Genomic DNA, 144,179 nt, shown 5'->3' with positions numbered 1-144,179 from the left:
CTGTCAAAGAGAGTGAGTGCAGAGGAATAATAGAGGTGTCGTGGGATAGAACTGTGAGTCAGTCTTTCGATGTGAATTAGAGGCAAACCCACATCACTTTATATGAAATGAATGTAGTAATGTGAGCCAGACTATGAGGCAGTACTGTTTGAAACCTTTTTGCTTCAGTCTATGCAGATAGGGTGACTGTGCTTAGAAGAATAATAGTTAATAGTAACAGAGAAGTGGTAGACCTGTGGGCCAGGAAAAGGGAGCAGCTTTATGAATCATCAGAATAAATATTTAAGCAAACAGAACTTGTTAAATTTCATCATAGTATTTGACTATGAAATATTCTCTGAACTCTTGGTAGTTATTAAAAAAAAATCATGCAGAGCAGATACTACTTCAGAAGATCAATAAAAGGCAAATTTATTGACTTTCTTAAAGATGAGAAAAAGACTTAGGTAGACCTACATGTATGTACAGTATATCTGTTACTTTTTATTTAGATGTATACTTATAGCAGTTCAGTTGATTCCTGTGATAGTTTAATGGATTTTTACTGTTGCTTGTGAAGAATTATTTGTTGGTAGGTAGTATTTCACAGCTTCTGTCCTCCTAGAATTTCCTTTTGCCTGAAAGGAAAATAAAGTTTGTTTACTTGTGGAAGAAATGAGAATTGCATGTCATCAGTGTTAAAGCTTTGCTTTCTTTCCCTCCAAACTTTCTAGCCATACATACAGCTGCTATGGATATGCTGGGAGGAGCTGGAATAGAAAAACAGTGCAGGAAAACGGACATCCTGGCAGATGCTGCATATTGCATTTTGACAAAGCCAAAAACTTTCACTGGGAACTTCATTATTGATGAAGTTCTGCTGAGAGAAGAAGGAGTTAAGGATTTTGATGTTTATGCAATTGCACCAGGTAAAAGAGATCTTTAAAGGTGAGAAGTTCAAGAAGGAGAGAAGGATATATGGAGAATATTAATACAGTTTTGTTTCCCAGGGTTCTTGAATTAGTTCATAAAAAATGTTGCTTTGTCTCAGCTTTGAAAGCATGCCTTACTGGAAAGCCCATATGTATCCAGAGTTTAATAATTAAATGCCTATTAAATTAAATTAAGAAATTCTTTAATGAAAGGAAAATCTACCTGCACTGTAGATGTTTATTTAATGGCTCATGAGATAGATTTTTATCTACGTTTTTTCTTCTGTGATGTTCTTCATTGCAACCTTGGAAGCCTTCTAGGTCAGATTTTAAATGAACAAAACTCTAAACATCCTACTTCATGCTATGCTTTTCCTTTAAATTTACTTATAAACTGAGATACAGTACTACTTGACTGTAGTTTCAGATGAAATGGATTCTTTCTGTGTAAATCCAATTGACTTGGATTTATTATTACACTTTTCCTCCCTCTTAGGTCACCCTCTGATGCCTGACTTCTTCTTAGATGTTGAAATTGACACTACAGCTATGAAGCAAGAAAGAGATGGTAGGGAAAACACTCTGTGTACAAGTCCATAATTTCCATAATTAATTTCATTTCACAGTAGTGAATGTCCTCTGTTTTCATTTTTTACTCTATAATTTGGACTCGACTCAAGCATTTTGGCAAAAACCCTTTTCTCATTTGGAGAGTAAGATTTATAGAAGTGACAATGTAGTCAAAACTGGGAAAAAACATCATACCTCCTGAAGAACTTTGATGGTGTAAAATGAGTACATTATTTTGAATAATTGTATTTTAATCATCTGAATTATGGTAGTAGGAAGGTCACAGGTAAGTTTTGCTGGAAAAAGAAATTATAATGCAAACAGTGTATTTTGGAGCAATATCTCCTTTACATTGCTCATTTATGCCAAAGAATATGACATAAAGCCTCCATGGCTTCTTACATGAAATGTGCACAATGTACACAATGAAAATAACTCTTGGAATAAATATAGAAATTTTTTGAGAAAAGGGTTGCTTTTGCTTTTTCAAAAGTGTTGCATGTCAAAGTGAAGGGCAACTAAGAATGCTGAGCTGGCTTTATATGAGTGTCAAAGTAGGGATAAGGCCAGAGTAGAGGAGGCAGACTTGAAAGTGTTCCTTTCTGTTGGAAATACTCCTTGGTCAGTCACACTTGGACCATTCTGCCAGGGGCAAATGGTGTTAGTTCCTTGGGCTCCCACTGCTGGTTTTTTTGTAGGGACTTACGCAATAGACCTAAGTATTTTTTGATACTGAAAACACCTGAGAGACTTTAAACAGGATTTTAAGGGGCTGTTCAACTTGATTGGCTTTGTAAATTGCAAAAGATTTCCTTTATTGTTAAATGTGCATATTCACTGTGGTGAAGTAAACCACTGATCAAAGCAGTAAATTGATTTCCACCTTAAAAGCCTTTGCAGGAGCATTTATGAAAATATGCATGTTCTTTCCAAGATAGACAAGTCAGAAGTGTTTTGGGGTGAAAGTGATGGCAATTAAAGACACTGATTTTTTCTTTTTAATGTTGTCAGGACTAGTGTATGGATTACATTAGAAAACTGTTGTGTGAACATCTGTAATGAGCTGTGAACAGTCAGGATTAGAATTTTACTGTGATTTTATTTTCACTTTTCTTTTGATCTATCAGGAATCGAAATTTATTGCAGAATTACATTTAGTGATGTACACCTACTCAGATTCCTGGGTGGAGAAGGCATCCTTTAACACTGTTAAAACTGAAATGTTAAAATATTAATTTTCCCTACTTTGAAGCTTAAATCTTTTCAAATGGAGTTCTCTGCTTATGTTTCTACATTCATTTGTAAAGTGATTTGCATTTGAAAGAGAAAAGTAATCTTTCTCATAGGTGCTGCCCAAGAGGAGAAGAAATTAAGTGGAACCCAGCAGGAAGGAGCAGATGGAGCAAAGGTTAAGACAGAATCTGCTGCAGCCAAGCCATCGGGTCCCGTTGCAGAGACATTCCGAGTTATTCAAGGGGCAGTGACTGAAGAGCATGTGAAAAGTACTCAGGGTGTCTTTCAGTTTGAGCTGTCGGGTAAGACCATTGCTTGTGCAACCTTGCTTAGCAAAAGGCACTGGGCATTTTCAAACAGAATCACTTTGGAAGCTGTCCCAAAGCAGACTGACTCCTCTTCTCTTCTGTGTGACGCTCCAGGCCCACCCAAGCGGGCGTCGGGAGCCGCTGCCCTCGTGCCGCACGCGGAGCCTCTGTCCCGGCTGGCACAGGGTGGTGTGGGAACAGACAGGGCACTCTCGGGGCCACAGGAGAAGTGCCACCAGCTCTGTGAGCAAAGTGCAGCCTCTGGGCTGTTCTGCCCATGGCCCTGGCTCGTGGGGCTTGGGGCGTCACGGGGGACAAGCGGTGGCTCCTTGCTGAGCATCCACCACAGAACCGCTGCAAACGCGCTCGGCTGCAGCCGTCTGGCAGGGGCAACAGAGAGGGAGGGCACAGTGCTCTCACCTGGGCGCTGCCTTCTCACCTCCCTTCACTCCCTGTCCAGGTGACGGTGGAGGAACTTGGTATATTGACCTGAAGACCAAGGGTGGGAGCGCTGGCTTCGGGAAGCCTCCGGTGACAGCTGATGTGGTTATGAGCATGTCGAGCGTCGACTTTGTGAAAATGTTCACAGGTGAGGGACAAAGGCCTTTGTCAAGGGACACAGCTCCCAGGGCCCAGAAAAGCTTCTGCTGATGGGGGAGTAGAGCAGCTTCTTGCTTTGTGATCTGGGATTGGAGGAACTTGCAGCTTTTTGTGGCTCAAGGGAAAGTGCAGGTGGGAGCTGCTTGGATTTTTCTGCACTCCTGTGTCCTGTGAAGAGGAAGAGTGCAAAAGGTTACACTGCTTTTATTAACCAGGTGCTGACATTTTAGCAGCCAGTGCATCTTCAAGAAGAATCCAGTCAATGTGTTGGACTTGTGCTCTGCACATGTCTGAGCAGTGTTTCCTAAATGTGCGCTGCTTTTACTAGAAGGACTTGGTACCAATATAGATGCTGAGGTTTCACTGTTGTGGTATTTTATTTTCTTGTGCAAAGGCTTTTTCTAGTTCCTTTGGTATTCTGATGGTTTTGTTTCTTCTTTTTAGGTAAATTAAAGCCAACTCTGGCCTTCATGTCTGGAAAATTAAGGATTAAAGGAAACATGGCACTAGCAATAAAGCTTGAGAAGATGCTTTCACAGCTTAATTCTAAACTGTGAGGGGAAACCCATACTAGCACAACAGTGGCCTTTCATATATAACTGCAATGTTGTTTAAAATTTTAGTCCTTTTTTTTCTGATGCAGTATAAGAAATATTGATAAAATGTGAGATTTTTATAGAAGAAATAATTCACTCTGATTAAGAAGGTGTCTATGATTAAACTAATTCCTTCTCAGGAACACTTAGGTTCAAGGTGTTTTCTTTATTCCTTCTCCTCTGGGTCAATGTAGGGTGTCTGAAATGAGTTTTTCCCCACATAGTTCATTGTGCACATATCCCATGGAAAAGGTGGGTAGAGCAAATGGTACTCTGTAGATCAATGCTAGAAATGCTGTGCTGAATTTACTAAGCTGGTTTAGAAATAGAGGTAATGTAGTCACTTTAACAGAGTTTTAATTAGACCTGGTACATTCATAACTCATATTTTTCTTTCATGAGTTTATTACCTACATGTGTTCTCATACCTCTGTATTGCACTGAGTTAGGCTGCACCGCCATACAAAGTGATAAGTAGGTTTTCTTCTTATCTTCTTATTTTCTTTCTTCTTCTCATGTGCTCTCTCTCTCTTCCCCTATCCCCCTACATCCCTGCAGCCAGTCATTTCCCCTTCCTTCCATTTGGCTGGTAAAGATTTAAGGTAAAACGATGCATGCCTCCACTTTGTAAGTGCCCAAGTGCACACATGGGCTGCCACTTCATGTGACAGCATCAGATGGACCAACCTCTTAAAATGTTTATTCTTGGTGGCCAAAAGAACTGCCCAGAATCTGCATCATTCACTCTTCTGAGCAAGCTGAGAAGGTTGCAAGACTTAGGATTTATTTCTTGATTAACTTAGAAGACCGACTTTTAAAGCCTGTGCTTGTTTAAAATTGCTTATGACCTGCATTGAGAAGGTCACATCTGTATTGCTTTCATCACAGTTCACAGAATCACAGAATGGGTCAGTTTGGAAGGGACCACATTGGGTCATCTGGTCCAACCTCCCTGTTCAAGCAGCTTTGTCCTAAAGCACATTGCACAGAATTGAGTCCAGATGATTCTTGAATATCTTCAGTGAGGGAGTCTCTTCAACCTTTTGGACAGCTTGTTCCAGTGTGCAGTCAAGGACACAGTAAAAGAGTTCCTCGTATTGGAGTGGAAATTCCAGTTCATCAGTTTTGCCTCTTGGTCTATTGTTTGGTATCACTGAGAAAAGCCTGGATCCATGCTCTTGGCATCCTCCCTTCAGATAATTGCAGATATTGATGAGGTAAGGCAGTTGAATTCTGGTATAAAACTAATTCACATCTGCCCTGGAGTCCCTGGAATCTTGAAAAACAATTAGATAGGTTCCTTTCTCCCCAGGCAGAAGGGCCAGGGGCTGTTGAAGGAGGGAAAGAGAGGAGCTGGCTTATCCCATGGTTGGGCATTATGGTAGCACAGCAAAGGGTGGCTCGAGCCAGGGGGCAGCACCAGTGGGCTGTAATGTGACCACTCCCAGTCCAGCCTGCACATTGGACTGTGCTCAGCAGCTGTGCTCAGCTGAGCCACCAGCATGGCCATCAGCCTGAGGCTCCAGAAGGTCTAACTACCTACCAGTGCCACCAGTCCCAGGGGCTGTGCCCAAAAGCTTCAGGCTCCACTAGGCAGTGTCTGCTTGCCACCCCCATCGTGGCATCTGAGTTGGTCACCACTCAGTCCCTGACTGCTGGACTGCTGACCCCAGATTATTATCAATCTGCTCAGATTTGGCAGCTGAAGAGTAGCAGAAGTGCTGGCATACACCAGGCCATGGAAGCAAAGGCTGTACATGGAATGGGAGGGAAAGAAGATCCAGCACTGGAAACTGGAGTCCTCTGGAGGAGACCAAACATCTCAAGTGGCAGTGATAATGCATACATAAAGAAGTTTTGTGCTCTGCTCTCTGCACTGCAGAAACCCCCACGATCCTGGGGCGCAGCGGGGAAGGACACCCCTCTGCTCTCCCAAATGCATTCCCCTCCGATGGAGCAGCACCCACCTGGAGCTAGCTCCTGACCCCGCAGCTACTCGCAGGAGAACGTGGAGCGCCCTTCTCTTTCAGGAACTACTCCTTTAATTTAGTATTTACCCCATCAGCCTTTTGCGCCGCTCCGCCGTGCCGCGTTGCAGCGACGCCTGCCCGGCTGTCCCCGCTGTCCCTGGCTCAGGCGCTCCGCCAGTGCCTCCCTCTGCCTGCTGCACCTCACTGCCAGCCCGCAGCCGGGGCTGCACCCTGGGAGGGCATGAGGAAATGCGGCCCTGCAGAAGGAGGTGGCGAACAAGGTCCTAGTGAGCACTGTCAGCTGGGCCCTGAGTGTCCTGGAGACAATGAGATGATATTTTAGGCCAGCAACTGGCTCTGAAAACACCATGTGTTCTCTATAGGACAGTCCCAACACTTTTTCATGTGTCTTTGGCCCTGTCCTTTGAGTAGTGTGTAATGTATGTGTTTACATGCTTTTTCTGACTCAGTTCCATTCATTCTCATGGGAAAATCATCACTACCTGTTCACTGAGACTGTTTAGGAATATGTCTTTGGGGAATACTAGGTTTTAGCTGAATCTTCCTCTCATCTTGCCATTGAACGAACAGTCGGTGGAGTGCACTGTTTTCAGGAAAGAAGAAAAATTTCAGTTACTTAATTTCCTTTCCATCTGAAACCTTTTTGTTTTTGGTATAGACTTACATAACCTTATTTAATTTGGTACATTTCTACTGATTTAAGAGACATTACACCAACCACTGTGAATGTATGTTACGGGCTTCCAGGTACTCTGGAGACAACAGAAGTCTATTCAATTCCGCTAGAGCTACAAGAGCCACTCCAGGGGCAGTACATGTGCTTTTAGTGACTCATGTTAGCCCCTCTACAATGACTGTAGCAGAGATGGTTCAGTGGCAGGAAATTAAGATATCAAGTGCCTGGCACAACATTTGTTTGTTCAGTATCAGGACTTTGAACTGAATTATAGAAGATTGCAGAGGTTTTTAGAACTGGAATTTGCAAATTGCAATACATTTCTTCTACCAATGTTTTAAACAGCTAAGCATCTACTTTCAGAGGATCTTCTGGGGAACAGCTATTTCTATAGACACCATTGTTTGCCACCACTCCCTCATAAAGAGTCTGTTTAACACAGCAAGATCACATTTGCAGCTCACAAGGATGAAAATAATAACAACTTGTACTGCATATTGTAAAGTTTTATATCTGTTACCAAAATGGGAAAAACAAGGCAGTTTCATGAATACATTACAGTAACTTAGCTACTAGCACATTTAATTTACCAGTTCATCAGGATTCATGGTAGTGGTTTTTTTTAGGACTTTTTTTTAGCAGTGATGTAGGCACAGGCAGGAGACTAGTTACCATATCAAGCATTTGCATCTGTTCCAACCAAGAGAAACTCCCAAAACTATAGTACTATTTAGTCAAAATTCCATTTTTTCAATAAAAAGAATGTTTGAAATCTAGTTTTACTCATTACTTATATAATTAATCTCTATTCCCTTGCTTGTGGCCTGATAATGGTTTCATATTTTGACCAGCATTATCACTGCTTAGTACACTTTAAGATTGTCTTTTTTCCTTCTTTTGCCTGTACACCATACTCCAAGCTTTCTTGGAACAGTCCAGGGTATTTGATTATCCTTAACTTAAGTCAGAATAGAGGAAGATGTGAAAATCTTCCAGCTGAGGTTCTTTTTTAAGCTATCTGATAGGAGAATAACATTGATCTGGTTATGCATGATCTGGTTAATCACATCAAAATCTAGCCAAATTAGTCCAGTTTTGTATCATTATCAGCTATTCCTCACTGTCTGTGACCACCAGTGTTCTGCATGTGCATTCACAACATGGCTCTCACAGAGAGGAGTAACTTACTTTGCACACAGGTGAATGCATATTTTGCAGCCCTAAGTGGCACATCGCAGTGGGCAGAGGCAAAAATATAAGGAGTCTTAGAGAAGGCAGCACAAAGCACCACTGTCAGGTGCCCCTGCAGTGTTTCTCAGGGCATTATGAGGACCTTTCCATGATGGAAAATGTGTGGGCTCAAAGAAAGTCACCTGTGGAGCTGTGAAACTTGTCCAGGACACCATAGTGTGGCATCTTCTGATCTATACAGAGCAAATGAAACAAAAGACCACTTAGGGCACTTAGAGATAGGATTGATGTTCTCATGTGCCAGCTCTATACGCCATGATTTTTCTATTGAAGACCCCTACTCCTCCATGTTTAAGGTGACGGACAAACTACAAACAGAAGAAAAGAAGAAACCTCCTCCATTGTCAGGTGAAGCATTCCTAGTCTCTTCCTGTCTTTTCCAACTCATGAGGGTACCTGTCACTCAGATGTGCTGGTATAAAACTGTGTGGTCCTCTATGAACCAGAATGGGAAATGCAACCAGGGAAATTATGTCTTTTTTCTTCAAGTTAATCTACATGAATTCTGCAACTTTCTTACAATAAAAAAAAAAAACAGACCACAAACAAAAAAAACCCCAAAAAAACAAAAACCAACCAACCAAAACCACAAACCCACAAAACACAGCAAAATCTAGACAAAATAGCAAAACCAAAACAATAGAGAAAGTTATATTTTGTTCTGTAACAGTAGGAAATAAATAATGGAAGCTGGGTACGTAAAGCTAAGCATACATGGATCTTTGTGCAGAACAGAAAGTATACCATGAATGTGCATGCCTTCAACAGTAACCCTACTACATTATTTTACTTCTTCAGTTTGTAGTTCTGGTTTATCAGAAGTCAGCGAAGTCTTTACAGCTAGTCATATAAGAATTTACTCAATGGACAAATCAAACTATTTGGGTAAAGCATTATCATCTGTAGGATATCCTCTGTCCTTCTAGAAACATCTCCTTACCACCTGCTGCTCTTGAGAACTTCCTCTGATGTTCATCTGGGTGTGTTTCTCCCAAAGACCTCTAACCTACATCAGTGCCCATGGTGCCTCCCTTAACCATGCAGCTGACTCAGGTATTATGTTACACTGGGATGATCAGTGTCAAGCTCAGTTATATTTTTCCTCAGAAACAGCTGGCTTAATTGCACGTGTCCTCTGATTATTACTGTGCAAACAAAAATGTGGAATAGCAAATATCCTGAGTCAGGATAACAACAGCTAAAACACAGAATTCTATCAGAATTCATTATCTAGTTAGGAACCACATTTTCCACTGCAAGCTATCTCATTATCAATTCTAAACAACTTTTGAATCCATAAAAAAGGATTTCTATGATCTTGCTGCAATGGAAACCTCTCTCTATACATTCCATAGTCTAAAATCTGAGTTGGTTGAAAGGAATTGATGATTGAGACAAATGAAGTTCAGTAGCCGTGTATGAAAGCATCAGAAACTATAGCTGAAGAGCTGTAGAATAGAAACAGCAGTCAACCTCATTGGAGCTTTTTAGTGTCATTCAAGCAGCTTTCCTCTTAATGGCATGAATGAAGAATATATGTTGTGGTGTGGTGTGGTGTGGTATGGCATGTTTATGGATATGATGTGGCATGGCATGCTATGGTATGGTGAGCTATGGAAAGACCATTGTGCTCACAAATAAAGTGCACAAGACCACCTTTACATGGAATAGCTTCCCTTGCTAAAAGAGACCGTGTGTTAGCAATTCACCTTTGTTAAGAATGTTCTGTCTTCTCTAGGGAATTTTTAAATCAGTGTCTCTTTAAGATCTACTTGTCTGCATTTTCTGTTTACAGCATGACTTCAGTGCTTACAGGCAAGCCCCCCTCTTTCATATTCTTCTATGTTGGTCATACTGTGCCAGTCAATGGAATTTATAAAACCTATGGGTCTCACTGCCAGCCTGAAAAAAAAAAAGGAGCACATATGGTGAGTGTTGGTCGCTGTTTGTTTGTTTGTTTGTTTGTTTATTCACTTGTCCCCAAGGTCTTTGCAGTTGGCTTTGAGGAGGGAACTTCTGCTCTGGAAGGTACGTGGAAGCTGGGGGAGGGCTGGAAACACTGGCTCGGCCGGTTAAATCGTGGTGCTAATAACGCTGAAGTTGTGTCTTCGATCAGCCATTCATTTAAGAGCTGGGCTCGATGGTCCTTGTGGATCCTTTCCAACTCAGAACCTCCCGTGACTCTGTGAAGATCCCCTGAGGAGGGCACGATGACTAGCCAGACCATTCTGTCCTCGCTGCTGTGCCTCAGGAAGCCGGGAGCAGGAGGGGACGACACGGGGTTTGACCACGCGGGGGCGCCTGTGAGTGGTCAGGATGAGGCGGTCGCCGGAGTATTTCGGGAGCAAGACACTCGCAGGTAAAAACCCCCCTCAGTGCAGGGGTTTCCGCTGGCTTCACCTAGCAGCCAGTGAAAATAATCACCACATTGCCTATATGTACTCTAGACAGCACGGGGATAATAACTTCATGCTTGAAAAGCATGCCATTTGAAAACACCGTGCCAGACCTAGAGAATTTTTACCTACAACAGGAAGGGAAAGAGAAAGAGAAACAAAGTGTGCAGTTTAGGGATGCCAGACCAAGACACATAGAAGATACCCCGAATATATTAACTCTCGTGTATGTACTGCTGCAACAAAGAAAAGTTCCTCAGCTTAACATAATGAGGACAATGCTGCAGCAGCAGCAAATTAATCTGCAGAAGAGATTTTTCTCGATTTCTTAAGTAAAGCAGACAGCAGATCTTGCCAGTAGGCATGAAATTCTAAACAAAAAAAAAAATCTGTAAGCCAGAGAACATCAGTCTGAAGTAATAGTATCCTGCAAAAATATTATTAAAACTAATAAAAGAAAGAAATAAAAGATATTTGAAACAGCTTGAAAATTAGGTAACATCCATCAGTTTTAAAGCTGCTGGAGGCACTTTGTGCTGTTTTCTTCTCAGTCTGAGTTTAAATGAAGAAGAAATACAAGAACAGTTTTTCTGGGGGGAGAGCACAAGGTCATCTTGACCTATCTCACAGACAGAGCATATTTCTAAACCCTTGATGTTTTTACCTGACCTTGAAGATAAGAGAAGAATCTTAGAAGGACCAAGCAGTAGAGAGCTGTTTTTAAGTTATGAGAAAAGTTTAATCGTTCTTGACTTGAACACTTATGAATCAGGTCAGGAGGCTTAAGCTGAAAATATTGCAACAATTCCAAGGAGAGAACATCAAAGTCTCTTCCTTTTTTCTTACTAATCAGCAGATAAAGGAAAGCCTTCCATTATTTAAAAAAAACCAACAACCTAGTGGGAGACTTAATTATTATTAATTTGAAGCCAGGAGACAAGTCATACATTCAAGAGCTAAAGAGTATGACTTTGATAAAGCAGTAGTGAATATGTAAGACCTATTTTTTTTGGTAAAATCTTATTACATTCATTCACCATATATTGGCTGAAGCCAAGAGAAACTTTTAAGCTAGATATACTGATAAGTGTTTTGGCTTTGCCTCGTGTATTTAATAGACTAAACCAATGAAATCTGTAGGGAAAGGATCATACAAAACTATTTCATATTAAAAGACTGAGTGGCATTCCTTAGGGATTGGTGTTAGGACTAGTGGTTTTTGACCAACCTTGTTGGTGCCGCAGAGTGGGATTGAGTGCACCCTCAGCAAGTTTGCCAATGACACCTAGCTGTGTGGTGCAGTCAGCATGCTGGAGCAGGGGGATGCCTTCCAGAAGAGCCTTGACAGGTTTGAGAAGTGGCCTTATGCAAACCTCATGAAGCTGAACAAGGCCAAGTGCAAGGTGCTGCACCTGGGTCAGGGCAGTCCCAAAGACAAACAGGCTGGGCAGAAATTAATTGAGAGCAGCCCTGAGGAGAGCAACTTGGGGGTGTTGGTGGCTGAGAAGTTTGACATGACCCAACAATTTGCAGTTCAGCCCAGAGAGCAGTAAGTGTCCTGTGCAACATCAAAGCAGAATGGCCAGCAGGGTGAGGGAGAAGATTCTGTCCCTCTGGTGAGGCCCCACCTGAAGTGCTGCATCCAGCTCTGGGGTTGTCAACAAGAGAAGAAGCTGCTGGAATGAGCATAGCTGGCCACAACCTCTGCTATGGCAGTGGGCTGCACTAGCTTTAAAGTCTTTTCCAACATAAACCATCCCATCATTCTGTGATGAAGATAATTTTCTGTTTTGACAGAGTAAGTAAGGAAAGTCCAAATTGTACAAGTAGCTGAAGACTACATCCTGCTAGCATTTAAGCACATATTTTCTTCCAGTGTTTCTAACATCTCACGGACACTCATAAAGCTAAGAGTTTCTCTTTTCAAGATTATGAGAACAGAAACATTTTACCAATGTGACAGAATTAATTGGTTCATAGGAATCATAGTAGGATAAGCTGCTATCAGACTTAGAAATTTTATACAGGTTTTCTGGATTCATATATAGGATATTCTTTGGTTGCATTTTGAAAAAGCATTACCATTTGCCATTTCCTATGCAACTCTTTCAGGCTGTTTTGTAACAATATTGATGTTCCACCAGGCAAATGGACTGTAAAAAAATACGCTGCATAGCAGAATGCTTTTGATTTAAATGTATAGCAAGAAATTTTTGTGAAATAAAAGCTGCATTAAAAAAAGCTGGCACTTGACCACAATTGACTCTGTTCTGGCTGCTGCAACCTGTATCACCTGCAAGGCTGTTTACTTATGGAAACAGGTGGAGCACAACTTGTCCCACTGCTGTCCTCAGGAGCCTCTGGTACAGGTACAGCATATATAGCCTAATCTCAGCTTCACACTGCCGATCTTTTGTGTCATTCCTACTTGTTATAAAAAGCTGACTCTTACAAGTGTAGTACTGTAGCAAATTGCTCTAATACTTGGAGAGAATTCCACTTTCCTACTTTACCATTTCTGCTCCTCAGGCTCTTCATACAAAAGCATAACAGTCAGCTATGTCAGAGAAAAAATCCAAGCGAGGGAGTGAAGGGCTAAGGGAAGGCTACCTCTCTTCAAAACATTCCACTAACATTTAAAAATAGTCAAACTTTTAAAAAAGCAACAGAACACCTCCTTCGCTTATATCTTGAAATGAACTGTCAGTGTAATGCTATCAGAGTTGTTGCATCCTTGGTCTTCGGGCACGTATGCAAGGAGGAGGGTACAATGCTTTCTTCCCTCATTCCTTGGACAAAGGATTAAGACTATCTGATTTTTGCATTAAAATTTAGAAAAGTAAGTTAAAATGACACTTACTAGCCATCCTAAACACAGCGAGCAAATGAGTATTTAATTCGTTAAAGGTTCTCTGTACGGTTTTCTCTATGATAACTTGAAAATCAAAGCTTCTAATTTATTAGGAATTGACAACAAAAATGCAACAGTGTACCTTTCACAGCAGTAGGGAAGATAGGTACCAGAATACAGAATTAATTAGTCATTCCATGGGGCTAATAGATCTGAAATACGGGTGAGAACCACAGTTATAATATATGTTATGAAGAATAAAGGTTTGAAAATGAAGATGTTATGAATAATTTACTTTAAAGAAGACAAAGTCAAATTAAAAGCTAGAACCAAAGAGAAACTTCGTATATTACATGCTGTTTCTTTTCCTAATAGGTGATTTATTTCTGCAGTGATAGTATAGTAAGTTACAATCTGTCAAGCAGAGATACTGAAAATGAAATATTTTCTGTGCATTGTTTCCAGCATCAGAACCAGAGATACCTACCTAATTGCCACCTTAAAACTTAGCTCACCTCCTTTAGAAAAATAATTTGTATTTTATAGTTAGTACACAATTTTAACCATGGGTTGGAAAAGAAGAAACAATGCAAATAATCTGTAAAAAGTCACAGAGAAGAATACTGCTGTATTTACCTAATGTTTCTGAAACCTGACTGAGAATTACATTCTGATTTTATTGACTACACTCCTCCTGAAATAGAACTACAGGCAACACTATATGAAGAGTTACGAATAAAAAGCTCAGCTGAGAGCTGAGCTACAGAACAGAAAAATGTAGCTGAGTCCCAGTTAGTCCTCTCTGCAAGTGTGTTTGGCCCCAGTTGAGAAGATGAAAATATAGGATCTTTGCACTATTTCATGTTATTTTTGGACTTCCATAGGGCTTATTCACCCTTGGTAAGTATGTTAATAGAAATGAATGTGGATTAGTTAGTCTATTTGCACTTTGCTAAAGGGTAAGGATAAGAAAAGGTAATTCAGATGTTAAAGGATTTTCAGTGGAAGAAAGGGTTAATACAGGCTGAGTGGTATGCAGTGAAGAAAGGACTTTGAAAAAGAGCGTAGCAAAGACACTGCAGACTGATTCTTTTGGCAATCACTACCATGAGGCATATTCCAAAGGAAAGATTTTTCTAAAAGAGGAAACTAACAAGGAAATTGCTCCTGTCTGCCACACCACTGCCCTTCTGATGAAAAATAGCATTAATGGTAGTTGGAGGGATTTATTGCCACACAGATCATGCATTGAATCAAAGCATTACTCTGTCACATTTTTTAAAAATATCCCACACAGATAATCTCATTGCAGTGTTTCAGAAAAGAAGGGAGCCCCTGAAGTAGCCCTTTAAGAGGCCTCTGGAGAGGAGAGCTGCTTTTCCAGTCACTCTAAATATGCCTGCCATTGGGGTCATCATCCATGACTGACTGGGTGTATTGTCTATAGTAGATTTGTTACTGCAGGTGTTCACATACACTGGGGTTGAGGCGTCTCTCATAATCAGTCAAATCAATCTAATTTAAAACCACTGGCCTCCCAAACTCAGAAAGATGTACTCTCATCAGCCTTGCTTTTGGTGTAGGAAGAGTTCTCTCCCTTTGTTGCCACATTGGCAAGGGTCTGTGGCTGGAGGAGACATGGGCACCTCCACATATTCAGGTGGCATCAGGATCTAGGATCTCTGCCATGAGCACCTGACTGAGAAAGCATAAAAGGGCAAGAGAAAGCAAAGAATAAGCACTGCTTGTAGAGGTATACAAATAGGTTGGTTTCCACTGCAGTACCAACAATAGGTCATGAGAATTTATGTAAAGACAAACTACACACATTCTGCTGAGGGGTAAAGGCAGCCATCACCTTAAGGTGGATGTTTCCACCAGCTGTTCTCAGTTACCTGCATTCAAACAGTGATGATTTATTTCAAAATCTTCCTTGCGATCATTTCTCTGTGATAAGAAATAAATTATCTCAGCTTTCAAATGTGTTCAAATATTCACAACTACAATTTCTTTTTCCTAAGCTTGGATTGTTGAGAGGGTTCCTACATGGAATTACCTCCTTCATATCTTCTGTAAGGGCCAGGGACTTCTCCTTTCCTGCTTCCACAGCAACTGCCGAACTCACACAGTTTACTTTCAGTACACTGGGCCTTGTACTGCAGTAGTTGCACATTAGCAGATGTGACTTCTTTCCAACAGGGATGCAAATGCTGCAGGCAATGTTTCAGCTTAACCATAACTCCCTTAATTCAAAGCTGCTCGCAGTCCACGTTCCATTTCACATTCTGAATATTGCTGGAACTTTTGGTCCTGACCCTGCTAGAAATATAAATTAAAGCAACAGCACATCTTTTGTTCAGTCAGTCAACCTGTCCACTGAACTTACCACTTCTGCATGTTTCCTAAATGACAGACACAGCCCTGTCTCACACAGCCTCTACAATTACCTAGGAAATTATCATACATGTCATCTCTGTGTAGGGCATCCCTATGAACCATGAAACATGGCCTCATATATTGAAGCAATACACAGAGATAAATATAGCGTTGTTCAGCAACTTCACAATCTGTCTATTACTGCCTGTCTCTGTCGGTGTGCCAGTCACTTGAATTAATATCCAGTGAAAACAGACATGTAAGGATTATGCTTCAGTCTGTGACTGAACAAGTTGCCACAAGCATCAAGTGGGCTGGAATTTTCCCATGTAGCTCTTAAATCCTTAAACAGCAGAGGGAAGATCAATCCTTTACAATTTACCACTTGATACTGAGTCACTCACTAGATAAAAATCTTTGTAGTAACTCAGAACAATTCTAAGTCAGTCATCCATGAACAAGAATACTTGTGGCTAGAGGCTTAGCTCCTACAGTAACTGAGTTTTTGTCATTTTGGCTTTTCTCATGTCTCCGTATACTTTCTGCAGATTTGCACTGATAATACCAGACTCACTGTGCAAATAGCAGAGTCCAGGTTCTTTCTACCTTTCTTCCTAAGACGATGCTACTAAGACTTTCATTCTGCATGTCTTAGTTCAGCTGATACATTTTTTCAAAGCCTTGTTACTCTATATAAAACAACAGGGATCAGGTAATGATTAGATTACCGGAGTTTTCTATTGCTTATACTGCTTCAAATGGAGTATTGTAAAAGGAAAATTCCTCTTTGCTAGCTACCAAATTGTTCAGCCCTGTTGAGATCCAGTCCTGAATTCCTCATTGAAAGTGAAACTCAAACTTGAGTACAAGCGCACTGCAAACTTGAGCAATCCATCAAACTCAGTCAGGAGGAAGATAAACTTTTGCTTGGTGCTGTGCATTATATATGTACATGTGTGTTTGTGCTTGTCTTAAATTTGGTCTTCCAAATAGTGAGAATGAGAATAAAAATATGTGCACAAGAAAAGACTGCAGGAGCAGTAAACTAGTTGGTCTCTAACACACATTTTTTCTAAGTGAAATCACTCTTTTGTAGCACGCCTGCAGCTTCTGAGTATTAGATCTTTCTTATTTTTGTGTATCAACATATGCTCATGCTATAAAAATTAGAAGCAATACTCCATGATGAAATGGCATCATATGTAATCCTATTGTTGTGTAAATCAACCAGTGACTCAATTAGTAACTGCATTCAGCTAAGTACAGGCCAGTATAAATTTATCCTGACATTTGTCACTTAAACAAATAGCCTAATTTTATTCTAAGCATGCAAAGCTGAGCAAATAAAGCTAATTACCTTAGTGAGGTAGGGCATCAGGCAGAGAAGTAAACTGCCTGTACCAGTTTCATTTTTTCCTAGAAGAAAGTGAGAACAAGTTACTGCAAAGAAAAACACTCCCCTCTACACACACACAGACACATAATTCTGTGTGTGAAATGTCCACAGCCATTTGAAGCACCATGCAGCACCATTGCAGAAGGTTAACAGTGGTTCACCAGGAGTGGGTGTTTCTAAACTAAGAGATGTTCTTGTTAATACTAGACAAAGTTCTCCCTAGTGATAGGCAAAGCACTGCTAGATCAGCCAAGTGTTTCCTATTACTATACATCCACACAGCTGTCAACTCTTCCAGCCACAGTTCCAGAGAAAATTCAGGCTGTGAACACTTCCACTGGGTGAGGTGAACAGCTTCAGCCTTCTGATCCATGCAGAATCCTCTCTGGGGAAAGGCACACTTTCTTTACAAAGAATTGGCTGAGAGGCCATCTTATATAGTAGTTATTTTATAGATCAAAGGGAAAAGACAGGAAATGTGCCAGCAATCAGAATTGCTGTCTTCTGATCTATGTGATATTTTAATGAATAGGTCAAAGAAAAATTGTTAGAATATGTTCTAAGCTGTCTGCAGCACTTATCTGAACATTATTTGAAAAACAGTAATAAAGCAGAAAAATTTAAAAAAAACCACAAAGCAACAAGCCCACAAACAAAACAAATAACCACAAAATAAAATAAAGAAATAAAACTATCCAAAACAAGGACATAAGCCAAGCCACTTCAAAAAATATCAATTAGAAATTCAGGAGAAGAGGAATTCAAAACAAATTAAGAAACCTTGTTTTTTAGAACAAACATAAAGACAGCCCTACCACAGTGAAATAATATCAAATACCAGCAGGACTGTCAAAAATAAACAACATGATTTATTTTTGGCAAAGGAAGTCAGCTAATAATAATTCACAGTGAAACACAGTGAATGGAGAAAGCTGTGGTGCTTATGCTTAAAGCAATGACTTAGGTTTATGAGTATTCTTTACTAACAAATACTTATTGGAGCATGAAAAATAAAAGATAAGCATATTCAAATACACAGGATCAGGACTGAAATAAACAACTTCACTGAAATATTAGTAATTAAGCTTATTAAAATAAAACCCAAAGCCTTACACAAAAGGATGATATAAAACTGTGGTTCCTGTATGTAATTGAGTTGAAAAAAAAATGAATCTACAACCAGATACAATATGTGTTAAAACTAACCTAAAACAAGGGGACAAAATACAACACAACTCCAAGCCCAGGAGAAGATGCTAAAGCAGTTTTCTTTGTTACCTATCTGACACCAGTAGGATTATAAAATACTACTTCTCATTAAGCCAAAGAGAATCTGTACCCATTGGTTTCAGTGGGCTTTATTATAAGAAATGTGCAGTTACTTCCATCGGACACTGTGCAAGCCCAAAGGTCTGACCACAGGGATCTGGCTGTGAGCTGGGACTTGACAACTATGGCCTGTGATAGTACCTGGCAGCACCCCCAGTTAGGTATTCACCATTTTGCTGGTAAGGCAATGCACTCCTGAATCCTCAGTCAGCATCACCTTCCAGGCTCTAATCTGGGATCTCCTCGACTTCAGGTTTCTGCACATCCTCCCTAAACTACAATTTACTTGTTGCATAATCTTATATTGAGATTTGGATTCTGAAGTTCAGCTGTCTATCCTACTGTGTTTGGCCATATCCAAGCTCCTCTGTTTCCCACTTTTGTTGTAAAGAAGCTGTTTACAAGAACCCCAGAAAACGGAAACCCTCAGGTTCACAGCTAAACCCTTCAGAACACCTCAGTTCCACAAGCACAAACAAGCTGATGGTGAGTTTTCTCAGTACTTCCAGACATGTAAAATCATAGAATGTTTTGGGTTGGAAGGACCTTTAACACTATCTAGTTCCAACACCTCTGCCATGGGCAGGGACAAATTCCACTAGATCAGATTGCTCACAGCCCCATCCGGATTAGAACACTTCCAGGGATGCAGCATCCACAGCTTCTCTGCTCCAGTGCCTCCCACCCCCACAGTAAAGAATTTCTTCCTAGTATCTAACCTAAGATTACCCTCTTTACACTTGAAGCCATTCATTCTTGTCCTGTCACTACATGCCCTTGTAAAAAGTCTCTCTCCAGCCTTTTTGTAGGCCCTTTAGGTACTGGAAGATGCTATAATATCTCCTTGGAGCTTTCTTATCCCTGGGTTTTTCAACCCCAACCCTCTCAGTCTGTCCTTGTAAAAGAGTTGCTCCAGCCCCTGCTCATTGTCATGGTTCTCCTCTGGACTCATTCCAACAGGTCAATGCCCTTAAGCTGAGGACCCAGAGATGGGTGCAGTGCTCCAGGAGGGGTCCCACGAGAGCAGAGCAGAGCAGAACAGACTAGGGAAGAGCAGAGCGAATCCCCTCCCTCTCCCTGATGGCCACCCTGCTTTGGATACAGCCCAAGATACAGCTGGCTTTATGGACAGCCAGCACACATTGCTGGGTCATGTCCAGTCTCTCATCTACCCCAAGTCCTCCGCAGGGCTGTTTTCAATCTATTCTTGGTCCAGTCTGTGTTTATGCCTGGTATTGCCCCAACCCAGGTGCAACACCTTGTACTTGACTTTGTTGAAGTTTATGACATTTGCATAGGCCCCTTTCTCAAATCTGTCCAGGTCCCTCTGGATGTCATCCCTTTCTCTCCAGCATGTTGACTGTACCACACACCTCGATGTCATCAGAAAACTTGCTGAGGGTACACTGGCTGTGTCACCAACAAAGATACCAATGGCCATCCATGAGGAACACTACTCATCACTGCTCTCTGCTTGGACACTGAGCTAGTGATCACAATTATTTGAATACAACCATCCAGCCAATTCCTTATCCACCAAGTGTTCTATCCATCAACTCCAGCTTAGAGACAAGGATGTCATGTGGAAGAATGTCTAATGCTTTGCACAAGTCCAAGTCAGATGATGTCAATCACTCTTCCTTCATCCATAACTGCTATAACTCCATGGTAGAAGGCCACCGAATTTGAGAGTTCTGATCTGCTTTTCAGCGAAGCTATACTCACCTCATTGCTTTCACTTCAAAAAGGGAAGTGAAAACCATTAGAATGACCCTAAACTTCTTTTAGTGCAATGTTCACAGGAATCTGAGTTGCTTTCTTCTAAGAACCAGAATTCCCTTCTCTCCACCCACACTGAGATGCTAAAAATTGTGCAAAAAAGCAAATAATCTGCCCCCTTCCTTTTTATAATAGTGTGTTTCCCTTCTCCTCAGGTGATTGATATGGTGCACTTAGAGACCACTTCCACAATTTTCTGCTAGTGAATATATGTTCTTGAAAAACACTTAACTTGTTCTTTTCCAGCACATATTTTATGATAATGAACAGGAACCAACAGATTTTTATTACCAGTCTTATGCCAACAGCTCTGTGGAGTTTTACTGTGATATCACAGTGTGAAGACAAAGCAGCTGAAATAGGACTGTAGCTGAAAAGTCTTTTATAAAGCAGCGTGCAGTGGTTCTATTTGTAAAAGCACTTCAGACCAGTACTGATGCAACTAAAAGCAAGCTGCTTCTTTTTCTTGAAAGCAAGACATTTCAATGATAAACCTTTTGTTAGTCTCTGTTACCTAATTTTGTATAGTGGCAAAATGATTATTTAATTATTTAGCCAGTACAGCTACATTTAACTAAACTGTTTTCATCTGTAGGGGTAAGTAATCTTTCCAGATTCCTTAATCTACATCATTCATAGCAGCAAAAGCTTTTCAGTGTTGAGCACCAAAGTAACAGGCAATGTCATGATCAGGCTATTTCTATTTGGACTATGTTTCCACATCGCAGCACTGGTGAGGACAATACACTGTATTCACTTTGTGGATTCTGCATGCTTTGGCTTATGCATGTAATATACAGAAAACCATGGGGAAAACATAGAAGGAATAGTCATGCTATAGTCTTCATAGTAACATATCTCAACATAAGTTGATATATGGGGAGCACTCATTGTAACATCTGCACAACTAAATGCAGATGGCTAGAAAAACTTGTGACTAAGCCAAGTGTCCACGTGTAATTTCTTGTTTCTGTTTGATATCTCGCTGATGCTGATCTTAAAATTGTTTTTAAGAAAGCCAAGCCTACAGAAAACCAAAACAAAAAGCTGAAATAAAATCATTACCTTCTTCAAAGTGGAGTTTTTAATAAGTCTGTAATAAATTACCAGTGAGTACAACTAGCATAAAGCCTAGGCTGACAAAAATCTCACTACATAACATATTAACTAAGGTGCAGCCTCCCCTTTGTACATTCACATACTCGAGCATACAAAGAACCAAAAGGCCAATGTAAACATGAAGATTAATTAAAAAGACTCCTGCTACATTCTTCCTTCATTTGATATGCTGAGGCTAACTGCAGACGGGCAGATCACCTGTGCCAAGCACAAAACTCACTGTTTCCATTTCCCAGTGCCTTTGAAAACAAGGCACTCTTATTTTTACCAAAATTGTCTGTACAGCTTTGAATCATGCAGGCTCTTAATAAATCTATCTTATTTTAATGCAGTCTGAAGCATCAGATTATGAGTAGCCATTTATGCAGAAGAAATTATACATTCTTTAAATACCTTGTGAGCCATCTAGTGTTCTCGTCCTTGTAATTTTCTTCAGAAAGCTCTATTTAGCTTGTGTTCTCATAGCTACGGATCTTGACTACAGGATGGGCAAGGAATGCAACTAAAGAAGTGTTTTTATGAGGTGGAAAAACACCATAGGAAAAGGGACTGGATTTCAGCATTTGTCATGCAGTAAGCAGCAGGGAGAAGTAGGGCTGTGATATAACCATGCACTTCTTTACGAAGGATGCATCAGGAAAGACATTTCAAAGTAGATAAAAATGGGGTATTCTTATTTCAGTGACACTAAGCAAAGCTGGCATGCAAGACACCCTAAGAGGTGGAAAGGGCTCTGCTGGATTTCAGTTCCAGCTGAGCTGTGTCACTTTGGGCAATTATTTCTATGTATGTTCCTCTGCCATGTTTTATCTATCTGTATTATGAACTCCACAAGACAGACCTTTCCCCCTCCTACTTTTAAGACAGCTATCTGTGCAAATGAGCCACATTTCTAGCACAGGATAGGGATACTCTGAACTACCAATGATCATTAATCACACCAGCTTTACTATAGCCATAGGATAAATCCTAAATCCTGGGGAAAAGTGAGTATTCAGTAAAGATTGAGAAGTAGTGTCTCTTTGGAAAAAGAAATTTTAAACAAAAATCGAGGTACCATATATTAAAACCAGGTTCTCCAAGATTTAAAAGAAAGCTTACAGCTTCAAATAATATGTTCATTCAATCGTGCCTAATTAGTAGTAACAGTCATCAGGACTGTTGCTGCTGTGTTGTACAGGTGTTTATAGAAATTAGCTGCAGCAAGGTTTACACTGGCATGTTATTAGTACCCACATGCACTGTGCTGTTAAAGAGCATACTAGAGTTTGAATATGTCTCCAAATACCTGAGAAATACTTCAGAGCCTAAAGTGTGCACCCTTCTCTGTTGTGCTGTAAACAGGATAAAACTCTTCAATTTTACAAGTTACTTTCTATACCATTTATCTTGTAATTCTGACATCTGTGAAGGAGGTAGTGTAATGCTGCATATGTCTATTGTTTACTGTTTTGCATAACCTTCAAGACACAGTATCTGTTACTCAAGTAGGTGAAATAACTTCAGACCTTCACAAAATTATTATTTCCCTTGCTTAGTGTGTATTCAAACATTTTGAGGTTGAATAAGGTTTCTCCTCAGTAGCTGTGATACCTTCAACAACTTCTGACCCCAAATGTTACCACATTAAAAACTTGTGCCTTGGAGCCCAGCTTAGGCTTTGAACCTACAGAAAGGTCTGCCACCTGGATGAAAGAAACCTCAGCTTCTCTCTTCTCTTACAAGATGCAGACATGCAGCTTTATATTGAATGGAAAAGAAAAGGGATGTATGGAGGGCAGTTGTGAAACAGAAGTTGCCTCTCTTCTATCCTTCAACCAGTGTGACTTTGTAGGGTAAGAATGAATGTCTGACCATGCCCTCAGTGTCCTGCTGGAGATCAATGCAAAGCAACTCAGAGCTGCAGCAGATTTGAATGTCCTATCACTTTTCATACAGATAACTGACCTGAAGTAGTACAGCATCCTTACAAACTCTTTAAAAGAACTCCAAACCAGTACTAGTGTTGGAAACACCCCGAAAAATTTCTTTGCACATGCCTCTGGCAAAGACACATATACCTATCTATAGTGCTCTGACCCGAAGAAACCATTGAGACTGGTGCAGTTCCCTTCTGGAACTTGGCAAGAGTTAGACAAAAAAAGTAACAATTTGTTATGGCACACTCTGGGTTTTGTTCTCACTCAAGGTTATGCTAACAGGAATTAACAAGGGTGCTTACTGCAGATAAGGTCTGACTTTGTTCTGAAGTCTTCTAGGGTGAGGTGAAGCACAGACCATTGTGACACTTTAATCGTCTTGGAAGGATCCAGTTTCATAGGTAAAGAAATAGGTCAGCTACATGTTCAGTCCTGTTCATGTAACATGTGCTGGAGGTCCCACTGGGTTTAGTAACACTGGCTGAACATTGGGAAAACTGGACTTGACACTAAGTGCATTGTTTGAAAACATTAACTTTTTAACACGGGTTTGTTGGTTTGCTTGTTTGTTGCGAGCACGTGTGCACATAACTCTACTGGGGATTTAAACAAATGGCAAGGAAACAAGAAATAACTGACTTCAGATGAACAGTGAATCTGCTCCGGGCTTGCAGGAGTTACCCTGAATGTACCTATGGCTATTCTTGTATGCACAAAGGTCTGAATATGTGGACTTACAGGGTTTAAATTTTAAAACACTAACAAATATTGACTGAGTAAGTTACAACCATAAGGACTCTTTCAAAACCCCATGTATTTAACATTTAATATTCTTCAAAATAGTATTAGTGTTTTAAAAAAGCTCTTAAGTAGTTTATTTATTCTTATGGCCTCTGGCTGGAGTTTTTAAAGAGACATTTTCAGGTGTTCCCTCCTGAACATCAGAAAGTAAGATAAACAATTTCTCTCTGTCTCTCTGAGTTTACAACTATGATACCTTGGTTTTAGCCACCTTCCCTGCCCAATGCTGCTAAGTACTTCTTTATCACTTTTATAATAATAAATCAGGAAAAACTTATGATTAATTAACTTCTGTCTGACACAATGCCCCTTCAAGCTTTCTCAAAAATCATTGCTATTGATACAACTGACCACATCTTATATTATAAAAGTTCTGAAAACACGGTTTGAAACCAGAGGTAGAAATATAAACACACTTAAGGATTTAGCCCAATGTCCCCAACTCAGAAATTAACTCTTTGCACCTTTGGTCCACTATTTCATAGAGCCCGAACTAAGTCCTTGGATCTCAGTACAAAAGACTTGCAGAATTATGTTCTTAAAATACTGTCATTACTTTAAGTCAGATTAAAATGACTGTTATTCAGTGCATTATATAGCTTTAAGTTCTATTTATAGCCAAATCTAGTAGGCCACTCTTTTATACTACATTTTTTATTCCTTCAGACTGTAAAGGGCCCTTGATATCCCAATACATTATAACTGAAAAAAGGCCCATACTCTAAATCTAAAGGGTTCATACCATGGTTAAAGGATATTTCTACTTGAAAGCAATGAGGAATAAATATTACCAGGTATTCCTACTCTGTCCAAAAGGAGGAACACAAAAAAATGCTACAAGAAACATATAAAGAGACTTTGTACTGCAACTTCTTGACAAAGCTTCTCAGTTGTCAGATATTTCTCTGGAAGGAGCAAATATAAAATTCTGCTAGGGGCATAGTAGATTGTCACTAGCCTGTCTCATCCAGTCAAACACTGGAACAGGCTTCCCAAAGAGGTGGTATATTCTCCAAACAAGAGGCATTTGGACAATGCCCTTAACAAAAGGTTTTAACTTTTGATTAGCCTTGAAGGGCCCAAGAAGTTGGACAGAATGATCTTTTGTAACATGCTGGGCCCGGATGGTCTGGCCAGGTGTTTCCTCAGGATCTCAGCAAGATGTCTGCAAGAGGGTGATAAATAAAAGAGAGACGGGCACGATCTAGTGACCCAAAAATAAAAGCTTTAATAAGCAAAACAGCAAACTCATCATCTGTACCCAGTATAGGGTTCATAAAAAAGGCAATGGCCAGGGTAGGTTACAAATTTATATAAGGTAGGTTAGGGGGGGGAGTCTGAGGGAAAGGGTCCAATAAAAACCAAGGATTAGGAATATGTAAAATCCTATTGCACCAAATTCTAACCAACAGTAACAGAGAAACTATAGAACTTTCTACTACTATTAACATATAACCTTCCAGGGGGCATTTCCAGGGCACAGGGATCTACATAAAGAAGATCCTTCTTTCAAGGGCCTGAGGCAAAGTCTCTTGCCAATCCTTTGGCCTGATGGACTACAACATCTCCCCCTTTTTCATTTCTTAAAAAGTATAACAGTCACTAACAGTAAACTTTAGTGAAACAAACATCAACATGAAAATGAACAGAACAAACATTAAAATTATTCAAGTTCCCATTTCCCATGGTCCAAGATTAAAACTATTCTCACAGGCCAGTGTGACAGTCCCAACCAAACCCATCTCCTCATCTTCTTCCCTCTGCTGGACTAAAAACAATGAACAGAAGGAATTTTTGAAAACTTGTAACATACATCTTAGCAAACAGGGTAACACAGTCAACATAACAACAGAAAACACACATGATAAACCCGTTTGGATCAATGAGGTTGCCCAGCCAGACATACCCAATTCTTGAACAGTCCATTAAGTTAACATGGCAGCAAAATTAACATTATAATTATCATTAACAAAACTAGCAATTCTGGTTTTTTAATAGACAAGGCATAACTTGAAAAGTCCCACTTCTTGAACAATTTGCTGATCCAGTCTCCTTCCTGCTCAACATGTAGCTTCCTTACCCCCTCCTTCAACATGCTTATGCTGTGGTGGATGGATTCCCCATAGTTGGATAAATTCATGCAGAATAAGCCCTCAAACTCCTCACAACCGTGCCTGTTTCAGCAGCAAGAAGTCTATAGCAGCCCTATTCTGTAGGGTTGCATGCCTTACACTATCTATGTCAGTGAGTAATTCACTAAGGGCAATTGATGTAGCATTAGTTTGTTTACTTAGCCAGCACCCAATGCCATCTAATTGTTTCAATGCCTTGGCTGCAGCTACCCATGGAAGTAGTGCAGACATCACAATATTTGTTGTTTTTGTCCAGTAGATAATTTTGTCATTACAATCCTATTTGAATTGATTAACAGATCTTTTTACTTTTGCCAATTGTTTTTTATGTGCCATGGTGATGTTGGGTGCTAGCATCGTAAGCCTTCCTAAGCTGCATAGGCCCCCTTTGATGTGTCGTGGAACTGCTGGCCAAGCCCTATCCCCAGAGTGCCGCACCATATTACGAACAGCAAAGCACGACACTGACTCTCTTCTGGGTTGCACAAGAGAGCAAATTTTATTATTCCAGATCTTCTTTTATAGACAGGTCTGAGAAGGTCTGAGAGGTAAAACTCTCATTGGTCATTAAACTAACACATTGCCATCACTGGACAATTGGAACCCCACCCCCTGACTGTTTCTTACAAGTAAACAACAAGGATCTAAACACCACCTGCAAAGGTTGTTTTCCTTCTCCAAGGACTGTTTGGATTCCTCCTTATGCTTTCTCAGGGCAGAGTGAGAACCTTGCGTGACTCAGTTTCACACAGGCTCAGTGCTCCCCGCGTGCTTTCAGCATCCATATCAGAGATTAAAAACATGCCAGGTGGTAACTGGACAGGGTGACTACTGGACCAGAAAAGCATAGGTGAGGTGCAATTACACCATAAACTGATTTTTATATAACTGTGGGGAATCATCCCACCTGACTATTTTTTCACCTATTACATTTATAGGTCTCTTTTCTTTCTTTGTTAATTTAATGTCTTTCATATAACAAAATTTCACACTATAGTCCTTTTTTACTGAACCAAGCAGTTCCAACTCTTGTGGTTCTAGTGGTGCATGTAGGAGTTTCTGGGTCCAGTAGTCCCAGGCATCTACAGAGCTATAGACCTTGGTATTCTTAGGACCATTTCTTTGCAGGGTGTGGGCAGCATCTTCTGGTATTGGCCACACATCCAAAGGTAACCCAACTAGGCAGGTGGAAAAAGGATTACCAGGACTTGCTACAGAGAATTGTTTCTTGTTTTGTTATATTTGCCAATGTTACCCAAATATTTTGTTTCCATTGTGGAAGGATCCAGCTGTTACCTTAAAGGAGGAGACCAAGAAAACTCTAGAGTGGGGAGTTTTGAAAGGTCATATTCAGCTTCTTTAAGTAGATCTTTGTGAGTTTTTGTTTGGTCCTTCGGATAGTCTCTCAACCATTGATTTAGTAGCCTAATTCCCATAGGGAATATTCAGTTGGAGACAGCAGCATTGTCATAATGCAACACATATCATGCAGGGTCAGTACATGAGCTGAGAAAGTACCTAATACTAGACTGGTGAAGTATGGTGATTCCCTCCCATGCTCCTGTGGGGTTTTGCATAGCTTCTTAATTTCCCCATAAGCCAATGGTTCCCAATGCAGATTGGCATCTCCCTTTGATAACAGACCAGCACTATTGTTAAGTCTTGAAGCCAAGTCACAGTTCCCCTCCTTTACTGCAGTCCTCCAGATTTTCTCCCATGGGTCTTTATTGGGCTCTGGTAGGCTAATGTCCTCTTGAGATGACAAAGAAGAGGAGGAGGAGGAGGAAGAACCATCTGACACAACAAAAACCTTTTTATTAGACTGGTGTTTGTGTCCCAGTGTAGGTCTTTGGGTAAGTCATGCTGTCAGCTGCCTGGGCGCCGCCATATTGGAGGCTGTCCCTCCTGGAACCAGGGGGGTGGGGTTCCGGTTTCATTGGGGGTGTGGCCTACAGGGACACTTCCGGTTTGTCTGAAGGGGTGTGGCCTGAGGTGGAAGGGGCATGTTCCAGAACAGAAGGGGCAGGGCCAAGGGAGGTGTCCCGAGGGTGATTAGAGTTGGATGGTAAGTATTAGTTGCAGTCCCAAGGTGCCGGTCAGTTTCATTTCTGGTGTTAGAAGAGAAGGTAGTGAAGAAAGGACAAAGAGAATGTGGAGGAATGGGTAGGACAGAGCAGGCGGGATCCAAGATGGCTTCTACACTGCCATCTTGGGCCCCAAGTGGATGAGGTGGAGGTGGACACAGGACAACGGATCCATTGGCCGAACCATTCTTCCATCTGAGCCCATCATGGGCATATGCATTCGCAACTTCAACCCTATATCTACCTCTGGAATAGTTCAAGGAGCAAGGGGAACAGGAAGAAGAGTCGGCAATCCCAGGAAGTTCCAAGTTGGTGGATTTTTTTATCTTCAAATCTTAATATCTCCATAATCATTTGGAAGTAATTTCTGAGCTGAGCTGTCTCTTTTGGTTGCCAAATCATATATTTTAATGTCTGAGTCCCAGAATAATCTTGTTTTAGCCATGGGTGCAATAGCATCAGAAGAACTTTTGAAAGCCCATCTGATGATATTTTTTAATTTTTGTTTTTCAAATTTCTTGTCCCAGGATGGCAACCTAAACTTAAAAAAATGGTATGCATTCCTCTCTATGTGCAACATCTATGAGCCCATCTTTGGAAAATTAAAAGCACAGTTTTTCAAAGCTACTGCCAAACTCTTGGAGATTTTAGGGAAACTCTGAGGATCCTGTAATTTTAAAATTAAAAGAAAAACATCTGAGTGATGGGGCAATTGTCTCCCTTCTCCTACCTGCTCTTGTTGCAGGATGCCCCACCATGGTCCATGTGGCTACCTTGGGGTGCCTCCCCTGCTGCTTCAGGCCTCCTGCCTCCTGATGTCTGAACCGCCGAAGTCTTCAGCCAGGTCTGCAATGTCTGACACAAAAATCTAAAACCTGAAATTCACTGGAGAAGGGAACTGCCTAGTTGGCTAGAGGACTCTAGCCAACACAATCCCAACCCCTGAATATCAGGGGTCCCTGTTTGGGGGCTACCTGTAACGTGCTAGGCCCAGATGGTCTGGCCAGGTGTTTCCTCAGGATCCTCAGCGAGAGGTCCACAAGAGGGTGATGAATAAAAGAAAGACAGGCACAATCTAGTGACCCAAAAATAAAAGCTTTAATAAGCAAAACAACAAACTCAGAATCCATACACAGCATAGGGTTCACTAAAAAGGCAAGGGCCAGGGTAAGTTACAAACTTATATTTGTTGTCGTGGAGTCTGAGAGAAAGGGTCCAATAAAAACCAAGGACTAGGAATACGTAAAATCCTATTGCACCAAATTCTAACCAATAATAACAGAGAAACCACAGAATTTTCTACTACTATTAACATTTAACCTTCCACGGGGCATTTCCAGGGCACAGGGATCTATCTAAAAGAGATCCTTCTTTCAAGGGCCTGGGGCAAAATCTCTTGCCAAGCCTTTGGCCTGATGGACTCCAACAGTCATTAACAGAATTGTAACTCTTAAAAATTATGATTTTGGAGCATGTTCACCACCTTTTGATTATCAGAGATACCCAGCTTCCCCAAATGAGCATCTTAGCCCACCTGTGCTCAAGTACAGTCATACACAAAGTTGATTGGTCATTCCTTAGAACTATATGAGAAAAATGAGTCATTAAGAAAGAAAAAAGAGAGGGGAAAAGCGTTCTCCTAAGAGCTGTGCCAAATCTCTATTGGTCAGTTCCTATTCCCCACACTCACTTCATCTTCTGCTAGATTATCACCTTTTCTTTAGTGCTACTAGGTCAAGGGTTTGTAAGATCGGACTAATCTGAGCTGGCAGAATCAGTCTTCTTAAATAAAACTAAGGGCACCTTTTTCATATTGTTTTCTAGTTCAGCCTAAAAGGCAAAAGAACTCCACTTCTCATGTTCATTTTCCAGTTTTCTTTTTCACCTGTCTGTTAGTTAAAAAGGCAGAAGAGACCTATGAATGGAAATACATCTTCACGTAGGCAGATGTAGCCTTGTAAATCTGCCAGGAATATGGATGGCTCCCTGAGCAGAAAGGACAGGGCTTATCAGAGATCATTCAGGAGAGTTTGTGAACAATTTGGTGTATGAAAGAAAGCCTAGGTTTAAGTCTAGGGTACACACTGTTACCAGCAGCAATTGAAAGCTCTTCCAATGGAAGAGGCATAAGACCAAGCGCAAAATTACCAGATTTGGTCTCAGTCCTTCAGCACTTTTCCAGGCTTTTAGACCATGACCTGATAAAAGACAAACAGACACTATGCTACAGCCTAAAAAGATTTGGCATAAATGGCTTAGTTTAGAAGCCATGTACTATTTAGATCCACCAGACTGCAAGCAGAGAGATTAATCTTCAGAAATGGCCCATATGCCAACTCTGACCTGTTTGTGACCACATATGACCAAAACACATGAACAAACTTGAGTTCAGACTCTGCAACTCTGTGAATTTTTGGTACCAAGTAATTCAAAAGAGTTGTGGAATGAAATTGTTAACTGTAGTCAGGAAATACATACAAGTAACACTGTGCAGTTACAAATGATCCTTATTCTAAATGCCTAGAAGTTAAACATATGGCAGTTGTTTCCCTTGCTAAAACTCCTCACCCCCTGGTGTGTATGTTGGTACTTAACTATTTACAAAGTTCCTGTGAAACAGTGCTTCTGTATCTGTTTGTGAAACAAAGCCTATAGATCTAGAAACAGTAATTTTCTAAGCATATTGTAGGAATGAACTCTAAAATCACACTGGAGCATCCTAAGGGACAACTAACTAATGACAGATGTATAGAAATAACAAATCATAAACATTATACTCTTTCAAATTAATCAAAGCCTGTAAGGAATAATATGAATACTAAGAAAATTGAAATTGGCAGTTACCTACCAAAAATAGATTATTTGAATATTTGGAAAGAAAAAAATTATGTATGCTAGACACATAAAGTAAAGGTCTGCTTCAATTGCTAAAGCCATGCACTGATAGGAAGCTTGGCCCATTAATGAAACTTGCTACTGTAAGCTCATTTATAACACTGGAAGAATGTCAAGAAAATTCTTCAGGGAGAAAAAATAGGTGCTGTGTGATAATGATATTCCACTATGACAGTTATCAGCTAATTGGCCATCTTGGAAGCTCTGCTGTTTCCCTGACACTTCCAAATATGCTACAAACAGTCAAAAAAACAAAGCTTACCACTGGGGGTATTGTTATAAGCTGTAAAAGAAAGGCACCTGGAGGTGCTAACAAATTTATCACACAGGTGTTATGTCAAGATGTAGCAGGAAGGCTCATGAAGGAGGTAACAAACCTGTTATACCCATGTGGTGCTGTTCACACAATGAATTACAAAGGCTTCTTTACAGAGAAGATGTGATCATTTCTCCATTTTTAGGCACAGAAGTAGCCTCAGTTGAATAAGGTTTGAGAAGACTTACAGAGTTTTACAGAAGAGAAGCTGTACCAGAAATCCATGTCACAGAATGTCAAGATGTAAGTACAATTAATTAGTCTGTGTCCTAAAAAGTAGATGGTTAAATAGGCAAGATAGAGGTTTCTCTTCAGTCCATAACCAAGTCAGCTAAGAAACCCTAGGCCAAATGATCTTCAATTTTCACAGCTTCATTACCAAAATTATTACGTCCTGAAAATATTCTCATTAGCTACATTAGCTATGTCATAACTGTAAGTACTGTTAAAATACAAAGCAAATAATGCAAACAAGCTACTTCCATCTGGGGGAAAAAAATGGAGTGACAGAAACATGAGACAGAATGTTTTGATGTTATCCAGAAGGCTTGGGGGCGGAATCACTTTCTGCAGAAGATGCTATCACTACTCTGTGTCCCATCAGAGGGAAAAAAGTAGGAATATTTCTTCATCCAAAAGCAATGTCTCTTTTCCAACAGACATTCTCAAAGGAAACTCTGACCATTAATTTTCTTCCAAATAGCCCTTCGCCACTAGTGAAGATGAAAACCTTTCTTCTGGTTTCTCTTCATCTTGATGTGACATCTTCTTTCTGCCTTTGAAATTAACAGAATCAACAGGAAAGCCCACATCCAGTATGTCCCTGTCAGGAACCTTGATGACAAATTAGACTGTTGCCCTGACAAGCATCTCCCAGAGCCTCCATCTACACCTTCTGACTGGAGCCTCCATTTAACCTCATGTCTATGCCTTCAGTCTCTGCTTAGCTACATCACAGGTACACTTGCCCCCTGCTGTGCCTGAATTATTGTTTGGATTCACCTGCCTCTGGTGCCAGGGGACAGCACTGTGTTGCCAAGGTCATTGCCTGGCCTGCCTCATGGCTGCTCTTCTCAAACCTTCTTTTGGGAAACAGCCTCTTCTTGCTGCTACCTGACCTTCCCATGATGAAAATATACTTGCCTTCCTAAAAGAGTCTCACTTGTCCTTATAAATAGGACTGTACCTTCTGCCTCTGGAAGCCCTCCTTAATGATAGTCCTTAAATGCTTCTCTGATCTGTTACATCCAGTAACATCTAATAGATTTGTAAATGGTGGCAGTGAGTAACTCAGTTGAGCATAATAAAAATGCAATGGGAAACAAGATTTAATATTCTCTGACTACCTCCAAGTATATATTACGAATTAGAGTAGGAACATACCAAAATTTTTTATGCACCCTCAAAACAGCCACCTGATTAGAGATACATTATATACACACCCAAGACTCATACTGATTGGATCCTGGGAGAAGAGCAATGAGAAGGACTAAGAATTAGATCTTTGCTGTCATACTCACTGCATGGGCTCCTATTAAATTATTCTACTTCCTTTGTCTCAAGGACAAAGAATGTCTCAAAAGAGTCATATACAACAGGAAGTGTTTGGTACTGTCTTATCAGCATTGAAAAATTATTATCCTGAGTGCTGAAACAGCAAGTACTCCTCTTGCTCTGTGCCTGTCTTTTGTCTCCTGATCCTCTGCTCCATGATTCAAATAGCTACCTTTGAGCTTAAACATGGATTTGGGGTGATATCCTGGGTTTCCTCTGAACTGGCCAATGCAAAATATTTATTTTAAAAACAAAATGTATTTCTCTCATTGGGGGTGGGGGCTGTATGTTCCAAATTTTACAGATTCTGTCAGTTCTATGCACAAATCCTGATTTTGAAGCATAATTTTACATCCCAAATTTACTACATTTTGCATCAGTGTTTTCCTTTAAGGTCTGGTAACATCTTAAAACTTTATATCAACAGGCACAATCATAATATCTTTCAGTTTCTGCCATTCCTAAATACTACACACCATTTCAAGGCTCTTGAAATCCAATCTTTGCCAAAGCCTTTATTGTTCTCACCTGATCTTTTGCCACCTTCTAAAGCATCCAAAGATCTTGCCAGCTCTGACTAAATTGAACAGGCTATAGTTAACAGGTTAGCTATATCGTTTCCAACGCTGGTGATTTAGTTACTACATTCCATGAGACAGACATATATTATTTTGTTGCCATTTGCCAATGAATGCTATTAAGGTTTACTGTGATCCTAGAATGATTCTACACTGAAATCAGGAGACAAAAAATGGTCTCAAATGGTAGGTGAGTTGTAACTAAAAAACCATTTTCCTCATGTGAGGTTATTACAGACTTTATAGTGAAAGAGTGTAGCTAAATTCTTTAATGGTAACTTAATGCATGTCTATAGCAAGAGCACATATATTTTAACACATTCTCGCACTTACTTGAACAGAAATTCCCCGAGTTTATCTCAGGAAAGAAAAACAACCAACCCTCCCACAGAAAAGAAAGAAAAAAAAAAAAAAAGAGGCTGCTGAACCGTGACCACACAGTGATTTCAGTCTGAACAAACTCAGATTTTCAATAAACACAGTTTTTAGTAACTTAGCAAAACAATTTCTCCCTTTTCTTTGCAGCCAGTAAAAGGCTGCTAAAATTTGCAGCCAGTTTTCTGCAATGCATCAGGCCCCTTAGTGGAAGACACAGAATGGTAAATCACAATATGTAATTGTCACTTTGTGAGTGGTTCCCTTAAACTTGTTTAGTCAGAGAAAGCATCTACTTTTGTTTTTCTCCAGAAGTGATCAGAAGAGTCAAAGATACAGCTTGTATTTCTGACTCTCAGTGCAGCGAGCAGTTTAGTGGAGTTATGGGACTCCACACCCTACCAGGAGTTGCCAGCCTGTACAATGCATAGTAAACCTGGGAGGGGTTGGACAATGGAAGTCCATGGCTGCTCTTTCCAGATGTCTGCTCTGCTACACTACTGTACCAATCCCAACCAAAAACTGGAGGAAGCTACCTTTTTAAATCCAGTTTGTGGAATGACTTTGCAGTTTAGTTGCACCACAACAGCTGAGGAGCTGGTAAAATTGTTGTGAATTGTAAGGTTTAATCAGGACTGTTATTTTTTGAGCTACAGTCTCTACTTGAAAGCCTTGTGCTGTCAGGCTGGAGCAAAGTTAAATGACCTAGTCAATGACTACCCTGCTAAGAAATCTCTTAGGGTTTTTTCCAGGAAGCTAAACAAAGAAGATCCTACTAGAAATGGTACTGTATAGTATTCTCAGAAATATCATGTATCTGATTACATAAACACTACATATTACAAAGAACTTCAGTTTTAGTAGGAGAGTTATCCAAAAAACAACAATGTATCAAATTATTCTGAGTAAATGGGAGCTACATAAAATGGATAATAGGTAATCATTAAATAGAGAGCAGCTTAGAAGACCTTTTATCTGCCAAATACTAATTTATGTCATAAACACTCAAAACCATGGCATTACAATTACAACTCCAAAACAGAAAAACAGGTAATTTGTTTTTGTTTTGTTTTCATAGCATAAACAAGCATTAACAATATGGACAACAACAATATCAACAAGATAAAAATACAGTAGGTGTTAGTTTTTTTAAACTTGATAGAATAATAGCAAAGACAAGTAATTTTTAGTAAAATATGGTGTTGCTAAAACCAGATAAACATAGTTTGTTTAAAATAGATCAGGTTGACTAATTGCATCTGCCTACTTGTATTTGTATGCTGAGCAGACAAAATATTGTGCACCCGGGCCCTGATGCCATAATTGGATCTGTGCATACAGATCTCTGTTCTTCCTCGAAGTTCTATTTAATTAAATTACGCTATATACCTCTTTAAAGTAAACAAGACCATTATTCAGTTTATATGTCCATATAAAAGAGACAGCTGGAAACAATACATCCATTCAACACAATCACACCTAATTTATAGACGGCACAACCTCACAGACTTCCCTAAAGTTGCAAGAAGCATGAATTTGACATAGATAGGAAGAATACAGTTTAAATTAATGAAAAAAAGGAGAAAAAAACCCCAGACATAACTAATCAGAGAAGCAACCAGAAATTAATAAATAGAGTAAGTGGACAGATTAAACAAACAAAACCACAAACAAACAAAATCCCAAACAAACAAAATCCCAAACAACAAAAAACCACTAAAAGTGTGACAGGTGAAGCAGGAATATAACTCCCAAAGTCCAAATTTGCTTCATAGAAGTGTTTTTCCTCACATTATCTTTATCTCTCTTTCTCCCCTTCACTCCTTGCCTCCCAGGAAGGGAATGCTCAAAGTTTTCTTCCTTTGTGTTGTTCCCTGCTTGTGTTAGCAACCAGCTCACAGGCCCTATCACAAAGGATTTATTTTCTTTTTCTATTATAACAATCTATCAAAATTTCTATTGGCTTTGTGAACTGCAGTTGAAAGTTAATTTAAAAGCATTCTTCAATGGCAGCAAAATCTAGATTACTGGCAAAACACACTTCTTTTTACTTTTATAGTGTACAGAGCAATTACAGGAAAACCCTTATAGTATTTTTAAATTACATTGTATATTTAACTTGTAACAAGAAACATGTGTGCTAAGGGATGAAACTGTATGTCATTTTTCACTATCTGACCTCTAAAGAAAAGTTCTTTCAAAGGACTCAAAAATCCTTAATTTTTAGATTTATACATGTATGAAAATTTAATTACTAACATATAAAAAACATATTCCAATACATTGGAAAGATTGAATATATTATTATATTCTCATATGTGTGTATGTATGTTCTCATATTAGCATATCTAAAATAGATATATTTATATTCTCACTTCCTTTTCTCATAATAACTGGGTCAAACATAATAATTTCTGTGTCTGCTGTTATGTCTAAAATTAATTTTTAAGCCGTATGTTAAGACTAAACAACTACTCCCCAAAATATTTCTTTGATCATAGTGATTTGTCTTGTTCCTGTAGTTTGTGGGGGAACAGAAAAGCAAACTTCTAGATACTCCTGTATTCTTAGGAGTGAAGTCTATCAGACTCACAGGACATTCAAAAATTGTCCTGTGACTGTCATCCCTTTGATAGAGGCTACACTTTTCTTTAACAACACAGCCCAGAAAAGGATTTAGCTCAGTGAAGTACACCCTACACAGGACATAACCACAGGACCACAGTTCCTTGCAGTTACATGAAACACAGATGTCTCTATCTGGGGGCATGTCCCCAGAGGATAGTCCCCAGAGGATGTCCCCTGGATAGAGAGGGGACTATCTATCTGTCCAGGGCACCTCCTGCCTTTGGGTCCACTTCTAGGGAGCAGAATGTAGATGCAGCTCCTGCTCCTTTGAACTTCACACAGCCACGACTATGTCACCAGACCTTGCCCAGCATCACTCAGCTTCCCACTCTACTCTCCAGTCAGGGGACCAGACACCTGTCTACTGTCCCACCTATGGACCTCCGAGGGCCCAGCTTGAGCTGTTATTTTGTTGTTTAGTTATTGCACCCAGAGGATGTGGACATTTGAAACTCTGCTATGGGAGAGAGGTGAGGAAATTTGGTGTGACTCTGTGAGTGGGGGGGTGTAGCTGTGAAGGGGTCTTGGTTCCAGCTCAGATGGTGCAAGGGCAGTGCCCAAGTGGCTCCTGGTTAGGCAGGGAAGTTTCCTTACATATGGCTCAGCGAATTTACAAGCCTACATGTCCAGCTTTAACACAGACAGGGGCTGACCACCTTTTAACGGCACAACAGACAGTGCTGAGGCTGTGCCACATGGAGGGATGGCATGACCAGCATCCAGCTCAGGGCTGGTACCTGAATTCTGTCTGGTGGTGCTGGGTGAGGGGCTGGCATTCTCCTTCTGTCCTGCCTGCCCCAGGTCCTCTGTGGGATCCAAAGGGCAGGAGGACACTGGGGCCGTCCAGGGATGGCAAAGTCCTTGCCCTGTGGCTGCTGCCCTGAACCTTGGAGCGCTACAGGCTGGGGGAGGAGTGGATGGACAATGGACAATGTCATCTTGGCTTGTACTAGCAGTAGTGTGGCCAAGAGGACCAGCACAGGGACCATCCCCCTGTACTGGGCACTGGTGAGACTGCGCCTCAGGTCCTGCTTTCTGCGCCTCAGGTCCTCAGTTCTGAGCAGGAAAGAAACTGAGGTTCTGGAGAGAACCCAGAGAAGGAAAACGTAACTGAGGAAAGGTTTGGAGCACAAGTCTGATGAGGAGCAACTGAGGGAGCTGGGGCTGTTTAGCCTGGAAAAAAGGAGGCTCAGGAGAGACTTTATCGCTCTCTACAACTCCCTGAAAGGAGGCTGTAGCCAGGGGGGAGTCGGCCTCCTCTTCCAGGCAACCAGAGACACAAGAGGAAACAGCCGCAAGCTGTGCTAGGGGATGACACGAGGGGGAATTTTTTCACAGAAGGGGTGATTAAAGTTTGGAATGGGCTGCCCAGGGAAGCAGTAGAGTCACCGTCCCTGGAGGTGTTTAACGAAGGACTGGACATAGTGCCATGGTCTAGTAGACACGTCTTTGAGTCACAGGCTGGACTCTTTTCCAGACTAAGCGATGCTGAGCCATCGATGCCGCGTTCCCGTGCACCGGGACGGGCGGCCGAGCCCTCAGCACGGTACAGCACGACCGCGCCCCACAGCGGCGGCACCGCCGCACTGCGCAGGCGCCGCGGACGGAGCAGCGGGGGGCGCGGGCCCTCGGTGCGCCTGCGCTGCGCTCCGCTCCGGGGCGGCCCCGCCCGCGGGCGCTCCCGCCCGCCCCGCCGGGCCGTGCACGGGGGTCCCGCTCCGCCGCCGCGCCGGGCCTCGCTGAGGGGCGGGCGGCGGCCACTGGCCGCGGGGAGCCCCTCGACAGTTCCACCTGGTGCCTCCTGGAGCGGGGCGGTGACCGGCACATCCCGACTCCTTCTTCCTCGGAGCAGCGGGGGTGGAGAGATAGGGGCTGGGGGAGGTCCTCTCCGCCCCCGTCGGAGGGAGCGGAGTGGAGCGAGGGGAAAGGTGGGTGTCGGAGAGGGGCCGGGTTTCGGAGGGGCCGGGCTTGGGGTGGGGATATTCCCGAGGGCTGCTCCGCCAGGTACTTGTGGAAGGAGGAAGCCGGCGGCCGTCACCGACCTGGAGCTGAGGGGCCGGGCGCTGCCGCGGGGAACTTTGTGGTACTCGGGGTGTGCGGGTTCTCGCTTCCGTTCCCTTCCTCTTTCTTTTTCTCTCTTACTCTCCCAGCGCGGCCCGAGTGGCGTTTTCCCCCACGGCCGTAGCCGGGGCCGGTTTCCCGCCCCGCGGGGGCCGTGGCCCCACGCCCGGCTGCGGGCCGGGATGCACCGGGAAGCGCCGCTCCGCGGGGCTGGGCGCGCTCCCTTCCCTCCGCGGGGCGGGGGTGGCGGCCGCCGCTCGGGGCCTGCGCTTGCCCGGTTTTTAAACGTTACCAGTTACCAGTTTACCGGTTACCAGTATTAAGGTGGTAAAAAATTCCTTTGGCGTGCTGGTTTCTTAGCGGCGGGTCGCGATAAGTTTTTGGATATTTGCGGTTTCACGTGGTAGCTGAAGTTTAGTACCCCAAATCTGGGGTGTGCTTGTCTCTAGCAGAAAAAACGTGGATCCGCTGCTGTTTGCCTTGTTCCTGGTGCGTGGTGGAAGTGTGTATGTGGAAGCGAACTGATTGACATCTATTCTGCAGGGTTAATCAATAATCAGAATGGTTATTCATGTAATGCATTTTTGTAGACCTTACTGAAAGCCTTATCTGCACAACAGATTGTTACACGGATGAAATTTCTACATCACTGTCGTCCTCAGGAGACAATATTTTTTAACAAATCTGAAGTATTGTGCTCCCATTGTTGGGGTACTGTGATGGTAGCTGACTGTCATATGTCTTGATAAAGTTTCGCAATTTGAAACTAAGTAATAAACCCAAGTTCATTATGTGTACTGCCAACTTCCCTCACTACTTTTTAAGTAAAAATGTGATTGCTGATATTTTTCCTTTACCTATTGATATTCCAAAATCCAAAGTCTGGGAAGCTTGGCCGTGGTGGGAAATTCAGCTGTCCCAGGGAACTAACCATGCCTAATGTTTATTTTTTCACTATAACCGTATTATAGAGAGGTGAAAATATAAATGTTCACTGAAGTCAGTGCTCCAACTTCATTCAAAGAGTAGATGTTACACTAATTTAAACTTGCATCCTGCCTGTCAGTGATTTGTAAAACCTTTGCTGTTCTTAAAAGCTAGGTATTCTGATACAGAAGTTAAGAAGCCTTCTTTTTTGCCTTGCGATTCAAAAAACCTCCTGATGTCTTTTAACACACTGTTGTAATAGAAGCCTTTATAGGGAGACATGTTGATGAGAACAGTCTTGTATAAATGCTGATTAATCAAACGGCAGATAGTCTTAAGAAGTATCTTTCTGAAGAATTTAATTTTAAAAGTATACTGAGTAATTCTGCTATGATCAACGTTTTTTCACACTTGCTTTAAAACTACATGTTGCAAGATTTCAAGAGAAAGTTATAGTTCTCACTGGAGTGAGAATCTTTTTTTTTAGTTAATCTGTCAAATGTGCTTATGGAGGAACTTGTGATTTTGTTTTCTCTTTGTTCTATTTGAGAATACAGTTTTGGGTTTTTTTTCCTTAAGTTGTGGAATTGCTATCTAATGTGGGTGTATGATTCTGAAGCTGTGATGCAACTAGTATGATAAGTCTCTTTTCCCAAGTTTTTTTTTTTTTTTTTTTTTTTAATTTTCATAGTTTTATTATTTCAGTTGAGAAAGGATGGAAAAAGAGTTATCTGTCAGCTGGGGTACTGCCCTGAAATACTAATAAAGATAACTTAATGTTGACATTGTTTCTGGTTTGGGTAGAAATGAGGCAGGTAAAACATATGTAGTTCTTAAACTGAAAAAATCTAACATTGTAAAGTAGAACCTCCCTAATAAACTATCTTTTGAGGGAGTGAAACAAAGACTATAGACATATTAGAGGTGAATCTACTGAGTATTTTTAAAGAAATTTTCTGAAGCAGAGCCTTTATATGTTTTAGTGAAGATGCAGGTGGTTGGTGATAACTGCAAGTTTGAGTATGCTCTGAGATTCTAAGTGCTGTCTGTGCCACTTCAGGAAGACCTGGGGGTTTTGGGTGATTTGGGGGTGTTCTTTTTTTTGTTAGAAGATGCTAAACACCTTCTGAGAATTGAATGTCATTGTTTGGTCTCCAAACTGTTAGTTGAAAATTCAAGCTGCTAAGATAGGTGTTGGTTAAAACTGCCCTAATAGACCTAAAGTTAAACAACATTTTTCATAAGTCCTCTTGTGACTTTTTATTTTCAAGGGCATTTAATAAAAAAAAAATAAAATAAGAAAAATTACACTTCCTTGCTGCTTTGATACAGAAGTGGAGGCATCAGTTTATTTCTGTGAAATGCTGAGGCTAATTTAGATCCAAACCTTATATTTAATGAGGGTGAGAATATGTAAAAGTAAACACAGAGAAATAATTTTTATTTGGATCAGAAAATTTCTGTAGAAAGCTGTGAGAATTTCATTTTTATGGCAAAGAAATTGGCACTCTATTTAAGTTTATTATGTTAGCAGGAAAATGTGACTGAAGTTAAAGTGATGAAATTCAAAGAAACCAGACTGGTGTGAACTGTAATTTTTTGCTGGTTATCAAAAGCAGACCAGATATGTACCTAAACCTATGGGTGTTGAGGTTAGTGGGTCCTTGTGTTGCTTGGTTAGCAAGAGGAAAACTCAGGAACAACACTAAATACAGCAGCTGTATTTTATTTTCAAATTAAATTCAGTCGTTCTTGTACCAGATTAAATCTTCAGGTAACAAGACTTCAAAATTCTGGAAGATAATGCTCAAGCTTTTAAAGAGTCATTAACCACTTCTTTATTATTATCCACAGATTTCTGGCTCAGAAGCCTTTTTGATTTTTTTTATTATTATTTATGTTCTATAGAGAATTACATAGTTTACCTTTTCCTGTCCTTGCTTTATAAATACCTGTTTTTAACCCACTTTGAGTTATGTGCTTGTGGAAAACATGTTGTATAGCCTAGTATGAATGAAGTTCACTCCCCAATCTTCTTTACTACTACTATCTGATATAATCAGAAATGGAAATCATCTATCACAATCAGAAACATGAAAATAGAGAAATATAAATAAATCTCCTAGTTTCCCTAGCAGCTGTCAAATTGCTGTTCATTTGATTTAATCTTTAGTCAAGAAAATTAATCTGCTTTGTGTACCCTGTCTGGGGAGATAAGCAGTTGATTTGGGTTCTATCAGGGAGTATTTATCAGGTTTTCTGCTGAACTAATCCTGTGTTAAGTGATAAGCACAAGTGTGTGTTTGTTAGCTTCTAAAGGATATTGTGATTAAATGAAATCTTGTATCAAAACATGAGGATGAGAGTTATATTATAGTTATATTATAAAATTAGGCCTGCAGCTGCTGTTTCAAGGTACAGTTCTTAATTCTTTTGCACCCGTTAACTGTTGCATGTAATTGCACTCTTGCTTTTGGTTTTCCTGCTTTTGACCATTGTATATATTTTGTACTGTTAGTTTCATTTGGTGCTGTATATTTTTAACTAAAGAGTATATTTAAGAGACCTTTTTTCCTTTTTCTTTTCTCATTTCAGCATGTGAAAATTGTGCCTATTTCTTCAGGTCTGTGGACGTGAGTTTTACATTGGCGTTAGAGGCAGCATTTTTGACACACTTTGCAGAGTGGGTAGGTGAAAAAAAGATTTTGACTGCTCCTGTTGATACCACTCTTCCTTGCTCTTGCTGTTTCCCTCTGGCTGAAGTTGTTCAAACTCAGGTCTGCTGCCAAAAGAGCAGCACCATCCTCAACAGTGCATTTCTGCACCTCCCTCATAGTGTAGCAACTGTCATATGTGAAATGCATGGTAAAATAAATTATTCTGGTACCGTGCTGCCTTGCAGTTGTTAGTCACTGCAGTGAGAGCTGTGAAAATAGAATGGTGAGGAATGACATGACTACCTTTGCTCACTGCAGCCATAGATCAGCTTAAAATGACCAGGAAACCACACCCTGAACTTCTTGTGAAAGCCAGTGGAATGAATGCTCATATGATTCAATAAACCAACCATTACCTCTGCAATTAACTTTCTTAATCACACTGAACTACTAGTAATTTAACTTGGTGCCATTCTTACTCATTAAAAGACATGGTGTATTGCAATGGCATTTGAAGTCAAGGAGAAGATAAATCATTCTTTCTGCACAGTGAGTAGTAGAAGCAAAGGAATCAGAATTGTGTTTGCATGTGTACACTGTGTGAAAGTGTGCATGCTTCGCACAAGCGCACAAGTGGATGGTGGGCTCAGCGCTCTCTCTTAAGATCTTACCATTTAAATGAGACAATACTGTTATCTTGGAAGGAGGATTGCATTAATCATGGGAATAAGGATGATCCAAAACCAGTTCACATATAGGCAGAAATCAAATCTTAACATGTTGTCTGCTTTGGGTGGGACCAGACTATATGGCAGAACTGGGGAATGGTAACCTTTTCCTTGTATGTAGGTTGCATGGTAGCTACAGCTGAAGTACATGAGAAGGATGTAACAAAATTTTAGAGTATTTCTCCAGCTTTTGATCCAGCTTACTAGGTAGTTCCTAGACTGCACTATTTTGGAAAAGACAATGAACATTTTTAAAGCAAGAATTCAAGGCACATTTTTGCACATGTCCAGAGTGATAACATACTTCAAGGGCTCTATTTGAATGTGTAAATTATTCTTCAACACTTTGAGATACAGACTCCTATCTTAAAGGTCTTTTAAAACCTAAATGATTCTATGATTCTCTATGTCTTCAGGCTTTTAACCATAGTGTTTTCTAGGCTAAGAACAAATATTGTTTGGCAGTCAGTATGAAATGCATGATGGTGCAGTGATCCCAAAGACCACTAAAAATGAAAAGAATACATAATCCAAGTATTTTATTGACTTGTAACATTAAGAGGTGACATAGTTCAATTAATAAATTACATTTAATCCCTCTTGCTGTATTTAGGCCTTTATCTTCCTGATTGTGCTCAGGAATTAATTAGGATTTTGTTTCTCTATTTTTTTTTTTCCATTTCTATAGGTTTTTTGCTGGTTCACTTCCTCATTTTATTACACATGATACTGAATTAATTTTCTTACTCTTTTGATTTGTCAGTTCATCTGTTTCTATTTTCTAATCTCTGATTTGTCTTTCTTGCTTCACGTGTACAGACAAACTGTTTGTTCTGGTCTTGTGTTATCGTGAAAACAACTCTACTCATGTCTGTTCCTTCCCCTTCATCTCAGTTATCTGTCCTTTCCCAAAACACAATCAATGTTGGAGTAATTCGGTGCACAGTTTATGACCTTGGATATGGTGGAAGCTGCAGTGCAAAACTTAGTTTCTGTGGAGAAAACTTCTAAAACTCAAAAGCAGGTGATATGCTCGTTTTTCATTTGATTTCTTGCAGTGCTAGAAACTTTTTTTTCTGTGTAATAAGATGTGGTAGAGAAGCTGAGCTCTCTTAATTGTCATTAGGTTGAAATTCTGTCGTAGAAGATTTTCTTGCTATATCGTTTTCTTCTACTGTGTACAAATCTGCTCATAAATACACAATGGTTTTCTAAAATGTATGGAAGTACAATTAGTGCTTTAAAAGTGTGACAGTAACTTGAAAATAATTCTTCATTGCTGAATCTTTCCTGCAATGTTCCATAACATACTGTCTGTAGGGAAATCAGTTTGCTCATGCTAATTTTTGTCTTGCCATCGCATAAAATAAGTTTCAACTGTATGTGTGTATATTTATGTGTATGTACAATAATGAGACTTCTATGTAAATAAGAAGGTCACTCTGTCTGTACTGTTCCTTTGTAGCTTCTGCTCTATATAACTTGTTTTTGGTATGGTTGCTCTCTGTAGGGCTAAGGGTTGGATGATAAATGCAGTCTTTGGTGTAAAATCCTTAAGTAACAACATTAGAATTCCTTAGAAATATTTTATTTTTGTGAATTTTATTTTGGACATATAGGATTTATCTATTTTCTGTAGAAAATGGGTATTTTTAGTGCATGTCTCTAGCAAGTGTAGTGTAGCTTGTTGTGAAGGATGTTATGTTCTCTCAGAGAAGCTATTTCTCATGTTACTGGTTGCCATTTCAGTGTGTACCTTAAAATATAAGGAGAGCAACTCAGAACACACACCAAAAGCAATGTCTCAGCAGGATCCAGGGTTCTAAAAGCAATCCAAAGACTAGATTTGAACTGTCCTAGACTGAAAAGTGTTGGTCATAAAATTTTCAACCAAACAGTCAAGTTTAAAACTGTAGACTTTCCAAAGGTGGTAACTTGTTTAATAACCATATTTTGTAAAGCACAGAGAATTAACAGGGTGCATGGATTTAATTATTGATAAAATTCGGGAGTTGTATTCTTCTCAAAGTCATGTTTCTTGCATAGCTGGTTGTATGTTTTACTGTTAAATCACAATATATTCAATCAGGGAAAAGTAATTTTTTTTACCAACTAACTGGTGTGTTCCATTGAGAGGTGGAAGAAATGAAGACTATTGGAGGATATATCACTGAAGTAAAACTGAAGGGAAAAGTTCATGTGTGACTTATGTCGTATTTAGGTGAAGAAATGAGCAAGGAGAAGAACTTGTCCAAGTGTATGGAAAAGATGAACCATTCATTTCCACAAAAGATACATGTTTTCTGAATATGGGGGAGAACATAAACAAAAATAGGGGTTTATTGATGCTGTGCTACATCCTGAGTCTGCCAAAAGGCTAAGATTATGACTTTTCCCTCATTTATGCAACAAGTGTATTAACATGGAAGCTTTCATCTAAAGCATCTTTACAGGGGCTAGTTTATTGCTAATTTTTCCAAAAGATGAAGTGGAGGTGGGCCTGAGAAACACAGACCACTGCATGAGAGAATTTCTTAGCGTGAGAAACTGATAAGAAACTTTGCTAAGGAAGCAGAGAGGAAACCAAATACTCATGAGACAGAAAGGGCAAAAACTGTGGGGTTCATCGGTATGACTGTATTTCCCTTACATACAACACTACTCTCCTATAAAGTATTAAGGAGTAAATAAAAATTCAACTTGTAAATAGAAATATTGAATCTGTTGTTGATCTTGAGGCAAATCTTTCACCTGCTAGAACAAGAGCTTATTCAATTCATAGGTGATACACATAATCAAAAACACTTTTATTACTTTCCAACCTCTCTACTTTAAGTGTGAAATTTTTAGAGCTTTTAGTCCTAGATTTAAACGATTGTATGTGCATGTGAATTTTCCTTTTAAAAAAGAATTAAAATTACTCTCTTTTGGATGAGATCTTTAATTGTGAAGCAGAAAATTCAGTAGTCAAAAATCATACAGTCAAGAACATGTGTCTTTAGAGTGTCACAGTTAAGTTGAGACTGGAAAGATTTTTTTTTAAAACTATTTGTAAGGCTTTGAAAATTGATAAATTAGTAAAGCAGTTTCATGCTTTTAAGTTAAATGATTGATCACTTAAGAGTCACAACTTTTTAGTAGCTTCCTATGAATCTGTGATGCTTTTTGGGCATACGAGAAGTTAGTTTCCGCCCCCCAATATTATTTTCTTAAACTGATCTGCGTATATTTAGTTCTGCCAAACAGTAGGAATCAAAGTAACAAAAGTAGATGTCTTTTATCCTGCAAGGTAGAGCAGCTGATAAACACTGTATCCTGGAATTTTTCTGTTTTCAGAAGGAACTAGAGTAAAAAATGAATGCCAAAAGGGATGCTTCAGATAGCAGCTTTGCAGAAATTTTGATTGGTATTGTAATCCAGCTAGTTGTTTTCTTTCTCTTTCTTCATGCTGTGCAAGTTTAACTATTTCCTTTGCAGGGGGAAAGAAAATAATCCACAGTTCATCACATTTTTACTTTTATCACAGTGTTTTTCTTTCTTCCTTTAACCCGTTTTACCTTTGCATAATTTGCTAACATCTTTCAATCTTTTTTTCATTTTTCTTTCTTTTTTCAAAATTTTTTATATGTGTTATTATATAGTATAAGTGTTGATACAGATCTCTTAGCAATTTATTTAAACGGAAGAATCTCTTTTATAGCCTTTCACACACACTAGTTCTTTTGTTAAAACCCCCCCTGGATTTTGTTGTTACAATATTGTTGGGCATTAGTGTCATGGTGTTGTTCTGTTTCTTTCAGCTTTACTTTCTGGATTTTAACCTTTAAAAAAAAACAAAACCAGATTGTCCACTTATGGTACTTTATATGGCTGGCCAAAACACTTTGCTTCATGGTAAAGTATAAAACGATGCAAAACCCAGTGTGGCATTGTATAGATACATTTGTGATTTTAAGGTATAAATCCCTTAAATTTGAAGCCAAGCACCTTCATCTACACAGTACTTCATTCTGTATAGTGTTTATTTAGAGATATGTTCCCATATTCATTTGCTTACTAAGAAATAGAATGAAAACTTTTAGTAAGGATTGTGTTGACTGTTCTATTGATAACTTGAAAAAGATATATAAGTAAAAAACTGTGTTAAGCCCTGAGGAAAACCTAATCTTCACATATTTAAGGCATAAGCTAGCTAGGAAGCATAGGTATCAATCTTTGTTTTCAGAAAAGTTTGTATTTATACTATTGGAAATTATATCACGTATGATGATATCAGAAAGGAAAGCAGTCATCTTTGATGACAGTTTCAAAGAAAGCTCTGTCTCTGTGTTATGATGCCTGCTTGATCTCTGGAATATTCAAGGTGGTATATGCCTTACTGTCCTTTTGGATGAGCTTAAAGCCTTCACACTGAGTAGAGATATTTCTGTCTTTAAGAATGAAAATTTTATATTCATTAGAAAACGAATTGTCAGTTTTAATTTTACAGCTCTTGATAATCACACACTCAAGGTTGCTTTTGCATATTTTGCATCTTTCAAGAGGCAAATGTTATTTCCCTATCTTCTTGCCCTGTATCTAGCAAAAATGCAAAGTATGTAATGTTTTTCTCTTGAGCATTTTAATTACTATTACATAACTCTTTGAAAGTGTGCAGTTACCAGTTACTTGTTACCAGGACAGGAGGGAGCTTCAGTAGTTGACAGCAGATGCAGTGGAGCAAGCTGTGTTGCTGGCAGAGCCCGTGAGCATTCAAGCCTACAGAAGCACAGCTATCAGTGCTAAGACAGTGCTTCTAGGGTGACTGGCAATCAGCAGCCTGAGCCTGTGTTTGGGGGAGTGTCTTCATAGCAGAAGAAAGGAGGCCAGCTATGTGATTTATTGAGTTATGATCATTGCCTATCATTTCCTTCGTCTTCAACTTACTGAAATGGTAGGCTTTATCTATGTAGGGTCAGTTTATTTTTAATACAAGTACATGGTTTTGAAATTTCCCGTAGTTTGGCTCCGCTTTCTTTGAAATCTTTATTTTTGGCGCCAACAGCATTGTACTTCACATTAAATCCCCATTTTGGAAGTAGGAGCTGCATCCCCTTTGCAAACATGAAAGAGGAAGAAAGAGTAAAGGAATATAGCAATTAACTAGAGACATGCAGCAGACGTAGAAGATAATGGAAATTTTCACTCTTCTCATGACCCTTAGCTTTTGTTTTCACAGTCAGATTCCATAAAAATTAATAAAGTATGCAGTAGAAAAATTAGTTTAAATATAACAATGGTTAGTCACTGGAATAGCTTGAAATTGTCATGTTTTGAAATTTGCCCTTTTGGGGCAAATTTCAAGTAATTAGTTTGTTTTGCTGTGTAGAATCCTGTGGAAAAATGTGCAGGTTTAATTTACGTGCATTGAGAGAGGTCCTTTTTGAAAGAATTATTTCTCCTTAAAATTGCCCATGATCTTTTTTCATAATGAAACCTGTGATAATATTCTTCCTTATTTTTGACTTTAAAAAATAACAGCAAGAAGATGACTAGCCAAATCCTAGGAAAATCATCAATACAAATATAAGTTTCTCTGGAACTATCTCATTTCTAATTAATTAAACTGTACTGGAGAATTTGTGACTTCTAGAAGAAAAAAAAAAAGGAAGAAAATAGTGCAGTTGAAAGCTGAGGGGAGAGTAATAAGGGTCTTACAGGATTTTTTTAAAAATTAAAAGATTGTTTCTAGGATTCAGTGATTCCAGAAGTAACGCTACACCTGCCATAGTTTTTACACATGGACATGTTCTAAAGAAGGATTTTGCAGTAGTAGACTTACCCTTCTGTTTCCAACTATAGGTGATTCATAAAGGTTTTAAAAACCTTTGTGACTGAGTTGCTGACTTTCAGTTACTTTCAGATAAAGCATTCATGTGCTATGAATGCAGCGGGTTTTATCCTGGAATTGCAGAGTCATTAGTATAAATTATATCAGAATTTTAAATATCATTGAAGAGCTAGAGTAGTTTCAGTACAGGCACCTGTTGCTGTAGTTAGTTATGTAATATGCTGTGTTTAGTCAGGAAAATTGATCTGGTAGGTACAGAAGAATACTTTGTTTCATTAATCTGTCACTGAGTGCCACACTTTGTGGTGGCCTCTTCTTGGACTGTTCATTCCGTGCTATAGATGTTAACCTGTTTTTAAAGAAAAGTTGAGGATCAAGCTAAGCTTCCTAAGTAACTGGTTTCTAGTTCTTACTCATTACTACAAGGAAAGAATAAACTTAATCAAGCAGTAGCTGTTCCATTGCTCTTGCTTTACCCATCACCAAGTAATAATCCCCAAAAAATGCAAAAATGCTGCCTTGAAGTAGGAGAGGTGGAAAGTCTTATGGCATAAAAAAAGGAGGCTTAAGATGTTAGGAGATGATTAATGTGTTTGGAATGAATGCAGGAATACAGGAGGATGTTGCGGCCTTGGTTTGGTAGCTGTCCTTGCTCTGAACAATTCCATGTACCTTCTTTACCACAGTCTGAAAGAAGGAATTTTCACTATGAAATTGGTATAATCCTGGCACACAGAAGGCAGGTGCTACTTTCTGTCAGATAGACTTTGTGCTGGAAGAAGTGTTTTTTATCAGGGAAGGGTTAGGCAGCATGATTATTTGGCTTGCCTCCCTGTTCACTTCACAGTGTGGCCTCACAGAGAACTGGTGCGAGCAGCTTGCTGAGGTTAAGCAGCTGTCTTACCCCACACAGCTGTGCTGTGAAAACTGAAATGGGTATGAGGGCACAAGGGCAGTGTGAGCTTCTGTCTCAAAGTGCTTGTCAAGTGTCCATGAGCTGGACAAGGAAGGATGTGAAGGTATCCTTATAAGCAGCATTTGGCTGCTCTTTTGACTGTTTTTCAGCTGGACTTAAATAGTGGATAACTAAGAAGTAACCAGTGGGAAACTAGCCTCCGTAGAAAGATTCATTCAGAATCCTGTAAGACATTATCTAGGGCACATTACCCTCTTGTGTGGACTTTTGCAGTACCAAGGGCCTTGCAAACTCAAAGGCCTCGCAAACCTGTTTACAAGAGCAGATCTTTGTCACCACATTAAATACTTGCAAAGTTGCAAAGTATTAAAAATTATCTCTTTCACCTCTATGTGGGGAAGAAAGTGATTTAACAAACCGTCTGTACAGAAAAATATTGTAATTTCTTCGTGTATTCTATATGAGCAGATTTGTGAAAACACTGAAGAAGTAAATGTTGTCTTTTTCAGTAATCCAGAATATCTCAAACATACACATTTTGTACTTCAACTTGCACAACTGCCATGGTGTCAATTTATCTTTGCAATCTTCTAGAATGTTTTTGCATTTGCTTTGTTTCTGCTTTCAGTCAGTGACTGAGAAGGCTTATCATTTATAAGCTGGCTAAATATGGAGAAGATGAAAAGCACCTTTTTAGTATTCTTGTGCTTGAGAAATACTTGGGTTAGCCACCTGCAAAAACAGTGGCATTCCTAGCAGTTTTCATAAACTACGTCCTTCCAAGGGGCATGCTATAGTTAATAAACGTGCTGTAATTGTATGGGTGTGTATATAACTTAGTATTGATACAAAAAGTTAAAAATTGGAGTAGTGTTTCATTGGAGCATTCAGATAATAACAAAAAGTATAGCCAAAATCTTCAGGTAAGATTTTAAATCTTTCTATAAGAAACTAAGTTTTGTAGCCAGGGCTTAAGAGTTAACAAGCCTAGGCCAGGCCAATTATTCTACAGTGTCTTGATTTAATGCTTGTTTTGTTCTGTTTTTAATGCAAACATAGTTAAAAGTATATCAATTAAAAAATACTCCTTGTATTAGGTTGAAGATATGAAGACAGTTTGAAATTATGATGGTTCCCTGTATTGCAAGAATCCCAAAGCTTTGTTGATCTTTTATTAAACCAACTATTAACTGCTGCAGTGGGTTAATAGTTGTCAGTGTAACAGCAAAATCTAGGAAACTGTTTTAGGATACAGTGACAGAATGTGTCACTTTTAAGTACAGGTCCATGTCATGGATGAAGGTGGTAATTTTGGTTTCATTTTTCTCCTGTTGGAGCTGATTTGGTTCACCATGGTGAAGCAGCAGTTCATTGTGTGCTGAAATGAGCTACAGCTTTTGTTTTAGAGATACAGGCCAGTTACACAGAGTTGTGACACAGGTCACTGCAGCCATCTGAATTGTGTTTCTCTGTGTGTGTGCTAAAAATGGAAGAGGTTGGAAAATGTTTTCATCTGAAAATGTCTGAGATTCTTCTTTTTTTTTTTTTTAATACCAGTGTATATAAAATTTAATATGAAATTGTAAGAATACATGTTGGACATGGTAATACACCACATTTTTTTTCACAGCCTTCTGGAAATAAGCAGAGATTTCTTCTGTTGAATAAATGCTAATTTAAAAACCAAATGAAAGCCTCTACAACAGGAGTTACATCAGTAGCAGTTTTTCTTCAGTATATGAAAGGAAGGTTTGGTGTAATAAAGGATCATTAATACCTTCTACTACATCTGCACATACAGCTTTTGTTTAATAAACATTTTACAATCAAAATATGATCTTTAGGTGAAATACCTGTGTGCCAGTTTACTCAATGTACTGCTAATAGGAGAAAATTAATATCAGTATTGCATGTTAATTACCTTCTAGTATCTGTGCAAGTACAGTGTGGTGTGCATGACATCTAGTAACCATTTAATTGAGATTTCTTTAAAATTCAGGGTTTATATTTTTTAGTTCTTGTAATGTAAAAATGATTTTGCTGTTTGCCACAATTAGATGTTGTATTTAAATATACTGTTAAGATGCAGTTTCATGGTTAAAAATAAGTCTACTGTTGCCAGAGAGGAATGAACACACTCATGTTTTCTTCCATCCCACACTAACACCTGTGCTCTTTCATGAGCAGCTAAATTTGGCTGAAAAGGTTTTTAAGCACCCTAGCCTAGTCAGTCTTCTGTTGTGAATGACTTTCCCACACTAGGGAAGCAGCAGGAACACATGATTAACAAGGATGAAGAGAACCTAATTGCTCCTTTAAGCACAGACCCCACATAAGCCAGTACTCTGAGCAGTGTCTTTGCAGCCAATGCGAGCCAAGCATGATGGATTATCTTTACCCCTTCTTTGCATCGGATCCTGCCACTTCTCAGCCTCTCTTTCAGCTGAATAACTAATCTAACTCAGTTTAGAATGCTAGCAGGCTGAAGAATTGATTAATCTCATAGGAAAACTCTTGGGCACTAGACTTGATGCAAAATAAACAGTTCATGTGCATGTGGGAATATTGGACCAAGGAAAATGGGAAGTTCTCTTTCCACTAAAGTAATGAGAAGCTTTTTGGATCAACTTATTCCATCTTGTAGAATCACTCCCTTAGTTTCTATTTTTCATTAAAATTATTTTATAGCAAAAGAGTGTGGTGAAAGTTTCAGGAAACTTAACTGCCTTTTGGCAGTGTTGTGGTACATTGTTTCAGTGTTTTGAAGCTGATACTTGGTTGGAGTATTACAGCAGTCTTGATGAGAAAACAGATGTAACTGGAGCTAGATGCTGATTTTTTGAATGAAGGACCTTTAATACACAAATGCTTTTCAGTAGTTAGAGCCTCAGATTATTAACACTCCTAAAGCAAATACTTCGATCTTTGTCCTAAGAATTTAATGGTAAGTCATATGTATTTTAAAAAAAGGTACTGAAAACCAGTTTGTTTGTGTTTTTTAAAATGTACCATGGGTATGTTTAAATATGTCTCAAATTAGTTTTGATTGAGGTCCCTTGTGTCCTGTTGTAAATGCAGACTTTACCTGTGTGGCTGTGCATTGTGAAAGTAATGTTGTATTGCAGACCCAGAGTCTGCAGCCAGCTCATTTAGTTTCTTAAGCATTTGTTATTCTTGCTTTTTTTAAAAGTGAACTGTGGTGGGATAGATTTAAATATGAAGTGTAACACAGCTGAATTTGCTAATTTGTTGAGACATGGGGAAAAGTTATGTTGTTAGCATTTTTTTCCCAGAAAAATAAGTTCCTGGAAGTTGTGGGTAATGTATATAGGAAGGGGGTGTTCTTGGGAAGAATAAGTAAAGGGAGTTGTTGCACTTTCATATTACCTTCCTCTGTAACAGCTTTTACTAGTAATGTTGTCTTTTATTTCTTAGTGTGGTCCTGACAAGCTTCTTCTGGTGTCAGTAACAGACCTTTTACCATGAGCAATTCTACTCCAACTACAGGTATACATTAAAAAAAGAAATCAAAGTTCTTCAAGTGTTCTTTTTGTGCTTTTTTTTTTTCCCCCCCCCTTTGTTGTGTGTGTGTGTATTGAGGAAGATTCACTAAGTGTGTGTTTACCTCTAGTTTTAGATCAGACAATAAGTTGAGAGAAAGCTGGCTACTGCTTTTGTTGGTAATACTTCCAGCATTAGGTGTACATGGAGTGTTAATGACCAGTGGTTGCATGAATTAACTTTATGTCAAATAAATTAACTAAATCATGACATGGACAATTGCCTGTCAGCACTGGTTTCCTAATAGTTTATTTTATATCAGGGCAAAGGACAGAGCACATCATCTTTTGGTAAGTGTCTAAGACTTGCTATATTTTCAGTGGCAAAGAATGAAGAGCGTGAGGAGCTAACTTGAAGATTTTTCTTTTTGATTTCTTTGACCTACACATGTCAGGTTGCTGACATGTATATACAATATACTGCTGCTGATTAATTCAATGTGATGTCCAAATATTTTTGCTTGGCTTGAAATAACATTATCTTATAGCTCAGCAGTGTAAGACCTGAAATATATATTATTAATTAACACTGCAATGACTGATCCTTCACAGTGGATCCTAGGGGTCTAAATGCTATAGAGGTTTCTGGGATATATTACTAGCATTAATAACCATATAAATCTAAAATCTAATGTAATTGCTATTGAAAGGCATTGTTTTACCTAATACAGCTGCTTCAGCTGCAGCAGTTTATTGTTATGTTTGGGGTTTTGGGGTTTTTTTGGTCTGGTGGGTAACATATCTAAAATGTGTACCTCTCTACCTCAGGCTACTCAGGGAATACATTTGTACCAGTCATGAATTGCGATTGTAATGAACTTCCCTTTGTACATCAGGAACCAATTTTCACTTTGTTCATAAGGCTTCTTTTGGTCTGTCTGAAAGCATTTTTACTTCTACTCAATTGAGTGTACAATACAGGACGGTGATCACCTTTGGCATGCTTTAAAGAATTGTTAAATCAATTTTGAAATTTAGATGCTGGAAGATACAGATGGTTATCACTCTGCATCAAAACTAGTATCAAACCACAGCTGAAGAAATAAGTATGGTTTAAAAAACTATGAAGTTTTGTGTTTGAGATGTACCTAAAGTTTTGCAAGAAAAGAAGCACTTCAACAGTTTGCCAATTAGCTCCATTTTGTCACCTCTGACAATGTGTCAGAACCCAGAAGATACTGCTTCTTCGAGAGTCTTTCATATTAAACGAAAGGCAAAATTCATAGTAGGCTTCATTTCCTGCTTTCTTTATTCAAGCATTCTTTGACTTAGTATAAGTGAGGGACCTCTTGTCCATTTTGAACCTGAAAAGTAACAAAATAGGTTGTTAGAGCTTACTAGTAATATGTCCTGTTGTGGCTTGGTACCAATACGTATTTAATATGGTCATGTTTGTCTTAAAGTTCACATTTTTCAGAATGCATATGAGCACATGAAGCCATGAAAAATTTCTTGATGGAAAAATCAATGCATAGCAGACCTCTCAGTTTTGCAAGTGGGAGAATTGTTAAATATGGTATGGTTAGGGCTTTGATCATCCAGCTTGAAATTATGCAGGCTTTTAGTAAAAAGACCCTCTGTAAACATCCTTATGCTGAATAACTTGCTTGAACCAGTTCTCAGTTTGTATAAGAAATCTATACCAAAATCTGAAACTTCTTACAAAACTCATACAGAAATTTCTTCCCAATCTTTTGTGTTTCTCCTTGGAAGGCTGGATGCAACACATTAGGTATTGAAGCTGTCTCTCTTGCCTCCATTGCAACTGCTTCTAGAACAAAATGCTTGTTCCAGATGTGGTGTTCTGCTTAAAAGTACTCAAGGATATTGAGTAATATTCTTTAAATGCAGTCATTGGTCACTTACCAGTCACTTACAGGATCCAAATAGGCAGATGTTAAAAAAAACAAAACACTCTGGCAGTGTGTCAACATGGGAGACTTAAGAGTTTGCATGGATTTCATGCTGTCTTTTTCAAAGACTTTTTAAAACTTAAAATCATTTGGAACAGCAGGCTTTCTTTAATGAAGTAAAAACAAACCCCAAACCTTTAGTTAGCAATTCAATCACAGAAAGATAAGTTGGTAATAAAAGGAAAATTAATGTATTACCTCTCGATTATGTCTTTCCCCTCTTCTGTGCAACTAACATTTTATAAATATCTTATGTAGGCATTTGGGGAGAAGTTACTGGCCTCCCTCTAAAAAAACCAAAACAACAGAAAACCAAAACCAAATCTCCAGAAAATAAACAAGCAAGTCCAAAGCAAAGCCAAACATATCCTACCCTTCCCTTGCTATCAAGATTTGGAATAGTTGATGATGTCTTCTTACACTGTGTCTTTGTTAGATGTGAAATATCGTTTCTTAAGGTTCAAAGAACTATACTTAAGTCAATGTCATTGCTGAGGCATCAGTTTATCTCCTTTAGGTTCTGATATTTACACTGTGCAATGAGTTTGTCTTGTATGCTTGTCTGTCTCCCTCCCTAAAATATTTAAGATAATGAGAAGAAGAAGAGTAAAGGAAACAAATCGCCATGTTCCCCTTCGCGTGTCCTTCATATTCGTCAAATTCCAAGTGGTGTTACTGGAGCAGAAGTTGTTTCATTAGGTCTCCCTTTTGGCAAAGTAACCAATCTCTTGATGCTACGAGGAAAAGGACAGGTATGTAGTTTTCAATGTTTCAATAACAAGAGCAAGACTGAAGATGTGGTTCATGTTTTGATAATTTTGATCTTGTGCTTGAGTGAAATGATTGCAACAATGTCTAAATATTTAATTGAAAGCAGGACATTTTTATATTTTTAAATGTGAAAGGATGTTTTGAAATTTATTTTAAAATTTTAATTTGCTTTTGGATTAAATAATGAACTAGAAATTTGTTAATAATATTGCTAACTGTTATTGCCACTTTAAAGGAGAACATATAGATGATAAATCACTGCATTGTCACTATTGATGACATATGTCTTCAAAGAGCCTGCCTGCTTAAGTTACTAACATGCATGCTAATTTTTTGACGTCTGTTTAATCTTACTAGATGTGGAAGAGTAGTTTGTGTCATGAAGAAACACAGAAATCCTAAAAATAATAAGCATTCACTCAAAAAATTGTCTTGAGCACTGAGCAGTATCAATACAATGCATAAACTGATGGATGTTTAATGTTCTGTCCCAACTTTTTCTATCAGTATGCATATCAGTTATCTAGGTAATAGTGCTTGGTTTCAGTAGTTTAAAAAATTGATTAGCAGTGTGGTTCTTTCAGCAGCATTGCTTTCCTATATGTCATACTTACCCCATCTCTTTTTAAATGACACAGTGTACTTACAATGTCAAACTTTCTAAGAAAACCCACGATTTGAATAAAGTATGCAAACACAAATGCATTCTAATGCTGAGCAAATCAGTATTGTACTTTCACATAATCTTTTTCTAGTGAGAGTGGAATTGGGAAAAAATGATGTTTTTTTCTATCTTATTAACAAAACCAGCATTGAAATCAGCTGTGTATTGGTTGCAGGCATTTTTGGAAATGGCTTCTGTAGATGCTGCTGTTTCTATGGTGAACTACTACACTCCTGCCCCACCTCATCTCCACAATCAGACAGTTTATATTCAGTATTCCAATTACAAGGAACTTCGGACTAACAATCAACATCATCAGGCTGTAAGTACAGTATTTCCATTTTATAGGATATAACTGTGTGAGTTGTGTACTGTTTTTTTACTAGGGCAGAGTTAATTTTCCATATAGCAGCTTGAGACAGAAACTATTAATCTTGTGACACAAAGTATTAATATCTTCTGCTTCTTACGTTGCCCTGCCAGTGAGATGGAAGAAGATGGGAAGGGTTTCAGCTAGGACAGTTGATTGCAACTGACCCAAGGGATGTCCCATGCCGTATGGTGTTGGGCTCAGCACTGAAAGCTGGCGGAAGGACAAAGAATGAGGGATGTTTAGAATTGTGGCCTTTTTCTTTCCAAGTAATTGTTACACTTGATGAAGTTCCTACTTTCTTGGAAATGTTTAAACACCTCTCTGTCAATGGGGAAGGTGTTTAAACACCTTGTTTTGCTGTACTTGCATTGTCTGTTCAACTGTCTGTGACTGAACCACATGAGTTTTCTCACATCCGCTCTTCCAATTCTCTCTCTCATTGTGCTAAGGGAAAGTGACTGAGCAGTTGTGTGGCACTTTGCTGCATACCAAGGTTAAACCACAGCACTAGTAAATAAACAGGCTACTCTTCTCTATGCCAGCAGACAAATTCTGATATATATATATATATATATAATATATATAATTTCAGTAACTTCTTACAGACAGGGACTTCTCAGTATCTCTAAAATTACCGTGGAGGAGTTCAAGTTCAAAAGTAGTTCATCATGATCATGAAACCAAGTGAAGGTGGCAGGAGGACTGCTTGTATGAGCAAGAAGCTCCTGACTGAGCTTAAACATAAAAGAGACAGAAAAGTTGGAATCATGAACAGGTACCCAGGAGGATTATAGAGCATTATCTGAACATGCAGGGATATGTTAGGAAAGTTAAAGGCCATGTGGAGTTGTCTCTGATGAGAGATGTGAAAAGCAGCAAATTTGGTTCCTTGAATTGTATGAGCAGTAGAAATAAGATTATTATTATTTTTAAAATATGTAGGCCTGCTGCTGAATGGGGCAGGGACAAAAGAGATGGAAAAGGCTGATGAATTACTGAGCGCCTTCTTGGCAGCCTGTAGTGTTTAAGACTTGCCCTTGGTATTATCAAGCATTTGAGAGCAGTAGAAAAGTCATGATGAAGGAAGTAGAGAAGAATCATATTAGAGAACATTTAAACTAATTGGATAAACAAAAAGTCTATGGCCCTAGTGAAATACAATTTTGAATGCTGAGGGAGCAGATTGTTGTCGTTGTAATGCCAGTGTACAATCTTGAAAATGTCATGGTAGTTGGAAAAAGTTGCTGAGGCCGAGAAAAAAGAAAATCCTTTCTTCTCCTATCTTAAGGAAGGATAACAAGGAAGATCAGAAAAAAGATCTGGGGAACCACTCTTTGATCAACCTTACTTTGGTCCCTGGGTAAGGAGTGGAGCAACGCATTTTGGAAACTATCTGCATTCTAAGGAGAAGAAAGTGGTTAGTCATAGTCAAGCAAAGGTTTTTAAAAGGACGTAATGTCTAATCAATGTGATGGCCTTTTATGGTGAGATGACTGGATTGGTAGGTGAGACAAGAGGATATTGTTTATCTTGACTTTGGCAAGACTTGCAGTGTTGTTTCCAGTAATATCCCAATAGATGAACTGATACAGTCCAGTTAAGTGAACTGTGGGGTGATTTGAAAGGCTAAAATGTGTCATAAAGCTGGGGTCCAGTCACTGCAAAGCAGAGTACCCAAGTACCCAAGGGGTTAATGATGGATTGTGGATTCCTGGATGAATTTCACTTGACCTCCCATTTAGATATGTAAGTTACATACTGTGATGTATCATGATTTTTTTTTTTCCTGTAAGAATATTGACAGTAGTGATTTGGGCATAAATCATTCATTTGTGCTGACACAAAAGTCACTGAAGTCTTGCAAGCTTGTCAGTCTGGTAAATATTATTTGTCTCTTTCCTCATCTAAGATTGCTGAATCAGTGTGTTGTTTGCAAAACAAAATAAATAACATGATTTTTGTTTTAAGGATGTGGTTTGCATAACAGCCTCAGGAAAGGTACATGTATATTTGAAAATAAGACTCCTTGGGTCTCTTTCTGAGTATTTCCAACTTGATACGTGGCACTTGCTTTCTTCTATAATAAGATTGTCAACTTTTAAAAATAAGCTGTTTGGCACTTATGTTTGAGTTGTATCTAAATTTTAAAGAGACCCTATTAGAGCAGCTGAATACTATTACTGTCCCTAGGCTGAGATATGAAGTACAGATTATTTTGCAGGTATATATTTTTCTGAAACTAGGTAATATATGTGCCATGTGCCCTGTTTAATCTATCTTCCAAAGAAATAGTGTAGCTGAGACATGATTTCAGGTCTCTCCACAGTTCTGCTACTCAAAGGAGGTATGAAGATCTTTTTTGGTAAAAGCCCAAGTTAAGAGACTTGTGTCACAGAAGTCTAGTTTGAGGAGTGAGATTTGAACCTATTTTTGTGGTTGATGGCTTTCCTCTGAAAGAAGAGTAGGATGTGCACCTTTAAGCTTATCCCCATCAAACCCGAAGAGAATTAAATCCTAGTAAAGCAAAGCAAATAGTTTTTGGTATGCTGACTGGTTGTTAATCTATCGCAAAATTACAATGTTGTCATCAATAATATTGCTGGAAAAATGTCTAGAATTACAATAGCTTAATGAATCAAAGAAAAATTGTGTCTTTAGGACGTTAGAAAATAGTAGCAGTTTAACAAAAAAACCCTGCAGTTATGTGAATTACACCTACTAGTTGGAGGAGCATGGAAAGTAAGAGTTATGATTTATTTATTATTGTGGGATTTTAATCAATAATATCAAGGAAGCATGTTTTTTTTAAGGTTTATGGTATTTTGTGTTTTCTGTCCTTTTCATTTAGGAGGACTTTGTTTTAGTATGAATAATTTGTATGTAAAATAATTGTGCTCTCTGCTATGACTTAATTTCAGAGATCTCAAGCTGCATTGCAAGGTGTGAATGCTGTGCAGCATGGAAACCTGGGTATCACAAGTGCTCTTGCTGCTGAAGGTGGGGTCCTTCCGAGTCATGGTTCTGTTCTTCGAATCGTTGTTGAAAATGTTTTTTACCCTGTCACTTTAGACATCCTGTATCAGGTAATGAGGATTGCTTAAAAAAAACCCACACAATCAGTTCCAGTGTTGCTACTGTAAATCCATTAATTTGTTCTCCTAAGTGTCTGTGGTTCCTGAATCTTCTGAGTGAGGACTACCTCTTTAAAATAATTTTGCTGAATTCAGGGATCTAGATTTGAAATAGTTCTATGTAAATGAAATTTAGATTGAGGGCTTCAGTACGTAGATTTTCATGTTGTCTCATTTAGTTCCTTGCAGTGGAAGCAGCAATAAACTTGAACTGTTAATTCTGCTTTCATGATGAGCTAATGAAATATTGAATGTTATGAACTTGTGAATCCATATTTTAGCACTTTCTGCTGAGTAATCTTTGTAGTTTGCTTTATATTTAGGGTTTTATATTCACTTTTATAGCTCTGTGCAAGTGATGTAATATGCAAATTGCTAGGACAAATATTTTTGATTGTTCATCTTCAGAATGGCATTTGACTGCCTCTGAAAGCTTAGAATAATGGTAAGCTGTAGTTATGAAAGACATTACTGTAACTTCTGCTAGGTGTTTGGGCTATGCTCTTGAAAGCTCTAAATTAAAAAATAATAATTTTGAGACCACTTCTTTGCATCCAAAATATTTGTTGCTATTTTACAAATATTGCAAAGTTTTTCATACTTGAAGCTTTTGTAATTAGTAGTAATTTCTGCAGTAAAAACCATGCCCCACATATGAGTTTCTTAAATAATACTATTTAGAATTACTGGGGTGATTTTGTAGGAACCTGCATTCCTGAAAGAGTCTTTTCCTGCTCTGCTAAGATCTCAATAATAGTTGTTTATAGCAACACTCTGTTTTTCCTCTTACCTCCTGAAATTTTCTGTTCTTCTGTATCTCCTCACCATGATACTGTACAGATTAGTTGTCACTGGGATGTAGCAATTTGCCTGATCTAAACCTTTGTATATGTCTCTGAGTGTTGCTAACTCATTACTGAACCTGTGCAAATACTATGTCAGTTGCTTAAGATTGTTATTATAATTTCATTCAGAATAACCTCAGAACAAGCTCCTGTGGTTATGGGAGCTGTACTTTTCTAAGAATGCAACAGCAAAGAGGAAATCTATATTAATTTACTTTCAGTGCAGCACGACTGTATTTTCAGTGTTAGAATTATTCTCACTCAACTACTTTTCCAGTATGTCTTGAAAATTTATCAATATTTGAAAAGGGATCTTATTTGAGGTTCTTAATAGGGGACAACCTCCTCTAATTTAAGCATCATGTTGTCCCCAATAGCTAAAATCTAAATTTTACTTTGTGTGGTAAGGTTAATGGAAATGAGTATTTTCATTAACAAGTATAGCATCTTCTGGAACATTAGTAGGCAAGCTGTCATCCCATACTTGGATTGTATTTTGTAAGTTGTCTTTCTTGTCAAGAAATGATTTTTTTTTACCATAATTCACCTTAAAATATTTATCATAAGAAGCTGAAAATTCAGTGTTATCTTTGCAGTAACAAAATTGATATATACGGTGTGTTTAGGTTTAAAATCAAACAGGAAGGAGTACATTAAATGTCATTATGTTAAAAAAGTACTAAGTTTTCTGGATAAACGTGGAAAAGCATATGATGAGAAACTGTAATTAGGCATTTCTTAAGAGGAATTGCTTTATGAACAGGAACTCAAAGACTAATTTTAAATTGCTGGGAAAAGGTTTCTGTTCTGTTTTCTATGGCTAAATGATGATTTCAGCATTAAAATCTTGATTCTGAGAGATGGAAAAACTGGGTACAAAGAGTTGGGACATGAGTCTTGTACTGTTGATTCTAGGCCTATGAGGCTGGCAAGAGATGCTTATACTTATATATGGCCATTCTTTCCATTGCAGGTTTAGTGTTTCTCAGGGTTTTCTGTTTTCCTGACTTTGCATTGATTCTTAACAGTTTGTTTGAAAACAAATACTATTTCTGAAACTCACCTTTCCTCTTTGACTGTCAGTTTGGACTCCTTTTTCCTACATATGTCCTACCTTTAATTTTGTTGTCACTCTTTGTGGCTTTGCTTTTGTATAGACAGCTTCATGTAATGCACACTCCCATTCTGAATGTATGTATATTTAAATTCAGCTTTTAAAAGTATTTCTGCAATGCTTATATTTGCAATTGATTAAGTACCATTTGATTATGAAGTATAGGCTTAGGTTCAAATCTAGGTCTTTATCCTGCTTCTTTCCTCTTTGTTTTCTTGTTTAGGCAGTGGGTCTTAATAAGCACATCAACTATTTAAGTTGTATTTTTGTTCAAGAGATTTGCAGAATTTGTCTTACATACAGAACATAAAGGTGGATACCTTAAAATGCAGTTTGCAGTTCCCATTTCAGCTGACTTCCAGTAACAATGAGTAATATTGATAGAAATAGACAGATACATCAGGTCAGCAGGTGGCTCCGTGGTGTTTTTGAATAAATTTTAAGGTTTTTGGCCATGGGATAGTCTATTCTGCAGCTGTTCCACTGACACTTGATGTGATGCAGAGGGGGAAAAGTGTTCTAGTGTAGGAGCTAGTGGGGCTTATTGTCTGAGCTTTAAACTAGCTTGGAACCAGGAAGGGGAATGTGTATGACCTTGAGAATAGGAGGCTGGAGAGCAGCACTGTGGAACGGACCTGCACATCCTGGTCAATGGCAAGTTGAATATGAGTCAGCAGTGCTCAAGGTCTGCAGGGAAAGCCTTATGGGGAGTGGCTGACATCACCTGGTCTATTAAGCCTGGAGGAGACTGAGGGAGACCTCATTGCAGTTACAGCTTCCTCAGAGGGGAAGTGGGAGGAGCAGGTACTGGTCTCATCAGTGTTGCAACCAGTGACAGGACTTGAGGAAATGGCATGAAGCTGAGTTAGGGACATTTAATTCTGACTGGAAAAGGTTTTTCACCCAGAAAAACCGGCTCTGGAGCAGGCTCTGCAGAGAAGTGATCACAGCATCAAGCCTGACAGAGTTCCAGAAACCTTTGGACAATGCTCTAAGACATAAGGTGTGACTCTTGGGGTGTCCTGTGCAGAGCTGGAATTTTGATGGTTGACTGATGATCCTTGTGGATTCCTTCCAACTCAGAATGGTCTGTGATTCTATGACTTGTGAAGTCCATTTCTGAAATCTCAACTCTTGATTCACTATCCACAATTTATCAGCAGACACTGGACAAATGAGTGTTTGGACTCCCCTTCCCTGTTCTTAGTTGATTAGACATTGCTAATTGTTTAAGGAAATGTTTATCCTTCTTTCTCATTTTTGTATCCTTTCTTTAATTATTTTTTTATCTGAAATGAAGTTTTGAGTTGACACAATTTTTGTTCAGGTCTCACAACAGAAATATTTTTCAGAAATTTATTTGGAATATTAAATGCTAGTTTTTAGTGTGCATGAATTATTCACTGCTTCTTAAAGCCCATGTTTTTTCCCTAACAGATTTTCTCTAAATTTGGCTTTGTCTTGAAGATTGTCATGTTCCACAAGAACAATCAGTTTCAAGTTCTGCTCCAATTTGCTGATGCAACGAATGCATATCATGCCAAAATGGTGAGTACAGTGTATTCAACTTGATTTTGTTTGTTTGGTTTTTTGTTGGGTGGTTTTCCCTGCTTAGTGGCAGGGGAACCATTAGGAATATTTTGTGTTTGTCTGTTAACCTTGTGATTTCTCATCATTCGAATACTCTTGTTGCACATGAATAACTTTGACATCTCTTTTTAATAAAGAGGACAGCACTTCATCTACTCAACTACAAACAAATGTATAGCACATCACTCCAGGACCTGCATGACTCTATCAAAATGAAAATCATTGATATATTCCCTCTCAGTCTTCTCAAGGCTGGGCAGGCCCAGTTCCCTTAGCTTTTACTTGTGAAAGAGGTGCTCCAATTGCTTAATCATCTTTGTAGGTCAACACTGGACCCATTGAGTTCATGAGGGCTCCATGTCTTTTTTGGGCTAACGAGCCTACAGCTGAACACAGCACTCCAAATGTGGCCTCAGCAGAGCTAAGTAGAGGAGAGGATCACTTCCCCTGACCTGCTGGCAATGCTCTTTGTAATGCATCCCAGGATGACATGGCCTTCTCAGCCACAAGGACAGATTCCTAGCTTACAGGAATCTTTCCAGCGCATTTGGCCCCAGGCTTTGCTCTGCATTTGCCTTTGCTGAATTTCAGAAGGTTCCTCTCTGCCCATCTCTCCAGCCTGGTGAGGCCCTTCTGAAGAGCTGCAGAGCCCTCTGGGGTATGGGCCACTCCTCCCAGCTTTGTGTTGTCAGTGAAATTGCTGAGCAGGCCTCTGCCCCTTCACCCAAGTCCAAGTTTAGTCCAAGTAAACTAAAAGTTTTAGTTCTCATACAAAGGGAGCAGTTGGTAATGAATAGTCAGATGTGTAGAAAAGCCTTAGCGATCTTTTCATGACACCTGTGATTCAAGTCAGAGAGAGGCAGACTGGAGACCTTTTCAGACCAATGGTCAGGTCAGCAGATGGGAGCCTCTGTTTGCTGCAGCAGGGTGCCACCCACAACAATTATGCACCACTTCTGGATGTTCTTGGGCACATGATCTGTCTGCTTTGTTGTTTCACTACAAGTCATGCCCAGGTCTGGGGAGTTACATTGGAGAAGACCCTCTAGGTCGTGGAGTCCAGTGACAAAACTAATGCTGCCAAGTTAATTTCTAAACCATGTCCTGAAGCACAACATCTGCACATTTTTTAAATACCTCCAGGGATGGTGACTCCGCCACTTGCCTGTTCCAATGCCAATAACCCTTTTGATGAAGAAGTTTTTCATAATATCCAGTCTAAACTCCCCATTCAGAACTGGAGCCCATTTCCTCTTGTCATGCTGCTTGTTACATGGGTGAAGGGACCAACCCCCTATGTTGCTACAGCTTCCTTTCAGGCAATTGTAGAAAGCAATAAGGTTTCTCCTGAGCCTCCTTTTCTTCAGGGCAGACAACCCTAGCTCCCTCCAGCACTTCTCACAGTTCTCATGCTTCAGATCCTTTGTTAGAGTCCCTCATGTAAGGATCAGTTCATGCAGTCAAAATTTCCCAATTAGTATTCCTATTACCATTTGATATTGTGTGTTGAGTGGGAGAAGTAAAATTAGAAACATAGGAAGTTTGTCCAATTGGCACAAGGTGATATAACACTTACTAGTGTACTACACTAGAAGTCTACACTGGATGTTTAGGTTAGCAAAATGGCAGCATAATTGTCTATTTGGTGTTTAAAAAGTGGGCTTAATACCAGTAGGTGAGTTACTGTTTGGATACAATTACGAGGTGAAAACTCATATAATGGTGGAATGGTTTGGATTGGAAACAACCTTTAAAGGTCATCCAGTCCAATCCCCTGGAGTGAGCAGGGTCACCTTCAACTAGATCAGGTTGCTTGGAGCCCTGTTCAAAGGGCATCAGCCTCTTCTCGGGGCAACCTGTGCCAATGTTCCATCACAGTCATTGTTAAAATACTTCTTCTATATAGCTATTCCAAATCAACCCTCCCAGTTTGAAACCATTACCCCTTGTCCTATACCAACCTGCTCTGCTAAAAGATCTGTCCTGATCTTTCTTATAGGCCACCTTCAAGTGGTGAAAGCTGCAATAATAATATAAACTTGTAGTGGTGGCTGCCATGATGTGATTTATCTCTGAAAATGTAATTATTTTTCTTCAGTCTCTGGATGGCCATAGTATCTACAGTGGGTGCTGCACTCTGCGTATTGATTTCTCCAAGTTAACCAACCTAACAGTGAAGTACAACAATGACAAAAGTAGAGATTTCACTCGTATTGACCTTCCTTTTGGTGATGGCCAACGAACCATAGAAACGTCCTTATCTACTCCCTTTGGTAAGAAACCTTCACTTCTAGTACTAAATACACACTGAAATCATAATTTTTATGTTGCATTTATGCTCTGGCTTCATATCAGGTTCATAGAAGGGTACATTTAGTGTATATTTTTGTTTGTTATGTCCAGTAAAATTTGTCTGGAAAGCATGAAGTCCAAGACATGGTAAATGAATATCTGAAACAATAACATGAGGAATACTCATGGACAAATTTAAAGTGTTGTAAAAAAGCTACAAAATACTGCTAAAATGCTGTGAAATTGTATCATTGGTCCAGGTAATGTAGTAAATATTGCATATCAGAATAACACTGGCTGCCTAAAGCTGCTTGAAAAGAAGTGTTTTAAAGGTATTAGCTCTTATTTGTTGATATTTGAGGATAATTGAGTGCTGCAAGAAACAATACTGTAAGAAAATCCAAAATTCTATACTTATTTATATATGTCCGTACTCATCTTCTAAAAAGAAATTTAAGAAATTTTCTTAAATTTTGGAAGACATTTTGTCGTAGAGGAAACGGTTTGTGCTTGAAGTGACACTGGAGAAACATACACAATTTGAGTGATTTTAGCTATCTTTGTCTCTCTCTTGTAACAACCATTAATAATAATACATAGCTAAAACTGTCATAGCTGTTGTGTAGGTTCAAGTCCAGTTGATTGGCAGAGTAAAAAGTGTGGGAGAATAATTCCCTATTTTCCTTTACCTTTTTGTAAAATTTGCAGCTAGGGCAAATACTGGGTTTGGTTTGATTTTTTTGGATAGTTGAGTTAGTTAGCTTAGATCAGAATAAGAAAGTGAGTTGCACTCACTACTTTCTTGATTTTTGTCTTTACTGCTCCCCTTAAATGCAGGTCTTGGATCTTTATGTAAAGGACAGTTGCCATTACAGTCAGGGGCAGAGGATGGTGGAATTTGCCATGCAGCATTATAGAAATGTGCTGTTACCAGTCTAATATATTCTAATGAATTAGACTTGCACTATTTGAAATGTCAGTGGAAGGGAAAAGTACAATTAGAGTAGTTTATTTCTGCACTTGCTTGTAGGGTAGAAATGACTATGCTTTTGGAGCCAAAAAACCCCAAACAAATAGCAAAACCAATACAGTAGCTATGGATGGTGAGAGGTGTGCTTCCTAGCCTTTCTGTCTGTGGTGACAAGATGCACATATTGTCATTGGCATGTTCTGAGAGGCTTAGTTACAGAATATGAGGAAAAGATGCTCTAAGTCATGTGAGTACTTCCACTGCTTCTTATTACTAGTGGATGTAGTTTTGATGTAGAATTATAAGACCAAACTGGTAACTTTCAGAATAATACATTTGTTTTTTATTGTGCACTTGAAGTTATCTTAATAGCAAAACTGAACTACTCTTGGAACTTGTTTTTCTTCTCTTTTTTCTTTAATCTTTCTTTTGCTTTTTGTGGAAGAGGCTCTGTACTATAAACAAACATATTTTGTTCATATTTTGCATTTAAAGAATTCTTGCATCCAGTGAGCATTAACAGAAATACATGAATTAGATTGTTTAGAAAGCTAGGCTGAGAGTCATAAAGTGAATGAATTAAAAAAAACCAAAAATAAGCAACAAAGAATTCCAGATCTTTCTGCATTAGCTCAGTTTGATATTTTTTACATTCCTGGTTTTGGTATCAGGGTGCAGCATGCAGGTCTTATTTGGCAGAATAAAAATTCTTGATCTATTTCTTTATTAATGTTTCCACTACCATTCTTGGACTGTGAATAAGTGATTAGTAACTATATTGCCAGAACTTGTCAGTATAATGCACTAGTGCATGTACTTCAAGAATGTATTTACTTGCTTTAGTGTGATGTGTTCAGTTTTTTATATAAAAGACACTTTGTTGCCACAGATAAGAGGAGGTGTAATGTGATGTAGTATTTGTGAATACTTGATCTGTGGTGTCTGTTCCATTTCTTTTTGTAATTAATAATAGATACTTCTTTTGGTAATGTATTATCCCTATCAATAACCATTTGCTAGTAGCTCTATTTTAGTCAGTGGTATGGAGGCTTGAGTAGTAAAACAGACATATTGCCATACATTGTAGAATGTGTTTTCTGATTATACATGCCCCATTAAAAAAAATTAAAATTTTGTGCATCCTTACATATGAACGAATCCACAGCTCAATCTTGTATCTATCTGCTTGTAAAACAGCTTTGTGTGCTATCCTGGGCAGCACTTAACTCCACATACTAGTATGGATATCACTGAGCTATCTTTGATGCTGGGATTCTCCATATGTTGCTATTCCAAATCTCGTTAGTGCTTATGATTTCCAGGGGATCTATAAAAACACTGGTTAGTTATGAAGTTAAACAAACTGGGAAAGTACATCTCCTTAAAAAGTAGAATATATATGCTTTATGCATTTCAGCAGCTAGTAAAATTCAGAACCTCAGATTAGTTGTAGAAGTTTGTATTGTTTAGCTTATACTGATCTTAGTATTCAGGAGTTGTATCATATCATTGCAAAACATCTTTGACTGTATTTACTTGCAGAAATTTTATAGAATGCATTTCCATTTGTGAATAGAAACCATTGAACACACTGTTCAACACTAGTCTCTTCTGTGCTTTCCTATTCAAACGTCTCTAATTTACATTTTACTCTGACTTCAATTAGACAGGAATGTTGAGGCTGACCAGAATATTTGCCTTCAAAACTGCCTGAAAATTGCCTCTGTAAAACATAGAATCTTAGATTTCACTGAGTTTTAACCCAAAAGTTTTGTAAACATCTGAAATCATAGATAAAGTCAAAATAGCGACACTGGTAGCTGATTCTGATTGCTGAAATCTCTTTTGTTTTCTAAATCTTTTTAAATTTGCTTAAAAAAAAAAATCTGTCTGTTCTCTCTAGCCACCCAAAATACCATCTTTCCGTCATATACAGGACCTCCTGGGTTTGCCCCAGCCTTAGGCTTTCCTCAGGGAGCAGGTAAGTTTGTTTTCTAAAAAGGTGGTGTTTGTAGTTATGGCTAGTGGCCCATCTGAATACATCTGTTCAGAGCCATTTGTTTTAAAATACAGCAATCAGAACACAGTATTTGAGTATTTGTAATTCTTTCTCATATATATACTCAATAAAATAAATTTCTGTAATAAAAATCGTATACTGGTATAGTTTATTGTTCAATAAGCAAAGAACCTAAATGCCATGATAAAGATTATGTGCAAGAAAAGAAATTAAGCATTTGTTTTTCTCAGAATCATAAAACTGCTATGACATTCAAAGCAAATAAAGGGAAGGCTCCCTTTCTCTGCCGATTAAGTGAGAAATAGATAGATAGTCTTTTAGACTGTGACTTTTCCTTTCTAGCACAGGATAAACTTGTATGCTGAATTATTTTTCTCTTTTCTTGGGCTGCAATTTATGTCCCTTTCTGTTTGCATCTGCTTGTGTAGCTGACTATTTCTTTTTTCTCTGAAAGGGAGAGCTTCTTGCTTTATTGGTCAGTAATAACTAAATTCCTTAAAAGCATTTTTAAATTGAATATCGATGTTTTGCCAAATACAACCTGCTTCTATTTTTCTTTTTCTACTTTGAGATGTCAAGTGATGCTATTTATACCTTTCCAGGTCCTTCTGTTCTGCCTGTTCCTGGAGCACTTGGTCCTCCCACGGTCACCACATCAGCAGCACCTGGACACATGAATGTTCCTGGTGTTCCAGGAAACTCTGTTTTACTAGTCAGCAACCTCAACCCTGAAGTAAGTTTGATTAGTGGAACTGATGCAAGTGTCACCTTGTACCAACTTCCAGAATCCTTGCAAACTGACTTTGCTGAAGAAATAAGAGAAAATCTCTATGCTGATAATGTAAAAAACAGGACAGCTCTATACTTTAGGTAGTTGGCAATATTGATGAAGTTTAAAAACTCCAGTCGTCAGTGAAAAGCTTCCTAACACAATTTACTTTAGGAACCCTATGTTAGCAGTGTATTTAGTAATTAGAGAGGTCTGTGGTCAAATGTAAGCAATGTTTGAAGATGTAAACAATATATATCTGATAATTTACTGATATCTCTGTTAGTATGACTCCTCTGTGTGCCGTTTTACCTGTAAAGAAGGCAAAGGATTTCTCCTTACATTGGTTAAAAAACAAGGAATTAAATGGAAAGGAGAGAACAGAAAAGGAAATAAATGCATGCCAAATCAAGTACCTTTCTAAACATGTGTAAGATCTTTTGAGTTTTGCAACTTTTTTGAGATTGAAGAACACATTGTACACAAAAGGTACATTATGCTATTGACATCACTCTATATTTATTTTTAAAAGTTAATAAGTACCCATGTTCACTTTTCATAGTACCACATAGATGCTTTTTCATACGGTGGCAGTAAATTTACCAGAGACAACTTGGATAGTTATTTTTGAAGTGGAAATGACATAGGCTGGTCTATAATCTTATTTATGTTATTCAAACACTGATCAGTGCTTAATTAAAAGCAATATGCATCTTCCAAAAAAATTCAAATCAAGCTTTACCAAGGCCATGACTTAAAATACATTTCTTTTTGACTGTGGATAAGCAGTCCTATTGCAGTAATGTAAAATTCTTGTTACATACATTCAGTATATTTTGTTAACTAAAACTGTTAGGAGTTGTGGGCAAAATTGAAGTTACCTTCATATTCTGAAGTTTAAAATTCTGTTCACCAGTTTAAGTTACTGTTCTGTTTCTGTTTTCATACTAACAGCCAAATTCAGAGTAAGCATCAAAAACCCAGCTGTAGATAGGGCTGTACAACAAGTCAGGGTTCTTTTAGGTTTTTCAGTTTATCAGTGAGTTTCTGATGATGGCTGTGGATGTGCTTTCTGCAGCTGACTATTTAAGATGATTTTTTGAATTGGAAAGGAACGTGTCTCTTAAGAATAAGCATATGTGAAGCATAGGTCAGAGCTCTTTTTAGGACACTGATGCTCTATGTGGTACTAATCGTAGCTAAGAATTCATGTAGAACTTAATGCTGTAATGCATGATACAATATTGATGTATTAAGTAATGCTCAGCTTCTTAAAAGGATAAAAAATAAGAATGTCTACAGCATTAATTATTGGGAATATATTTCTTGGCAGTTCTGTAACACTTGTCCTTTAGTATTGGTTGTCTACCCTGTCACTCCTTTTTCCTGTATAGAGAATATGGTTGACCTTAGTTCATATTTCTCTCCTGTTACAGGGTTTCAGTGTGCATTTAAACATTCCTTCATGATTTTTAAATTGCCTAGTTTATGTTTTGGTCTCCCCCCACACCCCCTTTATTTTTTTTAAGTAGAAATATTGCAGTCTCATTTGAATCATAAATTTATTTTTAAAAACACAAATCTCCATCCTGAATTAAAATATTTGGGCCAGAAGCATAAACTCTTGATGAATTTAAATTTTACATTGTGGTTGGTCTCTACCACTAAATGCTGATGATAAATGGGTATGGCCTTACACTTAGGCTGCAATATCTTCTATTTTTGCATAATTTAGGTATGTTTGCTACACATTTGAGAAGTTGAGAAGGAATAGGGTTAGAGAGTGAGTAGTGCTTCTGATACACAAGTATTTCTAGAACTCATTACTGACAAAACCTTTGCCTCTGTTGAAAAATTTTGACTGCATTAGATTGTAAATTATCTTCTTTGATACTTGGCACACAAGAATTTAATTGAGGATCACTAAAGAAAAATAATTTCTTTCAATATTTAGCTTTCTGTTCACAGCTTCTAATCAAATACAATTTAAATACCACTTTCTATACGTTTCATACATAAACAGTTTTAATTCTCTGTGTCTCCCTTTAGAATGTCATGACCATGTAGAGGGATGGGGACAAAATTGATGATGAAGCAAACACATTTTGAAGCAACTGGGTTTAGTTTTTTTGGTATTGTCTGTTTTTTACAAAATACAAAGGAGTTCTTTAATGTTTTATTTTTAATTCAACAAATGTCTTTCATTTTTTTTTTTCAGGGAATGAGCTGCTAGCTTAGAAAGAATAAGGTCAAATAATGAAGCTACTTAAAAAATTAGTAGCTTCTGCAGCATGACAGAATGAGTCTTGAGTGATGAAAATGCATGAACTGAACTGTTTGCTTGTTTACATATTTTACATGCATAGCAAATGTGTACTAACAAGAGTGCCATACACTGTGATTGTTGCAGGGAATGGCTTTTGGAGAGGCAGGTTTTTGTATTAGTATGCAGTATCTCTTCCATTCTTTTTGTTTACCATGCACTTATGGAATAGCTGTCTTTATTTGCATGGCTTTAAAAATAATGTACTCATTTTATCATTTAAACAGGCCATCACACCTTATGGACTTTTCATCCTATTTGGTAAGACACGTCAAATATGCCTTGACAAACCACAGGACTAGTGGTTCTTTTTATTTATTTGACCCATGCTGGTTAATTCAAACTCCATTGCTCTGTGCATGTCCAGGAAATGCACTGAGAGAATGCATTGGTTTTAAAGTCTCAGTAAGTTGAGTCAGGACTTAAAGCCAGAGGTACCAAAATGACAAAATAGTTAGTGTCAGAAGAATTTCGGTGTGTGGTCCAATTTGTTTACTATAAAAAATGGAAAAGCAAAGTAAGATACAAAAACAGAGATTGCATCAGAGGAAATGCTGTACAGAATTGACTGGTGTGGTAGTTGCAGGGCACAGTGTTTGGCAGAGTAATATTTTGCCTCGGTTAAGAGGACTGACAACTATTACACTATTGAAAAACTGAATGTAAACATGCAATAGTATGACTAGGATCTGGGGGATTTTCCTCCACTTATGAGCCCCAGAAAATAATACACAAACTTTAAAACTCTCCTTATACTAATATTTTAATCAACCTGTTTAATGAGGTGATTATTCTTTGTAACGATAATGTTAGTCAAAAGAAACAGACTTGACTTTATGCTTTTTGTAGACGTGTTCTGAAAAAATTGCCTTTCTGGATTTCTACAGGTGTGTATGGTGATGTGCATCGTGTGAAGATCATGTTTAAGAAAAGAGGAATTGCTTTGGTTCAGATGGCAGATGCAAGCCAGGCTCAATTAGGTATTGATTTTTAAGGCACAGTTATGCTTCAAGCTAACATGAGTTTAATTAATATATAAAGGAAGAATTTGTCACCTGTCAGTGACAAACATAAACAAATTAAATTCATCATTGTGCTGCATTACTACATGCAAACTTTGATAATACTCTTAATGGTTTTAAAAAAAAAAAGTCCTGTCAATCTCAATCTAGTAAATATTAGAATTAAAACATACAACTCTCCTGTCATTTATTTTAATAATACATTGTATTATTTTCCTGTAATTTATCTTATATCTACCTATTTAAGAAAAGTCAACTGGTCAGTATTGAAATGTTGTTTTGCATTTTTTTGGCATTTGAACTGGAGATTGTTATATCTTTATACCTTTTTAAATGTAATGTTGTGACGTAGCCCACCTGGTAGATGTGGAAGTTACAGTTTAAATTTAGAATGAAATCTGACACTAAGTAGGAAACAGTATTTGTATTCAAATAATTGTCTTTTCTTCCCCTCCATTAATTCATGTTCAAATTACATTTCCACTGTTTAGCTATCACCTACTTGAATGGACAGAGGCTTTATGGAAGGGTCATGCATGCTACTCTTTCAAAATATCAGACAATTCAACTTCCTCGTGAGGGACAAGAGGACAAAGGTCTGACAAAGGACTATAGCAACAGCCCTTTACATCGCTTTAAGAATCCCTGCTCTAAGAACTTCCAAAATATCTTTCCTCCATCTGCCACCCTGCATCTCTCCAACATCCCGTGAGTATTTGCATGTGTCATCTTCTTGGAAAGATGTTTTTGAGGTTATGTTGTCAAGTTAAAAAGTCTGACATAAGTTTTGGTTGTCTTTCCTTGGCCTTTTACAATTCATTCTGCAGTGGGTCATTCTGGTATGTAATTAGCAATAAGTGAATCCTTTAACTGTCCTGTTTTTATCATTAGCAAAGAGTATAACTGAAGGAATTATTGTCTTTGAGTTTTGATCAGTTTACATTTTCTTCAGAGCGTGCTTTTGGTTTTTGGTATATTAAATCGTGTCACAAATTTTCACGAAGGTTAAAGACGTGTCTTTTGAGGTAATGTGCATGACAACAAATTCAGCATTAGCATTGTTATTTAATATACATACTGTTTTTAATAATTCTAACACCTTTTAAGGAACAGTTTCTACAAAATTCAGATCTCTTTATGTGGAGGGCAAGTTGTGAGAAGGAAGAAAGTATTTAGTGTACTCTTTAAGACTGAAATAATATTTTTTATGTCTAGAATGTTACCAGTAGTGTGTGGTGTAACAGCCAAACATTAGTTTTTACAGGCTTCTCTTCTTCCCAGCTGTGCAGGGTGGGGAAAAAAGGAAACTATGGAATTTTGCCCAAGTAAGAAAGAAAGAAAATTTTAAGACACTTTGAAAACAGCTTTTTGAGTAAAACAAAAATCTTTCAAAATTGAAAATATGTGACATGGACTTGCACAAGTTGCAAGATGAAATGTATTCCTTAAGATTTTAGGAGATTTTTATGCAATCTTAATTTTACTGAGAAAGAAACAGGGTTGTATGAAAAACAGTAGTGTGTCTTAAAATATTTTTGTAGCACAATGTGATACTAAAATGTGGAGTAAAAGGTAAGTGTTTTGGGCTGAAGTGTTGATGTGGATTGAGTTGATGGAGATAAATTTAAACAGCAAAACTAGTTTAGAAGCCAAAATTGAGATCTTGATATTATTACAGAACTCTGTGCTCTTCTGCAAGTTGAGGGGAATTTGTTTTTGTTTTGTTTGTTTGTTTTTTGGTTTCTTTTTCAATTAGGACTTCTGTCACTGTTGATGATTTGAAGAACCTTTTTACAAGTAAAGGATCTACTGTGAAAGGCTTCAAATTTTTCCAGTAAGTTTTCTAGTAAAATTGCTATGCAATCCTTCCTGGAAAATAGCTAATTGCTTTTTTGTGACTTTCTATGTGTATATAACTACAGGCAGAATTCCATGTATATATTGCTGTAGGCAAAAGTGGTACACCTATAATGATATTTATGATCCTTTCAGTCTTAAAATTTTAAATCGAATACTGGGTTAGCATAACTAAACTTAAAAATATGCAGCCTTTTGACAAATTCCATGTGTGTTCAAAGTAAAACAAGTTTAAGGGAAGTAAATGCTCATTTCTTGATAAAAGACAAGTTTTGTGTATGTAAAATGCCATATAAAAAATGAAAGTGATGACAATGTGTCTACATTAATTAAGGTTAGTTGGCAGCATTATTTTAGTATGATCATACCTGCTAGAATAATTCTGTCTGTATGGACAATGCAAGTATTTCTTAGAGGTGTTCAAGCCTTATTTTGACCTAGCTTTTTGAAGTACTGTGTAATGAAAGAATGACATGACTTTAAGACATAGATTGGCAAAATTTATGTATTTTTGTTATCTTTACATTTTAGCAGATGCCTAAATAGCTCTGATTTTTTTGTTGTACAAATGTATGTGATATAGCTAAGAAAAAAATCTTACTTATGCTACTTTTCTCTGTTGGCTAGTGAAAATTTGGTTAGGATTAATAATAATTTTTATTGTTCTTCAGGAACGATTGCAAAATGGCTCTTATCCAGCTGGGCTCTGTGGAAGAAGCAGTTCATGCTCTCATTGAGCTTCACAATCATGACTTTGGAGAAAACCAACATCTCAAAGTTTCCTTCTCAGAATCTTCAATCTGAATTTTCTGTGAATTTTCCCTTTAAGGCTGCATAACAGTTTTAGTAAAATCTTCAAGTAGAGACTGAGGCAGCTGTGACTGCTCTGTCTCTTCAAAGAAAAACCTTATTCATACATAAAGAATTAAGTGATGATTTTTTTCTGATTTTAGCTGCAAGTATGTCATCCATAGAGTATTCTGTGAAATAGTTCTAGCAACAATATTTATCATCAAATTTCCTACTTATAATTTTATTTTGAGAACATCCTTTCAGCTTTTGTTGAAATCAGCCCTACAAAACAATTTAGTGCTTTCACAATGTTCCAAATGAGTATGTTTAATGAAAAGGTAAATCTACTCTGTGCAGATTAAACACTAATTTGAATGTGAAATAGTGCTTGGGTTTCTTGAAGAAAAACAAACTGTGACTGTGAGTATCCTAGAAATAGTATTTATGTTACCAGGGTGTGTGTTCATACTTTGGCGAATCTTTACAAATAACTTGTTTATAAAAATAAAAAGTCTGTGCTGTTCTTGTAGATTAAGTTATTAGAGAAAAGGCAGTGCCTTCTCTCCGGGGAATAAAAGGTATTTGGCAAGTTTCTTCAAGGTGTGGTATTGGAGAATTAGATTGACTTGACTGTTGGTTGGAAGTCTGATGTCCTATTTCTACTATGAAGGGATGTGTAGCAGTACCTTGGAGAAAATAAAACAAGAAAATGGTCTTGATTTAAAATAATTTTTTACATTTCTCTAATTAATTAAATGTTTGCAATCTTATGGAAAATATTCAGGTCTATGATGGTTTCTCAAGTTTTTAAGAAGTTATTTTGCTAAGGTCATCTTTCAGGGCAGAAAAATTAAATCTCAAGGTTTTTTACCACTCTGAAGTCTAATACTTAAATTACTTGTATTTACCTAATTTTTTATTATGTGCCTTACTATGTGTGTATGAAACAATAGATTAGAGTGTTATCTGAAGAATCTTGCAAAAATATTATGGGCTTTGTGAAAATTCTTCTCTTGGTCTTTTGAAAATCTTTTCCATGATACTTCAAGATATATTTTTTCATTAATTAATACTTTGAATTCTAGTTTATTGTGCTTTCTTACTGAGATTGGCTATAGATGGGAATGAGGTTTAATTTGTTGTGAAATCACATAGGGATTCTTTAAACTTACCTAGTTGCACTTCTCTGCTTGTAGTTCTTCACTGATAAAAAATTCATACCCAGAAAAGATACACTAAAAAAACAAACAAACCTATATAGGAAGGCCAAACAGCAAATCCAGTTAATTTTCTGGAGTTCATCTGACTTTGAGAGACACTGGCTGTATCAGAATATTCTCTTGGGTTTCTGCATTTCTTTATTTTTAATACTCGAAAGTGTTAAAGTAATAGAATGCTATCATTCTTTCCTTTGTAAGTATGAAAAAAATGTTTGATACTGAATCTTCATTTCTCTTTGGGGAATGAGCTGAGATGCAGTTAGGTTTTGCCATGAGTGAACAGATGAATACTAATGACTTCTGATCATATTTTAAAAAGCTGAATTTAATTTTAAGCTTTTTTTCCCTAGTGTTTTCTTTCACATAGATTAATTGAAAATTAATTTAATTTTACTTTTCCACATTTTGAAGATCGATTTCTTTCAAGCATGGAATATATTTACTTCTAACTATTGCAGAATTAGTTTCTGCTGTAATGTTTTGCCACTCATAACTGTTTTTGTTCATCTAAATTGTATGATTTTCTTTCTAGAAGAAAGAGTATGTTTGTACCATGATCTAAGTATTCACTAGTGAACTTTCTCAAATTTTCCCTCTGAATTATTTTTTGCAAAAATCAGTCTAATAGTAGCTTGCCAGATACTATCTTGATGTACGTAAATTGGTTACAGGTGTAGTGTCAAGGAAACTTCCCAGTCCGACCATCCAGGAGCCACTCTGGTGGTCACTCTTGCACCACCTGAGTTGGGGCTGAGGTGCCTTCCCAGCTACAGCCCCTACATTCCCACTGTCAGAGCAGGTTTCCTCACTGGCTGGACCCCAGTTTCCTATAGCAGAGTCTCAGTCTCCTGATCCTTAAAATAATTTCATCACACTGCAGTAACAAACAAACAGCTCGAGCTGGTCCCTCTCAGGAGGGACCTGGAACAAAGGAACCCCTGGGCTTTTATCCCCTCACCAGTCTAGGCAGGGGAAGGTCTGGGGCCATCGGCTCCTGCCGCGTCTCAGCATCCGCTCCCCTGGCTGGGCCACGGGTCCCCGGGCCCCTGTTGTGCCGAGGGTCGGCTCTCCACGGCCTCTGTGCCTGAGCTCCACCAGCCAGAGCTCAGCCTGCAGCTCCCACTGCAGCTGCACCCCGAGCTACCTCCGTGACCATGTTCCTTAACAGTAGCAGCCAGTCTGACTGCACAGATGTAGCTATAATAAGTGCTGTACAACACAACTAGACAAATATGCAGAATGTACTATGTACTGCAAAGTTCAACTGGCTTGGGAATAATATTCCCTTAAGGGATGTTATCTTTTGGATATCACAGAATCATGGAATGGTCCACCACTCAGTCTGTCCAGGTCCTTCTGGATGGTATCCTTTCCATCCAGGTGTGTTGACTGAACAACACAGCTTGGTGTTGTCAGTGAACTTGCAGAGGGCACAGTTGATTCCACTGTCCATGTCACCAACAAGGATGTTTATGAGCTACCAGTCCTTATCCTTACAGAACCCTGCTCATTATTGGTCTCCACGTGGACATCAAGCTGTTGACCACAAGTCTTTGAATGTGGCCATCCAGCTAGAGGTCCACCCATCAAATCCATGTCTCCAGTTGAGACACAAGGAAGTTTTGTGGTTAGACAAAGAAGTGTTGTGCAAAGTCATACATTGCACAAGTCCTGATAGATGACATCAGTTGCTCTCTTCTTAACCCCCATTGCTGTAACTCTGTTGTAGAAGGCCATTAAATCTGTGAGGCATGATTTGCCTTCAGTGAAGCCATCTACTTCATAATCTTACTGGGAGCCAAGGTGGGACTTCCAGACTTACAGTTCCCTAGGTCTTTCTTATTTGCCTTTTTACAAATGTAGGCTATATTTCCTCTTTTCAAGTGAAGCTTTAGCTTTCACAGTTTCATAAACTTGTGCTGCTCAGAAAACCTCCTTTCCTCCCAGGCTACTTGTTGTTACATCCATCCTCTGTAGCCTTTCTTTTAGTGTTTGAGTCCATCCAGGAGTTCCTTTTTCATCTAAGGCCATCCTGGCATTTTTGCCTGATTTCCTCTTTGTTGAGATAATCACTACTGAGCTTGGAGAAGGTGATCCTTGAATACCAACCAGCTTTGTTGGTCCCTCTTCCCTCCAGGGTTTTATTCCATGGTACTTCTATGAGGCAGATTCCTGAGGAGACCAAAGTCTGCTGTCCTGAAGTTTATGGTAATGAGCTTTCTGTGAACTTTCCTTGCTGCCCTGAGGATCTCAGACTTCATTTTGTGGTCCTTGCGTCTGCCCTCGAGTTTCACATTCCCCACCAGCCCCTCCTAGTTGGGAGAAGAAGGTCCAGCATAGTACCTCTTCTCCTTGCCTCCTCTTATCACTTGAAGAAGGAAGTTATCATCAGTGCATTCCAGGAAGCTTCTGGATTGTTTATGTGCTGCTGTGTTGACAGATATTAGGGTGGTTGAAATTCCCCATGAGGAGCAAGGTTTGTGTATGTGAGGCTGCTCCTTTCTGTTTGTAAGGGGATTCATCTTTTCTGTCTTCCTGGTCAGACAATCTGTAGCAGCCCCCACTATAAAGTCACCTCTCCCTTGCCTGCCTTTAATGACAGACCCATTAAGTCTCTGTCAGCTTCATCCACTCACAGGTAAAGCTGTATGATCTCCAGCTGGTCACTGACATAGAGGGCAACACCACCTCCTTGTCTACCCTTCCAGTCTTTCCTGAAGAGCCTGTATCCTTCCATTCCAACTCTCCACTCTTTGGAGCCATCCCACTATGTGTCCATGACGTACCAATGAAGTCACAGGCATGCCTACGTCACTAACTGTTCTTTGCTATTACATAGAGACTTTGGATTTGAGACCCTAATGAAGCTGACTTACTGGCTGGAGTAGCTGGAAATCCTTTGTGTTGTTCTGGTGCTTTTCTGCTGACCTGTGATCTCTCTTCAGGCGCTGGGCATCTCTTGCTGGCACTGGCACCAAATTGATAGGAGTGGGATGGACTGAGGTTTCCTTCCCCCTGGCATCTTTAGTTTAAAGCCCTTCTCACCTTGGCAAAGTGAGAAATTTAGTTGAAAGCCCTTCAGCATGGCAAGCCTGTGGCAGAAGATGCTCTTCCCCTTTTCTGACAGATGGACCCCATCAGCCCTCAGTAGACCCAGTTTCTGAAAGCAAGTCCCATGGTCAAAGCAGCCAAACCCTTGGCTGGAACACAGTCCCAGAAGCATTTGTTGATTCACTAGATTTGGCTGGCCTTTTCAAACACCCTTCCTTTGACTCTGATCATTGATGAGAAGACTGCCTGCACAATCTTAAAGATTTTTAACTTAGGAAAAATCTTTAAGTGGGTATTTATTATGTTTGCTTTTTGGTGTTGTGATACAAGTGTCATGTATGTTTTTTGATTTACCTTTATTGTTCTATTTTTGTAACCAAATTATTCTTGTCAACATGCTTTCAGATTTGTGCATATCTGAAAGATGCTGCCTCTTAGGAAGATCTTCTTTCACAAGATATGCAGATAAGCTTTGAAACATGACAGTACCTCTTAACATTTGCTCAGCAGCATAAGACACTAGTTAAGGCTACTTTTTCCCCTTTAGTGTTCCAATTTGAATAATTGAAAATACAAACATAACACCTTAGTTATTACAGTACATTGTTAGTGAAGAATTGTGGCTGAAGGAATATTTTTTTATACTTTGTGCTTCACACATTAGTGCCTGGTGAAAAAGTACAGTTGCATCTCAGTTCTTTATTCCCTAAAGCCTATGATAGCAGATCCCTTGATACCTGTGAAAAGAGCAAAATTTGGGAATGATACTATTCTACAGAGTCTTACGGTGATGTTAATGGAAAGGAACCTCCAAAGGCCTTAGTCCTACCTTTCAGTCAGATTATAGAAAACTTTAAGCAGTTACTCTAAGAATTGTCCATGTAAATTAAAAAAAAAAAATAAAAATTGAATGAATTCACTGTTCTTTGGCAATCCTCACTGTGAATTTGCTTCCTTACTATGTAACTAGGCTTTAAACATACTGCATTCTATGTCTTTGCCTTTTTCCCTGTTAAATGTGTAACTGTGAAGAGGATTCTGGCTTCATCTTCTCTCTACTGTGGCCTTAAGTTGTTAAAGATAGGTTTATAATTTCTTTGACATATATTCTTAATTTCTGTTTGTGAAGTATCTGGTAATGTGCACAATGTAAATTGGAATTTGGGCACGTGGTGTGATTCTTTGGGACTGTCTTGTGCAGGGCCAGGGGTTGGACTGTATTATCCTTGTGGGTCCCTTCCGCTTCTTAATATTTTATGATTCTGTGACTGTATGGTTATGCCTCTGTATATGTCATGTCCTTGCATCAACTCTGAGTTACCTCCTAGTCCATTTTTTTTGATGGACACTTTGTTCAACATGTAATAAGGCCTTTTTAACAACCCAGGAGCAGCTAAGTGCCTTTTCAAATGATTTGTTGTATAATGGTAGAACTTTTGCTTCTTTGAAATTCTGCAGAACTCTTAAAACATCAGAATCAATTTCTGAAACTTTGACTCATAATTTGACTCAGTTGCCTTGTCTGCTGGTCCTGTAAGTTGCACTGGTTTTGTGTACTGATAAATTGAGGTCCTTTTTATTCAGAAGATATTCCACGTATCTGTGGAGACTTGCCTATCTGTGACATTTTCTGATTATTTGTATGCCAAGAAAACTTAGTCTTTGTGGATAGTACTGTCAGTGAAGTCTGTCTGATCAATTATCTTGCCCTTCTCTGATTTATGACAGTGGGAAAGTGCTAAGTTGGGTTTTTTTATAAGAGATATAGAGCTACTACTTGCCATTTTGTGCTGTTAGCTTATACTTTTGTTTTTCAAATAAGAGGTCAGCTGCCTACAACAAGCATTGTTTTGCCTTAACCTTTGGCGCTGATATGTTGTTAGCTGGAACATAGCTACCAGACTTAGTCTTGTTACTGTTGTGCTGAAATGATACTAGTCAGATTGCACAGAATTTTTTCTTTAAATTAACTTTATCTTCTGCCTTCTGAAGTTTGGTTGTTATATACAAGATTGTTTGCCTGCTTTTTTTCAAAGCAAATCCTAACAGTTAGAGTATAAAATTTCTGAAGTATTGAACTTCAGAGTTTTATTGATGGGGGATGTGATATAGGAACAAAATTGGACCAAAGTTTTTGTGCCTTCAGTAGTTTTATATGTAGGGTTTTTCATATCTGTAGGTGTCTTAAGTATAATAAACACATTTTTCCCCTCTGGAAAATGTATATTTATATTGTGAAAAATTAATATTGTCTACTGACTATACAAGAAGTGAACTACAGCTGTTTCAATACAGATTTAGTTATTCTACTGTCTTTCCCATTACAGTTTTTTCTTTTGTACTGCAATATGTAGGAATCCAAGCATAACTCGTGTTATTTCCAACTTCACATAATGACATTGTGCTTGGAGCAGTCCCAAAGAAATTAAATGCTTACATAATTGAAGGTACTTGATAAATGAAGAAAGCTTTTACTTTAGCAGGTTAATGTCATCACTGTAAGCAGATTTTCAGTTCTTGGGAGCTCTGCTTTATTTATGAATGGGAAGCTACCACACATAAATGTGATTTGAAGCACTTTTCAATTCTTCTTGAATATGTCACCCACTTTGTGCAGAAGTTTACCACAGAACTGCAGCAGCACAAAAATCTGCTAACCAAGCAGATTTTTGCATCAGAATGTCACTTCACTCTCTGACCAAAGACTGTTCTGGTTTTACTGAGATGTATGAAAACCTGTTTTCTCTCACACTCTTTTCTGATGGGAAGACCCAATGCAAAGTTTGAGGCCTCTGTTTGAGACTATTACTGGTGATAGAAACAGTGGGAAATGATATAGTAATGTGAACCAAATGGTGTGAGAGAAGGCAAAAAGTTAGTATGTTGCTTTTAGTACTGTACTCAACACAGTAAGCATCTCTAAAAATTGCTGTCATTCCCTCATTTCACGTGATCTGTTCATAAAAGTATACTTTCAGTTTATAACATGTTCCTCTAACACAAGAAAATACTGTAAATATTTGTAACATCATGTTTTGTTTTGTTTTTGTTTTTTTTAAATCTGGCAAAAGAGTGCTTGGGGAAACAAATGGAAATGTAAAATGTTTTTATATAAAAAGATTGTCTGTATATTTTAATAAGCAAAAGCTTTCATTTGTAAAGCATCTTGTGGCATTGCATGAAAAGTATTCCCTATCTGTGGAGATTACTTAAAACTGAAAGAAGATATAAGATGTATTAAAGAAACCTATTTTGTGACTGTGTAGTGCATGATGAATTTGATTTTGTTTGTGCAGTAATATATTCTGGTTTTTTAGGTTAGTGTGTTTTCTGATTATGTGATATCTATACCTAACTAATTTCCTAACTCTACTTGTTGTAGCATGTCTTTTAATAAATGTAATTTTGGCTGTACTCTCTGAAATTTTCCTGTGTTCTTGTCTATTGCTTTGGGGTTTTTCTGGTCTTATAATTGTGCAGCTAATTGCATCTAATTTTCTATTTTTTTCCTTCAGCATACATGGGCATCCAAACAAAAGCTTTTCATATCAAAAATATTTTAAGAGGGTTAATGCACATCTTCAGCAAGAAGAGCAGGGCAGATATTCTTATTTTCAGTAGGATGGAAATCTATTCTTCAACTCTTTAACAATACAGTGGTTGATGACTCTTTTGTTATTTGAGACAGGGATAAGAGGCTTCAGTGATGAGATACTTGGGGCCTTGTTGAGTATTCTTTTATCTTTTACCACGCTGTACTCCTTTCTAGTCCTAGGATCAAAATTCATATCCTTTGCACAAAGATTTTAAAATATGTAAACAGCAGCCTAAAAAGATGGTCCGCTTTCAGCTTCCTGTTTCTCAACTGTCTTGTTGATGGCTTTTCCTTCTTATTCCTTTGGTTGCGCTTCTCCGTGTTGCACAACACTAATTTAGACCCTCTTATTCTTGCATCCAAAATTCAGGATAGATGGTAAACAGATAATAGTCTAGGGCCATAGATACAAATATGAGAGGAGTGCAACATCTCCTTTTGAACTAAAATTTTAAGCCTGTCTGGAAAGGATTTAATTGTCTGCTACCCAGTAAATTATGCTATTACCAGTCTCTGAGTGTAGATGCTTTTGTAGGGAGAAAAATATGATTTGGTTTAGACCAAATTGCAGGTTTCAGCAAAATGCTTATTCTCCAAAGGCTAGATATTAAGTCCCCATATGTAACTCTTGATTTTGTCCTTGATACTTAAATGCTTGATGAGCATTCTGGGGAAAATGCTAGCTTCTGGTGGCCATAATTTGGCTTCTTATTTTTTGACCAAGTCTGCCTGAGAAAGCGAAATTCCTGACTGTTGTCTTTTCCCTTTACTCCTCAACCAAAAAATGAATCCCATGTTGAACTGATGTTTCCTGTTGTTAACCCTGCAGTATAATCACAGTAATTTTTTCCCTTAAGCAGTTTGTGTGTCCATCTTGGAAAATGAAAAATTAAATACAACTTTTAAATAGCGCAGATATAAAATTTTTTATACCAGAATTTGTTCTGTTACTTGCAAGCTGAAAGAGAAAGGGCAGCAACTGGTGAATTTGCCAGCATCTAATTTCTCTTATGGTTTGGATCAGTCCAAAATATTTCTTTATAGCCCCAGGGCTCACTCATTTACAGAAGTGGAAAGAAGATTATTCTATGCTTTGAAAACAAAATAAAAATTCCCACTTGCATTTTCTTAGCTCTGCTGAGATATTTTACTTGGGTTCTTCGGCATGTAGCAGGTGAGTACAAGGATGTCTAAACAAAAGATACTGAAAGCAGAAATTGTGGTAGAATATGTAGGTGAGAGAAGGTGTAGGGGGTAGAGGCAGAGGAAAGAAGAGACCTCAGAAAAGTGAGTCATCCCAGAGACCATTACCATTTCCAGACCAATGCCTTTATTGTTGATCATAAACTCATCTCAGATGCTGAAAAAAAAACAAAAACCAAAAAAAAAGGAGAGAAACAGTCCAGTGACAATGAGAACAAAAGTTCTCATCAGGGTAGTGCTAAGGTAGGAGTATGAGTTGCTTGGCTCTCAAAAATCTCTTAGAACAAGAATAATACTTTAGACTCAAGTTAGTGATCATTCTTATTCCATAGTATTTGCTGCTTAATCTAAGACAGTTCATCAGGGTTATATTTTTAGGTCCTGTGTTTTATTTCCAATCTGCTTCAAGAACAGCTACTCTGCCCTTTTGTGAGACTCAGAGCTTTTAATGAAAGCAAAGTATACCTTCTGTAATTCCTCCATTAAGTCTACTATATGAAGTGTTTTTCTAGCTGTGCACCATAGGGAGATACAAGAAGGCTGGAGAAGGATTTTTCACAGAAACAGTAAGACGGGCAAATGACCTTAAGCTGAAGAGGAGAGTAGGTTTGGATTAAACACTAGGAAGAATTTCTTTACCTCAGGGGTGGTGAGACACTGGAACAGGCTGGCTAGGGAAGTTGTGGACTTCCCATCCCTGGAAGTGTTGAAGACCAGGACGGATGTGGCTTTGAGCAACCTGGTCTGGTGGAAGGTGGTGTTGTCCGTGGCAGGCAGGTCAAACTATGTGATCTTTAAGTTACTTCCAAGCGAGAGTATTTTGTGATAATATGAACTGTCTCTCTTTTGTGTGTGCATAGTGTTTGTACAATGAAGGGTCTGTAAGGGTTTTTATTGAGGGTTTCCTGTGGATTTTTTTCCCTCCAGAGCTCATCTTGGTCTGTAAAGCCACATTGCTCAACACTTGGAAACTTTTTTCAAGGAGGGTGGACTGAAGGATATTGCATAATGTTTTAGGCTTACAGCTTTGTGGTTGGACACAGGTTCCATTTCTATTCTGCTATGGTGCTGCCTAGCACACACCTAGAGAATATATTCAGTAAGTATCACTGCCTGTAAAAAGAAAATTGAAGCTCTTTTTAAAACAAATTTGATCTCAAAAAAAAAAAAAAAAAAGACAAAGGCTAAGGAAACTAGGATAACTCTGCTCTGTCCTATGAATTCTATGTCCTATGAACATCTGAGAAAAACTGTCTATAGTTCCGTGGTCTGTTTTAGTCAATGCAGTATGGGTGTGTGCTGGAAAAAGGAGGGTTGTATGTTCTATTCTAATTAAAAACTTCTGGCAAAAACTTGAAGTTGTCAGGTTTAGTTGTTTTCAAAAAACGTGTCAATGTTACTGGCTGACTTTTCAACATTACTGACCTCTCTTTCCTTTTCTTCCCTCTTCCAATTCTCTCCTATTGAAGAAATTGAACAAAAATTTGCCAGTTCAATTGGCCAAATTGAACAAAAGCAGTGTGAGATTTAATAGCAGCAACACAGTACCTTCAGCAAAATGTCATTTCTGTATATGCAGAATTTAACTCATCTGGTCATCAGATTTGAAGTATCTAGTGAATTGTGTGACTAAGGTTCCCCATTTTGAAAATCTCTGAAAGCAGTTTTTCTGTTTAAGGTCACAATAAATTTCTAAAACCAGTTTGCTGCCCAAACAGTCTCTTCTATCACATCTATTAACTGAAAGTGGTTTCTAAACTTCTCTTCATAGGTTTGATTGGGTGACACGCTCTTTTCCTTTTTGTGTGTATGTTTTCATTACAACTGAACAGCTTAAAATTCTGTCTTGCTGAGGTTTTAATTATTTTTCAAAAGCATGCAGGGTTTACACTGTTGCTCTTTGTGTTTCAGCAAGTTTATCCTCTTTCTCAGAGCCTTCATTGGTCTATCAGATACTCAACTGGTTGAAGATTTTTGATAGCAGACCTCTCCGAATCAACTCCATCATTGTTGAGTGTGTTTGTTTCAAAAGTAAATGACCATGCATTATGCTCTTTAAGCATTAGCATGCTCTTAGATCTCTCAATGTTGATTCAAACACAGAGACGTGAAGGTTGATAAACAACACCACACTTCTTGATGCTAGACTCGTTACAGTATAAATGTATGTTTCTCTTTCTGCTCTGGTTTGGTACTGCTGGTTACACCTTGCCTGCCACAAGATGGCCTGAGCTAATTTCTCCTTCAAGGCATGCTTTATGTGCTTGTAAGATTCCCAAAGACCTTACTGGAATTCTTTGTGGAGCTCTTTTTTCACTAGTTAGTGCAGAGCTGTGCTACTTGTGTGAACAGTTTTTCTATGAGGAAGTTGTTCAATCACTATGTACCTCTAGCTGTTACACAAACTACTTATTCTGCAGGGCTTGGATTTTCCCGATTTTATATTATGGGAAGATTGTATTTTTTCATTTAGTTTTTTTTTAATGCTTATGATTTTAATCAAGGCCCCTCAAAAATATTTTCAGGTCATTGTTGCCTCTCATCAACAGGAAAATAGATAAGGAAAAAGTTACGTTTGAAGGGCCTGACCATAAGATGCTAGCAGCAGCATCCTGTCTTGCCTGGGATATCTCGCTCACTTACTGTCTCACGAAACCTAACAGGAAAATTGCTGATAACTTTAGAGATCAATTGCCTAGAAACACTGGACTCGATTAAAATGCTGAATGTAACTTTGGGAATCCTGCTGTTTCTAATCTTGATTCTGTCCATTTTAAAGACTAGGATCCAGTCTAAACAACTACACTTCTAAACTGACACACACATAACTTCTTACTTTCCAAATTATGGGGCTGTGCCTTCAGCCAAAGTTTAAAACACCCTGTGGTGTACATCTCGTTGTGCACCAAATGGGTATAGAATAAAGCATCTGTAATTGTAATTAGCCAGTGGATTCAGATAGCACATAGCAAGAAAAAAATTCTCAGCCTTGTGCAGGCCTAAATGGTCAGTCATCATTTAGTTCCCGTAGGCTTACATTATTTGAATGTCAAGTTTTTCTGCTATATGGAAAGTTTGTGAGCCAATGGTGCCCTTGTGGCCAAGCAGGCCCATGGTATCCTGGGTTACATGGGGAAGAGCAGTGCCAGCAGGTTGAAAGAGGTGATCCTGCCCCTCTGCTCAGCCCTGGTGAGACATCATCTGCAGTGATGTGTCCAGTTCTGGGCCCCTCAGTGCAAGATAGACATGGAGCTCTGGAGTGGGTCCACTGAAGGGCAACAAAGATGATTAATGGCCTGGAGCGTCTAACCTATGAGGAAAGGGTGAGAGAGTTGGGTGTGTTCAGCCTTGAGAAGAAACATCTGAGAGGAGACCCCATCAATGTCTATGAGTATGTGAAGGGAGGGTGTTAAGAGGATGGAGACAGGCTCTGCTCAGTGATGCCAAGTAGTTGGACAAAAGGCAGAAACTGATGCACAGAAGTTCTACCTGAACATAATGAACTTCTTCACAGCATGATTGACAGTGCACTAGAAGAGATTGTCAGAGCATTTGTGGAATTTACCCTCAACTGAGATGTTCAAGAATCATCTGGATGGAATCCTGTGCCATGTGTTCTCAGATTACCCTTCACGAGCAGGGAGGTTGGACCAGGGTCCTCCAGTGCTTCCTTCTAACCTTTCCCATTCTGTGGTTTTGTGATTGTGAGACAAACTTGATTTCTTGGAGATAGTATTTGAAGATAAATAAGGCTTTCAGCTTTGCAATTCGAATGAAAAAAAAAAAATAAAAAGACTTGGCGGCCTTTTATTTCCATAAAAATGCCGATCTTAAATCTTTGTTACAATTTATAACAACGCAGAAATGTCATCACCCATGGTGTATTTCTCCTCTGATTGCCAGTAAATATAGAAATAATGGAGTTTCACCTAATTTAATTTTCCAAGATCAAAGAGCAGAGCTTGTGCTGGTTTTGTAACAAAACAAAAGCACTCTCTTTTTTTATGCCAATGAATGCATAATTTTATGAATCTAAAATGCTATTCATTCTGCTGGCTTTGTATTTCCAGGGTCTAAAAATACAGTAATTTAAGGTACTTTCTAACTGAGATAAAAACAGCTACTTTAAACTTGATAAACAGCATGTGAAAGTTTGGTTGCTTACAGAACAACTCAGAGAGTGAAGGTTGAGGTATTTACTATGAAAGGTTTGGTTACTAGATTCCCTTTTCTTTCCCATTACACAGTGAGGATGCAAATCTGTGATTGCCTGGTGATGAAATATTGGTCCATAGAGAAAGAAGCCATGGCAAAAGAATCCCCAGCTACCTGAACAGCTTCAGAATGGTTTGGTTTATTGCCTCTGGTCACAGAACCACAGAATGGCTGGGGTTGGAAGGGACCTCTGGAAATCATCTGGTTCAACTTCCCTGCTAAAGCAGGTTTACAGGAACATGCTCAGGGTGCAGGATGGCCAGGAGCTTGTAAGACACAAATATGGAATTTATCTTCATAGATAGTAAAATTTGACAAGTTACCATATTTCCAATCCAATGTTTTAAGACTCACTTTTAGACTCATCTTGCCCATAAATACAGCAAAGTTGATGGTGAGAGTAGGATAATACAAGGTTAATTGTGTAGTCAGTGGGATTTGGGTTTTTTCGTGTACCTCTCAAAGATATTATCATCAATTTTTGCCTTAGTGACAAGCAGTTCTTAAGTTTGATGCTGCTGCAATGGAAAGGCCAACACCCCTGTGAGCCTGGGGAGCTTAGCAGAGAAGAAAGTATGAATCTTGTTGCCAAGTTCTTTCTCTTCAGATTTTTTTTTTTTTTCTAGCAGATATTTTAGGATCTGAAAGGAAAATAAATCTGTTCATCTGCTCAGAGCTGAAAAAAGTCACAACATTACTTTTCATTTATTTAGCTATTATTTTTAAAACATATGTTTCATGTCTGAACTTTTCCTTTGTGCCTCTCTGCCTCTTTCCTCCTAACTATGGTCTTCAGTCAGAACAACCCTCAAAATAATAACACAGCATGAAGCTCAGAAGCAATGGCTATCAGCAGTATTCTTGAATGACATTCTAAGATCTGACAACACTAGGACACCCCCTATAAACCAATATACACTAAGTCTTTGTGTTTTAAAAACTTATGAGAACTGGGGCAGACTGCTGTGGCATGAAAGCTTCTACCAGAGGTCGTGTTGCACCATACACAATTACATGGCAATGCTATCCCTGTTACACATCCAAGTGAGAGGGAAAAGTGAAGAGAGGCAGAGGGGGGTATCTTATCAAAGCTCCTAGTGGGTTTACGGCAAAGCCCAGTTTGGTGTCCTAGGCTAAAACCCACAGATAGCAGCCCTTTTGCTCTGCAGAGCTGCTTTTCTGATTAGCAGTAACTGTCAGGAGGCTTTATCACCTACTGTGCCCTTGTCATGAGATGTACAGGGCATGTTACATCCATGGCCTATCCTCTAGGCAAATTGTATAGAAGTATTCAATATTTAAGGTTCAAATTCAGGTATCCAATCCTTTCGCAGAAATCTCATTTGCATTTTCATTTTGACTTAGTCTGATAGGAGTTGAGACAGTGGCATAGGCACCCTGAGAGTACAGACAGAAATACTGAAAACAACTTGAGTCATAATATTTCCTTTAAAAAAATTCATACAAGATACTGATTTACTTCTGCACTATATTTACTGAAGCATTTTCATCAGAAACTGAAGAAGGTCAGCCAGTCTTTTCAGTTATTTCTGAATGTTTTGAGTTATTTTCAACAATCGGTGTTTCTTATTCTGGGAACCAAGTGGGAAACCAGAAACCAGATATTTATTTGATTAATTCTAAATAGGCAAGAGAGGGAGAATTCAGGTAGAATGAATGTTCCATCAAGCTGTAGTTACTGTTCTCATTGCCAGCTGGAAAGAAGCACTTGATAGGAAGCTGTTTGAGAATGCAACTGCACTATGAATAGCTGTGATCTGTTAACAAGAATAAAATACGTTTATTCACTCTGGCTGAAGATGTTTGCTGTGTTTTTAAAAATGTGTTTGCTGAAAGAGCTATTAGTATCAAATATTTCGTCTTCATGTGTCAAAATAAGCAGTGTACTCTATGCCAAAAATCCTTAAGAGAAAAACAAAGTTTTAGATGACATGATGATATTCGTTGTCTGCAAAGGAGACAGAAGAAATACAGATGGCTGAGGAGATGTTTAATCCAGCTTGTCCTTCTGATTTTCAATTATCTGCATTGAGATGCTTGCAAGCTAAAAATGCACAGGAGACTTCCAAGCATCTCTGGATTAATTTAATTACTTTGACTATGATAATTATTTTCTTTTCATGAAGAAGAAAAATTAAGGCAAATACTGGTACATACCAGTATTACATTATACCATACATATTTGGGTAATTTAATGTTAGGGATGAAGGAAACACTGTAATTACAAACTAGACTTCCTTTAGGTTTGACAAGGAAAATATTAAAATTTTTATCCTGTCCAGAACAGAAAATATAGGTAGATATTAGTCTGTGTTTTCATTAGGGATATTTTTCCGTGAAACAAGCAGGATTTGCCCAAGATGTTATGGATCAGCATGTTGGGACACTGGTCTGCCTTATCCTCCTGAATCTTTATCTTTCTGTACCAATTAACAATGGCTTGGGCAACTGACCTCAGGGCATAAGTGATCTGTGATGATCACTGGTGGATTCAAACCTGAAGCAGTGGAAGAGATTCTTTGGAAATGCTGTGAATTCTACATCATTGTCAGGATAAGGAGCAAGTTAGACAAGTACATCAGGAATCACAGAGCTGATTTTGTTGTAGAGCAGAAAACAGAACAAATAACCTCTCAACATCTTTGGACATTTATTTCTTATTACCATGCATTGAATTTAAAGTAGCCTTTGTGTGTAGTTTAATTATTTGGCTCTGAAGTATGTCTTAAACAGCCATTAATTGTCTGTTTGAGGCACGATAGACAGGAACATACCAAGGGAGTTAGTTCCAGTCTAGGTCCTGTACTTCTTTCAGCTGATACATATCATTGTTACTTTCTTTGAGGAATATTTCTATTACAATTTTTAATTTGTTCTCTTTATAAATATGATGTATTTCTTCAGCCTTTGTGACAAAAATATTTTCCCGTTTGCTGCATGAGGTGTTTATAATTATAAAAAGTTGCTTCCACTACTTTATATGAAAGGAACAGTAGAAATTGCAGGGATTAGTATGTCTGCTATACAGTGGGCTGCCACAGAAGAGGAAAATTTTAATTTCCAAACCATTTTAATATGTAGTGCAGAACAATTGCTCTCTGAACCATTTCTTATAATGATAAGCTACTTACCACCACTGAGAATGCATGCTGCTGATTTCAGTAATTTTAAGGGAGAAATATGTAGTAATGACATCCGTAGTGTGTATGTTCAAAAGCAGGATCACTTGTATGTAACTGGCTGCTGCTGAAGAATCTGGTCAAGATGAATAAACATAGCAGAAACTGATTAAAAGTGTATACATGCTTAAGTAGGCAGAACAGAAATTTAAAAACCCAAACCAACCAAACAAAAAACAAACAAGAAAACTCCAGACAAAAAACCCAAAACAAACAACCAAAAAACAACAAACCAAAAACTGGAAGAGAGCAACTTAGGTAAAAAATCAATAAAGCTGATAATTCAATGGAACTGGGGTTTGCGTCCCTTGAAATCAAGCACAATAATTTGGTGTTTGTTGTTATACAGCAGTAACAGGTCAGGTTATGTCACTTAAAAGTAGTGGTGATAGAGGACTGGACAGACTTAGCATTCAAAGGCATTAATAAAAAGCCACCATAGCACATGAGCAAAACTTCTTCAGGAACCTCATTAGATTTATCAAATATGCCTAATTGTACTTTTGTGTTAGGCTTCCGCGATTCCTCACCGCGGCACTCCTCTATTGTGGTAACTGGGCAACTGCATTTTTAGATGAAAATAAGTTTATGCAGCTTTCTAAAATGCAAGCTCACAGACGCGAATGAGGAGGACTATGAGCGCTAGGGCTACTACTTCTCTTATACAGCAGAAACTCTTTTAGGCAGCGCTACTGGTTCTGTCTAAACCCGAGGTCTGGGAATTCACCTGAGCGGCGTCTAAGGCCTGCAGTGAGAAAGCTTTACTTTATTTGGAGCACTGGGGGCTGGCGGTGTACGGCTGCACCAGCTCCGTACATCGCGGGACTGATGGGCCAGCTCCGTGCCGGGGCGCGGCGGCGCCGTGCGGGGCGGCGGCTGCGGCGCTCCCGCCGGGGACACGCGGAGCTGCTCGGCCCCGCTTGCCGAGCTTACAGCTCCCACGTTCAGACAGGTGTGTCTGTCCAGCCGCCCTTCCCGGGAATCACAAATAATCCTACCATCCGTTTCTCCCCCCGCCCCCGGGCTACGGACAGCAGCAGCCCTTATCAGCCTTGCCACCTGCCTGGCCGGGGCAGAGGCGGCGTCCCCGGGAAGGAAAGGGGTTGTGCCAGGGAAGAGAGGAAAAGAAAACAAAAAAGGAAAATAAGAAAAAAAGGGAAGAAAAGAGAGTGTTTTGCGGGCAGTGGGGCCGGGGAGGAAAGGGGCCTCGCTGAGGGTGAAAGCCCCGGCGGGCCCGAGGGCGCGGCGGCGGCGATAAGCGCGTCCCGCCCTCCTCCCGGGCCGAGGGCTCTGCCCTGCCCTCGGCTCCCGTCCCTCCCTCCGCCCTCAGGGCCATGCAGAGGCAGCGGGGCCGTGCAGCACCGAGGTCGCGGTGGCGGAGGGGACATGGGCCGGGCCCCGGGGCCGCCGCCGCTGCTGCTGCTGCTGCTGCTGGCGCTGCCGCGCTGCGCGGGGCGGCCGCGGGGTGAGTGCGGCCGGGCAGGGGGACTGCCAGCTGGAGCTGGGAGCCGGACAGCCCCTGCCGGTAGTGGTGGAGGATCTCCTGGTGGTGGTGGTGCTGGTGGTGGTGGTGTTGGGGGCAGCCCATGCTGGTGTGCATGTCCGAGTGTCCCACGGTGATGGTGGCGGAGCATCCCGAGGTGGTGGTGATGGTACCCGCGGCGGCGGAGGCAGAGGGAGCCGTGGTGGGTGCGGTCCTTGGCGCCGGCTGGTGTGTCTGTCTCCTCGACACCTGCTGCGGAGGTGGTGACAGCGACCTCGTGTTCTGCCGGGCCGAGAAGGCCTTGCCACGGCGGGAGCCGCGCCTGAGGGAGAACATGGGTAGGACCAAGACATTGAGGTGACTGTAGTGCTGGCATGATAAATTGGGTGTTGTGAAGGACAAAGAAGTAATAAAATTTCAGCTGTAGTAGTAAGGGGAGGCAGAGGGTGGAAACACGTTTTTTTAACTCCTGAAGCAACAGTCTGAGGACGATACTCCCATGTCTTATCAAAAGATGGAGATATTGTAAGAAAGTTCTCTCCGTGGCTGTTTGTAAACTCAGTTTTCTCATCTGTGTTGGCTGCCGTCGGATGCTGACAGTTTTTGTTTTCTGTTCGTATCAGAAACGCACACAAGTATATAAAAACATGGATAATTAGGAGTAGGATTCTGCAGTGTTTTCTACAGCCTTAAGGAGCTCACAAATGCACTGTAAGTAAAACTGACACCCTGCACATGTGGAAGGGCAGTTTTATCACAGTGATAAATTTGATGCATAAAAATACTGGAGTGTTCAGCTGCCTTCTCCTTCCAGTTATGTATTTAGACATTGTAGAGTGGTCAAAATTTTGTCAGAGAAGCTAAATATACAGTGATGTTAGTATTCTTATCAATTTCTGCTATCTTAGAAAAGTAAGAAAATTCCTTGCTTCTGTCAAGCACCATCAGATATCAGCTTGTGCAGTATTAGTTCTTTATCTTAAAATATAAAAAGGTGTTAACAGAAGCATGTTTCATCTACATTAAATGTCATCTATGCTGACATTAGTCATTTGTAAAGTGAGGGTATGTGTGATAATAAAAAGAGCTTATCAAGAAAATGGAGGAAAGTGAACCTAATGCCCTGAAAGTATGAATACAAAGGAGAGAACAAATTTATATTTTATTCTAATTTTGTGTATATTTAAAGCCTTGTCAAACTGTAGTAAATTAGGTTGTGTGCTTCTCAACCACGTTTAATATAAATTAATTTCTAAAATTACTTTACTATAAGTCATTTTACTCCTGGCAGCATTCACAACTTTTTTTTGAATAACACTTTTACCATACTGACACATGATACAAACAGATTGAAAAGTATCCCAAATATCTATGTGTAAATAACAGAAAAAAACACAACAAAGAAGAGGAAACATAAATAAAGACAAAAGAGAAACAAATGCGTATGGAGAAAAGATTAATAATAGTGGGTAGAGCTGCTTACTATATACCTTCTAAACCTTTCTGATTGCTGAAGAGCTCTTTTCCTTGTTGTCAGAGAAGGATGAACAAAAATGCTCAGTTGTTGAATCTTTTCTGTTTATTTTTCATCTTTAGTCTTTTCATACAATACCTGGGGTTTTCCTGCAAGTTTCAAGATGAGATTGGGGGACATAGTAGTCTATCCATGTGTTTCAGACTGGATTTTATATCCACTTTGAATTCTGTGCTGGTTATCCTACCATGCCACAAGGTATTTTACAAAAAAAGGTAATTGTGTTTTTTTTGTCCTTAAAGCAATTGTGAACAGATCCATTCCTGATGTCTGTGCAACTTGCCACATTCATGCAACATGTCAGCAAAGTGGAGGAAAAAGTGTTTGCATCTGCAATTATGGATTTGTAGGCAATGGAAGAACCCATTGTCAAGGTAGGCTGCCTGTTTACAAAATGGAAAGATACTCTGTAAATTCCTAAAATGCTCCATCTCAAGTAGTTTCAATGAATTCTTCAAAGCAGGCTAAAAACTGTGTCATTTCTTGGCAGAATTTCCCACAGAATGTATTTGGATTGTTTTTCCTCACCAAAAGACTTCTACATATTCAGAAGTGTTTAATGTTTTGTTACTGTCTCTGATAGTGTCCTTCTTAGACCATTTTATACGTCTGAATCAAAATGTGAATCAAAGAACAATGTCAAATGCTGTGTCTCAGTGTCTGTAACAGCTTACCAGTGCTTAAAGGGCTGGTCCTTCACCAGCGATCTCCTGCTGTCCGTCTCTTACCTTTCTTTCACAAAGCACTGGCAGCTGCTGGATCCTGCACAGAGTTCAGCTGTCTCGCTGTAGGAAAAACACAGAATCATAAAATGCTTCAAGTTTGAAGGGACCTTAAAAATCACACAGTTCCAGCCCCCTTTCCATGGCCAGGGACTGCTTCTACAAGACCAAGTTGCTCAGAGCTCCATCCAAGTGGCCTTGAGCACTTTCAGGGATTGGGCATTGGGGCATCCTCAACTTCTCTGGGCAACCTGTTCCAGTGCCTTGGTATTCTCACAATGATGAATTTCTTCATAATACCAAATCTAAATCCATCCTCTTTCAGTTGAAAGCAATTCCCCTTTGTCTTAGCACTACAGGATGTTGTCCAAAGTTCCTCTCCAGCTTTCTTGAAAGTCCCCTTTAGGTACTGGAGGGCCATAATAAGGGCTCCCAGAGCCTTCTCTCTTCTAGACTGAGCAACCCCCAACCCCTTTCCTTGTGAGAGAGGTGCTTCAGCCAGCTATTATCTTCATGGCCTCCATTGGACTTGCCCCAGCAGTTCCATGTCCTTCCTGTGCTGGGCCCCCAGAGCAGGATGCAGGGTTCCAGGTGGGCTCTCACCAGAGCAGAGCAGAGGGGCAGAATCCCCTCCCTCCCCTGCTGCCCACACTGCTCTGGATGCAGCCCAGGACACGTTTGGCTCTCTGGGCTGGGAGTGCCCATGACTGGATCATGTCCAGCCTCTCACCCCCAGCACCCCCAAATCCTTCTTGGCGGGGCTGCTCTTGATCCATTCTCTTCCCAGACTGTAGCTGTGCTTGTATATGCCATAAGGAAGAGTGGAAGGAGAGACCAGGGCCCTCTGGTTTCAGCAGCTCTTAAACTCTTAGGTCAACTTAAGCTGTGTCATGAAGTGTTTTCACATTTTCATCCAGGGACTACCATTTCTGTTGTTCTCCAGCTTACCAGCAGTGTTTACATCCCAAATAATTTATAAAGGAAATCAGTAAGGAGCAGTCTGGTTACTTGTGCATGAGTGAATGGGGGAGGGTACCCCACATTTCTTAATCTCTCTCTGATGTTTTCCAATTGCACTGACAGATAAAGATGAATGCCAGATTGGAGCCAGCAAGATCTGTGGAAATCATACACTGTGTCATAATACACATGGAAGTTTTTACTGTGTTTGCCTTGATGGATACCGAGCCTCCAACAACAACAAGACATTTATTCCCAATGATGGCACGAACTGTACAGGTAGACATCACAAAGAATCCTGAGCATGACAAATCTGGAACTTAACTTTCTACTGCACAAGTATTTTTTTTCCCCATCACTGTAGAACTTCTTTTCTGACACTATATCAGAGAACTATTTGTTGTTGATGTGCTTGTTTGACTTCCAGGTTCCTAACAGCTATGAATTAGTTCCATTTGGAACTCTGCCATGTTACAAATCATTGCTTCATGGTCTCATTCAAATGATGATCTTTAAAGAAGCAGCAGCAGCTAGATTAACAAAATAAGATGATACTTAACATTCCCCAGATTGTAATTTTTGTGTTTAGTGTAGAATATTAGCCAGTCCCTTGTTAGTGATGAACTGTTGTAACTGTTCAAGAGATGTCTGGATACAGGATTTTTCTGGAATTGTTTGAACATCATATAACATTGGAAACTATTTGTCAAGTAAACCAGCAGTAATTCTAAAGATAGGTAGCTTTCAACTAGCTATCTAGTTCAAAATTGCAAGAGTCCTCTTTCCAGATGCTTGAAGATGAGACAATGATAAACTCCTTTGTTTTCCTAGAAGAGCTGTGAGAATCTATGTAGAACTCTTCATGAAAGAGTTAAGCTTGGGCCCTATATTATTTAATGAAAACAAAAAAATCCCTACTATGAAGTGCATCTACTTTTCTCTGAAATTTTAGATATAGATGAATGTGAGGAGTCTGGACTGTGTGGTCACAATGCAAGATGTGTGAATACAGAAGGAAGCTACATGTGTTACTGCAATGATGGTTATAAATTAGAAACTGGAGAGCATTCTTTTCATCAAGATGGAAAGACAGTTTCATGCAAAGGTGAGAGTCTTTGGATGCGGTTTTTGCTAGCATATGAAATCACATGTTGAACCATAGTGTAGTGCCTGTTCTGGCCTGAGCTTCTCCAGGGCAGAAACCCTTTCTCTGGACTTTGCTTCTTGTATGATTTTTTTTTTCTCTTCTTGTATTCAGTTTGTTCCAGTGATGTCAGGATCCCAGAATCAACGCCAGATATTCCTACAGGTTCTCAGCAGTGCTTCAGACGTGCTGGGTCACAGAAGCTTGATAATGTTATGAAAGTAATGTAGTTAGTTTCGGAGTAGAAAGGAAGTGTGTTGTAATCCAGTTGTTTATATAATCACACCACATAAAGGGGAAGAGAAGAGAGACTAAGTATCTGATAAGAGAGCTTAGATGAATGAAAAAAACCAAGGGGAGAGAAATACTAAAACAACAGTTTAGCTATTTGTTACATACTATGCCTTCTGCATAAATAAATGGTTCCGTTTATGTTGCCATAACAAAAAAACCTCAACCAAAACCAAGTTTCCATTTTGAAAATCCATCTTTAGTGTCAATTTTCACAGATGCAAACTGATAGCAGTGTAAGCTGTGGATATCAGAGTATATAAGGAACACAGGCATCCCAGGTTCTGCCTAGATTATATTCAGCTTTTGTTTCTGAATTATTGCCAGAACCATCAGTAAAGCTCACAGCCTGTAAGAGTTCAGTTTTTCTGACTGGAGTGCTCCACTGTGTTTGCCAGAATTGCTGATAACCCTGCTTCTTATCTCACTGACTTGCTCCTCTGTATTCGGTGAAGTAGAGTGTCTGTACCGATTGTGTTTCTTGTTGCACAAGGGAGCCCTGTCCAAACAGATGTGCTGGAGGAGTGCAGCTTTTGTATGCAGGCCTTTTCAATGAGAGGAAGCATTTGGAGGGAAGAACAGTTCTTTTCAATTTATCCACTGCAAAGTGCTTCATTTTCCCCATGCACAGGGAAATAAAGCTGTGCACCGGCGTCTGATATTTTCCTCTGATGCTGAAGTATCATTCAGCCATTGCTATAATGAGACTGGCCCACGCAAAGAACCATCACATTGTAGTGTCTCGTCTTTGGTGTTGTGAATGGCTCCAGCTGTATGTTAGTAAGGGTGTAGCTCAATAACTGCTTCCCTGTGTTCCTCCAACTATGGCCAGGACAATTCTTCAAATCTAGTATTCTACCCCCTTTGGCAACCCCTCAGATTCGTCAGATCGTGTGTATTTTGTGATGTGACCATCTAGTTCAGCTAATTTTAAAGTGGTCAGGTGTTGTGATTTATGTACTGTGAGACCTTTCAACCCAGTCTCTTTGCAGAAATCGGATGTGGTTCCCCTCCTGAAATGAAGCATGGCTACATTGTGGGGAACTACAGCTTGCTACCAGGAAGTGCAGTTCATTATGAGTGTCAAGAAGGGTTTTACAGCAATGAAGGAAAGTTCTCATACTGCACTGCAAATGAAACTTGGGAACCTGCCACTTTAAGCTGTAAAGGTGAAGAGTCTTAAATATTTCTTAAATTCTTCATTAAGGAGGTTCATGCATGAGAAGTGTGTTTGTGAAGATAGTGGACTTGTTTCTACAATCTGAATGAAATGTTTTTTCAAGATCTGGTTATTTGCAGAAAAAGAAGAAAGTAAAAGGACGTGTTATTGTTTACCTTTTTCTTTAGTGTAGTGACATTTTTGGTGCTGGTCCCTGCATTTTTACAGACACTGCAGTGTGTCCTTCTGCCTGTGAGCTGAGGCTTACAGAAGACAACTAGATTTCTTTAGCATTTAATGGCTACTGAGTTGGAAAGCATCACTGACCTCTCATGAAAACATCAATTTCCCTGACACCTTGAGAAGTTTTGTCTGAAGGTTTGCTGTAGATGCAAAAGAGAGGCATCGTAGCATTCCACAGCTCTGGGTAGTCTTCGTAATTTTAAGAACATTTGTGTGTGAACAGACATTTCCACAGTGTTAAGTTTCCTATGACTGTACACTTGCTTTGGTGTTCTAATCATCCATTTTCTGGCAACAATATTACTGCTTAAGGGTGCATGATTCTTTTTGTGTACCCGTGAGTAGTTAGCCTTTGTAGGAGTTAATTGCTACTTGAAGTGCTAGCTAGCAGAAGATACACTGAGTGTAGCAATTCTACAGGGGAGAGTTGTCATCCTGGAAATTGCCACTGTCAGTCAGTGAAGAGAGTTTTTTCTTTCTCTGAAATGACAACAGTCCTCATGGTTTCCAATTCTTTCCCTTTCTCATTTTTTTCCCTCTGAGAATGGATAGAAATGTAACATTTATGGGAAGTGAATAAATCAAAATAAGGGCACTAAAACAATGTGGCTAGGGAAAACAAAATATCGTCACAAGAAATTCATAAGAAGGAAAAGATAAAACAATTATAAAACAATGCAAGTAACACTTCCCCCCCACCCCCCAAAATAAATAAAGGACAATGAATTTGAAAACAAAAAGGGAGTGCCTCGAGTCTCAAGCAGTCCCTAGGGAAAGATTGAGGAATGCAATTCTTGCGAGTTGTTGACATATTTGTTTTTTGCTAATGTTTTTCAAAAGTTGTTTTTTCATTTTTTTTTTTTTTTATTTCTATAGTCAAACAGTAGGTCAGGTCAGACTTTCTTAGCACATCGTTAATTGAAATAAAATACATGATAAACCAAGAAACAGCTGAAAGTCTGAAATGTCAAACATACTTCCTCCTTGTATTGCAAGCTCTTTTCCTGGTTTTCAATTAGGACTTCTCTTGTAAAACCAGCAAGTCTGATTTTTTTTTTTTTTAATACTAGTAAATGTACCTTAAACAAGTTCTTCATATTTTTGTGTGTGTGTGTGTGCATGTTGGCTTCTTTGCTTAAGCCTTATGTAGACTCTTGCCTTAACAGGAAACTTCTGTATTATATGTTGTAACCTTTTCTATGGTTTTTCATTTTTACAGCTTTTGTGCACTTTTTAAAGTTCTGCTTTCTAAAGGCAGTTTCTGCTCATCAGCCTTCTTTTGAGTGTTGCTCATTGCTAATGGTATAGAACCACCTTATCAGATGTAATCAGGTTTGTCAAAGCAGGAGAGTCTAAAGATTTAGAAGAAAACCAGGACTTTTCTCTATACAACAGCTAGACCGAGGAGGGAGTCACAGATTTAGCATGGTATTCTGAGAGAAAGATAGGAAAGTTTTGTTGGTTCTTTTATTTGGAAGCAGATGCTTGGAGTAGCTACAGCACTGTCAGTCGTAGTAGGAATATTGCAGAGGACCTGAGGAAGTGTTGCATTGCTACAGGAGAAGAGGGTTAGCTGGTGAAGATGAAAGAAATATTTATGTGAGTGCAGCTGTCATTGCTCCTGCTGGTTGACTAACATGTCTGTCTTCCTCTTCCTTCCTCTCCTCAGGTGTGGACTGTGGGGTTCCACCTCCTGTTTCGCATGCCACAGCATCTGTGGGTGGGACCACATACAGAAGTGAAGTTACTTACAAGTGTGATCATGGTTACCTGATGGCAGGCAGCAGTCACACTGCAGTCTGCAATGCCAAAGGACAGTGGGATGGCCCTGATTTGGTGTGCAAAGGTAAAGTCTGAATTCAGATTTATTTAGCATAGATACCATTTAAATCACTGTAATAAATATCAGTCATCCTCTTTGGGCATTCAGTTTATACAATCTTCTGACATAGAAAGTTGTCACAAAACGAAAACCATATATTGAATAGGGTTGGTTCTTTTGGATTTTTTTAATCTGTCTTGCTAATGAAGTTGCAATAAATTGTTAAAAGTTAACATTCTAAGAACATAATCCCAATGCATGTCAAGCATTTGGATTAGCATGAGATGAAAATACAGCCTAAATTGCTGACGTTTTTCCAGTTCAATATCCACTCTACTTTTCTGATAGCCATTGAAGTCACCATCAGAAATCAAACTGCTGTTAGTTATTAACATACCTTCAAAATTCCTATATTTTGACAAATTTTGCAAATTTTGAATCCTCAGACATGCTGTTGATATTTGAGATGAGTCAAGTCTCTTATAGTGCTTTTACAGATTTGGAAGAATGTAGCCTAAAGAGCTCCATCAGTAAGATGAAACACAGAGGTACATTTTAAAAAAAAAAACAACTCTTCTGTTTTTGGTTTGTTTTTTTTAAAAAAATTTGGGCTCATATTCTTAATTAGGAGACCATAGAATAGTTACACACTTTAGTCAGTTTTCACATTTGCACAGCTTCACTTTTCCATTTGTTGGGCAAGAAATATCTTTTCAGCTTGATCCAGCAGGATCAAGCTTTCAGTTTATTGCAATCAAATGTAGTAATTTTTTTTTTGAATGCTCCATGTATATTTTATAACCACTCTCTACTTTTAGAATGACCTTTAATATTCTTATTCTGTGTCATAAGTCTAAGTGGAAAGTTTTCAGTGTTACACAAGAATGTGCTTCTGCATTTCAGTCTGCTTACAGAATGGCCATGGGCAGGTAGCTGGAAAAGTAGGAGTTTTTGTGTCTTGTTACATACTGTCCTTGTATGAGTTAAGCACATGCTTGCATGTACATTAGTTATTCCAAGGCTTGTTCTGATGATTTATAGTAGATAAACTGTACTCGTCCATACTCATTGCTGCTTGGAGAGGAAGGTAGTCATGATGGTGGATATATTGCCCATTATTAAACACATATGTTTAAATTTTTCTTTAAAAGTTATACAGATCATGGTTCTATAAGCTTTGTTTTTTCCTTCTTTGTTTTTTTTTTTAAGAGAATTTTAGAATCACTTAAAATTACTGAACAGTTCAAAAAAACTTGTTTGCTCCATATAGGTTTTAACGAGGGTAAGATTTTAATTCTTATAACTGAAGTGGTATAGAATATTTTCTTCAGGTACAACATTCACTGTGAATTGAAAAGCAGATTTTACCCTAAATAATACTGTTCCATCTATTTGATCTTCACTTCTTATTTTTTTGTTCCCTGTTTTTATTATGCAGCCCACAAAACCAGAGGAAATGAATTAAATTATTAGTTCATTATCCCTGCTTTCTAATTACCTGTAAGTGGTTTGCATAATCTGACAAATTTTCCCTCAGAATTGCTCATTCATCTTGTCTGTAGCAGCAACTTTTTCCAAAACCTGAATTAAATCCACTGACAAAGGAACATAACCTTATTGATGCTGTTCTTTCATGACACTCCTTAGACCGAATGTCTTTTTTAATATCTACTGTTACTAATGGTAGGTAAAATATAGGGATAAATAGGCTGTGGAGGATAAGAGAGTGTTGTGGGAAGATAGACTTATTCATAAAAATTTGCTTAAAGATCCTTGCTCTCCATTTCTAATCAAGACACTTGCTTTTATTTTATGGGTCATATTGTAGGATAAATGCTGCACCCTGCTAGAAAGTCTTCAGCCACAAAATTCTGTGCTCTGATGAGCTGGCCTGATTTCTAGAAATCTCTAAGAAGTGGAAAAAAGCGAAGTGTAACTTGCTGAAAGAGTTCATTCTTCCATTTTTAACACTTTGTCTTGCCTTTGTATTTTCATTTCAAGGTTTTTTCTTCCTGTTTTTCTCTCTTCCAGAAATAGACTGTGGCAAACCTTTGCTGATTCCACACACGACAATGACCTGGGACAACTCTACCACTCTGCGGAGCAGAGTGTACTATCGCTGTAAAGAAGGATATTTTTTCAATGGAGACAGGAATTTTTCAGAATGCACAATAGATCAGTCATGGGAGAATATTACATACGTATGCAAAGGTAAGTATTACCATACAAAATTGCTGTTTAAATTGAAATTTAATTAGTTTGTCATTCCTGTTCTGAAATTAGGAACAGGAGGAAGAATGAAGGCAAGAAATCCTCTTCTAATTTATGATGTAGGGAATGTGGTGGTACTTTTAGATGGAAAGGTCACAAAAGAGACCATTAACAATCTACTGGATGCCACAGATCTTTTTATAGTCTTGTTTTTTATCTCAAATAGAAAGAGACTAATGTGACCCGAGTTTTATTGCTTCACTGAGAGCCTTCAGCTTTAGAAGTCTGTGGAGTAAGGGGCAGAAGGCATTTAGCAATATTTTCTTGTGAATTCAATATTGTAAAATGTGCTCCAGTGCAAACAGTGGAAATTAAATTTGAAGCCCTTTATCTCTCCCTCTCTCTCCCCCTCTCTTTTTCTTTTGTTGTTTGTTTTGGTTTTTGTTCTTTTCTCATAATGACAAAAGCAAAAATTTCTTCATGGTTGCCTTTCCGGCCTACATCTCGTTGTCTGAATTTCATTCCAGAATTATTTTCTTAGTAAAGAATGAGTCCTGAGAAGGGAGATGTGTAACAAAGGTGTTGTCATACTGTGTGCTTGGAAACAGGAGGTACTGACATTTTATTAACAGCAACAACTAGCAGACGTTTTGGACTATGACTGTTGTGCTCTTTAGTGTTCTTCTGTGTCCTAAAAAGGAGTTGTCTACTACCTATCACTAGTTCACTTGTCTGTCTCTAGTTCTTAAGTAGCAATGCTGTCTTTTGCAGAAGATGGTGTTCATTTAGTTTTGAAACATCTTATGGTTTTTAAAAAGACTAAAAATGTGTCCTTGACTGCTGACAAGGACTTCACTTGATGCATGAGGCCTCTCTTCCCTCACTTGACTTCTTGAGCATCTACTGCAAATGTAGAACATGTGACATCAAGTAAAATGAGTATGTAGAAGAGCAGTTTTCTTAGCTGCTAAAGTGCCCAAGTGAATTGCTGTTGTTAAAAGTCATGATTCATATTTCTTTCAGGAAACTAACATGATGGTATTTTGTGAATTGATTTTGAAGCCAACATTGTGTAGAGTGACTAAGTTAGTCAGGTCTGTCAGTCTTTGCAGTGCCAACAGTTGTCTTGAGTGCTCTGAAGCTTTGACGGGCCTGAACCTGCAGACTGCACTCATAGGATTACCACAGATTTCAGCTAGAGCTCTGCTAGATTCTGGCTCTAGCTTCTGGATCAGAGGGCCAAAAAAGTCAATTATGGTCAAATAGAATGGTAATGAAGAGTTACAAAAATAGCCTAATTAGTCCACACTCCTTTAAAAAAAAATTACCCATCAACAGGAAATTGTTGCAAAATCTTGCGTCTTCTTGACTTGTACATTTTTCAAATTTAGTAGTGGTAACAAATTGCTTTAAAATTAAATGAAATTTCAGTTTGTGCAGTGATGCCTTTGAGATTTAAGTGCTCTTAATGGCATATATAATTAATTAGTAATGCCCATTAAAATGAGAGAAAGTTATGTACCAGGTTATGTACCATTCCAAAATAATTTATGATAGATGTTGGAAAACAAATTGTCTTTTCATCCCACCTGAAAAATTACATTGGAAATAAGGCAGTTAAGAGAACATCCACAGGAAATTCTCTTTGACAATTAGTTTCTTAATTTCTTAAAAAGTGGTTGCTATGGATGCCTTTTATTTGCATTGTTTGGTGCATTCTCTTTTGGGATATATGGTAAATATATATGTGTGTGTGTATACAAGAACTTTTCTAAGTAGCTTGTTTAAATATTAAAAAATATCATTACAAAGTTAATTTTACTTGTGATGCTGATTGGATTAAGACACCAGTAAGGTAAGGCAACAGTAAACTGGATTACGGTTTTTACCAGCCTCTGATTTATACACATAAAATGAGGTGATTGAAGTGCAGAGAACAGATAAGCAATTAAAGTACCTGCTGTCCAGTGTGCTCAGCATGTGAGCCTGAACATCTTGTGTAGCTGGTCCTTACAGAACTTCTTCTCCTGTGGAGCAGAAGTGCTTGGTTTCCCAGAATCTCAGGACCAGTGTTTGAAAGACCTCTGGATGTCATCCTGTCCAATCTTCTGCCAGGGTCACCTAGAGCAGGAACACGTCCAGGTGGGTTTGGAATGTCTTCATGCTTCCCTGAGCACTGTTGCAGTGCTCTGCCACCCTCAGTGTAAAGAAGTTCTTCCTCATGTTGAGGTGGAACTTACTGTGGTTTAGTTTATAGCTATTGCTGGTCATTCTGTCTTTGGGCACCACTGGAAAGAGCCTGGCTCCATCCTCTTGGCACCTGCCTTTGAGATATTTTCATTTATTTAATTGAAAAAATGTAGTCTGTATTAGTAGCAAATGACATTTGCAACATCATTCACCACTTACAGAGTTGAACAGGCTAAAATATACAAAAAATCTAATACCTGGGATTTTTCTTTCCACTAAATTACTTGTATGCATGGGGATAGGTGACAAGAGCTCTGTAGATGAACATGCACATGTGGATTCTCTTTTAGCTATTTGCTGAAGATAAATATCAGAGTGGAGCTGATTCTGTCTGCTGTCTGGTAAAAAGGTTGATATCTTTGAATTTCTTGACAAAATTTCTCCCTCTCCAACACTCACTGGTGCTGTAACACTTGTTTTTTTTGCATTCTACCATTTGTGTTGTGTTTACCAGTGCCTGTCTTTCCTGGCTGCCAACTGACAGGTGCTATTTGCATCTCTCTATCCTCTCCCTGATCTGCCTTTATTCCTCCAGGATTTTTTTTTTCACCTTTCACCTCTGGTCTCTGGGTATTTATTTGCTTGTTGTTTCTAGGACACTTTCTCTTGGAATGGGAAAAAGATTGTGAAGGTAATATGAATGCCAGTGGGGTAGCACTGAACTTCACCCACCTTGGTTAATCACAATTTAAAATTTATAGTGCTGAGATATAGGCTAATGGAGGGTCTTTGCTTCTCCCATCTTATTTGTGAATTTGAGTGTAAGCTGTTGATCAAAATCAGTTACATTTTAGACCTGGATGCTACTGTCTGCTACTGTGTGTTTCACAACCCAAGTTCCCAAGCTCTGTAAGTCACTGCCACTGTTAGATTTCACAGTAGAATGAATGTTTCAAGGAACCTGTCTCCCTCTAGTTGCAGAATATTTTTTTCAGAGAAACCTTTGTGCTGCTATTGGATACTGTGTTTATGCTACTGGGATTAATGTTAAACCAAGACCTTTCTGTATGTTTGGTTGTCCAAACAAAGACTGTGTGATCACTAGGAGTAAAGGAGAAAAAGCAGTCTCCTCAGAAAGCTGAAGACTTTGTTGTGGTAATTGTTCTGTACAGGTTTTCATGCTCTTTCACTCACATCCATTTAAAGTAGAAACTTTTGAGAAAAGATTTGCCAGCTATTCTGTGAATTTATGGTCATTGCCTGGTGGCCTTGTCCTCAAAGTTCAGAACCCTTTTGTTGTTTGCTGCTTTATTTTCCCTTTCTTTTTTTCCCCACTGTATTTTATAAACTCTTAAGTCAAGTTGCAGATTTTCTTGCTAAGAAGTCATGTGATTACTCCCTCTCTTGTCCCCTCCTGCCTTCTTGTTAGGCATTTTAATTCAGATCTCATGGATATGGAAACATTTTCCCTCTGTCTTTGAGTCCTTCTTGCTATTCTCTCTTTTAATAAAACTGTGTCTGATTTAAAGAATACAACAACTGAACATAATCTTTTTCTTTGTGTTGATACAGAAGCCTAAGACTGTAGAGTTTTGGGGCAGTACTGTGAAACAGATAACAATAACAATAAGCAGCCCTTAAATACAGTTAATCACACAGCTGTTTGTAAGAAATTTGTTTTAGAGGACACGGTGGTTGATCTCTTCCTTCTGTCCTGGAAACATGGAAGCTTTCAGCAGCATTTCCAAATACAATGAATGTGGAATGGAGGAGTTAAAACTAGTTGGGAGATGAACTGGTCTAGTGAGTGAGGTATCTATTTGTTGAATATATGGAAAGGGAGATAATCTTAGAAAGCAGTTTTATGGCAGTTCTAATAGTCAAAGAAAAAGAAAGAAAAACCACTGCAAAATACATTATTGTTAATACATTGTAGTTCTAAATAGCTGCCCGATATGAAATGCTAGAAATGCTAGAAATTCGTAATGTACTGATTTATTTTAATGACAGCTTGATGCCCACATGCTACAAGAGGGCCCCTGTGTAATGAAGTAATGAAGTTTATATACAGAGGAAGGGTGCCCTGACCTGTGCTTGCTTTTATAGCAGCACAGTGCACCTACTATTTTGAGAATATTCACTGAAGTATCTACCAATGCTGTCCTATGAATATCTTTCAATTTTTCAGCAGCTAAGTGTTTTTCAGCTTAGAATCTGTATCAGATTGGGTTTGTGTGACCTAGGTCATGTAGTGAATGTAATGAGAAAACATGGTGGTAGGACAACGGAATGACAATTTGAAGGCTGGTGAAGGAGAGGAGTAAATATGTTCACTGTTGATGTGAGTTGTAACCAGAGAGCTTTGTTTTTAGCTATGTGAGAATGTTATCTTGTCATGTGAGAGCAACTGTGCTGTGTCTAATGACAGCAGTAAGAGAGAGTGCTGAAAGAAAGTGTGGATGAGATGACCTTCCTCACTGTGATGTGTCTCTGAGAAAGCCTGCTCTTGTGTGTAAATTAACAGAGGCGTGTTGAGGGATGTATCTCTGGTTGCTACAACTGTACTTCCTACATGCTTGGTTCTGTGGGCTCCATTGTTGTAATCTAGTTTGTTTTGAAAGGTGTTCTTAATTTTAAGAATTAAGCTGTGTTACTTAATTTTATTTATTCTGCAACAAGAAAAAATGTCAACACCTTTTAAAAAGTAGCTCATGTAAATAATGAACCAAAACATTCATTCAGCTACAAATAAACTCTTTCTCAGTCTAACACAGAAGCTTTCTTAAAAACTCCCTGGGTTAGTTTATGTAATACTGGTTGTATGTTTAAAGAGTTCACAGTCTTTAGCCCAGGACATGCTTCTTCAGTTAGCTTGTTATTTTAAGTTTAGCAGCCAACACAGTTAAGAGAAAGGTTTCTACCTAACATGTGCTTACCTTCTTTGTTTTTTCCTGTTTGGACAAAAAAGCAGAGCAAAAAAAATAATCCAAGACCAAACCACAGAAAAAGTAAGAAATATGCAATTGCTCCAAATATAAGATTTACATGAGAAGTAATGATTTTCTTTCTATGTTCATGTTTTTGGTCACAGAGGAGGAATTATTTAGTAATATATCCATATTCAATGAAACATGTGTGAGGTGGCAAAGGAAAACTGGGAGACTGGGAATGCAGGAAACGTACACAGTAAGTGATAATGGAAGTGTTTGAGATTGGGAGTAATTTTGTCCTGCTTATACCTGCTGATTCAGCAGTGGATATTTGTTTTGTGGGTTTTGTTTGTATGGTAGTTTGTCTCGATCTTCCCAGTGGAGCGCCTAGAAACCTACAGGTGACTGGCTGGGTTAGGAAAGAAGAAAATTCCTGTGCTAAAGGTAAGTGAAAAACTCAAAAGCTTCAGGGTCTCATTCCAGTAAATCACCTAAATGCCTGCTCGAATCTGTAAGAGGTTACAGCATAAGGTTATGTTTTAGTGAAGTTCCATTGAAGAGCTCAAGCTCACATTGCCCCAGAAAACACTTCAAAACTTGGGCTCTGTCCCTGTCTGACAAGCACCTGAACTGAACTGTGTATCACTTGCAGATTCTGGATATAACATGTTTTAGAAATGCAAGGTATATCAAAATAGTGTGCTTTGCTCAAAAGGTTCAACTAATGTATATCTGAAAATTTTAGAACAGTTTTTCTTGGAAATTGCAAGCAACCTTTGTAACTGTTTTGTGTTTTTTTGGGTTTTTTTTGGTTTTTTTAATAAGAACAAAAATCAAGGCATAGATTCTCAGAAACAAAACAAATAGTCTGGTGAGTGTTATGGAAAGCCAAAACAACATGATAAGAATTCCTGTGTTTTCATAATGACATCCCAAGAAAGGGTTTTGCATGCATGTGTGTTGTTTGGTTTTGGTTTCTTTAATTTCTTTTTAGTATGTACAATTAAGGAAAAAAATAAAAGGGGTTATTTAGGGTGTCCAGGGTAAGTGTATTAATGTGGAAAACATTTCAAGTCTGGGTAATAATTTTGGAAAACAACCCATCTTTCTCCTCCTATGTTATAACCAAACTATTTTTAGTTTGTATACTTTTATTGAGCACTGCTGAGATGGAAAACACAGCTTCCCAGTCCCCCTAACAGGTCAAAACTGTTTTTTATATAGCCAGTGGTAACTGGCAGGCTGTGGATCTCTTGTATGATGTATTCTGAATTCAGCCATCTGAAAGACACTTCAGAATAGCCAGAGAAGGTGAGCTTTGTCTGTCCCTTCATGTCATACAAGCAACAGATTTCTTTTTCACTACAACTGGGACAATGTTAGGCAAGCTTGTCTTTTACTGTTTGGCATTCCATCTTGCTACTGCTTCTCTAGGGTAAGGGGGAAAAAGTAATGAAAAGGAAAGAAAGTAACAAGCAGATGCAGTTTTTATCTGTGTGCTGTAAACAAGAAGCAGTATGTGCTTACACCTTACTATTTGAGTTGGAGATCTTAGTAGGGTTCACAATAGATTAGGTTCCTAATGGATTAGATTAGATTCCATAATAGATTCCTTCTATCTGTTGTAGAAGTATATGAAAAAAATATGAATAATTTTAACAGCCAGAAGAAATAAAGATCCAGTTTATTAAGACATCTCATAGCTAGTCAAAAGCCTAGATACTTCCCTTGAACTGATACTCTAAACCAGATGTAATCCTGTGTTCCCTTTATGAACTGGTAGGATTAAATAAACAAGTATTCTGAATTTTGGAGAGCCAGAACAAATTGCACTGTTGTCTTTGTTTCAATAGTTTCATATATTGGGCCAAAGATTGGATGAGAAGATGTTCTCAGAAGATGTGATATTTAACATCAGTACAAGTGAAGATAATCCAAAGGTGTGTTTAGATCTGAATTCTGGAAGTAACTACATGGTGAATATAACGACCATTTCTTCCACAAACATCACCGTCTCTGTTACAGTAGCAATTCAAACAAAGGGTAGGTTGTGTTTTGTATCCTGTGTGCTTATAAAAGAACATACTGTACTGCAGAGTTCACTGATTTAAGTCTAACAGGAAAAGGGGCTGTTTCCTAGAGTTCATAATTCTTTATGCTGACTACGTACATGTAGCCACAGTCAGCATCCTCTTTTTCTGCAAGATGTTTTTCTTTCTGTTCACTTGGCCATTGACTCTATGAGCAAGGAGAGCAGTGGCAGTAAGTGCCCTTCAGAAGGCTTTGGCAAATTTGCTATTTTCAGGACTTGCCTTCTGGCTGAGGCAGGATTAGCACAGAATTTTGGTCCATGGTACAGTGCCTACTGTTTTCCATTTTTGCCATGAAATATGGTTCTCTGCCTGTAGGAGAATTCCCTGTTGCTTGTCTATGTGACACTGATCTAAGTGGTATGAGCATTACAGACAATGCTCCTATGTTTGCCAGTGATTAACAGGGCTCTGGCAGTTACCAGTAATTTTACAGAAGTCATGTTCTAACAGTGGATTTCTGAAGTATTTTAGTCATGGAGACTTTAGGCTTAGCCTATGACATACTAATTCTGGTGAGACAGACCTTGAGAAATAATTGCTTTTGGAATCCACAAAAATGCTTTTGCTCACATGCTTTTTCCTAAAGGGCATCAACTATGTCAAATTGTTCTGTGACAATTTCATTTATATCAGGAGGCCTGTACCCTTGATATTTCTGTCATTATAACCTTCTAGGTCTGGAAAAGTAAATTGTGTATTGGATTTCCTGAAATAGCATGCTTGGGTTTTTCCAAAATCTGATTTATCTGGAAAATGATCATGTTTTACTTATCTTGTTTGTTCATTGAAAAAGAAATGGCAACCTACCCCTCTGTCTCAGAAGAGAATGAAATTTATGACTTTTCAAAAAATTTTATTCTCAGCTACTCATATTCAATTAAGTTGAAGGAGGTAAAATTTTTAAATATAAGTTGATCTCTTTTTAAATTGTCTCTACAGTAAAGGAAGCTTTCAATAATGTATTAATTTTTAATGATACCTGCTTGAAATGGAGGAGAAATGTCAGGGGAACTGGTGTGGAAGACAGATACTCAGTAAGTGAAAATCTACATTTTGAATCTAGAAAGCGGTTATTATCAATCAAAGACCCCATTTTTCAAACACCTACTGCTAGCAGTGTTCCTCATTATAATAAAACGTCTCAAAAAACCCCAAAGAATTATATTGCATAGTGGCCAAAGAAAGACCATGCTCTCTTGTAGTCCCATTTCTTGCTTATTTTTCCCATACTTAACTCTTAATTTGCTCTCCTTATCTGTACTTTCAATTTTGCCATGTTCAGGCAAACAACTCACACAACTCTATTCCAGTTCCACTGAGTCAGTTCTCTTTGCCTTGTGGTATGCCTTCAGTCTGCCCTTATCCCAGCAGGGAATTTCTACATGAACTACTTCTGCCAGGACTCTTGACCACCTGCTGTTGTCTCAAGTTTCCCTCTGCCAGGAGGCACTAAGAGATTATCTGAAAGCATAGGATCTATTTAGAGGAAAATTAATGCACAATTAATATCCAGTAAGCATTTTAGTTTTCATTAACAGAGAAATCATTTTATCAGGAGAGGCTTTAATTTAGTTACTTCATGATTATTTCAGTCATTAACAATAAAACACAAAATCCTATTGAAACAAAAAAAAAAGAACCCACGAGTCTGTAAATTTCCTTGGAAATATGGAAATATAGGTGTCTGTAGGCAGATTCAAGAGTGAAGCTGGCATTTTGAACATGGGTAAAAATAACTCGATTTTGTCTCAATCCTCAGGGTGATGTGTTCACGTGAGCTTACTTTTATAATTCACCAGGAGGGTATACTTCATTGAAAGTGAACTGTTACTGGAAGCCGGTATGTTAGTGGGAAATACGGCCTAGGGAAAATTAATAACAAAGAAGATAGACTAGGAGGAGAAGTGAAAGAACAACGAAAATAGCAGATCTGATCAAGATAGATCAAATTTTGGAAGCACTGGAATTTGACTAACTATCAATGCCAACTGTTTTGACACTTCCTATGCAGTGCTCTCTCCTTCTGTTTCTTCTGATTAAGAGTATGAGATGGCTGAATGCAAGTAATGTATTATAACATTTCGATTTTCGTGCTGTGTTTGGTTACAGTTTCATGTGCAAGGCCAGCGTTGGTATCAGAAGAACTTCCATCATGAAATGACCTTTGAACTTTCCACACACAAGCAAGCTCCTGAAGTTTGTTTAGATTTGCAACCAGGCACCAATTACTCTATTAATATTTCCATGGTAGCTTTGAATTTTTCGCTGCTTGTTTCTATGACAACACAAATTACAGGTGGGTCTTGCCATTTATTTTATATACTTACAAAAGCACCTAGTGGGTGTAAGAGACTCAACTGAGCATGCACTGTTGATCCCAGTGTTTTGTGGTGGGCTGTCAAAGTAGTCTTTCCATGCTCAGAATTGTCTGTTATTTGTTTTCATGGATTTTGTAGAGTTCAGAGGCAGAAGGGGGAGGGAAATTGAGGTGCAGAGTCTTAATGTGTCATTTTGGGACATCAGGGAAAAGATAGTTCGGTGGGTTGGATGCAAGACTGATGTCAAGGACAGCTGAGTTAAATTCCCTGCCCTGTTAGAGGCTTAGTCACTTTTTAAGAAAAAGTTTCCTCCATAGTAGAGTTATTAGCTCAACTGCACTTTGTATGGTATGGGTATTTGTGACAACAGAAACAGATTATCACTAAAGTCTGCAAGAATCAAAAGTATCTGCAATTACCTCATACAGATACTTTTGCCTCTAATTGGCAGAGTACAAAACATAAAAGACATTTGAGCAAATTAGCTTCTGAAGGAAGAGCCTTGGCTTCACAATTTAGCAAGATGTATGTCACTAAAATGCCATGATGGAAAACATCTTATGGGTCTTGTTTTGCTTAGAACAGTTTTCACCATCCTTGTACTGTCACACCCTCTGTATTAGGTGAAGTGCAGTGCAGTGTTTGATGATGGGATCACTCTTCCATGAATTACAATAGGTAAAAAACATGAAAACTCTCTGAGTGTCTGTAACTGTGTTCAGCCACTAGATGGAATCAATTCTCTTCTGACTGCTTAAGAAGAGTTTGAAATTTGTGTTTTGAAATTGATAGTATTGCTGTATTTTCAGTAGTAAATCTGATGGTTTTAAGCTGAAAGGCAAAACATCTCTTTTTTCTTAAAGGTTCTGTTTAAGATATACAACGACCTGTTTGTTTCTCTTTTTTTTTTTTTAATGAAATTACAGTAATGATTTGGAAATTCTTTTTCACAAGTTTCCTATGGTCAATACTCAAAAGTAGTGCCCAAGCATTCATGAATATACGTGTCTTTATAAAAAAGTTACTAAAATACTTCAGAATTTTGTTGATAGAGGTCATTTTTGAATACATACTCAGAGAAAAGGAAAAGCTCTTTACTCTGTCATCCTGTGGTATTTCCTCAATTCTGCAGGATTGCATCAGGTCACTTACTCAGCAGAGCTCTAGAGAATGCTTTGCAGTAGGTGCTGTGTGAAATGGTATTTGTGTCTTGACAGCTGGCATATTTTCCTCTCTGCTGAGTTAGTGCTTAATGCACATGCATAGCCCCAGGAAAGGTCTTGGCATAAAAGTTAGGTCATTTCCATTTTGAAAGAAGATTTTACTACACAAGTCCCTAGTGGTAGTTATCTTATTCAATAAGCGATAAAATATAGGTGTTACTCTGTCATATGAGGAGTCTTGATCTAAAACTTGATGTGCAAACACTTATTTTTTGACTTCCACTGAAAAAAATATGAAGTATGTATTTTTTAAGTTTTTGCAGAAAATACAGAAAATTAAAAAGTCAATTATGATCTTCCTGTAAAACTTGCCAAATAATGGAATTTAAATAAGATTAATTGTGTTGTCATCTCATCTAAGATGGAAAGGATACAGGTGAAATAATTCATAATAATAAGCTGTGCTGATTAGACTTCTGTGTCTTATGTCTTGGAATTGTATTACAAGCAAGCTATATTGTATATGCAAGCAGCTTAATTTATATAAAAAGCTGTAATTTAAGAGTAGGTGTATAATTTTCATCTTAATTTGTCCAGTTATTTTGTAATCATATATGTATTTTCGGTGGTGGATGGAATTATCTCAATTTATCTGCCAAATTAATTCTGAAAAGTGGCTATATTAGCTCTGGTGGTTTTCTAGATAAATGGTATTGTAAAAATGCAAGATACGCCTTAACACAGAAGCTCTAGGGAAACTGAGACTTACAAAAGTGTTTTACTGATTATGTTCTCATGGGTTGTTTAGGGTTTGATAGGCCATCCTTTAAGAGGTACATGATCAGTTGGTCTGTTCCCACAGCTGGGGGCAAATGCAGATGTTGTGTCTCCTAGAAATTTACAAGCTTTCTACATTTTGAAAGTCTGGAAAATCTTAACTGTGGAGTTTCAAATATTGTGAATAGACATGTCCCAGACAATTGGATGATCACTGCCTTACAAACCTAATTTCCTGACAAGGATAGTGATTGTGTAAATTTTTAGACTGTTGCAGAATATAGCAAGTATGTAAATGCTAGCAGTTTGTTTGGGTATTTTTTTCAAGAAAACAAAATTTATGAATACATGTTATGAAAGTTACTTCTATATCCTGAATATCTATACCTATGCCCATATCCATGCCAAATAAGAATAGGTAACATCCATTTTATTTCTAAAAATAAAAAGCCAAGAACTTGAACCTAAAAGCTTGCTTTCCTCCCTGGCAAAAAAAATAGTCCCTTCTAAAAAAATAGTTCAGTTCCATACAATTGTTCCAACAAAGCTGGTTTTTCCGGTCATCTTGTGGATGGTAAATACAGTCTAGAAAATGCTTCATGGATCATTGTAACAGGTATCTTGCACAGTCTTTATGTTGTCTTAACTTATTTTAAAGAAACTCTCACCACTTACCTACTGGATATAGGAAACTGAGTCAATTATCAGAAATTATTAGGCAGTGATTTTATTGTAGCTGTAAAAAGATGGTAGAAAGATTGTGATTTAGATTGTGATTTAAGCAGGGAATCCCATGTCCCTTTCCAAAGAATGAAAGGAGTGTCTTGTGGGCATACTTGTGATTATACTACTTACACATGGTTCTGTTCATTTTCCTTTATTAAGGCATGCTCAGGGGAGGCATTGCTCTTAATTTCACTACCTATTTTTACATATGAATTTAAGATGATTGAACTCTGTAACCATTTCTTACAAGTGTTTGAAAAACAGGATAATAAATAAGGAGCTAGGTCTCTTTTACTTTCATTGCTTATGTTCTGAATAATTCTTTCAGTTTAGCCACATTAAAATTCGATTGATATTTGAATCTGTTTTTGAGCTTTGCTTTGGGTAAATTCTTTATGAAGACTCTGGTGTTTGGGGAGTTCATGCGTGCCTATGTGTTTACAGAGTCTGGTTAGCTTTTTGTTTTTGTTTAGAGTAGACCACTAGGACCTAAGACATAGTAGGACAGAAGTGTTTCTGGACACTAGAAATAGATCTTTAGTGCCAGAGTTACTGATTACCTGTCCTTCTTTTAAAATAATTCATTTTAGGTTTGATTATGATTTCTCATTGCTTTTCATCCTCTTGATTTTCTGCATAGAATCAAGCTGTATTTTGAGTTTGCTCAAGGCATACTATTCACACATGCTGCAATTTCTTATATATTTGTACATGTACTTTCCAGGGGGTTTGAGTAGGCTTGACCTTGAGTCTGTGTTCCTCAGAAAATTGTAGTACTTCCTATATTTCTCAGCTGCTGTTCTTTTTGGTTTAGCCCAGTATCCACCTGCAGGCCATGTACTTGTGTGTGTCTCATCTCTGTCTTCATATGATCATGTGAGTGAGAAAGTAGCAGAGTCTAGAAAGTGACTTGAATAAGAAGAATGCATTCCATCACATATTAAGTATAATCTTCTATAATTCTGCTCCTTTGCCTTGATGTGTGGAAAATGTATGGCATTACAGATCAGATCGTGATGTCTAATTTGTTCTTCTGCCTATGGATTTACACACATACATAACAGATAGACTATTGTTCTGATCTCTTGTAGGATGGAAAAGATTTCATTCTTTCATAAAGGCAGTTCTTTAAGGTCTGGAAAGGGAGGGAAAACCCCAAAATCTACTTTCCAGCGAGGAAGTGAAAGACTTGGAGGTGTGGTGATCTGACAGCTCTTACTCTGAGAGCATATGATGTACCTCCAGAGAAACCATAGTAAAGCGTGCAGTATCAGAGTGTGAGAATTGACAAGAAGGAAGTTTCTGATTTATCTAATGGGGAAAGAGAAGTGATGAAAACATGAGCATGGTTACTTATTTTTTTAAATGTAGGGGGAACTTAGTTGCCAATCATGTAAACAATTTCATACATAAGCATGCACTTTGTATTTTTGTGCAGAGACTATTTAAACGTGTGATAATTAAATTCATATGAACATCACTTCACTATCATTTTTCTGACCTCCTCCATAGTAAGAATTTTTCAAAGTATCTGTGAACTCATGAACAATCAGATAATTTCTCTTATTCTTTTTACAAAGCAATTGGTATCAGTGGCACAGTCTATGCTTTACAGCCAGTGCTTTGCAAGAGGAATAAACTCTGTTTTCCATACTGTTTGCTTTGGGTGGATTGGTCACAGAAGAGAAACAAGCAAGAGAAAACATGGTGTCTTCTGTCAGGCCTTCTAGTGGAAAGCACCACAAGCACCTTGCTGAGTTTTCCCTGACCAAATCTTCCTCCTCTCCCATGGCAAGGTACTGTGAAGTGCCTTCATTTTGGTGCATATGAACATATGCCGGTCTCCTGTGCCATACGTCCAATTTGAGCAGCTCCAAGTTGTGCAAAGGACCGCTGCACTTGGTCAAGGTCCAGGAGGAAGGGAGAGCTGCAGAATGCTGAGCACAGGCAGGGGATGTAAGAAGTGGCTGGCACTGTAAAACTGGGTGCTCACCCTAAGAGTCCAGCACGGCGCTGCACCCCTCTGCTTACCCAGCCTCTGCTTATCTAGGCAAGGTCCTGTCCTCAGCTTAGGAAGCGAGGTGGGAGTAGTGGTGGCTGTTTGCAGGGTCCCAGACCACTTTCACTGAGGTTAGGAGGCTGTCAGTCATACCAGGTTCCCTCTTGTGGAAGGACCAGGCAGGCCCCTAACCCAAACACCCTGAGCCAACAGCAGGGAGCTGCCATTCTGCTGCCAGACCCCGAACGCCTCCCCCACAGAACAGCAGATGCGAGCACTCGGCACACCTCATTCTGTTCCCAGACATCACAAGGGAAAGGTGCCGCAGGAAGAACCGGAGCAGATGACAAACCACAGAAATGTTCAGGTGGGGATGAGCCAGGAGATGGGGATCACCCTGGCTCCCCTACACACGGCGCAGCAGAGGCCGGCGACCGTAAGGCAACCTAGGCACGATCGGTACGAGAAGCAGCAAGACGCAGGCGAGTTTAAAGCTGGAGTTCCTGACCCAGAGGAGCTCTGCAGCTGGAACCGGGGCCCTTCAGGCCCTGCTCCGACACAGAAATCACCCGACGGGCCCGAGCCGCCTCCCTGCGCGTCGCGTGGCTGCGAATGGCGCTCGCAGGGTGAGGGCAGGGTGGCAGGTCACTTGCTGGCACAGAGGAGACCGAGAGGTCCCAGCCGAGGTGCCCTAGAGCGCATCTCCCCGCTTTTATCTTTCTTTCCTCGCCTAGGGCCGTTTCACTTCAAAGACCCGCTGGCCCTGGGCAGCGCTGGCCCTGCCAGAAAGGCTCGTTTGCGCAGCAGAGCTCAGGCTCCCGAGGCCCCGGAGCCGGGCCCGCAGCAGGCCCGGGCCACGGTGCAGGCAGAGCCGGGCCTGGCCGGCGGCTTCATCCGCACTGCCGGCCTCGCTGAGCTCACACCTTAATCATGACGAACAGGATGCTGTGACATTCAGCCACAGAGCAGGGAAACAAAGGCTGCAGTCAGCAGAGAATCACATGAGTCGGATTTCCAGAAATGACCAGTCTTTAAAGAAGATCTAAATGAACTTTTCTGTGCATGCGGTCTTGATTTATTTATTCTCCTTCCTTCCCTCTCTTCACATAATGTTCCTCTCTAACTGAAAAATCTCTTCTCACTCTGTACTAGAACAGTAAGGTACTTGTACAGTAAGGTTAATTACTTTTCAAACAGTAGTACAAACAGTAAACAATGTTTTTTAGTGTATTAATATCTCTACCTTATTTTAGCTTTACTTTTACAGCAGTATTTTTTATTTCCTTGTTTTAAAATTCAGCAAAAACCTTTTGGGCATAAAGCCCTCAAATAACCATGTGATGCCCAAAAGATAGGCTGGAAATAAATCCCCATAGACTGATGTCTATCGAGCAGGGATTTGTTGTTTGCAGGGCTGGTGGTGAGCGGGATGTTTCCACCTAACTTACCCACCTTCGTCAAGTGCTGTGGTATATCTATATATATATATATGTGTGTGTGTGTGTGTATTTATATGTATACAGTAAGTATTGCTTAGTGTTTTTATATCACTATAACATCATCATATATGTGCTGGAACTAATTTACATAGTATATTTACATATATTTACATAGATCTCATGGTTATTAGACAGTTCTTTTGCACTGCACTTGTGCCTCCCCACTTCATCAGGGGTGGGTCATCAGGGGTCTTTGATGAAGGCTTCCAAGGTTTTCCTCACATCTGAACTTTTCACCTTTCTCTTTGGAGCACGCACAGTTATGCTGTTCGTTGTTCTGTCTGGTCCTAAGTGGCCTAAATTCTTTATTTTGTGGCTAATTGGCTTTACGTTTGCCAATTTCTCATTAGTACTATAGTTATCAATCTCTGAAGCTATCCTCCTGCTGAGTATTTTCCTCTTTTTTGATTAAGCAGCTAGTTAACCATATAATAGCTATTACGTTGTATAGGAAGTCATTTATATCAGGCTTATAGGTATGGAAGATTATAATTTAAGTTATATTGATATTGGGTTATATAGATATAACAGGTTATATTGATATCTTATAACTCAAGCACCTTAATAAACACCTTGTGACTTTGACCTAAATCACATGAAGGAAATCCCTTGTTTGCAGGAAATTAAGATCATGCAAATGCTCTTGTTTCACTAAAGTGTGTTTTATTTAAAACCCAACCTTAAAAGGAATCTTTGATTTGACTTTGAGCTGTCAAGCTCGGTGAAGGGTTGCCATGTGATTTTGGACTTTGCTGTTCAATACCATTATTACTTTTAAAGCTTTGTTATTGCCCTTACAATGTAACACCAAACAGGCTTTAGCTCCAGCATTGAGGTGTGTGACGATTCTTGGCACTTCCTGGCATGTATTTTCTTTCCTGTAGCTTACCTTCATGTTCAAAGAGAAAATCGATAGATGGATTCTTATTGTAGAAAATTAGCCTTTATATGAAATGTTCGAATGTTACTAACATAAGACTGCTATGACAAGGAAGTGCTTAGAGTGGGGTAATCTCTGGATATACTTTCCTTTTTTGCCGTGCTCTTCTCTGTTTTCCTGATGTTTCTACAGATATGTTAATCTATTCTGTTGGTGAGGACTTAAAAAAATCAATTCTTTAAGAAAGACAAGGTGCTAATAGCACTGGAACAGACTGGAGGATCTTGATTTCTTCACACAACTCACCTAGTGCAGGCCCTTACTTCTCTGTAGTATTCCCCTTTCCCTTCCCTCTTTTATTAAAAAAGTCACAGTGGGAAAATACTGCATATGGAATAACTCCTTCTGAGTTTTTTTTTTTGATCACCAAAGCAAAAATTAAACTACTCCTTTCATTATTATTATTATTATTATTATTATTATTATTACTATTATTACTCCTTCACATTGCTACAAATTGTTCACTCTTTTTATTAAAACAGGTAGATTGTCTTCTGTGTGCTTGATCTTTTTAATAACTAGTATTTTTTTTTACCAGAAACTAAACACAGCAAAAGACTCTGTCAATGTTTTTTTTTCAAATTTTTCTCTCTCTATCCACTTGCTAGGGCTGTCAGGTCTGGATGCCTATTTATTTTCATGATTTGTATTTTCCTGTCAAATTATAGAAAATAGAAAAATCTGTTGTTATGAGCTTAGTAAGCATCTTCTTGTCATCTGAGTCCACATTTGTTTCCTCTTGTGCTGTTTATCTATAAAAACAATGCAAAACCATTGCATGCAATGCACATTCTGGCTGCCATTAGAGAAGAAGTTCCCAAGTTTTTCTTGAAAATTAAAAAATTCTGAATAGACATTAATAATATTGTCTTGTGGTGATACTGAATGCTAAAGAAAAGGAAGATAAAAAAAGTATACCAGATAAAACCACCCTGAGAGATATATTTTCCTGTCCCTCTGCCTATTGACAGTGTCTCTGCTAAGGAACCACTGAAATTAAGAGATAATTTTTTGTCTCTTACATAATGTTTGCTTAAGATTGCAATGTGCAAAGGACCTAAAGATTTGCTGTCAAATATTATTATTTTCCTTTACTTTGTTCATATAGAAATTCTGCATGTACCTTTTACAGTATCTGCAGCTGCAGATGTATTGAAAAGACTGGGAGCAAAGAGCATTCCCTGTTCTTGCAGGCAGCCATGCAGTATGTTTCATTAACTCAGGAAACTCTCAGAAAAGCTTTTCTGCCCTGTCTCTACGAGAGGGAAGCAAGTAATTCTAGAGCTGTGGCTTTCAGAGAATCATAGAATATGCTGAGATGGGACTCATGTGGATCATCAGAGTTCAACTCCTGCCTCTGCACAGGACATCCCCAAGAGTGACACCATGTGCCTGAGAGCATTTCCAAATCCTTCTTGAACTCTTGTCAGGCTAGTGCAGTGACCACTTCCCTGGGGAGCCTGTTCCAGTTGCCCAGCCACCACCTGGGTGAAGAACCTTCTCTTGATAGCCAACAAAACAACCCCTGACACAAATCCAGACCATTCCCTTTGGTTCTGTCACTGGTCATCAGAGAGATCAGTGCCTGGCACTCTGCTTTCCCTGGGGAGGAAGCTGTAGACCACTGTATCAATCTTACTCTCATTTCAATCCTAAACATTTATAGCAGGTTTCTTCACTGGTAGTTCACCCATAGCCTGATTTTGAAGATACCCTGGTAAAGGGAGCTACCAAAGGAATTTGTTTGGGCAGGTAAGCTTTCAGGAGGTTCTCCTGAGGATGATTTTTGTCAAGGGGTAAAGGTTTTTCTTGCTAGGGATGCTTGTATGGCCTGTTAGAATTATTTTTGGCATACCATGCTAAAGTTGTATCCCCTCAAGTTTCATCTCTGTTTAAAGAGGAGGTATACTCTTCATATATTACAAACCTGAGATTTTGTTTCCCTCATATAAGAGGATTTTTTTATCCATCTCATCCTTGTATCCTGTGAACTGGTTTCACATAGCGCTGTCATACTGATGATGGGAGCTTCAGGTACCATGAAATGGTCACACATGAGCCTTGTGTACCTTGGGTGGTACTATTCTAGTATCATGTAAGCCTGTTTCTTATGCTTTTAGAGCAACCTTTTGGATTTTTTCATTCTGTTGTCATTTTGTTGCCTAGCACTCATTCTGAGACATACTAATATGTCATTCCTACTACTATAAGGAAATTAGACTCTTTAGCATAAATTCTTATTAGAAGCCCAGGTGTATCACCTTGTGTTTTATACTGTTGAATTTAATCCCAGTTTTGAAAACCAATAGCTGTTAGAGTGGTTAAATTCTCCTTGTGTAAAGTCTCTGTATTTCTAACATTGAGCAGCAAAAATCATCTGTACGTACAAATTTTATACTATGATTGTTAACAAAATGCTAATAATACTAACGTCTAATAACTCTCCTGCACTCCAGTACTTTGAATTTCAACATTATGTATATTTTTAACTCCCTTTTTAGCAGTTACTTACCCTCTTGACAGTTTTTCTAACAACTTAATTTTCTCCTGCAAAACTAATGATTTTCTATACTTCAAAAGATAGGTGCAGCTATTTGTATACCAGCTCTTTGAAAAATCCATGCATCTTAGAAAAATTTTGCCTGATGTCACTTAACTTTGTGAAATATACATTAGTTTTCATTTGTTTCTCTTCATAATACTGATATTTTTTCCTAGCTCTGAAGCCCTGGTTTTCTGTACATAAGCACTGTATTTGTTGCTCTTCAGTCAGCTCAGCAGCACTTTTTGACCACAAAAAGCCTAGCTGTAGCTGTATTTACCTGTTTAAGTTCTTTCAGACTTCTGGGCTAGATAGTGTCTACACTTCACACTCTGCCCTTTTGATTGTGCACACTGAAGCTATTTTCATTCTTGCTTCCAGGCTGGTAGTGGTAATTTCCATATCAGTATACAGCTGTCATCACTGCCATTGAAATGAGAGGAAGAACTATTTGTTCAGTGTTGGCCTTGATGCAAATTCTCACTAAAACAGAGTTCTGTATCCATACTGAAATCAAATTTAAGGGCCTGAATATTGCTACCTGACTATGAGTAGTATCTAAGAAAGTTGCCTTTTTGGAAGTACTTTTGGCACTACTAAATTCTCCTCTATTCATACCATTGTATTTCTTGCAGTGGGATCTGTGCACAGTTTCATATTTTTCTTCTCCCTGACCATTTCAGTTAGTCTAGTAAATAATACTGCTTCCTCCAGCAAAGCTTTCATGGCTCTTTTCTCTGTAGACAACAACCATTTATGGGCATCTCTCTTTTTTCCAGCTAGCAGAAGTACAGGGGCTTCCAGACCATCATAATCATATTTGCTCTGTGTTTTTCTTGACGAATTTATGCTGTCTGCAGGCTTCAGCTGTTTGGGGTTGAAGGCTCAATTAAGGATGTTTTGGCAGAAACAGTAGCTAGCAATTGAAAAAGGAACTGAATAGTAGTTAGGAACTGATGCCTGAAATAGTTCTAAAACTTTTCTGAACCACTGGTGTTTGTTTACTTTTCAGATCCCCCTTTCCCAGAGGTAGAATTTGTTGCAGTTAAAGGTTCTGCACCTTTGCTCAGACTCCGGAAAGCAGAAGATCAAAATGGGCCAATCAGGTTTGTCTTTGTGCTCTTCACCCTTTCAAACAACATTCTGCAGATTCATGTTATGTAGATTAGAACTGTTTTCGGTGGCAAAATTATGTTTTTTAGCAATGGGAAAAAACTTAAGATGTGCCTCCCAGTCTTTTCCCCCTTAGCAGAGTAATATTTAGCTTCAGGCTTTTTGCTGTTTTCTGGAACAAAATCCTAGTTTGGATAATTGTGAGTTTTCACCACTGGCTTTGAGGTTTGATTTTATTTTTCTTTTCCCTTTATCCACAGTGAGGTTAGTATCCACAGTAGATTTTTATTGATGAATCCAAACACACCTCTACTGATGTGATTGTTCTTTTCCAATGAACATGCAGACAATACATTTTTCCCTCCAGAGGAAACATTGAATAACATCATTTATGCATATTCTGAAGTAATGTTTTTGTAGCAGTGCATTTCTATCAAAATGTGTTTCTAGAGTAAAAGGATTTACCCCTTACTGAGTGCTATTGGTGACAGAAGGGAGAGGTTAACACAAGTACTGAACAAGGTTAACTCAACACTGAAGTAGAAAATACTTGAAAGCTAGTAACATCTCGTAGAGTGGCTGGTGTATCAACCTTCATGAATAGTCTTCCTGTGGTTGAATATGATAGACTAAACATTGTTTTGAGAGGTATGAAGACCAAATATTTGATTTATTTTTTTAAATGGTACCTGTCCTCTCCTCCTTTAAATAGAAAAAGTCTTGTTTCTCTGAACTTACAAGTAATTTTTAGAGAAAATGATATATTATCTCATAGGTGAACTTCAGTGTGAGGAGGAGGAAGAGAACATAGTCTGAAGTATCTCAGTTTTATGTTCTTCTGAGCATAAATAATCATGTAGCAATAACATATATGTGATGAAAAGACCCAGCTCTAAGCTGTGCATTCAGTGCTTTTGATTAAAAATGAAATGGAACACACAGAAATATTTTAGTATAAGAAGTGTTCATATTGAACGTTGTTAATAAAAAACAGTTAAGAGGCTACAAATAACAAAAACCAGTATGGGTTAATGAATATCTGATGCTTATTTCATTGAAATGAGGGCTAATATTTCCTTTTTTTTTGTTTCACTCTAGTCTTTATCAAGTGATTGTGCTTCCTCTGGATTTGCAAAGCACTTTTATTTGTGACTCCTTTGCTGCTACAACTTTCTTTAGTAACACCACTGACATTAAAGGATATGTGGCAGCTGAATTTCGGGCGAAGGATGTTGCTGATAATATGTCAATTGTTCTTGGAGACAGACATTATTATGGGAAGTTTTATAATGCTCCTTTAAAGCTGGGAGAAGAGTATTGTGTTTTTTTGAAAATAATAAGTGAGTGGAATAAGGTAATGGATGTTTTCAAACCTCTTCTTTACACCTCTTGAATGTAATGTTGCTGGGGGAAAAGATTGAAATGTTAGAGGGGTATTGAATTTTTATGACACTTTAAGGATCTCCTAGTTGACAGAATTAGATTAAATCTGAAGCCCTTTAAATATATCTTGTAATTCCTTAATGGTACTTATGTCATTGTAATGTTGAAGCAACTCTGAATGCCAAAAGTCAAACAATGGAAAATAATTAAAAATGAATGCCCATCCCTGTTCTCAGTAATTGAAGGTGTCTGTATTGAATTAGAATTTACTAAAAGAGATTAGCATGAGAATTTGAAAATCACTCCTTAGCAATGATGAGTTCACCCAATTTAATTTTTAATTAAATATTTTATAACTAAATATCCCAATTCTCCAAATGACAAGGGAAAAAAAAAATATTACATGTTGTTACCTTCCAAAAGGCAGTGTCAGCTCCAGCTCCATAGAGAAAGCCTTATGAAAAAAAAAAAAAAAGTAAATTATTATCATTAATTTTTTATCATTTTAAAGTAAGTTTATATTTTTCATTAGAAACGAAGTTTCTAAAATGTACATATCATCTAGTTTTCCAGTTGTCTTTATCTCAGGAGTCAGCTGTTTTAAAATTTTTTATAAGTCTCAGCAGCAGAAAATTTTTCTCCTATGGGACAGGGGATAAGTCTTTGTGTGCAGTACAGTTCCTGAATGTCAAATGCAAAAACTGATCTAAGCAACCTCTAATAAAGAAACACCTAAACCTCACCTTGCCATCAGCATAGAGTTTTTAGGACTTTTACAAAGCAAGGAGGCATGCAAAAACTGATCCATGAGTCACTTATAAATAATTGTCTCCAATTTTGAGAGCCTACACAAAAATCTCAGTAAGTTAAAGCAGTTTCTGTTAAGAAATAGTGAATAACATCCTCATTTATGCATATTCTGAAGTACTGTTTTCATGGTAGTGTATTACTGTCAAAATCTACTTGCAGAGCAAAGAATTTACTTTTTACCTGTAACTGCCTCAGTTCAAAGTGAGTGAAATAAAACAAGTGTATGTAATAAGAGGATTCTGGTATCTGCTAATCTATAGTGCAGTAATAGTGCAGTACTATTTAATAATAGTCAGAGAGATTTCTGTAGCAGAGTTGAAGTGGTTTCTGATCCTGATACAAGACTGTTGTTTGTCATAAATTTTTAATTACTTGTGTGAGGGGAAAAGTAGGAAAATTACATTAGAAGACATTTTATTTCATAAATACTATTATGAACATTGACATCCAAAATACCCTGGAATTTGAACAATAAAGTGTATTTTATAGCAAAATGTGCTCTATGGAACAGGATTGTTGATCAGTCAAATGTATACAAGTTTGACCTCTTTAAGTGCTGCTAAATACATCTTTGAGCTTAGTTTATTTATCATGGGTTTTTTTGCATTTGTTTCCCTAGGTCTTTACCCTCAGTATTTTCTAATACCTGGGGTATTTTAACTTATTTTGTGGAGGTTTTTGCTGCACAAAGTAGATTCTTGCAGACTTTTCCTGCTGTTTATTAAGCTGCTTCTAACTTACATTAAAAGCATTATTCTTTCTCTCTCTTATGGATTATTTCCTGATCTTTCACTGCTGACATTCGCAGACGTATTTTCTAGGCCACTGAGTTGATGGATTAACATTACAGTTATTTGCAGAGGTCAGTCTTGCGTGCTACCATTTAAAATGCATCAGCTCCTTAGTGTACACTTTCCTGTATGGCATTTGTTGGTTGATGAAGTACACAAGGTTACATGCAACAGTTATGAATCATTACTGGGATTGCAAATGCCAAATTGTTTTGGTTTTTGCAGCTCTGATTCTTTGAAATGGAACTTGGACTGCTGGTTCAAAAGTGTTGGTTTATCATCAGCTGTCATGCCCTTTTGTTTTGTGCAATTGCTGGTATTAGAAAGCTAAAAGAAATCGGAATTATGAATAGCAGGTTGTTGGGTTTTGAGTCTTTCTAAAAATGCGCTTACGTAATGTGTGTACTACCACAGATAAGTAAATGCACTTGGATTCAAGAGCTCAGTCTTCTTTTAAAAAAAATTATTTGCCCTCAATTCTTAATACCTGTGAAATCAGCATTTCTGAAGTATCTTTTCTTATTAGCACATTTCCATTTGAATACAGACAAATTAGAAATAGATGTAAAAGGTTTCTAACTAACGTTCTCATTATTCCCTATTATATTCTGGCATCCTTAAGGGTCCCTTCTGGCTCCTTTCATACTAAAAATGGTACATTTGTATCATGCTGCAAAATCATGCCTTGGTTTTGATTTTTATTAACATTATTACTGAATATAAAATGAACATATTATCGTGTTCATTTTTCCATTGTTCATATTTGGATGTCTTGAAAAGGGTGTCTGCTATGAGGTTCTTACTTTCCATTTATTTTTATTTCTCTGAGACCTCTGTAACTTCACTCATAGGCAGGAGATGTCTGATTTTCTGCACACTAGAGTGTGTCTTGAGGGTAGCTATTTCAAAATGATGGCACTCACACCAGTGCCCCAGAATCTGGCATTTGATTTTTTTCCCCTTTTTATTTATCTTCCCTCTTCTAAGAAAATTTTCCTTGTCAGTCCTTTGTTTTTTTCATTAACCAGAAAATTCTTTATAAATAATGGGTTTAAGAATCATTGAGATTCCACAATTCAGCATGCACATACACAGAAGTGAGATTAATCACACAAATGCCTTCATCCTTTTATCCAAATGCTTCAAAACATAACCTTCTTTCTCAAACATACTATTATTCACAGCAACATATGCTACAATATGAAAAATGCATGTATTGTGTATGTATTATGTGAAAGTCTGTGAAAGTCATTTAGCAGGAAGCACTACAAAAATACACTTCACACTAATTACACAATAGATAGTAGAACCTAAAATAGAACTTTCTGTGTATTTATGGCTATGAAGAGCCAGGCGGAAATTCTCTACAGAGACCAAAGCTTACTGTAAAAAAATCAAACCTGTTTAACAAGTGTGCAAAAGCAGACCCTTGATAAATATTTCTCTAACTGTAAGTATTCTATAAAGTTATTAAAAATTCCCAAGCATGTTATCATAACTGAAGAAAATTCTACATCTAGTATCTGTAAAACATACCATCTATTTTAATGTACATGTTCTACATAGAAGAGAGTTAACACAGCATATTCAGCCTTATTTTAGCATTTCATAAATGCTGGATTCTTATCAAAGCAACATCAAAGATCCTTCCATGGATGGAAGGTTGTAAAAAGAAGTGAAGAAAAATGAGCTAAAAACTGGAGCCAGGCTTTCATCAAAGGTCTATGTCTGATCTTATTTTTATAATTTATTATCTTTTAAGACAATATAGCGGCTGCTACCTAGGGAATAACAAACTCCATTCCCAATAGAATTTTTGTCAATGGCTGATCTTTCAGAGGGTGTTAGTAATAATAAATTTTTCTCATGAGAAACAGTGATTTTTATGTTTTCTTTTTTAGGTGAGAACACAGTCCTGTGCTGTTTGGGCACAAATTAAAAGTAAGTCAGTTTTTCCTTCAATAGAAAAGTCTGTCACAGCTTTGCTTGGCAGCATAAACTAATAATTGCTGTGGGTGCTTCTTTTTTTGCCATTCATGATCTGTTAACTTCAAGGATTGAAAACATTAGAGACAGAAAATTTTCCTTACTCTTCACTACTCCATTCCAATGGATTCAGCAATCCATTCTAAAATAGACTCTCCTATTTTTCCTGGTTTTCAATGTTGCTTTTTCTGTGCATCACATCCAAATCTTTACAGCAATTTTTGTGCACAAAGGATTTGAATCATCATCACATCACAGAAGATGTGAAATTTTGGAAGCTTATTTTTAAGATAGTTCTATATTGGCTTAAAGATTTTTAAAAAATCAATCAAAGAACAACAACAGTAATTAAAAATAAAAATATAAAAACAAAAACATACAAGCAAACAACAAAAACCACCAACACAACATCCCCACAATATGTTTTTGCTTTTAGAAGCCATACTTTTTATTTTAGAATGTTCAGATAGTCTGTGGAGAATTACATCTTTTTACAGTCTTAAACAGAAGATACTGTGTAAAAATTAAAAATATGGCTAATTTGTATACTGGTAAGTACAGTTTCTTAAGTATATAAATGACATAACTTTAAAACCCAGTAAATTTCTCAGTGTGGTTTTATTTTTATTCGCTTTTTGACTTTAAAGTGTTTCTAGTTAATGAGTTTACCTCAGAGGAGTTTTGAATCCACTAGAGGTTATATTTCCCTCCTTTCCACCATAGTTGAAACTACTCTTCACCGACTTAATGTCTCAGCAAAAAGCTAATATTTGCGACCCCAGACAAAGAAAGCAGCACTAATGGAGTCTCCTATGAGCCCTAAAATCTGCTTTTGAGATGAAAGTCTCACAAATTTGAATTAGGAAAGGCAGTAATGCTGGAAAGTGAGACAGTACTTTGGAATGATGTCAAATTGTGGTGCATGGAGTGCTTGAGGTGCACCTCCTCCATATCTGATTATCACTAAAACTGATCTGTTGACAACTCTGTTTATTTCTGGATTTTCTTCAGTTACTCTTTCTTTAATTACTCTTATGACCTAGTTAATTTACCATCACACTTAGCGTAGGCAGTTCTTCCTTGCGAAGATTCTTATAAAATCAAGGATTTCTTAGGTTTGATGGTTCCATTGCTAGGACTGTTTAGGCAATAGCTGTAGAATAACTCTGAAAAGATAGAAGATTGTCCTTTTCTGAATTTGTCATTTATCAAAATGTAGCACATCATCAAAGGCTGTCTTACAAATAGGTGGATTTTGGTTTTGAGGCTAAAACAACGGGCTTAGGAAGATGAGAATAGGACAGGTCAGGCCTTTGGCTTTTTGTTGTAAATCCATTTGACTTTATACTGAATGGACTTATAGTCAAGGTGTCTTTTTCCCCAATATACTTCTGCAGCTGGAGAGGCTGAGAGTATTTTTGGTTTGCTGAATCCTTTGAAAATTATTTCTTAATTCAGCTTGTGTGGAAGGCAGATCTGTACATTAAATCCAAACCAAATGACCCTGTTTCAGGTGTCATCTACTAGACATTGTGTGATACATCATTGTCAGAAACAAATGGTAGGAAACTGTATTAAAAGCACACTTTCTTTTGTCACAAGTAAGTAAAAATGAAGTTCTAGGGCTTTTAATACACACTCTAGAAAATGGAGGGAAGACAATTCTGTAATTTTTATGGAGGGCTGATATCTTCTCTAGAGATGTGTAATTTGCTGATGGAAACTGGTGTTACAGTATTATAAGGACAAGTGTATCAAAATTGAGCTTAATAATATTTTTTTAATACTCTAATTAATCTTTCTTCCTCAACTGGATGGTAACTGCTAGATAGTCAGCTCCATTACTCTCATTAACTGAGCCATAAGTCCAGCACCTGGGTTTTGTTACTATTCTTCAGTTATGAGCAGACTGAAGCTGCACTGTTAGGTTTGTTTGTTTTAAGTGTTTGATACTTTCTTTCAGATTTATCACCCAGTCTGCAATACATGACTGCTGTTGGATTAGGGTCAGTGGCTGCTGTCTGCCTTATATTGTTCCTGTCATTCTCCGTGGCACGGTATGTGGTGTTGCTGCCTCCGGTTTTGCAGTCCTCTTTCATGTGTTTTTCTTTACAGATAGTTTTTCTTGACAATGTGCTTGGCTTAGGCATCTTGGTGGTTAAAAACTGTAATCAAGGGTGCTGTCAGTGGCTACTAATACTGTCCATTGCTTGAACTGATGTCCTCTCTATCTTTGCAATTACTGGCAATACATCTGAAATGTATAGGGGTTACCTTAATAAAGGAAGGATTTAAGTGAATAGAACCAGGACTTTATTACAGGAGTGTTCTGATTTAATGGGAATTAAGTACATGAAATTTATATGCTGTCAAAATGTTGATGCACTTTGCTTATGTACAGAGCTAATTTTTTTCTTCCCAAATTTATTCAAAAGGTCTGAAAAGAATTGTTTTTCAGTAATGGTTGAACTTTACCTAAAGGCCATGATAAAAACATATTTAAATTTTTTAAGAGATTTAATGATTTATGTTTCATGATCCTTGACTCAAGCAGGGTCAGTAACTTCATAACTGTCTTCCTTTCAAAGGTAAAACAAATATGCAAGTTATGTAATTGTAAATGCCTACATACGTGTAAAACCTCTTCTCTAAAAGCCATATCTCTACTGTTATTTCAATATGCATATCTGCAAGAATAGTCTTCTGATATATTTGAATATATATATTAGAATATATATATTATACCCCTTGAAGGGTCAGGAGCTTCCAACTTGGGGGCTATGAAATATAGCATTGATTGGTTAAGCTGCTTGTTTGGCATCCTGAAACAGAAGGAGCTAGTTGAACATAGGGCTGAAGAAAGGAGGTTTATTTAGATTTTTTGTGGTTGTCTAAATTTCAAATCAAAATCTTGCAATCAAAATTCTAAATTAAATGTTCCATAGTCTCCTTTTTTTCTTTAAATAATTAAATAAACAAATCTCAGGATTCCTTTGGCAGTAGCATGCAGTGGTAAACTTGCAGTCTTGGTTGTTTTTGGGGATTTTTAAAACATTTTCAGAGTCAGCTTTGATATTTGAGGAAGGGGCTTTTACTGTCTGGATTTCGAAAGTAGCTGACTCCTGACAGAGGGCTTACTGCAGGAGGAACAGGTTCCCTGGGCTGTCATGGTGTGAAAGGCTTCTCAGTTATTTCAGTTTCTCTGGCAAAAATGTGGCAGAGGGTTATTAGTACTCTTCAAACTGTGTCAAATTAATTAGGATCATAGTTATAGGAGAATGATTTGAGGTATGAGACAGTACTGGAAGAATCATGTATGAGTATGAGCTGCTTGTGAGAGACAGTGCAGAGAAGACAGACCCTGAACTTCTACTTCAGCCTTCTTTTAAAAGGAGCAAGAGAAGAAGAAATCTTTAGAGAGCTGATTGAGTATATTTGACAGTGGTGTATTGTAGTGGACAAGGACTTAATAAGTCAACAAGTATCTTTTAGGCCCTCAAATGCCATGTACAGAGAAATTATTGAATCCATTCTCCTGTTCTAAGGAATATCGGACAGAATCCTTGACAGAAATTAAAACTGTCCCAGTCCATCAGCAGGTAGAAAAGGGAAATTGCAGATGTCAGTTGTAATAAGACCCTTCACAATAGTCACAAAGAAGCATCTATAATATTTTAAATAACAAATGTTCTTTTAGTTATAATTAACAATCAGTTTAATGCATTTCTGAATAAGAATGTGATTTGAAAAAAAAAACCAATATGAAGTCAGCCTTCTGCCTTCTCCGGTTGTAAAACCATGGTCCTGCTTTAGACACTGGTAGACAAGGTGGACGTGGCCTAGTAGGAGAAAAAGAGAGTGGAATTTGATGAGAGAGATCTGGTATCTGTTTCATCTAACTGAGAATAGGGCATTCTAGTGGCAGGTTGCTTAGCCTGGCAGAGAAGATACTGCCAAGAAGCATGATATGCAAATGTACAAAATGCTACTGTATAAAGATCAACATGTACCATCCATGGGCAGTATATCCGTGTGCTTCTGAACTGTAGGAGAGAGAGGCATGGGAACAGATTGCTGTGAATGCAGCTTCTGGGTGGTCTGCAAGAGGAGGTTAAACAAACTAGTCAGTAATGACATGGGTATGGCTGATCCTGCCATGGTGTCAGGTGAATGGTCTTGGATTATTTCTTGGGGTCCCTGTAAGCTTCTGTCACAAAGAGCCACTGTATTCAAGTGCTCACCAGCTTGCCACATGTCTGCTGTCTCAGGAATTATGTTTCCACAATGGGTCTGGGTGTGAATTCCTGCTAGTGTGGTCGCTGACAGCAGTTCCAATTGTTCCTCAATGAGTAAAAGTCTGGCACTGGATTCACAAAGTGAAGTCTTGACTCCTGATGTCCTTAGATTTTATATTATTTTAATAATTATATTTTTAAATATTTATATTTTATATTTATATTTGCATTTAATATTTTTATTATTTATATATTTTTAAATATTTTATATTTTTAAAAATGCATTAACCTATAGTTGCTCTTATTAAAGTGGCTCATCATTCATACACCTTACTCCATTCCTCTTAGTTCTTTGCTTTCTTTTGTATGTGATGCCTATTCACATGTATGACAGTACAAGAACTCAGGATTTTTGAAGACCTACACTGGGCATCAGTGTTATTGATGCCAAGGTTGACACTGGTCAGGTAATCATCTGGTGACCTATGGGAATGCTTCCTTCCCATCTCACGTGCTGTGATGACCAGCACTGTGTGTCTTCAAAAAACTTCAGAAACACTGTCATGTGTCTTATCAGTATGAGTGATACAAGTTCCCTGTCAGGTCTATGCTTAAGTCTTGAATCATTTGTAAGATTTATTTTTTTTTAACCAGATTTTTTCTGTCTTCAGCTCTTGTCTCCACAGCTCAGCACATCCCCCACCTGCTGCTGTAGCCTGTGAAGCTGTACATTTATCTACTACAGTAGATGTGGCACAAGCAGGGATTGCATCATCATTCCTAGAGACTGAAAGTGTCTCTCTTCTCTGATGGATTATTTCCGGAAGTCAGCAAAGAAAAAACATGTTCTTCTTTCAAAACCAGCATGTGTCGGGTATCTGCATGTCACATATGTTCTACAGCATGGGCAGTTTAAGTGTGTTTGTCACTGGAAGTGAGATGTTTATTGTCCTGCATTTTTCCAGATGATATGGTGTGTAAAGGAGAACCCTCCCTGACAAGCAGGTTATCATGCATCCCATGTGTTGGTCAGAGGCTTTCAGCTATTCCAGCTGCATGCGTGGCTGATAGTGAGTGCTTGTATTGTACTTGATTACATTAATAATCCCCTGATCCAACTAAAACTGTTTTGAGGATTAACTGCTACTTTAGATACCTTTGCACATATAAACTGGCCTATTATGAACAAAAACAAAGACCTATCTTTATGCAAGATAAACTGCCTATTGTATTTCCAATTATAAAAGTAAACACTTCTGTCAGTCACTTACAAGTAATAATACATCAGTAACATGTACACTTGCTAGCCATGAAGTTGCCACATTCAAGTAGTGTCAGCAGCTGATGTGTTCCAGAGATATTGCAATCATTGCTCATAGCAATTAGCAGTAATTGCAAATAATATACCAATCTATAAAACTGCAGTTTGCTCAAAAGCTACTTGCTTTAATGGCACGTGAAACTAATTTAAGGAAGGACCTTCCTGTGCTAAGTGCAATTTTGTTAATCTCTGTTCTATAATTACAGCTGAGTAAAGCCATTAAATCATTGTCTGGTTAATTGGTTGGGGTGTAACATCTGGTTAGAGTCACTTAATAAAGTATAATTAACCAATTTCCTATGACACACTCCCAGTTAATACATTTTTTTCTTCTGTAAGAAAGAATCAAGTGGCTTGGAATATTTCCACTCCTCTTCAGAAGTTGCTTTGTTATATGTTAGCATTCTGTTAATTGGTGAAATAAAAAAGCAGGAGTTTTAGTTTTTACTCAGTTTTGTGATTTTTTTTTTAAGTTATGTTTTGTGTTTTACCACTTTAAGTAGATGCTACACATTTTTTTAATTTTTAAATTTCTGAATTGCTAATATTCTTATGCCTACTGCTCTTATAATTTTAGATGTTCTCTCTGTGACATGTAATTAGGGTCTTTTTGGGTTTAAAGCGCAACAGCAGATTTCATAGTTAGAAGCAAAGAGGAATTACAGCCAAAAAGAGTTTTCAATTGCTGCAACCAACGGAGAGTGCTTTTTTCAGGTCTGGGCAGATTCCATTTATGTTATCCAGCATTTACAGAGCTGTCCTTCAAGTTAATAGTTAATAGCTAAGTAAGAACACCTTTGTCTACAGTAGGGATTAAAAGTTGATAGCATTTTCTGTTGCTGATTGACAAAAAATAACTAAACTATTCATACTGGGAAACCATGCCTTAATTTTTCAGTTTCTTATATGGCATTCATTCTCACACATTCCATGCCCAATTCCCTTTCTCAATGGAATAGATTGCAAGGTTTGGTATAGCAGTACCAACTGCACTACTTCGTTCTGATTCAGTCTCCTTCTGCTCTGGTCCTGTGAGAGAGTTCATGAGCAGCTGTTCCTGTGTAAGGGAGAGCTGGAGAGGCTGGAAATTATTTAGAGAGACAGATGTGCCATCCTCTGTGAAAAAAGCTGAGCTTCTTGTTATGCTTTACAGAGACCACCAGTGTTCCAGTATACTACACTTGATCAGGACCATAAAGTCCATCTTGTCAGTGGGTATAACTGGAGAACTGGAGGTCTTTGTGTAACCTTAAGCAAGTTATTTCTTTTCTATGTGCCTCTTATTTAGCTAACTTGCTTTTTCAGAGTAAGGTTCTTTTCTTACAAAACATCCATACTTCTGCTGGTATTAGATAACATATTTAATGACTGATTTGGACATCTCCACAGCGTAGCTTCTTAATATCCAGGAATGGCATCTTTAATTTTCCACAACAGCTACAGTTCTGCAAGTTTCTCTTATTCCCTCTGTCACCCTTGTCATCCTTGGCAGATCTACCTCTGGCTGTAAGCATGTCTTCATCTGTGTGTACATATCTTTCTTCCACCTATAACTGTTTCAGTTAAATGTAAAAATACTAGAAAACTAGTTTAACCTTGCCATACTCAGATAGATGTGCAAATGTTGAGAGTTTTTTGTTAGACCCTTGCTCTACTGCTCCCAAGCTTTTCTGCTGAACTAATTGCAATGCCACAACCACACTCTCGTGTTTCCAGAAGTTCTAGAGACATTTCTAGTGATCCTTCACTGCTGTGCCTTCAATTAACACTGAAATTTGTCTTTTTCTTCCAATTTTTTCTCTGCTTTTTCAGATAGGTGTTCCATACCCAGGCCCAGTAAGGTTAAACAAACTGAATCTACCCTGCTTTTACTCCTGATCTGTACCACTTCACTATATTGAAGTGGTGCTATATTGAAATGTGCTATATTGAGAAACTCATTGTTTCATTGTTAGATCCATACCAATGTCTGCACTATATGCAAAGTGTTTTAATCCTCTTTATAGGAAATGGGAAATTTTTAGTCCTGGATGAACAATTCTTGTAAGCTTAAGTGAAACTATTTTTACTATTTTATTTAATGATTGTAAAGTAACACAGAGTACTGTAAAAGTCCAGCACTTATGCAAGTGATTGTGATGGCATGTCAAATGAAAAAGGTTTTATTGTAAAATACATTTTCTACTACATGTCACTGATGGGTTCTTTAAACCTTTTGGTGAGATTTCTTTGTTTTGACCATGATAAAGACAGCCAGAAGCTGGCCAGACTTGTTTTGTTTCAGTATTTATATTGCCAATCAATTGTACCAACAAGGCCAGATTCATGGTTTTAAGCCCTCAAGTTCATGGAAATTAAACACCTCACAGCCACTCCCTCCCTCCCTTCTTGCAGTCCAGTGGAATGGGGAGGAAAATCAAAGTAAAACTTGCATGTTGAGCTAAGAACAATTTAATAATATTTCAATTTAATAATTGAAAATAATGTAAAATACAATAATAATGGCAAAATTTAATACTAATAATAACAATAGTAATAACAGTAATAATAGTGAAAAGAGAAAAATAACAAGTGATGTGCAATGCAATGCTCACTGTCCACTGACAGGTGCCAGATCCCCGCTCCTGAATCCAGACTGTGCGAGCTTCTCGGTGACTCCCCCCAGTTTATGTACTGGGCACGATATTCTGTGGTGTGGAATATCCCTTTTTCCAGTTTGGGCCACCTGTCCTGGCTAAACTCCCTCCTGGTTTGCTGGGTTTTTTGCATACCTACTCACTGGCAGAGCATGAGACAAGGGAAAAAAAAGAGTCCTTGATTAAGGATAAACACTATTTAGCAAAACCCAAAACATCGGTGTGTTATCAACACCATTCTCATTCTAAATCCAAAACACAGCACTGTAACAGCTACTGAGAAGAAACAAATTCTATCCCAGCTGTAACCAGGACAGCCAGCCTGCTCCTTATGTTTGTGTATGTTCTCAGATTAAACTACTCTCAATCACCACTTCTCTTTCCAAGGTCTTGCACTATTTTGTGAGTCCATTTCATATTCAGCATGGTTCAGCCAGAATCCAGCATGGGCTCACAGGTCTCTAGCTCAGATGAGCGGATTCCTGTTCCTAGTTACAGAGATGCTGGGAAATTATGGAAGTTTGTGAAAAATCTAACTGTTTCAAACCTTTCAAGGAAGAAACTGGTGTCCTTGAATCCTGTACTGAGTAGATTCTGTGAAATTAGTTGGTGATCTCAGTGCTGAGCTCTAATGTAAGGGAGTAAATATCAGTGTTGCACAAGAACTGTAGTTCCTAACAGCATAAGAATGACTCTTTGGGCAGCACAGACATTCTCTTTTCATTTCTGGCAGAGCTGAGGTCTGAGGAGTCAGAGCACAATGATTGAATTTGTGGTAGCTATTATGGAATTATTTTCATTTTGAAGTTAACAAAATGGCACCATTACAGTCACAGAAGAAAAAGGGGAGAGTTGCTCTGGAGTTATCTTTTTCCTCCTCCCCCTCTTTCCTCAAATTTTTGTGTGTATTTTTTTCCACAAAAAAGTGCCTTAGTTCCTGCAATCTCACAGTGGAATAAGGAACAGCAACCCTTTATTAGTGTTTTCCCAACCTTGAGGCAGCAAAATTTATGCAGTTCAGTTGCAGTTCATGTTTTATGTTCCCTGGAGTCCTTGTTGGATTACTGTGTTGTATATTATATGTGTATTATATGTGTATATGTGTGTGTGCATATATAGTGTATTCTGTTCCACTGCACCTAACAAACTGAAGAGACAGCATTTCCCAGGAAGGGTGGAGAACCTGGTTTCCACCCCAAGACTATAAAAAATACTAGTAGAATGAGAAGCAACAGAGAAAGAACTATAGAAAGAAAAGAAGTTCTTAACAGAAAGTGATTCCCAAAGGCCCAGATTTTCCCGAGCAGCTGTTAGCATGGAATATTTTAGTCTGATTTGGTAACAGTTCATATAAAAGTCGCTCCTGCAGCCATCCTTGGAGAAGTGAAAAGACAGCAGTCTGGTGAAGATGTTCCAAGCTAATGACCACAGATCAGCTGTGCCAGTACACTGAACAAAGACTAATATAACAACAAAGGGTACAGTTAGTGAAAGCCAGCTCTCAGCTATCCCTTTTGACTAATGTGTAAAATGGCTGTCTCAGTTTTAATCTTAGCTAATGAAAATGTTAGGAAGTTTCATTTTGGTTTGTATTCCTGTGAATCCTGACCCATTCTGGGTATTCTATTTTCATGCATTCATTTGTCCAGTCATTTCCTCTAACCTGGAGTATTCCTTCATGCACAGAAGAACACATCATTAGTAGATCTGTAGTAGATCAATTAGTAGCAATTTGGCATTTGCAGCAATTGTAAATATCTGCTGAGAGGCACAGGGACAAGGCAGGAGTGTTTAACACATTCTTTCCCTATGATTTCAATGTGGATAATGAGCCAAGGTGGGGTCTCAGCACCCGTCAGTACCCTGAGCTGGAGGACCGTGACTGTGAGAATGACCAGCTGACCCTGAAGTTGTGCAGGATCTGATGCTCCAGTTGAGCATCTACAAATCTGTGGGGCCTGATAGAACTAGATGATATCATGTCAAAACCTATCTTGATTTTTGAGCAGTCTTGGGAACCCAGAGACCTCCCAGCTGATTAGAGGTGATGAATGTTGTTCCAGTTTTCCAAAGGGGCAGGAAAAAGGACCAGGGAAACTATAGGCCTGTGTCATGGAGTTACTTTACCTTTAAGAAAGTTGAAGTTTCTGGGAACTGCCTGGAGTCTTTTCTCCTGACCAATTATCGGTCATTGCTGAGAATTGACAGCAGTTTAGGCCATTGAAAAGTGGGATCAACTTGTGAACCCTACCTTAAAGTGTAAAACCAGAGCTCTCTGAGTTCTCTTTTTTTCCTGGCGGTGAAAGGTAGCAGAGCTCTGGCCTCTCGCTCTCTGCCCGGCCATGCGGCCGGGCGGGGGCGAGGCCGGGCCTGCTGCATCTCCCGGCCGGGAGATGGGGCCTACGGGGGGCTTGCCCCGAGCCCTGTCCGGGCCGGGCCGGTTCCTGGCTTGGCTGCAGGTTTTGCCGTGATGGAATTCACCAGAAACTGCCGAGTGAAGAAGGAGAGGGGCTCTGAGCCTGCAGCAAGCAGAGACGGTGACCACACTCTCCAGAGCAGCCATGAGGAACTCTCCATCACAGACGGCTCCAGTTCCTGCACCGGCCGAGGCCACAGAACTACCTACAACAGCCTGGGCAAGATTTTAACTCTTTCATTACTCAGATGAGACTTGCAGATTAACTTTTTTATCCAGAGAGAGAAAAGGAGAATGATCAACATGAAAAGAGACTTTATAAACTACCAGTGACAAGAAAGAAAAGAAACTTCAAGAAAGGTAGAGAATTAAGAAGATGCTTTAATTTAGCTGAAATGTCTTTCTGTTAGACTATGGAGATGGACAATGAAGTCCTGGAAAAAACTCCTTTAATTCATGATAAGTATGTAGGGAGGAATAAAGTGTTCAAAGTGTAAACTTGAGTAATTATAGTATAGTGAAGTGCTGAGAGATTTGAAGCCTTGAGAGGCAATGAAAAAGCTGTTGTCTAATGAAGCTCACAAAAGCAGATGAAGAAGACTTTTTTTACCTTTGAATACTCATCCTTAAAAATGCTATCCCTCGAATCATGACCCATACACATCTCAGAGTGTATGGGAGGGGTGGGCTCTGATAACAGCAGCTCTGGGCAGCTGATATCAGGGCAATGGAAAACTATAACAAAAAATAGTTTTCGTGTGAGAAACTCCATAAATTAACAAGAAGAAACTTCTCTTTCTCTACAAAGACAGGTGAAAAGACTGTAGCAAGAATTGGGACTGTTTTAACCACCAAAGTTCCAAAGTTTTTGTCTCTGTTGTCATGTGAACGAGAGAATAGTAAATAGATAAGGGATAAAAAGGTTTTTCTGGAAGTTTATTCTGGTGTTCTTATTCTTGTTGTTTGTCAATAAACTTTCTTTATTCCTTTTAAGTTTTATGCCTGTTTTGCCCTTATTCTAATCCATATCTCACAGCAAGAAATAAGTAATTTTCTTAGTTATTAGTTTTAAACCACGACAGCCTGTCACTTTCACTTCAGAGTTTAGTATTCTTTAGGGGAAAGTCCTGCTTACCAAACCTGATTTCATGACAAGGTAACCCACCTAGCTGATCAAGGGAAGTCAGCTGATGCATTCTTTATGGATTTGAGTAAAGCTTTCAATACTGGCCCTCCAGTATTGAAAAGCCTGTCTGGAGAAAACATCCGGCTCATAGCTGAATAACCATATTACGTGATAGGTGAGCAATTGGCTTACAGGTCAGGCACAAAGGGTTACAGTGAGTGGGGTGACATCAGCCTGGTGACCTGTCACTAGAGGGGTTCCACAGGGCTCCATCCTCAGCTCTGTGCTCTTCTACAGCTTCATGAAGGACTTGGACAGACACTGATCTCTTCTCTGTGGTAACCGGTGACAGGACATGAAGGAATGGCCTGAAGCTGTGTCGGGGGTTTAGGCTGGATATTGGAAAAAGGTTCTTCACCCAGAGGGGAGGTTGGCCACTGAACAGGCTCCCCAGGGAAATGATCACAGCACCAAGCGTGACAGAATTCAGTAGAAATTTGGAAAATCCTCTTGGGCTCATGGTGTGACTCTTGGAGATGGTGTGTGGGGCTGGGCATTGGACTTGATGATTCTTGAGGGTCCCTCCCACTCAGCATATTCTGTGATTCTGTGAAAGAGTGCTTCAAAAACAGATCTGCGTTTTTGCAGTATACCAATCTCCGACTGGCAAATGAATATTATTATTATGTGATTATACAGCATGTTTCAGGATGACGATTTGAGTGGTTTATGGCTTAATTAAATCTGTCTCCCTCCAGTTCTGCTCAATACTACCTTAATCACATTACTCTTCATGGCTTCAATCTGCCAGCTGTTCATTTTTATTACAATAAAACAGGTTCAACACTGAGCCTAGATAGAGGTACACTGAGGAAGTAATTTTTCTTCCCCAGATTTTCATTAAATTCCTTTGAATTTATGGAGTCACCCACATTCTCACCCTGTGGCATTTAACATTGTTATTTCTAAATTTAGTGCAATGAGACATATATTTACATTCATTTAGAAGCTACTGTTACGTTTTAACTCAAGGCAGAAAGAGGAGACCAGAGAGGTGAACACCTGGTGTATTTTTTCAAGAAGATTGAAACAATAGGTGTAAGAATGTTTCCTGGTATAGCCACAGCAGTATCCATAGAATCTTCAGCAGTACTATTATTTATCCATTGTTTGTCTACACAGGAGGCCAGCGTGAAGCAAGGTGGATAGGAATTTCCAGCTGCCCACTGCCATTGTGTAATTCTGTTTATTATTTGAAGATACAATTCCATACTTTATGTGTGGCATTCCTTCTCAAAAGACTTCTTTTAATCTGAGCATATAAGCAAATGAAATAAGATTGTTTGAGTTAGTTTAGGATCCTGTTGATCTGCTCTGCTTTCTGCTAGGACTCCTGGTTGTTTTTTTTTCTTTGAACAACCTGGTAATTACCACAACAAGACTGTGTAATATATTCAAATAAACCAAAATTTTTAAACATATTTTTCATTTATTGGCTTTGAACATTTATCATGAAAAGCCACGACATCTTTGACAAAGTGTGACAAATATTTCTTTATCAATTATATGATTTACTGCAAGCAGCAGCTCTAGCTTTACCCAGCTTCACCCTCCAAAGCAAAAGGTAAAGTCCATGCACTGAAAAGGGGCTGCATTTAAGGTGACAGAGGAAGACTTAAATTACAATGATTTTCAAATCACAGGAGTGATGAACCTAAAACACTTGGTAGAATATCAGAAAGCAAGAACACTAAACTAATATGAGAAGCAATCCAGTGTATTGCTATTTAGATTTCACTTGGTTTTGTACAAACATGCCCCAGCAGACAAGAGTAAAGTAGTATGATAGCAAAATACTTTTGCCTCCAGGCATTTTATCTGGTACTTGGACTTTCCCTTCCCAGGTATTTTCCTTGCAAGTCTGCAAGGTATTGACTAATTGCTTCCTGTGTTTAGTCATATCCTTTCCTTTTTGTTGTATGCTTTCTCTGTATGGGTAAAACTGCTGTAGTCAGGATATGCTTCATTATAAAGACATGATGCAAAATGGTTTCAAACACTTTCATATAGTGCCTGGAAACTGCAATACTTAAAAGAGATATTATTTCTCAACACTCTAGATACCAGATGCTGATTCGAAATTTTTTTTACAACTTCCTCTTAAAAATCTTAACCTCAGCAGTCATTAAGAACCTGAAACTGTTACACTGAACTTCACTTCTATATCCCTGTCCATTTTTAAGGTGTATTTTCCTGTGAGTGGAATGAGTCAAGACGTAGAATCGTAGAGTATCTCAAGCTGGAAGGGGTCCATACTGACCATTAAGTCCAACTCTCTGCTTTTCACAGGACTACCCAAAACTAAACCATTTGACAATGTTCAAGAGCTTCTTGAACTTGAATAGGCTTGGTGCTGGAAGGGCCTTTTCCAGTGCCCACCCTCTCACTGAAGAACCTTTTACCTAATGTTTAACAGAAACTTGCCCTGATGCATCTTCCTTCTATTTCTTTATGCCCCATCGCTGGTCACCAGAGAGAGGAGATCAGCATCTCCCCCTCTGCTGACCCCCACTGCCTTCATTCATAAGCTTGGAATTGGTGTGTCCAAGTGTTGCTTCTGCACTACTTATTTTAAGCATCTGTCTCACAGTTTTAGGTTTTCTAAATAAACTACTCTGCTAGAAACTCTTTCTCCCCACAATAATATCTTTGCCTATTGTCTGTGTTAAGACACATTCAAGAGCAACAGGAATGTTAAAAGTGGTTGTGTTTTGAGATTAGTGAAAACAAGCAATTGAGAAGGGCAAGGATTCAGCCTCTCTACTTGTCAGACCCCAGAGAATCCACTGCACTAGTAATTGATGTTCTGCCCTAGCTTTATGAAACATGGAATACAGTAGAATCCATTGCACAGCCAACTCGCTCTGTCTCTTGCATGCAAACAGCAATGAAAAGCTTTTACTGCTTAGTATGTGATTAGTCTCTTGTGCCTTCTTGGAGCTGAGTTCATTTAACAGCACTACTCAAGTAATGTTAGAATTCAGGTCAGTAACAAGATACAAATCCAAGGAAAACTAGGTTTGATTGAACCCAGTGTTCATAGATCTACTTGTTATCTAAACTCTTTCAGCATCCCTGCAGACTGTTCCTTGCAGACTGATCTATAAAGAATTCTAGAACAATGTGTTTTTTCACCATTCATTTGCAGTCTGTTAATTCTTAAAATTTGTCATGAGAATCAGAAAATCAGTGAAGCCAGAGGCAGCTGCCATAGAGATTCACAGGAGTGTTTCTCACTAAGTAAGAACAATGATATTCTCTGAACATAGCTATCTGTTGGAGT

At 38.5% G+C, this 144,179-nt stretch overlaps 3 protein-coding genes and 2 long non-coding RNA genes across 17 annotated transcripts in view; 4 read left to right on the top strand and 1 right to left on the bottom strand.

Annotated features, from left to right (window-relative positions):
• Nucleotides 1-4,367, top strand: part of HSDL2 (hydroxysteroid dehydrogenase like 2) — a 17,368-nt gene extending 13,001 nt beyond the window's left edge. The window contains exons 7-11 of the mRNA XM_015652512.2: nt 714-908; nt 1,408-1,479; nt 2,828-3,016; nt 3,483-3,611; nt 4,067-4,367. Coding sequence (XP_015507998.1) covers nt 714-908; nt 1,408-1,479; nt 2,828-3,016; nt 3,483-3,611; nt 4,067-4,179 — 698 coding nt within the window. The 3' untranslated portion in view covers nt 4,180-4,367. The remainder of the gene's footprint in view (nt 1-713; nt 909-1,407; nt 1,480-2,827; nt 3,017-3,482; nt 3,612-4,066) is intronic.
• A 24,810-nt stretch (nt 4,368-29,177) lies between these two features.
• On the top strand, nt 29,178-35,792 carry LOC117245592. Its single transcript, XR_004500420.1, has 2 exons — nt 29,178-31,772; nt 32,321-35,792. It is a non-coding gene; the product is annotated as an uncharacterized LOC117245592 (long non-coding RNA).
• Nucleotides 35,793-38,406: 2,614 nt separating this feature from the next.
• On the top strand, nt 38,407-83,484 carry PTBP3 (polypyrimidine tract binding protein 3). 4 transcript variants are annotated; one of them, XM_015652509.2, is made up of 16 exons: nt 38,407-38,592; nt 42,248-42,339; nt 43,932-44,061; nt 53,219-53,290; nt 55,845-56,008; nt 56,867-57,013; nt 59,983-60,147; nt 63,592-63,702; nt 65,843-66,017; nt 68,910-68,987; nt 69,629-69,759; nt 72,346-72,379; nt 73,006-73,098; nt 73,632-73,848; nt 74,897-74,974; nt 75,669-83,484. In XM_015652509.2, the coding sequence occupies exons 4-16, from the start codon at nt 53,266-53,268 to the stop codon at nt 75,799-75,801; spliced, it is 1,551 nt and encodes a 516-aa protein (XP_015507995.1). In that variant the 5' UTR covers nt 38,407-38,592; nt 42,248-42,339; nt 43,932-44,061; nt 53,219-53,265; the 3' UTR covers nt 75,802-83,484. The 4 variants fall into 4 exon arrangements, with proteins under 4 accessions (XP_015507995.1, XP_015507993.1, XP_015507994.1 ...); XM_015652507.3 differs by lacking the exon at nt 43,932-44,061; XM_015652508.2 differs by lacking the exons at nt 38,407-38,592; nt 43,932-44,061 and adding an exon at nt 38,659-38,747.
• LOC107216054 lies at nt 54,191-93,276 on the bottom strand. 2 transcript variants are annotated; one of them, XR_001525367.2, is made up of 3 exons: nt 93,001-93,276; nt 92,226-92,349; nt 54,191-54,647 (listed from the first exon to the last, which is right to left on the bottom strand). It is a non-coding gene; the product is annotated as an uncharacterized LOC107216054 (long non-coding RNA). The 2 variants fall into 2 exon arrangements; XR_001525368.2 differs by lacking the exon at nt 54,191-54,647 and adding an exon at nt 90,266-90,851.
• Nucleotides 93,263-135,105, top strand: SUSD1 (sushi domain containing 1). 9 transcript variants are annotated; one of them, XM_033520677.1, is made up of 17 exons: nt 93,980-94,094; nt 94,380-94,467; nt 95,533-95,664; nt 97,096-97,251; nt 97,925-98,077; nt 99,400-99,576; nt 101,479-101,655; nt 103,663-103,842; nt 109,124-109,218; nt 110,816-111,005; nt 111,995-112,089; nt 113,165-113,351; nt 124,032-124,125; nt 125,231-125,486; nt 129,018-129,057; nt 131,066-131,159; nt 134,009-135,105. In XM_033520677.1, the coding sequence occupies exons 2-17, from the start codon at nt 94,461-94,463 to the stop codon at nt 134,145-134,147; spliced, it is 2,172 nt and encodes a 723-aa protein (XP_033376568.1). In that variant the 5' UTR covers nt 93,980-94,094; nt 94,380-94,460; the 3' UTR covers nt 134,148-135,105. The 9 variants fall into 9 exon arrangements, 7 of the variants coding, with proteins under 7 accessions (XP_015507989.1, XP_015507992.1, XP_015507990.1 ...); XM_015652503.3 differs by lacking the exons at nt 93,980-94,094; nt 94,380-94,467 and adding an exon at nt 93,263-93,738; XR_004500565.1 differs by lacking the exons at nt 94,380-94,467; nt 134,009-135,105 and adding an exon at nt 127,134-127,187 and having other exon boundaries at nt 93,787-94,094; nt 131,066-131,127.
• Nucleotides 135,106-144,179: the final 9,074 nt, after the last annotated feature.

Source organism: Parus major, chromosome Z (genome assembly GCF_001522545.3).
Source record: "Parus major isolate Abel chromosome Z, Parus_major1.1, whole genome shotgun sequence".
Taxonomy (NCBI): Eukaryota; Metazoa; Chordata; class Aves; order Passeriformes; family Paridae; genus Parus; species Parus major.
This window is presented reverse-complemented; position numbering and strand designations above follow the sequence as displayed.

What these genes read in the sequence shown, in the direction of transcription:
- SUSD1 (XM_015652502.3), top strand. Translation starts at nt 93,860, where the DNA reads ATGCTGGTGTGCATGTCCGAGTGTCCCACGGTGATGGTGGCGGAGCAT. An exon ending in TGGAAGAACCCATTGTCAAG is followed by an intron (nt 95,665 to 97,095) that starts GTAGGCTGCCTG and finishes TTGCACTGACAG; the next exon opens with ATAAAGATGAATGCCAGATT. An exon ending in TAATAAGTGAGTGGAATAAG is followed by an intron (nt 125,487 to 129,017) that starts GTAATGGATGTT and finishes TTTCTTTTTTAG; the next exon opens with GTGAGAACACAGTCCTGTGC.
- PTBP3 (XM_015652507.3), top strand. Translation starts at nt 53,266, where the DNA reads ATGAGCAATTCTACTCCAACTACAG. An exon ending in TGCTACGAGGAAAAGGACAG is followed by an intron (nt 56,009 to 56,866) that starts GTATGTAGTTTT and finishes TATTGGTTGCAG; the next exon opens with GCATTTTTGGAAATGGCTTC. An exon ending in GTCCTTATCTACTCCCTTTG is followed by an intron (nt 66,018 to 68,909) that starts GTAAGAAACCTT and finishes TGTTCTCTCTAG; the next exon opens with CCACCCAAAATACCATCTTT.